Raw genomic sequence first — 123,048 nt, 5'->3', positions numbered from 1 at the left:
AGAAATGAAATTCACACTTTGTATCCAAAGGGGAAATCGAACTCGGGTCCTCAGCGTGATAAGCGAACGCTTCAACCACAAGGCTACCCAACTGTACCTCATCAAGATACGTGAGTGAGTATGGTTTAACGCCGCTTTTAGCAATATTCTAGCAATATCACACATTGTACCCATGTCGGGATTCGAACCTGGGTCTTCGACGTGACGAGCGAACACTTTAACCACCAGGCTACCCGACCGCCCCTCATCATGATACGACTCAACGACGTCTTAGATCTCACGCTCAGCACCCCCATGAGGAAGAATCCAGGAAATAGGGGTGTGGCCGAGCCCATGGTGACGTTTGTGACAAGTGTGCACAAAGACTAAACTTTCTTTTTTGGAATGTCAGCGGATTGTTGACAAAGATAGTGGACAATAACTTCATTTCTTTTGTCGATACATTTGATATTATTGGACTCACAGAGACTTGGGTAAAAGACATTGAATTTGTGGATGTATTCACAGATTACATTGCTTATAATGTAAATGCTATCAAAACTGCCCAGTATGGACGTTTATCAGGCGGAATTTCACTATTAATTAGAAAATCATTAAAATCTTTTACAAAGTATGTGCATATTGGTGAAAATGCGGTATTCATTGCATTTAATAAGTCCTTATTTGTTCATGAAAAAGATATCTTGTTGTGTTCAGTTTATATTAACCCAGATGGGTCGTCATGGTATGATAGTAAGAACTGTAGATGTGGTATCACTTTATTTCAAGAAGATTTATTTGATGTCCTGCAGAAAGTGGGCGATGTTGATATAATTCTTGGTGGCGATTTTAACGCTCGGACAGGCACAGATGTGGATTTTGTAAATGATGATATAGCCGAACACTTAAATATAAATTTCTTTGATTTTATGTGTGATAGTCTCAATATTACTAGGCATTCATGTGACAAAGAAATCAACAAGTATGGCCGAAAATTGTTGGATCTCTGTGCAACTTTGAATCTGAATATATTGAATGGAAGAGTGGGTCGTGATGCAGGTACAGGTGATTTTACCTATATCAGTTCCACAGGAACAAGTGTGATTGACTATGTTATTGCTTCCAGCAACCTGTTTTCTTTGTGTGATAGCTTTAATATTGTTTCGAGAGGGGAATCCCCCCACTTACCGGTCTCATGTTCATTTCAATCACGTGTTCAGTCGGCAGCACATGCAGAGAGGCAAGAAGCACGTGCTGGTGCAAGTGCCAGTTATAAATATATGTGGGACACTGACAAGCTGTCTGATTTTAGGGACAACCTTATGTCACCAGGTATTTTAAATATGTTAATATCATGCTCTGATGTAGCTATGACTGATATTGATGCAGCTATAGACAAACTTACCACAGCTATATGCTCCGCAGCTGACTGTATGAAAAGGGATCTGTCCATAAAACCGAAGTCACAACCTTGGTATGATAAGGAATGTGTTTACTCCAGGATGGAAAGAGATAGACTTTTGAAAGTATTCAGACAACTCAGGGACAATATATCTCTTCAGAACTTTATTACAGCCCGTAATCTGTACACAACTATTCTTAGGAACAAAAAGAGACTGTATGCTGAGAAGATTAGAGTTAAATTATTGTCACACATTAATAATGCTAAAGATTTTTGGAGAATATTGAGAGATTGTTTATCATCTAGTAATAATATATCACCTATATCTACAGTCATGTGGTATGAGCATTTTAATGATTTGTTTAATAGTTCTGTTTATTCGACAGACCCACATGAAGATGCTGGTGAAGTGGACAATGAGTGTTTTGATGACGTTGTTAAACCATGTGGAAATACCTTAACTGATGATGTCTCTAAGAATATTTTAGATTCACCTATCTCCCGAGAGGAAATATTAAAAGCAATTTCACAGCTTAAATGTTCAAAGTCTGCAGGGTTGGATCATATAATACCAGAGTTCTTTGTGGCTGCTCAGGATATTTTAGTCCCATATATTGAACTTGTCTTTAATATTATTTTTGACACAGGTAGCTTTCCACATTCTTGGTGTACTGGCATAATAATTCCATTACATAAGAAAGGTGATACCTCCTTACCCAATAATTATAGAGGAATAACTTTATTGAGTGTATTTAGTAAACTTTATACTTCAATTTTAAATAACAGGCTATCCTTTTGGTCCAGTGCATATGATAAAATTGTGGAATCCCAAGCTGGTTTTCGGAAAGAATATAGTACAATAGACAACATTTATATTTTACAAGCAGTCATTCAGCGTTATTTAGCAAAAAAGCATGGCAAAATTTATGCATTATTTGTAGATTTTAAAAAGGCTTTTGACCTTGTTGATCGGTCTAAATTGTGGTCTATATTAATGCAGCAGGGTGTATCCACCAAGTTTTTACTTTCTTTAAAGTCTATATATAAGTGTGTTAAGGCTAGTGTAAGGTCAAATAATATTTTCTCTGAAGAATTTCATTGTCCTCTTGGCTTAAGGCAGGGATGCGTCTTAAGTCCATTATTATTTTCTATGCTTATAAATGAGTTGGCAATGGATATAGAATTATCTTGTTCAACAGGCATACAGCTTCATCCTGAACTTATTCAACTATTTTTGTTATTATTTGCAGATGATGTTGTTTTGCTTTCTGACACTGTTTATGGTCTCCAGAAACGTATTGATACGTTAAAATATTTTTGTGATACCTACCATTTGTGTGTTAATCTGGAAAAAACTAAAGTCATTGTTTTTAAAAAAGGTGGTGTTTTATCAAAGTATGAGAAATGGAACTTTGATGGTTCCAGTCTTGAGTGTGTAACCTCGTACAAATATTTAGGTTTATCTTTTACAAGAACTTTATCATGGGGTAAACATGTTAAGGTTGCAGCACTACAAGCTAAGAAAGTACTATGTGGCATACTGAAATCTCTGTCCAACTTTAAGCCCATACCCTTTGATTTATTTTTTAAAATATTTGATACCAAAATTAGCCCAATTTTGCTATATGGAGCAGAAATATGGGGTCTGAGTCCTGAAATTTGTAATGATATTGAAAGTATCCACATGATGGCTTGTAAGCGCTTTTTAGGTGTTAAGGTCTCCACCTCAAATCACGTTATAAGAGGTGAATGTGGCCGATATCCTCTATACATTTATGCTTATAAAAGAGTTGTTAAATATTGGTGCAAAATTTTGAAAATGCCAGAATCTAGATACGTAAAGAAATGCTATAATATGCAACTGCAAGCTGTAAGTAATGGTAAAGTAAACTGGGTTTCCAAAATTAGACACATAATTGTGTCAGCAGGATTTGGTTTTATATGGGATCAACAGTGTGTTGCAAATATACCTCTGTTCATAAAGGATTTTTTTGTGAGGCTAAAATTATCGTACCAACAAGACTGGCATTCAGCTATACATGAAAGTTCGAAATCATATTATTATTCTTTGTATAAGCAAACATTTGGTGTTGAAATGTATATTACAAGGCTATCATGTGATAAATTTAGAAGTATTATGGCACGTTTCAGATGTAGTTCTCATCATCTAAGAATTGAATCAGGTAGACATAACAAGGAACCTAGAGAAGAAAGAGTTTGTACTGTCTGTAAACATGGTTATATCGAAGATGAGTATCACTTTATTTTAATTTGTGATTGTTATCAAGCTTTGAGGTCAGAATATATATCCTTGCATTATTATGAGTTCCCGACCAGACATAAGTACAATATTTTAATGTCATCTACCAACCCATTTACTGTTAAGAAACTAGCCATGTATATTCTGAAAGCTATGAATCTAAGGCAAAGTCTGTTGGGATCTCCAACTCCCATTACCACACTGTAACCATTGTATCATGGGCCTATGGCCTACAATACATCCGAATAAAGTGAATAACGAGTCTGGACTCAACCTGCTAACAAAAGATGTTCCAGAAGCAATATATACAACCGGAAAAGCCGGTAACACCTCTTACTTTATATTCCATATAAAAGGTATTTTTGTTAATGTATTATCCTGTATATATTTTCTGATGAAACACACTTGTCTTGGTTTACAAAGTGACATTCTCATATTGAAACACCGAAACCGAAATCGATGTTATGACACAGTTTGTAACTGTTTCATGGCAACAGTGATTTCATTACCGGTTAAACTGTTTCCTGTTTCTTCGTATCATAGTGGGGCGTTGGGGTAACCTAGTGGTTAAAGCATTCGCTCATCACACCGAAGACCCGGGTTCGATTTCCGACGTAGGTACACATGTGAAACCCATTTCTGGTGTCTCCCGCCGTGATATTGCTGAAATATTGCTAAAAGCCGCGTAAAACCAAACTCACTCGCTCACTCACTCACTCACTCACTCTTCGCATCATATGGTGTGACCAGGTTCTTGCGGCATAAGGAACATGGGGTGTCCTTATACAAACCTTTTCATCAGACAGTTACAAAAATAAGGTCATGGTAGACGTACATATTTCAAAAATATAGTTTTGAACATATGAAAATACATTAGTGGTGCTTAACCTTTTTCCAGGTGTATAGATGAACCTGGTTATATCAAACCTTCATTCGTGAATGAGTGAGTGAGTAGGATTTTACGCCGCTTTTAGCAATATTCCAGCAATATCACGGCAGGAGACACCAGAAATGGGCTTCACACGTTGTACCCATGTTGGGAATCGAACCCGGGTCTTCAGCACTTACATTAAGGCGCCATTACTTAATGATATTATCATTGATTATAGCTAAAATGGATTGAATTATCATAAAAATGCCCGCATGTTATCAGAAATGAGCGGGCCACTGTAACTTGATAATGCCCTCATATTACTTGACGACGGGCCATTATCAGGCCCGTTGTTAGGTGACGTCATAGGATAGGGATAAGTGACGTAACGTTCAATAGTGACGTCATCTGGTTTGTTCTATGACGTTTCCACATTTGTAAAAGTGGGTCAGTGACATTCGCGTTGATTGCAGTAAATGTTTCAAAATCGACATTGTTGTTTCTTTTTATTTGTTAACAAATTCCATCCATTTTAGCTATAATAACGGTAATGCTATTTTTCAGGGCATTATCATTTGCAGAAGCCCTCGGTCTTTTCAACTGCCCTCCTTTGTCGGGCAGTTAATGGAAGACCTCGGGCTTCTGCAAATGATAATGCCCTCAAAAATAGCGTTACCCTTATAGTAATGGAGCCATAATGTAAGTGCGGGGTGGTGGGGTAGTGGTTAAAACATTCGTCAAAGACCCGGGTACGATTCCCCACATGTGTGCAAATTGTGAAGCCTATTGATAGGAAGGGATATCTCCCAAGCATCTTTAAACAATAGTTATATCAGGGCATGTCAGCTGCATGCGGGAGTGACGCAGGCTGGAGACGATTTCCCCTTTGACGAAACACGCAAGCACGGGTATGCTGCTATCAGGATAAGGAACAAATTGAGGACACACATTGTGACACATACTTTTACACATAGGTGAACACACATTATAGCTAAAATGGATAGAATTATCATTAAACCGCCCGCACGTTATCAGAAATGAGCGGGCCACTGTAACTTGATAATGCCCTCATATTGCTTGGCGACGGGCCATTATCAAGCCCGTTGTTAGGTGACGTCATAGGGTAGAGAAAATGACGTCACGTATTATAGTGACGTCATCTAGTTTGTTCTATGACGTTTCCATATTTGTAAAATGTGGTCAGTGACATTCGTGTTGATTGCAGTAAATGTTTCAAAACCGATGTTGTTTCTTTTTATTTGTTAACAAATTCCATCCATTTTAGCTATGATAACGGTAACGCTCTTTTTCAGGGCATTATCATTTGCAGAAGCCCTCGGTCATTTCAACTGCCCTCCTTCGTCGTGCAGTTAATGGAAAACCTCGGGCTTCTGCAAATGATAATGCCCTGAAAATGAGCGTTACCCTTATAATAGAAACCAATGGTATACCAACATTTCCATTCTGGGCCACAGAGAGTTGTTTCCCTTGGATCATACTGATTCAATATAGAATGAAAGCAAATGTACTCTGAAGTGTACTGAAAAAGCAATTGGTGAACTGTTGGACTGGGGACATAAAGGACATTCAGCGGTTGGCATCCTCATGGACACTGCATCCCTCCTTGCTGGTGTTTTCTTTGTGTATATGAATCGGAATTTCTGGTCGGATTGGCAGAATCAAAATGCGGGAAATCGGCCGAGAAGTTTAACTAAAGCTTCAGGTACATCAATCATCGATGATCTGATATCGTTCAATAATGGTCCAAATTACGTTTCATTGATTTACCCACCTAAACTAGAAATAAGAGAGACTACTGAAACCGCCCCATCTAGATCTGTTTCATACTTAGATCTGTTCATAACAATTCAGAGGGGGGAAATACTATCCCCGTGACTGTGTGAGAGGATGGATGACGTCAACTTTCCAATAGTCCACTTTCTCTTTATGTCGAGCAATCCTCCAGCAGTTCCAGACCGCCTCCGTGGTCTAGTGGTAGTGCGTCCGCCCGGAGAGCGGAAGGTCCGGGGTTCGATCCCCGACCGCGTCATACTAAAAGACGTTAAAAGATGGTAGATGGTTGGGTGTCTAGCCGGTTGAGCCACATTTAAAAAATGGTGGCAGAGGAGGCGTCATTATGTACTATGATGGCTTTAAGTTTCGGTGTAAGAGCAGTCGTGGTGAAAGAAGATACTGGTCCTGTATTAGGCGGCCGGTGGGTTGTTACCCACTCTGGCACCCGGCATTAAGGGGCTAAAACAAGGACTAGTCGGCTCGGAGTCAGTATACTCTGTCTTAGTGGGGCATTCATGTGAAACTGTCACATGGTATCTCAGTGGGCTAGCACTATAAATCGGCATCAGTCCGGACTAGTACAAGCAGCCACATACAAACACGTGCATGCACGTTGCTATATAAGTGCAATAATCTTGGACTCAACGTTAAACCCTATTTCACCACACCTCCAGCAGTTCAATCGTAATCGGGAATAGCTCTTTCCAAGAAGATTTCCAAGAGCTTCATATTCTTGCTCAAAAGTTTTGGTTTGATCAGCGCTTAATTCCTTAGTTAGGCTTTCAAAACTATTTACGGTAGACATGTGGATGATATTTCCAACCATGACGCATCACTGACAAAAAATCCATATTTTGCCTTGTACTTTCTTCCCGTGCTTTTAGGCGCGGACCTTGCTGATTGCGCTCTATCTCGCCCTGATGACGTGAGTCGTTGCTCATGTTTTCAATGACTGGTTTGTCCGGTCGTAGTCGTCTTATGTCAGGCTGCCGTGATACAGGAAATAAACTTACTGTCGCGTTGAACAAATACCACTCACTCGCTAATTTTAGGAATTCTTTATTCGGTAAAGAGGCCGCCGGCTCATTAGAAACAGGACGATACCGGCTACATAACAAAGTGTTATGGAGCGCCTTTTATAAGGTAAATCAATACAAAAAGAGATTGTCGCTAGTGGGACATGTATATGCATCATCACTGATATGATTACAAAGTGTATTGTATACAACACACATTCCTCCTATGGGTTTACTTCAGAATATGTAAAAGTAAATATAAATATTATACGATACAAATTAACACAATTCTGTTACCACACTTGTGTACTATTAAGCTTCAGATGCAGGAATACAAATAATATACAATGAGGTCAAAAAGACTGGGCGTAAAAAGCAAAATTGTGGTGCAAACTACATGAATGGATGACTGAAAATCAGTGATGACAGCAGGTGTTTGCTAAAAGAGGAGGCATTTCCTGCTTTAAGCACTCTATTGAATCTCTATTAGAAACAATCGATATTGTGGACTGGGTAGATGAAAATTTTGTCGGCAGGTTGGCAGGATTGTATGTCATGCTCGGGCATTTTAGTCACGTTGAAAGTCTTCGACAACGCAATGTGAATCTCCATCAACAGCGTGCGACCCTGTAGAAAATATAGAAACGATAAATATTTTGAGAATACCTTGGAAACGCGAAAGAATTTTATCCCACAAGGAATTTAAGAATACTTATTGTAACTACAGGAGACTTTGTATTTTATATAGAAAAGTTGTCTTCTCTGACATGAGGAAATACATAAGTATGGCTAAAAGTAGTGGAGCAGACAGATGCTTCGAATTTCGAGAGAGCATCTAACTGTGTGAGGTGAGGTGAAATGTGGTTCAACGTCGCGTTCAAGATTATTGCACTTATATAGCGACGTGCATGCGTGTGTGTGTGTGTGTGTGTGTGTGTGTGTGTCTGTGTGTGTACTAGCTCACTGAGATACCATACCGCAGTTTAAGATGAATGCTCCACTCAGACACAGTATACTGACTCCGAGCCGACTGGTCCTTGTTTTAGCCCCTAAATGCCGAGCGCAAGACAGAGTAACAACAAGTACCACCTTTTAACGTCTTTTTCGGGATGACGCTGACGGACGCACTACCACTAGACCATGGAGGTGGTCTCTAACTATGAGAAAGTCCATCGTGCACACTCACTAAATGTTTGTCTTGTTTAATCAGCATGGGTAAAATTATTTGAAACAGAAACAGTATCGGTTATCTGCCGATACAGGTTTTATAGAGCCGAAAGGGCAAAATAGTGATTTGAATGGATCACTGAAACTCAGTGATGACAGGGTGTTCGCGAAAAGGGTAAGCTTGTTTTGCCCTTACCAGTAGCAGCCGACACTCACACAATTTGCATAAAAGAGTTAATGTTTGTTTATGTCCAACGCGCTAACGCTGTCGAAACCAAAAAGGGTATATTCATTTTGAATCCCCAGTGCTGCGAACAAGCGCTACCAAGAGAGCCATTTAAAAAAAATGTTCGTTCAGCAACCTGGTGTTGGGGGTGTAGTTTTAATGTCTCGGTCCAAACATTGTACTTTACTCTGCATAATTGATGAATGCTTCTGAGCTTCGGGGATTCAGTACACCTGTAGAAACATATTCAAGTCTGAATATTTCCATAACGTGATATTGCTGGAATAGTGCTACTTACTTACTCCATAACGATTTCTAAAGTGTATGCTTATTAATTAAATCTTAAATCGTTCTTGAGAGCAATTCTTTTGTGCAGTGCTGTGGCGGCCGATGATCAGATTGTTGCCTTTTACGTCCAATGGAATTTGTTTCGGCTGATAATCGAGACTGGTTATTCTCAGGCTTTGACGTTTAATATTTACTTGCATGACCACTATGTCGCGTATGAATATTGCATCACTGAATACTAAATATGTGCAGCATTGGACATAGTTGATTGTGTTGAGTCATAGAAATACGACTAAGATGTTGTCCCATTACCGACCATTTGTTTGTGTGCTCCACGTTCATTTTTTTCACATGTCGCTGTGATTTAGCTACCTAAAGTTTAACATCAATTATACCCTGACTGGGGTTGTTACCGTTTGTCTCTGTCTTGTACACATTATCGTCATGGAGGTGTTCATTTTGAAATACTTCTTAACAGCTGCTTGGATGGCATAAATCTGTAAAGTAAATCTTGCTGTAAAGAACATCGTCACTTTCTGATCCTGTTAACAGATTATACAAACGTGCCCCTGGCTCTAGAAACAGAAATCCGTCGTTTTATGTGTTGATCTAAATACAGTAAACTACGGTTATAACGAACACGCTTATAACGAACTGACGGATATAACGAACTTACTTTTTTGGTCCCGACTATTTGCTGTAGTCATGCTGTATATATGCTTATAAAGAACTACGGTTATAACGAACTAAAATTAGTAGTCCCTTTGAGTTCGTTATAACCGTACTTTACTGTATACCGTATATACCACAAGGAGAGTCCGGGCATGCGTAAAACACATGGTCGTGAATAAACCACCCAGTCAAGATGAGTGAACACTCACTATCAGCGTGAAACCAAGGATGGGGATTGATAGAGACACATGGTCTAGAATCGAAAAGACACATGGTCTAGAATGAAAAAGACACATGATCACAGTGAAACGCAGGATGGAGAAATATGAAAAACACACAATGCTGGATGAATAAACACGCATGTTCAAATAAAGCACAGATACGGGATTGATAAACAAGCATGTGGAATGAACTACTGGGATAACACTCATGAACACGTATGTCTAAATGAACCACATGGACGAGACTGATAAAAACACAGTTCAAATTAACCATAGAAACGAGATTGATAGACACGCATGCCCAAATTAAGCACATAGGGATTGAGATTGATAAACACACATGCCTAAATGAAGTTTTGTTTGTTTGTTTGTTTGTTTGTTTAACGCCGCACTCAGCAACATTCCCGCTATATGGCGGCAGCCTGTAAATAATCGAGCCTAGACGAGACAATCCAGTGATTGACATCATGAGCATCAATCCACGCAATTAGGATACGATGACATGCATCAACCAAGTCAGCGAGCCTGACCACCCGATGCCGTTAGTCGCCTCTTACCACAAGCATAGTCGCCTTTTACGGCGGGCATGGGTTGCTGAAGACCTATTCTACCCTGGATCTTCACGGGTCCCTAAATGAAGTAGAGGGACGAGACTGATATCACGCATGCCCAAGGAAAGCACAGGGACGACATTAATAAACATGCATATACAAAAGAAACACATGGACGACTTGTGAAAACACATCGCAAAAAATGATAAACACCTGTGGTCAGAAATAATCACAAGATGGCGAAATATGATACTGAACAAAAGCGATAAAACCCGTTCCATGTTCATAAGTCGATTGTACGATTACGACTATACCATGAGCATATCTGTCTAAGTGAAGCACACGGTTGGGAAAGATGACCACTTGATCAGTGTGAGACACATGTAGCCGTGAAAGGGAACTGAGACTCACAAGGTGGGCCAGAAATAAGGTTGACACAGATGGAGCCTATCGGAGGACAGTAGAGAGTTAGTGGGAAAACGTTTAGGAACAGATCGCCTAAATTATAAAACATTTACTCACGGAATATGCCTTCGAACATGATGGAGTGATGCCAGCCTTCTCAAGCGCCCTGTCATGATTAAAAACAAATCCGTACACACACGTGTGAGATGAAGTTAAGTTGGGAATTGACGTCGCGTTAAGGATTGATGTATTTACAAAGCGACGTGCAGGCATGTGTGTGTGTTTGTGTGTGTGTGTGTGGGGGGGGGGGGGGGGGGGGGGGGGGGGTTGCTCATACTAGCCTGGACTAATAGTGCTAGTCCACTGAGATACCGGTCGATCAGTCCTTGTGTTTTAGCCTCTTCCAGGCTGAGTAGCAACAAGAACCATCATTTAAAGTCGTTTGGAATGACGCGGCCGGGGGATCGAAGCACCCATCTTGCTTTACCATGAGCACTTCTCAATGAATTCAAACTCTAGTAGATCAACCATCCATGACACATATTTCTTTTATTATTAACTATTTTTATATTTTTAATTCAACGTTGGAAATATTTCAGCCATATTCGTATTGGCAAATTCTTTTTGGGTAGGTACGAACATTTTGACGGAAACGCCGATATCGACCACGCTACTACTCGCATCAAGAGGTTGATCAAGGGAGTTAGTGGACGGTGTTTGCAAAATCACATCTTACACTCAGTGTCTCAGTGGGGCAAAACAATTACGAACAGTGTTTAAAGCAAACGACTTACTTCTGTGGATTAAATGCAGCGATACTGTTGAGACTTAGGGCCTTTTGAAAGTAGCGCAACTCGTTGTCCGTGGCTTTTAGGGTTGCAGCGCAGGTGCCATGGGTTTTCCATTCATGCTTCCTGAATGTAGAGACAATATCAGTGGTGCCTGTGCATAGTGTGAGCGTACTTGTGGGCAAATGGTCGCCGTGCCTTTAGTTACATGTTACCCAGTACAATAGGTCGGCCAAAACGGGAAATATACACAGTAATATTTTGTCGTATCTGTGCTCTTAAGCATGATGACCGCTGGATCGGTGTGCACTCAATTACAATCTCAGCTCCCTGGACATATACAACCTGTGCGTTATGCATAGGGTCACGTGCCACCAATGACCTCGTGACCCTACGACAAACATTAGATGTTCAGCCAAACCCGTTAATCCAGATACCTCGACATAACACATTCCCAGTTTAGAACATGACTGTTGGGGTCCATTGTCATGCGTAGTGTCATATACGCAGATGGACAAGACAGTAAAATTGACCGAGGGAGAAGTTTGATATTCTTGACCCCTCCCTTTTAAAAATGATGAATCCTTTTACTACTTAGTGAAAACCAAGAGTACAGACAAGGCTTCGCTCCCGCGGTCAGTGGATTCTTGGGCCACCTGTTCGGCTGGACCTTTTCGGAACTAATGAAGTATAAAGGCATGTGTCACCTACCAAAGGCACTCGTGGTTCGTGTCGATGAAAAGATTGGGCCAGCTTGCATTCAGTTGTCTATCGAGAAACTGAAATAGAAGTGAAACTGAAACAGGAGTAATTTTCATTTTCCCGAAAACACATCAAATTCACTGGACATACGATATTGTATCTACTCAGGGTGTTCAAAAGTACCACGCTGGATACAAATCTTATTCGCACCTACCTGGACCTTGTCCCAATTAAAATGCCAGTGGTCGTTGCAGTTTTCGACACTCTTTTTACCTAGGTTGGGCCTACAGGAGGAGAATAAAAAAACTTTTATTGGGGTTATATATTATATTACAATCGCCATATGATCATCACAAGTTTATAAATAACTGCACGTTTGATAGAATTTGGTAGTGTTATCGAACACTCTCACCCGGGAGGCAAAATACTGTTGTAATTCTCTTTAGCTGCATTCAAACACATGTATCAATATTTCTTCCTTTACAAATTTTAAAATCATAATTAGTGAGTGTTTGACAAAGCTTTGATCAACTGAATATCACGGAAAGACACCAGATATAGGCTTCACAGTTTGTACCCGTTTGGGGGAATCAAACCTGAGCTAATGCTTTAACCACTAGACTACTGAACCATCCGAAACCATAATGAATGAATGAGTGAGAATGGATTTACGCCGCTTTTAGCAATATTCCAGCAATATCACGGCAGGGGACACCGGAAAATGGGCTTCACACATTGTACCCATGTGGGGAATAGAACCCGGGCCTTAGACGTGACGAGCCAACGCTTTAACCACTAGGCTACCCCACTCACCCTGTGTGTCTTTTCTCATTCATTATTCCAGCAATATCACGGCAATATCACCAGAAGTAGGCTTCACACATTGTACCTATCGAATCGAACCCGGAACTTCGGCGTGATGAGCGAACACTATAACCACTAGGCTACCCCCACTGCCCCTAGAGACTAACATAACTTGTTATGATGATTTGAGAGCATATGACAATTGAAAGTAAGCCACTATGTGACTTTATCCTGCGTTTGCCAACATCACTACCAGCATCTATATGGTGAAAGTTTTACACGGTTTCATACGGTTGTTAGCAGCCATTTCATGCCGCGGGGCACCAGGCTATGCCACCGCCTCTCAAACACACGTGTTTTCCATCCTGAATTTGATTTTATGTAATTGTTTTAAATAATTAAAAAATGAATTGTGTTATGACCATTTTTCAACAATATATAATGCTCAACAAATCAGGCTGTAATGTTCTTAGGGGAGGTGGGATTCAAGGACTTACCACAGGCCGTGAACAGTCCAGGTTTTCACTTGTTTGGGAACGGTATAACACTTGTGCTGAAAAGTGGCAATTCTTGAATAAACAATCTATATTGAAGTAATGGACCTACTGAACGGTAAGAGGGGTAGATAAGAAATATCAACTCAATTCCAGACATAAAGAGCGCGCATGCTATATTTCGAAAGAGGGCCCCAATAAAACCCCACCTCTTATTGTTAAGGCTCTACACTAAGACGGCAACATGCAAGCTGCGTCAATGAGTCGTGTCCTTAAAGGTGAAGGGTATGGCACTTCTAATGACTTGACTATCGATCAGAGACAGGAATTAGTTGATGCAGAATAGACTACCAACACACACGGTTCTACTACAAAGGAGGGAAACTTGTGAATGACCCCTTAGAGTTGAGAGATTCTAGGAATGATGAAGCTACACAGGGTGGACGGATGCCAAGATAAGAGACGGGTTAGTAACACTGGGCAGCAATTGGGAGACAGTGATAAGGGCGTGGCAAGCATTGATTTTACTGCTCATCAAGACGATGCAATAAGTCGGAGAAGAGACAATCATAATCGACCTCATTAACTTTATCATTTGGAACGTTTCAGGCATCAAACATCAGTTAACAGATAATGACTGGGTTGATTATGTGAAAAAATTCATATAATTGGCGCCGCAGACACTTTGTTGAATAATACAGAGGGAGTCAAGGACACTTTCACAGTCTGTATTCTTTAAAGTAACAGACAGGCAGACCTTCGTTTGGAATAAAAGTACTTATACGGAAGCAACTACATAGATTTAAGTAAAAGTGTAAAGTAAAGGACAATTGTATATATCTATAAACGTGTTGATAAATCTTTGTTCATTATATGCATGTGTATGTAGATCCATTCTGAGGGATTTAGTTGGTGTCCGTTGTCTGTAAAAAATGGTACCACTATATTTCAGAACAGTTGGTGAGACATTTTATATGACTTAAGAAATGCTATTGTTATTATCACCTACATCATACATCACATATCATATACCAGCTGTTCTTAGAGACACTCGCAAATCAATGTTTAAAAACAATTACATAAAACTTACCTTGAATTGTGGTGCGGAATTGCATACAGAGGGAGGCCATTGTTGTGCAAAGACGAAGAACGTCCACTTGTCGTCCCAACTGATGGCCCTGTAATGATATGTAAGCACGTATACTGTATACAGATACCACGGGGTCACAATGCCCTGGTAGTCTAGTAGTGATATGTAAGCACGTATACTGTATACAGATACCACGGGGTCACAATGCCCTGGTAGTCTAGTAGTGATATATAACGTGTACGTTGTATACAGATACCATGGGGTCACAATGCCCTGGTAGTCTAGTAGTGATATATAACGTGTACGTTGTATACAGATACCACGGGGTCACAATGCCCTGGTAGCCTAGTAGTGATATATTAGCATGTAGGTTGTATACAGATACCAAGGGGTCACTATGCCCTGGTAGTCTAGTAGTGATATATAACGTGTACATTGTATACAGATACCATGGGGTCACTATGCCCTGGTAGTCTAGTAGTGATCTATAACGTGTACGTTGTATACAGATACCATGGGGTCACTATGCCCTGGTAGTCTAGTAGTGATATATAAGCATGTACGTTGTATACAGATACAACGGGGTCACTATGTCCTGGTAGTCTAGTAGTAATATATAGATCTAAGTATGATTGGTCCGTGACCCGAGATGAAATATTCACCATATGTTTGTAATGTTTTATGTACACCCCAAAAGAAGACCAGTCTAGATTAAAGACTTGCTCTTTTTCAAACTTTAGAAAAGCGTTCCTTGAAAACCTTTCAAATCATTCTCTGTGGCACATTTAGCCTGATCTATGTATTTACTCTTGTTGTAAGTCCCAAACATGCAATTGTTTAAAATTCTAATTCTCATGTATATGAACATATCTGATAACTTTCAAAGTGATTTGTAGAGGTATTCCTCATGACTTTCTTAAAAACATGGGCCAAAACGTATTTTTATCACTCCTTGACCTTATGAAAAGAAAAGGTTTATGCATAGCTATACGGTTAATATACAGCAAAAAAAGGCTTAATACTACTCCCACTTTATTTTCATATGACTTCCATGCAACGTTTGGAAACGTCCGCATATGGCACGGAACTCATTTGGACAATTGTATCAGGTACATGTACCACTGCTTCCTGACCAGGTTGGCAAAGGGAGGCCACATGTTTCTTTGGATGGACACACGCACTGCTTCACATCATATGACGCAAAGAAGTAGAGGAATCTATGCAGATATGCGTCCCTTGAGCGTGAAAGACACCTATTATCATGTGTTCGAATCCTGGTGATTTCTATGTTTGTCAGCACCATACCCGTACTCGAGGGTTTCACCAAACCGGTCAACATGTGAGACCTGCATCACTTCGGACTTTCCTCCAACATTAAGCTGACACGCCGTGACATAACTGAAATACTGTTCAGAGCGATGTTAAAACCAACTCACTAACTATATGTACTGCACTCATCGGTGAATATTTCATCATTCGAAACTACCAGTCATTGAATTTTATTTAAAAACACTCACGTATTTATTAAGGAAAGAGACAGAGCGATGACAATTCCCCGTACCGCCATATGATCGTTGGTTCTAATTCCGGACATTTCTATATATGGGTTTCACTAAACATCTGGGAGACATCGTAGACCTGCGTAACTTCGGGATTTCATCAAACATTAAGCTGACATAACTGAAATACGTTCAAATCACTCTCACACTTTTTTTTTACATTCATGGGTGAAAGCTTTTCGATACTATCGGTCATTAACAATAATTAAAAACACTCACATGTTTATCAAGGAAAGCGACAGTACGATGACAATTCCCCGTACCGCCATTTTGTTCAGCGTTCAGCGACGGAGCTCTCAACTGAAAATAAACGTTGGATATAAAACATGCATCACATAACATTTTGCGATGTATATACTACTCAACTATTGATAGGCATTTATTGAGTGTCCAGGGGTAGAGTGAATGTGACTTCGAAATTTGTGCTATGAAAATAGTTCGAAAGAACAATGTACTCCAGCACTTTCAGATTCATTTCAAGTTGACAAAAAGGAGGGTGGGGTGATCCCGCTGTGTTGGCTCCCCAAGCCGTTTTATGCCTGGAGTATTTCTAAATGACCTACACACTCACTCAAGTTGACACAGATGTAAATATAAAATGTCTATGCAAGAGAATTACCAGTCTTGATTATCCGATCATCCGACCAGATTTGTTGTAACCTGAGTGAGTGACAAATGAACTTTCACAATGGTTCTTTTTCCTTATCAGGTGACTTCAACACGAGTATAAACAAATTCAATATCCTGGTTCGACTCTTTCCTTGCCACATTAGAAACATAAGCTTGCGACAAACACGCATTAAGTTCATATTACCGACAGTTTTTAACATGTTTACAAGCACAGTACTCTCATTATCTCAATAACGTGGTCAAGATAACGTTAGTTTTCAAATAAATAAATAAAAATAAATAAAACATGTACAACGGATAATGAATGAGTTGTTGCATGCTTTAACCCTGAAACAATTATGTACATCTCAGGTACCCTGAAACACTGTACCCACTGTGTCATTATAAAAAGGAAGAGTTACATAGTAAAATGCAAAATCTGTCTCAAGAGACATAGTGTCACAAACAACAGTAATACATGGGGTTAGGTGAGGTAGAAAAGGGTGCATTTATATATTCACCCAGGCTTACCTTGCTGCTTGACGGGGTCCAGAGTTGTGCAGCCAGGCAGCTGTCACTTCAGTCAGGGCAACACTTCCTGAAACGTCGAAAACGGAAGTGGTGTGACTTACACAAATCAGGACGAATATTATCGTGTAATACAGCTAAAATGGCAGACCCCGTTCTGAAGATGATAATGCCCTTGATATAATGTACAGAATTTACTTCCGCAATTAGTTGCCCCATATGAAAATATTCATTTCCTATGATGACTTCCAATATAGACATGTTGGGGCGCCAGCAATTACGGTAAGAATTTTATTTCATTTGTCATGCTCCAAGTGCTTCAACACTCTAAAAGTTGGACACACTATGGTTAAGGAAATGATTTTGTCGCTTTTATTACCATCTCATTTTTGTACGAAACAACCTGCTATTAACAGAAGATGGTGTAGATGCAGCAAATACAACAATAACACAATGAAGCATCTACATTGTTTCATTGAATTGTTTCCTGTTTCTTCATGTCATGTCATGGCATGTGACCAAGTCTGTACTTCACCATCACGAACTGAAACAAAGTACAGATGTCGTACTTAAAGCGCTGTTGACTTAGTTCGAGAGGCATGTACTGCCAACGATAACATCACTATAGATGGCTGTATATAACCGGGAATGATGGTATGATCTGTAGATTACCTGATAGTTGGACATTATATGAAGGTACAAATAATTGAAACAATGTATTATGGAGAAAACTGTCATGCTTGATATTGGATCAATATTTACAAGACTCTCCGATGGACCACATGCTTCATGGCACTGTTCAATGTCATCTCAGCACATTCATTACTCAAATGCATATGCTTTAACAGTCCTAGCGCTAAGATCGCTTTGTGGAACGGAACCAACACTTGCACAAAGCGATCTTAGCGCTACGACTATTGTAAGCCTATGTTAAAGTATGGGAGATACGATCATCTTAGCGCTAAAATCGCTTTGTGCAAGTGAGCCCAGGTGTCACGCCAGGTAGTTTTCTTTTTTAAATACTGTTGGAAACAAAAAAACGAGTATATATATGCTCTTTTTAATTTCTGTTTGGCAATAGGTCATGTTTGGTAAATAATACTTCATTATTTTTTACAGTATGTTTTGGGGGTTTGTATCGTATGATCCAACAACGCCTTTTCACAGCACATGTTACTGAGTGGGTGAGTGAGTATGGTTTTACGCCGCTTTTAGCAATAGTCTATCAAAACCACGGCGGAGGACACTAGAAATGGGCTTCACACATTGTACCCATGTGGGGAATCGAACCCGGGTCTTCGACGTGACGACCAAACGATGTAACCACAAGGCTATCCCACCGCCCTTACATCAATACAGAAGAGAGTAACTTGTGCATTCAATGTAACTGCTTCATATCAACACTATAAAAAATTTACAACTTTGGACAAATTTGTGCGGGTTATTTATTTTCTTTGGCCTGATTTAGTTGGTTTACGAGTCGACCGACAAAAAAACTAAAATTTGGTATGACTGCTTCACAATTAGAAACGAGTTTTTATCTGTGCTGTTCCTGAGAAATGAATAATACGTAAAAAAAAGTCTTTTTTAAAAAAACAGTCGATTATCTTTCAGTATCGTTTCGCAATCCTACTTCTGTTTTGGTGTGACCTACGAGTTTGTTTTTCAATAAACAGTAGTTATATTATTTTTCGACCATCTAACTTGAGTTTTTGGTCAAGCACTTTGTAAACCAATTAATTAAAAATATAACGCCGTATATTTGAGATAAAGAAACCTCGTAAATATATTTCCTGCTATTCCGGTCCGTGAAGATCCGGGTTAGAATTAAATTTCAGCAACCCACGCTTTTCGTAAGGTGCGACACATGGGATCGGGTGGTCAGGCGCCCTGACTTGGTTGATGTTATCCCAATTGCGTGCATCGATGCTCACTATGTCAATTACTGAATTGTCTGGTCCAAGCTCAATTATTTACAGACCGACGTAATAAAGCTGGATATTGCTAAGTGCGGCGTTAAACGACAAACGAAAAAACACAAAAACAAATTAATGCTATTCAGGATGATCACTGTTAGAAAAGTTTCAAACTATACCAAGGACCTTAATCCGAAACCATGATTCGTTAATCCGGTAATTTGATAATCTGGAGTATTTGGGTCGGTACCGTCCATATTAACGCGGTTCCACTGAAATTCTTAATCTTGAACAGAGTATGGCACTAATCACTGTCGCCTGTTAACCCAGCTTTCGGGAAACATTACATGTCAGGTAGGTCATAGGGTGTTTCTGTGGATGGTAGTTTCTCCGGCAACCATTCCCGAACTACACGAGTACATCAAGCCTCTGTGATAACCACCTTTGTGAATATTAGATTGTATTAGTGGCACATACGTATATTTGCGGATGACACTATTTGTCAAAATATTATTGAAACAAGTAGTTCAGGATAGTAATTGTACATGCTGACAAATAGAAGGTGAATTTCAAAACAGACAATAATATTGGTTAACTAGCTTGTCTTTACACAAGTCATAATTGTGTGTGTGTGTGTGGGTGGGTGGGGGGTGGGTGGGGGGTGGGTGGGCGTATTATCACTGGGGGGATGGGGTCATAGATCGCAACAGGCGATCGCAACCCAAGCGTTCAGATTGACATTGACCTACAGTTCCTTTGTAAAACAGGCGTAACTTCATACTAAGATAACCTTGAATCAAATTTTAGTGGTTAAGGTTAAGCTTAGCTAAGGTTGTTTCGTGTTATGGGTCCTTTACTGTCTACTAATAGCTCATCTGCACACACACACACACACACACACTAACACTAACACTAACACTAACACACTAACACTAACACACTAAACCACACACTAACACTAAAATAAACGCCCCAACATTTTAGAGGCAGCTGGAAAACTCAGAAACCGACACAAGGGAAGAAATTTATACAACACACTCAATAAATGGCAGCATTCCTGGTAAAATGCTTTCTTACCTGACGTCATATTGCTAGAATATCACTAAAACAGTAAAAGTCAGACAATCTCACTCCCTATTTATCAAGTTTAATTAGCATATTCAGTGTCAGTAAATGCAATCATTTATTAGATAGCATTATTTGTAGATACAGAATCATCATTGCAAGACTGGAACACTTTAAACATTCATATACAAAACATAAAAACAACATAGAGGCAAAAATATTTATTCTCAAAATATAATATTAAATAATTCTAAACAACTTTACAAACCCTGAAGGCAGTTTATTTGCATAGCAGCATCAGTTGTGAGGACAAGTGGTGTTTCATATAGGAGCATGGAATGCATGATGATGTTTAGAAGCAACCAATTCCATTACAGTAGCACTGTAAATGGAGATGTACATATAGCAGCATCTCACAGAAGAATTTTAACAAACTGGACATATAATACCATGCATCGGGTAATAAAAGAACACTTCTGGTGATGGAGTCTGTCACGACTGTGTTCACATCAAAATGTATCCTTGGTTCATTTGGCCATACTCACTGACAAGGGTTCAGTTTCACAAGGACATTGTAGTTCTGCAACTGCCGCAAATGCCATAGGGTAAATAGACTTACAGTAGTCATAGCTTTATATGGCTTTGTGAGATGGGTCCCGGGGCAGTACTTTTACAGGGTTAAGTGACACTATATTTGTACCTAGAGATTCATTAGTCACAGTCAAGTGGCAAATGTGGTAAAACTGTGAAACTATCCCTATAGAAACCTGTGTATAAAGCAACGGTATCTAATGATGTAAACATACATCCCAGGATACATTTAGATCTATGGAAATAATAATAATAATAAATAATAATAATAATAATAATAATAATAATATGCACTAGATTCTATACACCAGTGCACACTCAAAGTACTACGTCATTATCACCCCATCAATTACTTAGTATGCTCTCATGTCATTCTCAGTTCTCAAATGTGTATACTACCCATGTCTGAGGTGCGAGAAGGTTAACAGTGTTAACACTTACATGACAATCTCATCCTACCAGGTACCCATTTACTGCTGGGTGAACAGAGGCATATTTCAAACAATGCCACATGCCCAAACAGACACGACATGTAACATGTTTTTCGAAGTGGGGCAAGACCAAATCACCATAAACTCTCAAAGTGTCAAGTTTTAACCAAGTCACCCATCAATCAATGTGAATGAACTTTACGTGGCACCATAGCCAAGATAGACCCCACCAGTATTACTTCATTAACCAATCACCTCACAGCTGAAACTGGAACAAACATGGCTGCCAACATCACTACTGCAAAATCTACTTGTACCAGTCTTGTATTTGACCTTAGCACTGGCTTGCCTCATATCATGCTAATCCTTGTCCCGTATTTACTAAACATAAAGATGTCCCACACACACCTGTAACAAAAATACATGTAACAAACCAATATACGATACATAAATGAGGTAACAGGAGATATTACAACACATAACTAAGCTTCATCACAACTTATACCTAAGAATTGCGCTAACCCCGTTCCTATTACAAGCAGATCACCAGCCACCAGGACCGACATTGCTAAATATTCCACATGCATCAAGCAGACACACAGAAAACAGTATTCAAAAGTGTATACAGCAGGTAATTTCAATAGAAATCATAGTGATAAAGTGAAAACCCTTGTGCTTCAGTCTGCATTGTAAATAAGTGTTATTTATGCATATTCCTGAGTAAGTTTTGATATGACAAATAACATACAGCCTCAACAATAGGCATTTTAGTGGAACTTCTCCACAGTTTGAGAATCACAGAGACTCAAACAAAAGAAATAAGAGAATAAAAAGGATTAAATTAGAAAGTAGATTACATGCAGAGCCTTTTCTGACCTTCTCCATTGAAGACTGTATGACATCGTCATTCTATCATGATAAATACATCGATCCATGTAGCAATATTTACATTTTGAGTCTGGTTCGAATGATCGACACTAAAAATAGCCATCCAAAGACCAAACTATCCTGTTCTTTTAGAATTGACAAGCAACCATATCATCAGTACTCGACTCACCAAGTTGGGTGCTGTCTCAAATACAACTGTGAAATTACAAGTAGCAAAAAGACTTCCCTCTCCCTATCTTAATACTCAAGAATACACTTTCTAACTTAACGGTCATCGTAACAGACTTCTGATTGGATTAAATGTATCAGGGGCATGCTGGTACAATGCTGTGATCTTTAATGTATATCGATGCCAAACTAACGTTCAGAGGAGCCATTTTGATTGGCTATTGATTTCAAGGGCAAGAGAAAATCATTGATATGTTGCTGATAAGAAAGATCACATCACTGTGTCCAAAGTATATATATACTAGAATGGAGTAAGTGAGTGAGTGAGTGAGTTGGGTTTAACGCCACCTTTAACAGTATTCCAGTTATATCACGGTGTGTCAGCTTAATGTGGGAGGAAAGCCCGAAGTGATGCAGGTCTCAGAATTTAACCACTTTGGTGAAACCCACGAGCACGGGTATGGTGCTGACAAACCTAGAAAACATAATTGTGGAGAACCAGGATTCGAACCCACAATCATAGGTTTCTGGCATGCCCAAGGGACGCAACTCTGCACAGCAAATCGCGGCACCTCAGAAGACTGGGCCACCTGTGCCCCCTACTAGAATGGAGATATGACACACTTGATAATCGAGGATGTAGCTCCTATTCTTTTTACAACTAAATCTACTATCCACCTGCTAATAATGTTCCATTCATTCTGGTATTGTAAAATAATGTACATGTGCAAGTCAACTGAATTTTCTTCTTAATTAAATTTAAGAATGTATCCAGTTTTGAACTTTATTCGGTTTTTGTACAATATTTGTCACAAGTTTATCAGACAGTTTATTTCTAGATACAATAATGCAATACCTGAGCTAACATTATAATAAAATCACTCTCATATCAGTAAAGGAAATATTCCATTCACAACACTTTGACATTGACCATATTGTGATGACTGGTGTGAAACTATGCCATATTGTATTGATGCACTGGAGCTATGCTGCCATACAAGGATGTATATGCATGCGTGTCACACTGCATCATTTTGTTTGTTTGTTTGTTCTTTAAGCCGCACTCAGCATATTCCAGTTATATAATGGCTGTCTGTAAATAATTGAATCTGGACCAGACAACCCAGTGATTGACATCAGGAGCATGCAACTGGGATATGATGACATGCATCAGCCTAGTCACTGAGTGCACCACATTGAGCATTAGTCATAACATAATACACCTTAATACATAAACATCAGTTACAGTATAAAATGAATCCATACACTGATTTCTCCTCCCCCATCAACAATGCTATGCACAGGATATTGTTCATGGAACAAAATAAATTCTATTTTGATGTTAACAAATGCTTATAAGGTCAGTGCTTCTTCACAGAAGTAGAACCCAAGGAGATCCACTCATGGCTCTAGTGACAGAGAGAGAGAGAGTTGGGTTTAACATAACAGCACTGATCCCTGGCCCTCTGTAAGTATTGTTAAAGTAATCTCCTAACAGAGCCTGTACTGGGTAATAATAATGTCCAATATATAGAATATAGAAAGAATCAATCATTAAATCCCAGTTTTTAGGACATTGTGTACAGTTTTACCTCAGCTGACAAAATGAAGGTTTTGCCTAGATCCTGAGGTTATTGACAATGAATTAGACCACAATAAATCAATAATACATTTCTGAACAGATATAGAAAGAATCAATCATTAAATCCCAGTTTTTAGGACATTGTGTACAGTTTTACCTCAGGTGACAAAATGAAGGTTTTGCCGAGACCCTGAGATTACTGACAATGAATTAGACCCCTATAAAATCCATAATACATTTCTGAACAGGTGAACTTCTAAATGCACATTTCTCTCATATGTCCTAAATTGACCATGTCCATTTAAGAAAGAAAAGTAATTTTTTACACACCTCAATTTTACCAAACAGACAGGATGGAAACTATATGATTAATTCACTGGGGCCTGAATACAGACAACAGGAGGAATGTATACCTGGGTTTGGAACCTTAAAATGAAATTTGAACAAAATTTCATTTTTGTGTGTCCTGTACTTTGTCATGATCAATGCAAAACATCTTGTAACTTTGACCTCTAAAAAATAATGAAAAGTTTCTTTCATTGTCTCATTATATCAACATTGTGGCTGTAAAAGACAAACATGAACAGGCCTGCACATCAGAATGAGTAGGGTCCAAAATGCATCCAAAAGATAACAAACACTAGACTTAGGCACATGTGGCCACCTCTAACTTTTAAGAATCCAACAGTTTAATGTAGTTCATCAATATATGCTACTCAAAGAGCACCCAAGTCTTTCATCTTACCACAGTTAATCTGTAATGCTATAATTAACTATATGAGATTAACTAATGTAATATGAAAGAATTGTTTAGAGTAGTATACATGTATTACTGAACTTTACGTAGCTAGCACCGGAACAAATATGTGTCAAATGGGGGTTTTTTTCATGTAAAGTATTTTATGCTGAAACTTACAAAAATAAACAATGCCTAGCAGAACAATAAATACTATTTAAACGGTAAATAAACATGTCTGGTGATTTTTTATCTCAAATTTCGAATTTGTACTGACGAAGTTTCTCAGCACCCGTTCGTTTGCCGGACTTCGCTGAAAGGGTACGATGTAACCTTTTTCTGCGCATAATATTCAAATTTCTTTTTTTCCAAAATATTGAACTAGAGGGGGGTGCGCATTATACTTGGGTGCGCACTATACTCAAGAAAATACGGTATTTCCGGGAAATGTAGACTTAATGTTTTTTATTGGAATTTGCTGTAGGAAGCGGGTAGAGGTAGGTTAATTCAGAAGATCGGCATTCTTCAGCCTGGGTCAGGTTGGCCTGGGCAGATAGGAGTTTGGAGTCACAATCCATCAGCTTGAAGGATTTGTCAACACATATCTCAATCTCCATGAAAAACTGCCTCTTTGTCGCCTGAAGAAGTAAAGTGAAATTGGATCAAGACCATGTTCTCAAAACATTCAATATTGTTTCATCTTTATAAATCCAGCGTTTTGGGGGAGATGTTGAAACTTCAGTAATACTAGCTTCAGGGGACTATGAATAGGACACAGCTAAAAGGTCACATGAGTGCCATATATGGGAAAGACAAATAAGAATTTTTATTGAACAAGATTGCATAGTTTTGAAGGCAAGCTCACATGTTGTAACATGAGTTCCCCTTAACAAGTGAGAGTTAGGTAGGCTAGTGTCACACTGAAGAGCTGTGTCAGCTCCTCACATGGGTGCAATGTGTGAAGCCCTTTTCTGGTGTTTCCTGCCATAATATTGCTGGAATATTGTTAAAAGCACGTAATACCATACTCACTCACTCACTAACAAAAAGTACCTTTTGGTATGAGCAGCGCATCACAGGAGTTGATCCAAAATATTTCTTCAAGAGACCACTGACTTCCGTTACCTGAAAGGTAGTGGAGAATAAGAGACAATGAACTCAAGACATAGCTGAGGTTTTCTTCAGGTGTTGAAAGCTATGTCACTAAACATGGAAATATCAGCATACCTACAAGCTTGATGTGATTATTACAAATTAGTAGGAAAACTTTTCCAAACACACTATATATCACACCACTATAAATAATGTCACCACTTTGTAAACATTCCTGACAGTGAGTGATTTCTATATAGCAAGTGTTGAGTAAAGTGTAAAATATAACTTTTCAGTAAATGAATGTATGTACCACATACAATACAATAGTCCAACCCATCATTCTATCAGTAAAACTAAATTTACCAATTACCAAAGATGTGAATATGTCGGAATCTCGAGTCTGGTAAAAATATGTTCAGTCAAGTAAAGTCTGCGAATAATAGTCCAAATAGCACTATACATATAATTAATCTTGATGAGATCAATATACGACAAGGACCCAAGGACCCAACCCCTGAGGTGGTCAGACGTCCTTGTTTTCACATATTTACCTCCTTAATAGTGATCATTTGTCTTGTTATACCAAAATCAACTTGAAAGTTTATGAAGTCTTTAAACTGTCCTGTTACATTACAGTAACTTTTCTGTGAACCGTGAACTGTTCGAACCAGACGCCATCTTGTTTTTTGGCAGACGAGTCAATATTCATCAAATGACAGGTGAATACTAATCATGTGATAAGTCAATAGTCGAGGTCAGTGTCAGCTACATGATTTATGGGTCTACACTGAAATGTTTTATTTCTCCACGTGCTATGGAATGAATTGCAAGATTCTTAATAGAGGTATAACACAACACTCTTCTGAAACTGATACTTATAGCGCTGTTCAGGCTAGTTGACCCAAATATTTGAAACAGACTGATGTAATATAGAACATATTACGCACACAGATGCTGATCAACAGCAATCATCAGGGATGGATGAAGGGTTTTGAAAAAAGGGGTGCACAGAATATCCATGTTATGAATTCACTTGGCCGAGTGCACAGCTAACATGTAAGGTGTCTGAAAAAAGTGGGGGTTGCACACCCTTGCAAACCCACACCACACCCTTCCCCACATCCCACCCTTAGATCTGCCAGTGATCATTTAGGTGATGAGAGACTGACCTTGTAGCCAGTGCTATTAGATGGGATGACATCAAACATCTTCAGCACCCTGCAACATGTAGAAGTTCTTGTTAGCTCTGATGACTACACTATTCAACACTGGAGGCACTGATAGTAACATAACTATAGCAGCTTTAAAAACACATTCCATAAAAAAATATAAACATACAAGAATCACATTCTACAAACAATAGTGAGTGAGTTGCTTTTAACACCGCTTTAAACATTATTCCAGTTATATCACAGCGTGTCAGCTTATTGTGGGCGGAAAGTCCGAAGTGATGCAAGTCTCCGACGTTTACCACTTCTGTGAAACCCGTGAGCATGGGTAAGGTGCTGACAAACCTAGAAAACAATCGGGGTGAACCAAGATTCGAACCCACAATCATAAACTTCAAGGGACACAACTCTCAGTGATTCAGAGCACCTTAGACGACTGGGCCACCTGGGCCCCCACCCTCACCCCCCCCCCCCACAAACAATAAGAGAGTGCTCAATTATGGCGTTATACTGCAGCATGTGTACATGCATATTTAAGAGATATTAAGCCATTCAATACTCACCACCACAAGAAACACAAACCATAGAAACATATAGAGAAGTATAAACGTTAAGAAGAGATGTTTCCAATGTGTACCAATTAATGACAACTAACAATCAGTCAAGTTTAACACAGAGTTTCTTTATTCTTGTCACGATACGCTGCACGTGATTTCCAAACTTAAACACACTAATCCTGCACAAGACGAATGGTGCATCTCGAGATCTATGACATCACATGTGATGCATTCAACAGCATCGGTTCACACAACATACCAGTAGTTTCGTTTTTGCATCGAACCAATCAAATATTTCTTGAATATAAGTCTTCGCATATTAAACAACATGTATGGTATTTGCATTTCTTTTGGCAGTGGGTATATATACACAGCGCAGGGAAACGGAAAGTAAGGTTCACCAGAAATTACCTAAACAACCTAAAGAAATTGTAAAAAGATGGTGTCATGTTCCTTGTTCCTACTACAGTATAATGTATGTCAATCCAAGAAAATATAATCTATACAGAGGATAACGTTGTGCACATGCCCTTTTCCATTCATCAGTATCAATGCCTGCACATCTGTTACTGCTTTGTTGAAATAGGAGATGGGAACAAACACTACATGGTTACCATGTTACCATACTGTTTTTCACAAACGACTGTCATATTATGCACTTACCTGAAAGTATGGCATGGTTGGAAAAATTGTTTGATTAATATTCCACTATTCCCCTTTTCTAAATTGCTGTGGTGAGCAACTATAGACATGTTAAAATAATGATTGCTGCAAGAATTTTGAGGTATAATGAAACATTTATATACAAATATGACCTTGATGTACATTTTGAAACATTTCACCACAGCAACCAAGGAAGGTGGTCCTCTATTAAATCTGCTACCATACTTACTGTTGTAAATTGAGCTTCTTATTGAGTTGGAGGGCTGCACTAAAGTAGTTAAACTCATTGTCTGTGGCCGGCAGACTGGTGGCGCAGGTGCCGTGCTTGTCCCATTCATGTGACCTGCAACACACACACAGGCATTGTCAAGAATTTTACTTCACTTCAGTCAATCGTGAATTCTGGAAATTATCTGACCAAGAAACAATGGATTGGGAGTTAGCTCCCTTCAATAACTTTCACAGGTGAGTGTGTTCAACACCACTTTGACCACTATGTCAGTTATATTACAGAATGTCAACCTAATATGTGTAGAAACTAAAGGTGCTGCCAGAACCTACTGTAATCCAAGAAAATTAATTTCCAATCTTGTTCAATTTGTATAAAAAGTTTGTATAAAACTAGACTTATTAACATAACAGAATGCCCCTGATCATGTTGACCATTGGGTGTAACCAAACACTTTCAATGCTTCAGCATGTTACTATCGTCCACATGAATATACATACCAAAAGTCGTTTTTGGCTGTATCAGTAAACAGGTTAGGCCATTGTGCAGTCAGGTTGGTCTCCAACGACTAAAACAATGGATGAAAGAACAGATGACAGTACTAAATGGCTGACAAAAATAAGAAAATGATGCTGAAGACAGAAGTCATGAAACACCCTCAGATTACTTATCATGTCATAAGATTTTCACAAATCTTTTACCACGATATCAAATTAAATGAGAGGCATGTTTCCATGATGCAATAATACTCATCAGTCTGTTCCAAACATTGGTGAGTGTTCCGACCAAAACGTGAATGTGGCATATTTCAGTATATTTTAGTGTAAATACATGTGCCATTATTAGCTGAGCTTACTGGACAGAAACAATTACTTAAAGCTGCAGAACGACATATGGAGACAAAGGTGTCATTTTGAGATTTATTTTCCCCAATCACATCATAGCAACGACAAAAGGCTGTTGTCTCACCCCTCACTTGCTTCAACACCTCATACCATCAGGGATTTACACTGAACACAAAATGTTACAGTCAATATAGAAATTTGGAATGGACCTCAGTTAATGAATACCAAGAGTTCCATGGGACACAAACTGACCTCCACAGGGGTCACAAACTGATTAGACCCAGGTACATCCCTGAACCACGTACATCCCTGTTCCACATACATCAACGTACCACGTACATCCCTGTTCCACGTACATCCCTGTACCAAATACATCCCTGTACCAGTTACATCCCTGTACCACCAACATCCCTGTACCACCTACATCCCTGTACCAGGTACATCAACGTACCACCTACATTCCTGTACCAGTTACATCAACCTACCACCTACATCCCTGTACAAGGTACATCCACATACCACGTACATCCCTGTACCACCTACATCCCTGTACCACCTACATCCCTGTACCACCTTTATCAACATACCACCTACATCCCTGTACCATCTACATCCCTGTACCACATAAATCCCTGTACCACCTTTATCAACATACCACCTACATCCCTGTACCACCTACATCCCTGTACCAGGTACATCAACGTACCACCTACATCCCTGTACAAGGTACATCCACATACCACGTACATCCCTGTACTAGTTACATCCCTGTACCTTGAACATTCCAGTACCAGGTACATGCCTGTACCAGGTACATCCCTGTTCCACATACATCCCTGTACCAGGTACATCCCTGTACCACGTACGTCCCTGGACCAGGTACATCCCTGTACCACGTACATCCCTGTTCCACCTACATCCCCGTACCACATACATCAACGTACCACGTACATCCCTGTTCCACGTACATCCCTGTACCACCTACATCCCTGTACCACCTACATCCCTGTACCAGGTACATCAACGTACCACCTACATCCCTGTACCAGGTACATCAACGTACCACCTACATCCCTGTACCAGGTACATCCACATACCACGTACATCCCTGTACCACCTACATCCCTGTACCACCTTTATCAACGTACCACCTACATCCCTGTACCACCTACATCCCTGTACCACATAAATCCCTGTACCACCTTTATCAACATACCACCTACATCCCTGTACCACCTACATCCCTGTACCAGGTACATCAACGTACCACCTACATCCCTGTACAAGGTACATCCACATACCATGTACATCCCTGTACTAGTTACATCCCTGTACCTTGAACATCCCTGTACCACGTACATCCCTGTACCACATACGTCCCTGGACCAGGTACATCCCTGTACCACGTACATCCCTGTACCAGTTACATCCCTGTACCACGTACGTCCCTGGACCAGGTACATCCTTGTACCACGTACATCCCTGTTCCACGTACATCCCTGTCCACGTACATCCCTGGACCAGGTACATCCCTGTACCACGTACATCCCTGTTTCACGTACATCCCTGTACCACTATACATAGTAATTCGGAATGGACCTCAATTAATGAATACCGAGAATTCCATGGGACACAAACTGACCTTCACAGGGGTCACAAACTGATTAGACCCAGGTACATCTCTGTACCACGTACATCCCTGTACCACGTACATCCCCGTTCCACGTACATCCCCGTACCACGTACATCCCCGTACCACGTACATCCCCGTACCACGTACATCCCTGTACCACGTACCTTGATTTTATCAAAGTCGAATGGCCATGAGCTGTTGCAGTCACTGGGTTCTTTACCACTGCGACTGTTGGGCCTGCAGGTGAGACACATTTGAATAATGAGCATGGTCATGTTACATGCTCTAATTACCAAACACAAGCAGACGTCAGAGATTTATGATACTATGACATGCATCAACCAAGTCAGCGCGTCTGACCAACCGATCCCAATAGTCGCCTCTTACGACAAGCATAGTTGCTTTTTACAACAAGCATGGGTTGCTGAAGACCCATTCCTCGACATATAATTGCAACATGTATATGACATCCCCCAGAGAGTGCACGGGGAATGGTGTAATACACTGTGCACCTCGGCATGCACTTATCATATACACAGCCGAATAAACTCTGAATGATGTACATATTGCAGCACCATCTGGTGTTCTTTATTGTCAATGTTGTCCAATAGTGTTTGTGTGCACTGGTGCACATTAGTACACATTGTTCTTTCTTTCATATGACGTCTTATTTTTTAGGGTTGTTCACCATTTTCACTGGTATTTGCTTTGTATTTGAGTTTCATTATACACATGCAAATAATTACCTTTATTAGCAACATTTAATGCTTGATTCGTAACATTTGACTATTATTGGTTATTACAGGTGACCTTTTTTTCAACTGAAGTACTTCTGACTGAATGGTCGCCCACAGAGAATCTTGTTCCCATGGTAACTCACCATAAGCCATGGACTGTCCATCCAGTCACCTCCTCTGGAATACCACACTTATGCTGCAACACAAGAGGTGACATGTTGATTATGGTTAAATTTACAAACTATAGCACAACAAACATGTCAACAAAACCTTCAAGTATATGGTACAACCCATAGGTGTTATTTTTCTCCTCATACAGGGCCTTTGGGTAGCCAAGTGGTGAAAGTGTTCTTTCGTCACACCAAAGGCTCAGGTTCTATTCACATGGGTATAATGGGTGAAGCCCAATTCTGGTGTCTCTCCCCCCCCCCCCATCTCTCATCATCTTCCCCCTCTGATTGCTAATATATTGCTAAAAGCACCAAAAAAACATACTCACTCCATTCACAATACTATCCAAGTTTTCCTCAACAGCCATACACCATTTCAAATACATTTTTGGGATCCACACAACCATGCCATGTATGTGAAATACAGATGTAACCGACCCAAAGTCTGCAGCCAGACAGATATTGCAGCTTACCTCTGAAGATGCATCGATGCATACTGATGGAGCCCATTGTTGAGAAAATGCGAAGAAATCAAACGCACTCTCTGCACTCACAACACTGAAACAGTCCAGAAAATGCAGTTTAGCAAACAGTATCAACATGATTACCAAAGAAACAAAATATCTATAATCAATACAATAATTACTGGATGGTGCTTACATTAAAATATATCAAATGTTTCTCTGGCAAACACGTGTCACGTAAAAAGTTGCACATCTTGCTTTTTCGATTTATATTTTTTAAATATAGTTCATTTCCTAAATTAATATGTACTGCTTCTGTTGTTCATTTATGATCACTACATCATGATGACATCACCAAAGTTCAAAGATATATTTTTATTTGAGAAAAAATATAAAGTTGACCTCACTTGTTACTTCTGTTAACAACAAAATATGAAGAATAATTTTTTTCCAAATAGATAATATAGAGGATTAGGATTATGATCCTGGTTAACAAGAACCCCAAATTTAAATATTAATTAACTATTACTGATAATAATTGAAGTCAAACCACATTTTCACAATTAAATATTCAGGATTTCTTTTCCTCCCTTGTCAAGATTTTCATGTGCAGGTGACTGAGAAATCACTAGAAGAAAAACATGCTGATTCAAACTTACACAATCACAAGACAGCTCACAAATAGCAACAATCTATTTCTCAGCATTTTCTTTGCCTGATGTCTTCACCAAATATCTGCAACATCAAATGAACATCATCATCAAAATGGTAATACCCTTACTCCTGCCGGTTTCTCCACATCAGTGAGTGAGTGAGTGAGTGGGTTGGTTTTAACGCCGCTTTTAACAGTATTCCAGTTACATCACTGTGTATCAGCTTTATGTGGAAGGACAGCCTGAAGTTATGCAAGTCTCAGACGTTTACCACTTTCGGTGAAACCCACGAGGAGGGGTATGGTGCTGACAAACCTAGAAACATAATCAGGATGAACCGGGATTCGAACCCACAATCATAGGTTTCTGGCCTGTCCAAGGGACACAACTCTGCACAGCGAATTGCGGCGCTTTAGACGACTGGGCCACCTGTGCCCCTTTGCTACAACCCCAGCTGGAGACAGATTTCTTGTTCTTCAACATTTTCATTTCAGTGATAATGACTGAACATTGTGGGAGAGGAGGAATGAATTCAGTGGACACTGAATTGAATTTGAAATAGTTTTCCCAAGTACGAAGACAGATCTCGAGGAGAGAAGTCTGGATGCTAAAAGAAGTTCAAATTGAAAAAGTCAAGGACAAGTGACATCGTCTCTTGTTTCAGTAAAAAAGAACAGGGTGGGTATGGCTTTATGCCAGTTTTAGCAACAATCCAGCAATATCATGGCAGTGGACACAAGCAATGGGCTTCATGTATATTGTACTCTAAAGAATCAAACCCGGGCCTTCTGTGAAACGAGCAAATGCGTTAACCACTAGGCTACCATTCCAAAAGAACAGGTAATTCAGGTAGGCCTACTTGTGTAGGATGGGTCCTGAGTAGGCCCCTGTTTATCCACAGAACTACCTGGACCCGTGGTTAGTCATGTGATATATTGTGTAATGAGAATAGCATTAAGCACCATGGTTACACAAGCGCTATCTTTCAAACATTTCTTTCTTACTTTTATATGTTTGAAAATGATAAAGCTTCATTCACTGAAGCATGCATGAACATATCATTGTGTCTGTGTAGCTAAATACTCATTTTTGTCAGGGCTCAGTAAAACAATTCCCAGTATGACAGTTTGTACCCAAATTGAGACAGGTAGCGGGTGCGCGTGTAGGGATGTGTAAAAGCGGGTCCTGGGGAAATTTGGATTGGTCCAAGCCTACGGGCAGAAGTCTTACCCTCACGAAAAAATGAGACTGAAAGGTGCTATTATGATTGAGTAAATTGTGAGGTAAATCAGAGGCCGAGGCAAGATCGCTACTGTCCGCAGCTGTCGGTTGACGTCTGTCAAAGCTCAAAAGAGTGAAAATTGATTAAACTATTGTATCTTCTAAAAATAGTATTACTTAATACGGGTATACTTACAATATATACCACAACTAGCCGCTTAGAAATCCTTTTAACACTCCTCTGTAAGATTGTTTTGTTGTCGCTCTGCCCTCTGATCAGCTGACAAAGACGTACCCAATCCCTCAAGCTCCTTCCCAGCGCGTGACACCTTCGTTATAGCTCCGGGAACGTACTATCGCTGTGAGGAGCTTGCCCAATGTGCAAGCTCCTCACAGCGATAGTACGTTCCCGGAGCTCTCTATACTATCGCTGCCACCAGTCAAAACTCCCCACTGTGAATAGGTGGCCACAACTATGCTTGGAGTTGAACTCGTAACCGAATGACCGTTATGTTTACAAACAAGTGACGACTGTCGTGACGCCGAATACACTTATCGCTGCTAAATTACTTTCTTCGTTTGTCAATTTGAATTTCTGTTTCATTGAAACTATCGTGTTATTGATATAGTAAGAATGTAAGGGGGAAGTTGGTTGATTTTCCGTTAGTCTGCAATCTCGAACCAATCTGATTATCAAAACAACAAAGTAAATTCATCTGGAAAACATGGTCAGTCGTAAACCTTTTCAAATTGAAATATGATGGCATTCCCAAAGACATAAACAAAAGTATAAACGTTACTACATATGGGGTTGGAGGGCAAATTTCAAGATTCTTGAAATGGCCGCGCCCACACTGGTGGCAGCGATGTTACCGAGAGTGTAACGAAGGTGTCACGCGCTGGGAAGGAGCTTGGCCCAATGTGATTCCAAGGTAAGTAACTCCAATGTGTTATCAACCTAGCTAACTTTACAAATGCAAATTTCACCGTATATCGTAATAGTTCGAATCCCATTAATTGATACGATAATTATATGTTTTCCTTCGTCAATAATAACGATCTTCTTTTTTTTCTGAAGTGAATACGGTACATATGAACTATATTAGATATACATAGTTGCGATGTACTGGGGCGTGAGTTGTCTGGGTATATTATTTATGTAAAAACCGCCATCCACACCAAAGATAACGATTTCACATCAGGTCCGTTGCATGTTTTAATTGACGACCCCTAATGATTTTATTAATTCTCATCGACACAAACGCGAACTAAACAAACCTCTGAAATATAAAGGGAAAGAGAAGAGACTCACATAGCACAAGTTATGTATACCACACTACGCGATAAAAAAAACCGCGGGAAAATGTCTACCAACTAATTCGAAGGGAGCGTTGACAAAATTATAGACATTTCATCATCCAGATTTACTGTTATTCTGTTTCCATTAATAAACGCCATCCTTTTTGTGGGATAAAACGTAGTGGAAACAGTGTTACCTATGGGACTGTTACCTGAGTGTACACATCTGGCTTCGGGAACGATACATACATAAACTATCACAAATGGATCTAGTCATTTATTTAAGAAATAAAAGACTCGTGGTCGTTGTATATCGTACAGTATAACACCGCAGGGAGAATATACCATGAGGTGCGCAGCCCCGAGTAATTCATTCTCTCTGCAGTGTTTTACTGCACGATGCACAACGACAACGAGTCGTTTAATTAATTCTTATTTGAGACATCGACATTATGTACAGACTTTTTAAGGATGTTGATAAAATGTACAAGTTTTTAAAATATTTACCCAAATGTTAATAGCGGTGACTCCCTGAATAGAACGACAACGGAAATGTCGGACAAGTCCATTTTACGAACAGGTGGGTTAAGTTTGGTACAGTGAAATACGGCTATAACGAACTCAAAGGGACCACTAATTTTAGTTCGTTATAACCGTAGTTCGTTATAAGCATATATACAGCATAGATACAGCAGTGCCCGGGACAAAAAAATAAGTTCGTAATATCCGTCAGTTCGTTATAGGCGTGTTCTTTATAAACGTAGTTTATTGTATTTCCCACATATTCTCACAATCCTCACGTCGATTATCTGTACCTTTTCTCCTTATACCGATTGTCACATCCCTCCCACTTTTGGATGCGATTGTTCACCACTGCGTTTGTCTGCTTAGCCCAGTTACACCTATGGGGATCAAGACTACTAGTCTTACTCGACACTTTCCTCTTAAAACATTACGTCGTCTAAGATATGACTCATCACGTTGCGAGCGCGTATTCGAATCTCCAGAAATGACGTCATGATAGAACAATGTTTTATCGTGAATTAAACCACGCTTTGTTCTTCATTCTTCTTTGCCATTTTTTGCATGTTTTTTAATATAAAGTCGTCTTTTATAAGTGATCGAGATGTTTTACAGTTGTGCATGTGGTTCGCGAGAAAACTGCGAATGTTTCTTAATCGTCCGAAAACCCATAACACGGGGCAACGCAGTTCCTTTATAAATCACTTTAACAGGAAGAGATTAGTCAAAGTCTTCCGCAGATAAATGTTGTTTAAACGATCCAAATCCAACCACGTACGTACCTGGATGAAGATTATGATTTTACATTTGCAACAACTATTTTACGGCAATACGTAGGCGCGTCGTTGTGCTGAACAACTGGTTGAGAGCTTACAGTCTGATCCCGGTGTGTCGAACCTTGCGTGACCGTGTTTTAACTTCGAGATATCATGACATTCAAGGGAGCGAGGCATGGGCAACTAGGCAGATTAAGTACAGTATTAAAGATCCACAACAATACGATTGCATACACAAGACATTGAGACATTTTAGCGATGACAATTTGAAAATCAAATGTATTTCGCAGGCAATTATCAATAAGAATTGAGACAAATTTTAATTATTGTATTTTTTAAAGAAAAAAGGTATCGACCGATATTTGTTTGTTATTATGCCCAAGGCGTCTGTGGATAAGTGTGACAATGTTACCTCCGAAGTTCATGTTTATTTTGTCGGTCCACATGAATACTAGAGATAACTGTTTTGAATATTAATCATATGTGGTTACACACCATTGTTGTCTTGCAATGTTTGATGCTTTTACTGAGGTACTTTCTCATTACTAACGCCTTATCAAAATGTGTTATTGTATAACAATGTAACATATACTAGTATATATACAATGTATTGGTTTACATGTTGAATATATTGAAATATATATTACCTTGACAGGTCTGGTAGCGTGCTGAAATGAAGTGTCACGTCGTGTCACGTGGTGTCACGTGATGTCAATAACGGGGTCAACGAAATATGTGACAGAGGTGATCTATTCACATGTGATGTAGGTAGGTCATATTTCCTTTGCGCACAGTCGAAAGTGTCCAATGTCCAACAGTTGTATAACACCACACCCTTTTTCAACCTTTCCTCACATTAGCCTGTTTGCTAGACAAGAGGAAGTAGTGGCCGCATCACCTTCTTGGCGACCGTCATATACGCAGTTTAAGTAGTTCCTTGATCTCCTAAACCTCGAAACCCATCCCAGATCGAGTGTAATTATTCATGCAGGGACTTGTTATGGTAATGTGGGTGATGTAAATGTAATATCCATATCATTGTAATATATTTGTAAGTATCAAGGTTTTATGCTTATTAGTGGTGGTGGGTGAAGTGGGTGGAGGGGTGGGCAAAATGATGGAGGGAGGGTGGAGCGGTAGTGGGTGTAGCGGTGGTGGATGGATTGGTGGTGGGTTGAGTGGTGGTGGATGGAGCGGTGGTGGATGGATTGGTGGTGGGTTGAGTGGTGGTGGATGGAACGGTGGTGGATGGAGTGGTAGTGGATGGAGCGGTGGTGGGTTGAGTGGTGGTGGATGGAGCGGTGGTGGATGGATTGGTGGTGGGTTGAGTGGTGGTGGTGGATGGAACGGTGGTGGATGGAGTGGTAGTGGATGGAGCGGTGGTGGGTGGAGTGGTAGTGGATGGAGTGGTAGTGGGTGGAGCGGTGGTGGATGGAGTGGTGGTGGTGGATGGAGTGGTGGTGGAGGATGGAGTGGTGGTGGAGGATGGAGTGGTGGTGGTGGATGGAGTGGTGGTGGAGGATGGAGTGGTGGTGGATGGAGCGGTGGTGGAGGATGGAGTGGTGGTGGAGGATGGAGTGGTGGTGGAGGATGGAGTGGTGGTGGAGGATGGAGTGGTGGTGGTGGATGGAGTGGTGGTGGAGGATGGAGTGGTGGTGGTGGATGGAGTGGTGGTGGTGGATGGAGTGGTGGTGGAGGATGGAGTGGTGGTGGAGGATGGAGTGGTGGTGGATGGAGCGGTGGTGGAGGATGGAGTGGTGGTGGAGGATGGAGAGGTGGTGGACGGAGTGGTGGTGGAGGATGGAGTAGTGGTGTGTTGAGTGGTGGTGGACGGAGTGGTCTTGGCGGGTGGTGTGGTGGTGGATGGAGTGGTGGTGGAGGAGGGGTTGTGGTCGGTGGAGTGGTAGTAGATGGAGTGGTAGTGGGTTGAGTGGTGGTGGGTTGAGTGGTGGTGGACGGAGTGGTAGTGGATGGAGTGGTAGTGGGTTGAGTGGTGGTGGGTTGAGCAGTGGTGGATGGAGTGGTGGTGGACGGAGTGGTGGTGGGTTGAGTGATGGCGGATGGAGTAGTGGTGGGTGGAGCGGTGGTGGATGGAGTGGTGGTGGACGGAGTGGTGGTGGGTTGAGTGATGGTGGATGGAGTAGTGGTGGGTGGAGCGGTGGTGGATGGAGTGGTGGTGGACGGAGTGGTGTTGGGTTGAGTGATGGTGGATGGAGTAGTGGTGGGTGGAGCGGTGGTGATGGAGTGGTGGTGGACGGAGTGGTGGTGGGTTGAGTGATGGTGGATGGAGTAGTGGTGGGTGGAGCGGTGGTGGATGGAGTGGTGGTGGAGGATGGAGTGGTGTTGGGTTGAGTGGTGGTGGACGGAGTGGTTGTGGCGGGTGGTGTAGTGGTGGATGGAGCGGTGGTGGATGGAGTGGTAGTGGGTGGAGTGATGGTGGATGGAGTGGTGGTGGAGGATGGAGTGGTGGTGGTGGACGGAGTGGTGTTGGGATGAGTGGTGGTGGACGGGGTGGTTGTGGCGGGTGGTGTAGTGGTGGATGGAGCGGTGGTGGATGGAGTGGTAGTGGGTGGAGTGATGGTGGATGGAGTGGTGGTGGAGGATGGAGTGGTGGTGGTGGACGGAGTGGTGTTGGGATGAGTGGTGGTGGACGGAGTGGTTGTGGTGGGTGGAGTGAAGGTGGGTTGAGTGGTGGTGGATGGAGTGGTGTTGGGATGAGTGGTGGTGGATGGAGTGATGGTGAGTAGAGTGGTGGTGGATGGAGTGGTGTTGGGTTGAGTGGTGGTGGATGGAGTGATGGTGAGTAGAGTGGTGGTGGATGGAGTGGTGTTGGGTTGAGTGGTGGTGGATGGAGTGATGGTGAGTAGAGTGGTGGTGGATGGAGTGGTGTTGGGTTGAGTGGTGGTGGATGGAGTGATGGTGAGTAGAGTGGTGGTGGACGGAGTGGTGTTGGGATGAGTGGTGGTGGACGGAGTGGTGTTGGGATGAGTGGTGGTGGACGGAGTGGTTGTGGTGGATGGAGTGAAGGTGGGTTGAGTGGTGGTGGATGGAGTGATGGTGAGTAGAGTGGTGGTGGATGGAGTGGTGTTGGGATGAGTGGTGGTGGACGGAGTGGTTGTGGTGGGTGGAGTGAAGGTGGGTTGAGTGGTGGTGGATGGAGTGATGGTGAGTAGAGTGGTGGTGGACGGTGTGGTTGTGGTGGGTGGAGTGAAGGTGGGTTGAGTGGTGGTGAAAGGAGTGGTTGTGGTGGGTGGAGTGGTGGTGAATGGAGTGGTGGTGGTGGGTTGAGTGGTGGTGGGGGATGGAGTGGTGGTGGATGGAGTGGTAGTGGGTTGAGTGGTGGTGGGGGATGGAGCGGTGGTGGATGGAGTGTTAGTGGGTGGAGCGGTGGGGGATGGAGTGGTGGTGGGTTGAGTGGTGGTGGAGGATGGAGTGGTGGTGGGTAGAGTGGTGGTGGACGGAGTGGTTGTGGCGGGCGGTGTGGTGGGGGATGGAGTGGTGGTGGACGGAGTGGTTGTGGCGGGTGGTGTGGTGGAGGATGGAGTGGTGGTGGAGGATGGAGTGGTGGTGGTGGACGGAGTGGTGTTGGGATGAGTGGTGGTGGACGGAGTGGTTGTGGTGGGTGGAGTGAAGGTGGGTTGAGTGGTGGTGGATGGAGTGATGGTGAGTAGAGTGGTGGTGGATGGAGTGGTGTTGGGATGAGTGGTGGTGGACGGAGTGGTGTTGGGTTGAGTGGTGGTGGACGGAGTGGTTGTGGTGGGTGGAGTGGTCGACTGGTAGTGTGAAATAAATACAACCACACCATATCCCTGTCTGACTGAACAACACCTTACCCATCTCCTGTCGGACTGAACAACACCTCACCCATCTTCTGTCGGACTGAACAACACCTCACCCATCTTCTGTCGGACTGAACAACACCTCACCCATCTCCTGTCTGACTGAACAACACCTCACCCATCTCCTGTCTGACTGAACAACACCTCACCCATCTTCTGTCGGACTGAACAACACCTCACCCATCTTCTGTCGGACTGAACAACACCTCACCCATCTTCTGTCGCACTGAACAACACCTCACCCATCTGCTGTCGGACTGAACAACACCTCACCCATCTGCTGTCGGACTGAACAACACCTCACCCATTTCCTGTCGGACTGAACAACACCTCACCCATCTCCTGTCGGACTGAACAACACCTAACCGATCTCCTGTGGCACTGAACAACACTTCACCCATCTCCTGTCGGACTGAACAACACCTCACCCATCTCCTATCTGACTGAACAACACCTCATCCATCTTCTGTCGCACTGAACAACAGCCTGAATAACTACTTGAATTATCTTCGCAATCTTCAAGCAGCCCAGAGTTCCTGACCAGTTAGTGAACACCGACTTTATATACGTGTAGTTGGATTTATTGCTATGAGACGTAAAACCATTCTTGTCCACTTAACCATCACGGTGGGGTACAGAACTCCCAAGTAAGCTATAGCTGTACAAGGATCTGGTGGTGAGGTTCGATACCATGGCTGATTACTCTTGCTGCCAGCCACTGGTTTGCCTGACCCATAGAGGAATGTTGCGGACTGCAGTGCTAAAACAAGAAATTTGTAGACGAGTTGATCATGATCAAAAGCGAGCTGAAATTAAAGAAGGCCTGACTCATGTCCGTCTCCCAAAACGCCAGCAGGATCAGGGCGGTGGCAGAGGTGAAATGCGTGATGATGGCCATGGTCTTGATGGCCATGACGACCATTGTTGTCGGACCAGTCTTGCCGTCATCCCGATCAGTTGTGGTTACCCCTAGCTGTAGCCTCTGAGCGAGGTTCTTTCTAACGCTGACAACGATTACGACGTTGGCGATGAACAACGTCAGCATTGGGATGAACGTCCTCATCAACATCGTCATATATCCTGAGTAGATCTGTTTATATGCGTACGACCTTCCAAACACAGACGGTGAAGATGATAGCATTGTAGCGAGTCCCAGGTCAGCTCAGGTAGGGGGAGGGCGATCCAGTGAGGTATGTTGAAGACGATTGACGCCACTAGTATCACAGCAATAGTTTTGTACATGAAAGTCTCCCTCATTAGCCTACTCTGACGTAAGGAACGAGCAACAGCCAGCCATCGCTGGACTGCAATGAAGACGGTTAGATAGATCTCTGCGAAATACAATGTCATCCCTAATGGGTGGGGGATTGGCAATATACAGTTTCTCACCTTGTCAAAACTGCTTTCGGTTGGATCTTCAAATCCCGAAATCAAAGTAACCGAGAATTATGCGACAAATGTGAAGAAACGTGAGATATTTCAGCAGTTTCATTCCCGCGTGAGACATCCTGTTTAGGACATTTGCACCCAGGGCGTTCCCGACTAGACCAAACGCACCAACTATGACGAATGAATATATTTGATACATCTGAGGTGCTTTGAGGTCATACCTATAGATTTTCCGCTCCGCGTAACTGTCGTCTCGACTTGGCTCTCAGGATAAAGAAACTGAATCCCAGCCCCCCAGAAGGATGGTGGCCTCCAATAAGCCCGTGACTGGGATACTAGCCGTAGCCCTGTCGATGAAATTACTTCATAAAACCAGAATACTGAATCACAGCTCTCCCAGAAGGATGACGACCTCCACTAAGCCTGATGACTTCAGGTGATCCTGATAAACCTGTACAGAACCAGGCAGGGATTATCACAACCTGTGCGCACAGGGATACTAGCCGTAGCCCTTTCGATGAAATTACTTCACAAAACTAGAGAGTTGAATCACACATCTCTCAGGATAACGACCTCCATTAAGCCTGGTGACTTCATGGGTTCCCCATATACATGCACAGAACCAGACAGGGATCATCATAGCGCACACTCACTGTGATAATAACCGTAGGCCTATCGATGAAATGACTTCATAAATATGTTATCATGTATGACGGACAATAATTAAGGTTTTGTGGGTCTATCACCAGCGTCAGTTAGTAACGACCATGTATATGTGTTTCCGCTGTATTGGTCTACAATAAACTCACTTGTAGACAATAAGACATTGGTCATTTCCAACAGCATCGGAAACATGAACCGTTTATGATTACTACTTTCGGCGTTCTCCAGAGGATATACTAACAACCGAACACATCCACTCGATCGCTATCTTACAAGAGAACCGGCATTCACCATCGCAATGCCACAGCTACGGAGACTACAAGACGCATCCCTGGTTTGAGGAAGATATCGGACCAGACTGTCAGGAACCATCTTCGCGAGGCTGGAATCCGACCCAGAAGTCCAGTTATCGTCCCTGTTTTGTGACATACCGAAGTGGAGACGAGTGTGGTTTAGCGATGAATCACTATTTCTTCTTCACCGGCGAGATGGGAGACAACGTGTTTATCGTCGTCGAAATGAGCGTTTTGCTCCACATTTTGCACGTGAATTGGCGGTAGTGTCATGGTGTGCGGGGCCATATCCTACACCACGAAATCTGACTTGGTTATGGTTAAGGGAAATTTGACAGCAAATCGCTACATGAATCAAATTCTTTAACCTCACCTTCTTCCAATCATTGACCGCCAGAGGGAGCTGTTTCAACAGGACAACGCTCCACCGCACACAGCTCGTGTCACGGTAGACTACCTTTATAATGCCAAACATCAAGTACTGCCCTGGCCGTCGAGATCTCCAGATCTCAACCCAATCGAACACCTCTGGGATGAACTCGATCGATGTGTACATAAACATCAGAACACGCCGCAGACGCTCCCACAACTGACCAACGCGTTACAAGCAGAATGGCGCAGAATTCCGAAGAACAGTATTCGTACACGTATCCAGTCAGTGCCGAGGAGTTGCTGCCCGGGTCGGTCACACGAGATACTGAGTTCAGCGCAATCGTGTGGCCTTGTGTGACATGACAGTGAACAGTATTCAATGCCTTTGTGCAACGGACAATATTTGACTATCGAGCTCCAATTTCATATTTGTATCTATGATATCAAATTAATATATCGACTTTAATCAGTAAAATAAATTTACTAAAAATCTACCTGTGGGTTTCTCTTTTTTTTTTCTTTATTTTGAAGAGTGTATGTTGCTGCTTTCTACTGTTTCCGGTTATTTCAAAGTGTGTCAGCAGTTGGGTTGGAGAGCCCAAAGTCACGCGGGCCGTGATGAAACCAACGGGTATGGTGATGGCAGACCAAGGATTGTAATCGGGCTAAATCTGGGATTCAAACACCCTTGATCTCAGCGGATCCTGGCATAACAAAATGGCACAGGTGTCAAACTGCTTTTATGTGTTGAGAAATCCAGTTTCTTGTTTCATTGTTCATTTGACTATCCTAATATAATACTCAAAGGTATTGAGGAGCTGTAACTCATTCGTCTCCCTCACAATAATCCGTACTGATGACATGAACACATGCTAACATTGTTATGTACACTAATGTTGCCGTATTTACTTTTGTCGTTGTGTGTAATGATCAGCGTTAGTTTGTAATATTGTATGAACGCTTCAAACACTTTGGTGTCATTCTCAGGCGAAACGTAAAATCAGAGCGTCTCTCTCATGATACTTGCACACATACACGTGAACACATCACTCACACTATAGTTTGGATTTAGTTCCTCGCCTTGGCCAAATGTGTGATCAATGTGTGCTCAAATATTTCCATACAAAGATGTTTTCACTTAAATTATTTGATAGGCATTACTTAGAAGTTGACGGATGACAAGGTAGACACAATTTTATGGATAACAACTTCTTTAATACTGTGAAAAGCGACGTTTCGGTATAGATCCTTATACCGTTGTCAAGCAAGGATCTATACCGAAACATCGCTTTTCACAGGATTAAAAAAGTTGTTATCCATAAAACTGTGTCTACCATGTTTTCACTTGTCTGTCTTTCCATGCTGTCTTTCTGTACCGAGCACATCGTGTCTTCCTTACAACTTATTCCCGTTCTTTTCCGCAGATCCTGAGGGTGAATGGGGTGGTATCTTTGAAGCATGCTAAACAAGTAAACAAATAAACATATAGCAAAAGGCTTTTAATACGTGCTTTGATCCACATCACATTAATATTTTATAACTAGACTAAGACTACTTATACTACTCAAAAGTAGTTAAGGATCACCTGATTCTTTCATATTACTATAGTTAATCTATCATGTCATGACAGATTTACTTTACCATTATGAAAGAATCGGGTGATCCTTAACTTCTTTTGAGTAGTATATCAAACGTGACCAACACGTTGTGATATCTAATTGACAATTGAACTTAGAAATGTCAGAGGTGTAAATGGTAGTTATTTTCGAAATATCCACCGTGGTTGCCATTGATCAAATCATGTTTGAAACTTCTGAAGTGCAATGTGCCAATAAAGGCCGCCAACCCCAGAAATCAGCGCTGTGGTGCGAGGGACGCCAATAAATTCGTGTTTTGTACTCAAATTCAACATATAGAATAATAAACGTGACGTAACAAATTCTTTTATACATTTTATTTTTTAGATAATTTTTTCAGTAATTCAATTTTTTTGAAAAATAAGATGCTCTTTGGGATTCAGAAGAGGGCGGGGTAGGCATCTCACATTTCAAGGCCATGTAGATAAATCACGTAACAGGGTGGTTTGGGTCCATTAGGTCCAATATGGACATAGGGGACTTATGCAGTCAATTGAAAATAATATTTCAAAATAATACCCCCACGCCAAACGAACCCATATTAATCTGAATGGATCCGCCTTGAGATTCAGAGGAACGACGCACTAAGAAGCTTAAATATCTATCCGGTATTGACAAACACGGCCAGTAGGGGGCAGCATGGCGACATGGCGACTGGTTGGGTCACTGTTACGTCTTGTCGCTACGGAAGTGTTCAGCCAATTCAGCATCCGTGTCGGCATCCTGTTGTTGTCTGCTGGTGAGGTAACGGGCTTCCGTGTGATGTGTCACGTGTAATATACTACTTGTGATTTCCCTAAGATCGACTTATTACCCATATTAACATATCAGTTTCCTGTGACGTTGATATTAAATTATTTTTGTGATGTAAAGCTGGCATATTGCTGATAAAGACGCCTTACAAGTAATTGTTTGAAAGCTAATCTTCGAACACGTTTTATTTATTGAAACAATTGAGTGAATGAGTATCTGAACAGTACTTCGGGGTGGGGTTGGGGGGGGTGGGGGGGGGGGGGGGGGGGTGAGTGGTGATGTGAGAGGAAAATAAGGCAGACCTTAGTGGTTTCCCACTTTGGTAAAACCCACGTGCACGGGTGTGGTTCTCTGCCAGTTGATATAGACATTGATTGATTATTCAGTGACATGTTTCAACAAGCAGAGTAGTTCATTGTCTATGTCCATACCGATATACAAGGGTAAATATAATGTTGTACGCCGTGCTCAGCAATATTCCAGTCGAGTTGCCGGCTGCTTGGACAACGATTTACACGTACATATTTGTTAAGTCCCTTAACACTACCTTGGGTTTCATGAGTTTTTTAATATAATACTATTCAACATTTCATCGTTGGCACATGACGAGTCCATCGCACGTCCAATATGTGTATGAATGATATACGTTCACGGACTGAGGATATTGTGCAGCTAGCGTTACACCATCGTCACTGAAAATGAATCAATCAATAGGTTCGGTGTTGTTTTTTTCCTTCAAATATGCTATCTCGTTTCAAGAGGTTGCTAATAATAAAATCTGACAAAACAGTATTCCTCATTGTAAAAACAGTTATTGTTGACAGTTGTTTCATGGGATTGTAGTAAGTGAGAGAGTATGGTTTACGCCGCTTTTAGCATTATTCCAGAAATATACGGCGGGGGTACCAGAAATTAGCTTAACCCATTGTACCTATGTGGGGAATCGAACCCGGGTCTTCGGCGTAACAAGCGAACGCTTTAACCACTAGGCTACCCCACCGCCCCCATTGAATTGGAGGTATGGGAACAAGAAAACCGCTGGATATACGTGACCAACATAACTCGTTGGGTCCGATCGCTCACTAAATAAGTCTTCCCATGAGAGACAGTTGTTTTCTTATAGTTGTCTCGGATCACGGGGCACTCACTCCGACGGACGGCACAGAGATAACGCCCTACTCTGCGTCCTGGTGACCTCATGCTTGAAGATAAACAACACATTTCTCTTTGAACACTTTATTTCAGTCGTTAAAAACCACGACATAAACCGATAAAAAATACAAATTCTCATCCGATATTGTGATGACAATTTCTTCAGACTTATCACAGAGGTTCTCGTACAGTATCAGGTGCTACAGTTATCTCCCTTGTTTCAGCCGCGCTCGAGGCCGGTCATTTAAAACAATGGGGTTTTTGTGGAGAATACAACGAGCCCACGAAAAATCCAACGCAATGATGCGCAAGATCAGGAAACAGGACAGTTATTGTACGCTTTCAATATTTATCATAAAAATAAGATTTTCTGCGATACATAGTACCTAATAGGGCATGGTCATCCATTTCGTGCACACATGGGTGAATACCCTGAATTAATGTGCGTTCCCGAATGGTGGGTCGTATACATATTTAGTCATTACTTTCAATTTGACCATGCCTACACAAAATGTCGAGAATATACATGGTCGTCATAAGAAACAGGAACGTGATGCGACCACCCGGTGTCCCGTAATACCAGGGTGCCTTCTGTTGGTGCGATTATACTTAGTTCCAGGCCAACAAACGACCTATTTGATACGAAGTTGAAAAGTAAACATTAGTTCTTGAAAATAATTCTTCATTCTTTTGTTAGGCAGACTATCCCAAAGAAGTAATTAATATGTCGCCACCTACACTGAATATATAGACAGCTCCATCCATCACGGTGTCCCCCAACTCCCCAATTCCACCCGCCCCTCGAGGTTCTAGTAACGTCTCCAGATATCACCTTCTGTTATTCAGTTGGAATTAGCGAGTATACACTGTTATCGTCCCACTCAATAATGTGTTTGTAGCTCCCTGGAATGCTTCAATATGAAACATTACAAATGTATGGTTTGAATATTCAGTGAATAGTTAACTATCTTAACTTAACAAATCAAGGTCAAAGGTTATGTAGCTCACCTGAATCGTTGAGATTAGAAGCGTTAGCTGGATTACTAACGGTACTGAATGGTTCTGGGGTATGCATGTTTTTAACATGATCATACCTAAAGTGACACAGTGGATGTTTGCGACGTTATCAACTGACATTAACACTGTATAATCCACGTTTACACTAGGGCATGGAATTACCACGAAGACCACTATGGTATTTTCAATATAGTGGCCACTTTAAAAAAACAAACCATGTTTTAGGGCTCATCCATGCAACATATCGACGTGTACCTTGCCATGACATAACCTCACCAGAACCTTGGGACCAGGTGAGCTACAAATTTATGCGACAGTGATGGTTTATAAAGAAGGATGGAGTCAATCTATGTTATCGTGACAAGCAAGGGACCAAATCAACGATTCTGATAAAGGTGAATACAAGTATGCAAGATGAGTCTCCTAGGGATAACTTCAAAATAAATATTATTTCACGGCCGACCGAAACTAATTAATTTTTTGAAAGTCGAAATTGCCACCGCTTGTGAAACTATTAACTTATCATCAATTTGTAATAGGAGACAAACGACAATATTATACCAGAATATGGAATCTTCCCATAAATTTAAAAAGCTTTTCTAACAGAGTCCTCAAACAGAAACGTCGCATCGGCATTATTTCAGCCCAATAACGACCTGGGACAGTAGAAAATAAGGCTCTACCAAATTTTCCCTTTACACATCATTTTAAAATGTAAAAGTAAGTATAAAGATAGGTTGTTAAACCTATCCAACGAACAGGTGATTTAATTATTGCGATACAAACGTGTTTCGATTTATACAATCGACTGAAATGTCTTGAACTGGCTGTTAGGGAGTATGTGTCCATTGCTAGATCACTGAAACTAGCACACATGTATCACACGTCAAGGCCCCAATGGTAATACATTACTCGTCTCCTTTATACGAAAAGAAACATATGCCTTAGCGTAATGCATGTGAAAGTTCCACAGCTATTATTAACTGAATTACCAGTCTATATCTGTCGCTCCGGCTGAACACGTTTCTCAATATAATGATTTCCGGATAACACGGATGACGTAAACACCCGATGTCTTTCGATGGCTATATTTTGTGACAAAGGATGACGTAAACACCCGGTGTGTTCTGATTGATATATTTGCAACAAGGGATGACATAAACACCCGATGTGTTCCGATTGATATAGTTGTGACAAGGGGAGGTAACCATACAGGCCTCGAGTCTGACGGCCACGAGATACAGTTGCACAATGGACTTCAGCCCGACGCTTCAAAAAGATGTCGTTAATCTTAGTCTCCCAGGTGTATATGGCGACAGTCTCCATACACGTATAGCGGACTGTGTATTTATCCTGATCACAATGGTGAAATGGTGCGTGACTGCATTGTTCATATAACCTTGTGACATATCAATGGTTCCTCCACACTAGGTGATACGACATTCAGGACAGTGTGAACTTATGCGATAAATATGCCACATGAAAATGATGTCAAAATTAAATTGGTCCTTTCTCCACTGTTTGGCTATTGCTTGTCTCACCGTTTGCAAGTTTTAAACATTCGTTTAAACACGACTTTACATTCTTTCCTGAACTGACTATTAAGTATACTATAGATGATGGGGTTAACCGAGCTGTTAATAAAGTGGGATCTCACAAGGAAATTATACAAAACTTCCATAGCGTCAGAAGAAAAGGGGTTAAAGGCTGCTTTTGTCACTTTGAGAACGTTGGCTAAAATCCAAGGGAGGAAACTCACTACGAACGAAACTGACAGAACAAAAAAGATGCAAGTGAGACGGGTTGTCTTGAGAGATATGTGTCCCATGCCCTGATTAGGTTTGTACCCCTTGGCCTGCCGCATAGTGTCTGTCTTCTGTATGCCCACGTGGCTCTGTACATAGCCCTGAGTCTTTTTGGTCTCGTCTGACAGACTGGAGAAGGATGAACTATCACTGTTGACAAATCGATGAGTTCGCGGGTAGTCTCCCTTTGGTTTGAGTTTTTCTCCCATCTTTTTGTGCTTCCTCTGCCATAAATTGAAGCCAATTAAGCTGTAAAGTGTTATCAGACAAATAAGGCTGACGAGGAACGTTGCCGACATAGTGACGTAGAACACGATCCTCAGAGGACTATCCAGCATCTCGTCGTCCGTGGAACACTCTGTCCCATTGATTCCCGGAACCTCAGTTTCAACTGTCCTTTTCCCAAACACTATCAACGAAGGCACTGCCATGACTAACGCAATGAAGATAGCGACGCAGCAAAATATCTTTGCTCGCTTGAGAGAAAATCTTTCTGTTGGTTTGCACAGTTTGTAGTATCTGTCTAGGGCAACACAAACAAGCACCAACCCCGACGCTCCCGAAGCCCAAGTCTCAATGAACCTAAATATCTTGCACGCTGCGGGAGCATTGAACAGGTATGGAAGCAAAAGGTCTGACAGTTCGAACGACATCCCAACACAGCAGCAAAACAGGTCCATTATTGCTAGGAAGACTATAAAGAAATTGGAAGTGTTTCTCCGGAACCTGCATCTGTAGATGTAGCAGACGAAGCTGTTTCCTACTAAGCCGCATACCATGAGGACAATGACGTACACAACGACGGGCAACAGGACGAACGCCTTGTCATTGTTGAGAGTCAAAAGGTCTCTGTTGTCAGTGTAGTTCACGTCTATCTCAAGCATGTCAAGGGTCAGGTTGTCGTGTGATTCCATCTCCATCAGATCCGCCATGTTGGTAGAACGTTGCGTGATCACCTGAAAATACATTTTGCAAAGTTAGTTTAAGGTTCTGAGAGCGCTTTGTAAAACTGAAGAAAGGATGGAAATTTTGGCGAATTTGATACAAAAAATAGTTCCTACTAAGAGCGAATACAGCTTGAATAAATGTAGGAGTGCATTTTGTGATCAAAAGTTAAATAGTCGTGCTATTTTGTTGGTAACGTGAACGATATTCAAATGATGTAGTTTCAGGCTTGCAATTGATACATTTACGCTTGGAAGGTACCATAATGTATAAGATCTTTCAATGGTACACATTTTAAGTTTGCTGCAGAAGTTGAGATGCGTATCCCTTCCCAGATAGATTGATAAACAAACATAACAAAATATTATTTTTGTCTATAATGGTTGATTATCTGTTCCATTACTCGAGAGCCTCTTCGCGAATCGCATTCAAACAGGGAAGATACATGAAGCGTTGTCGTAAACTTCGTATTCGCAATGTTTTGCAGAACTTCGAAGCACCGGTATCGGAATACACGCACTAAGATATTATACGAGCATGTGTGTCAAACCGATTATACGAAACGAGTGTCAGAACTCTTGTTTTCCCCGAGTGACAGCGAGGGTAATACAGGCATTCTGACACTCGTTTCGTAAAATCAGTATGACACACATGCGAGTGTAATAATTTCTTTATTATCCATTATGTCTTAATCCTTTTGAGCTCCCTTTTAGAAAAATGCACTGATCACCACCGCTGTCCAAGAAAAGGACGAATGACGTCAAAAATATTCAGCTATGACGTCATTTCTAATGTGACGTCATTCCGACCTCATGTCACAATACGATTCGAATGACGTAAACAATACCGTCTAGATGACGAAAACAATACACTGGCGCGCAAGAAGTGATAATTGCAAAAGTCCAAATACGATTTTCAAGAACTCGGTTATTACTAACCCTATGTGTAATGAATAGGGAATCTGTTTTATTTATCAACGTTTTCCATTTGTAGACAGTAATTAGCAGTGTTTTCAGTGTAAAAAGTACTGCAAACAGCTTCAGTAGCAGAGCCATTAGTGATGTCATTTGATTGTGACGTCATGGTAACCAGTGATGTTACAATGGTCTGCAAAGCATTGTGATGTAATTTCATTGCAGCGATATCTACAGTGTAGATATCGCTTGATCTCATCCAAGCGATATCTCCTGTGGGAGCCAGTTTTGGATGCAATGTAACGCATCGGGGCGCCGTCACACATATTATCTTGGAAAGGGGTAGCCTAAAGACATGGGTTTAATTTTCCACTTTGGTACAAGGAGTGTACCAACTGTTAGTGTCCCCCGCACTGATCTAACTGTAATGCCCCTAACAGCGACTTAAACCTTACTCCTTTTCTCATCGACATTTTCGGAAACCTTTGTCTACCTGATCTGCGAGACATTGCCTGTCAATATTTTAATCCAAGTGATAAATCACACTGTCATCGCATCCAATTCAAGATTTATCGATAATCAAATATCACAATTTCATATTACCATAAATGAATTAACCATAATTAAATGCATAATATTCCCACATGTACGTGCGTGGGTGAGCGTAATGGCGGGGATGGTATTGTCCATGTCGTAGAGATAACTTGGGGAAAAGCAGCAGCTATGAGGATCAATGTCATGGTTAATAATGTGCCCCATGCTTCAAACGTACATCTGGATAATGTATTTCCCAATTAATGAAACTTTGATGAGATGATTGTATGGGATAGCATTGTCATTTATTTAACACATTACAGGACGGTACCAAAACCAAACACTGATATGAAGTAGCCCAATTTATTATGTCATTATCTGTCGATCGACGTGTTGCATGATACACTCTTATTCTAACGATCAACAATATATCTGCAATACAGAAACACCCCCGCAAACCGCTGGTTCCTGCCCATTCATCAAAGTAATTAATAAAATAGGAAGTGATATAATTGATGTCAGGTTGCCATATTTAATTCTTAAAATAAACGTTCGGTAAATTTTATTGTAGTTTGATTTAGAAATACATCAAGGGTCCCATTTCCGTAGACAAATAGTGAATAAGTGAATGTAGTTTTATGTAACAGTCAGCACTTCAAGCTGTAACACGCCTGTAGAAAACGGGAATGAACAATAAATAAAAAAGCAAGCAGAGGAGATATTTTGAAAAATGAATCTACCTGAAAATGATGGTAACATAGATTTGTCCTCAGGTTATGACAAATAATGTTCGATGACTCCTCATTTTCGAGAAAAAATGTTGTTTTGATACACTGACTCAAAAACTATTGAGTCTAAAACAAAATCCCAAAATATTTGTTCCAAGCATTTACAGGAATGGTATTTTTTACTAACTCAATAGTTCCCCACTCACTCACTCACTCATCCGACAATAATAAGTAAGCAACAAGAGGACTGGCCAGGACAATCAGAAAGGACAACATACAAAAAAGGGAATTTCAAGGCCGTGATACTTAACACTTTCAAATACACGTGCAGCTTTTTAACTGTTGAATTGCGTCACAAGGCACGACGTTCTTTCCTGTGTTTTTATCATGCATGAAGACGTTAAATGTTAAACAGGCTGCCACAAATGCAAATATCTGCTGAGACAGTCCACGAAATGAAATTAACATGCATTTTATTTGACAGAATCAGTCAAATATTCCGGCTGTACTGATTACACAAATAGCGGCCGACCATGTGTGTGTGTGTGTGTGTGTGTGTGTGTGTGTGTGTGTGTGTGTTCCCACAACACACTATTGTTGATAACATACAGTCCCACTGTAGTCCACGTTGCTGCAGTATCGCCCAGTATTCGACATTATATATCAGCAATGCCGAAACACGCTTCAAAACAGCCCAGCATATATAATATTACAAAGTTGTCTACGTCGTCCAGAAAATATGTGTTCATTATAACACTCTGAAGTCATAAAAATAATCGCAAGACGTTACACTGAGAAATATTCGTCCCGCGAATCACTGAAGGATAAACCTAAGCTGAAACAGTTTCGATGAGTGGACTACAGATTATATCTTACCCCTTGCAAGAAGGCGATCAACAATCAAAGACATGCTTGGCCAAGCACACTGTACTCGAGATCACCTAGGGTGGGTATATCTAGTTCATTCAAGTACATGGAACTGTTGTTGTCAACTAACCATTCACGATGTGGTTAATCCATTCAGTATAATATTCATTCATACTGCACTAAGTAATACTCATTCAAATCTACACGGCTAGCCACGTACATATGTGATCGAGACGGGATTTGGTTAAAGTTTGTATCAAAATGTAATGCACAACAATTCACGAAACACGTGTGTTTATTTGGACCATGTCGTATTTTGATCCTAATGGAAATTCGCGTTCACGGTGCTATAGCTAAATGAGATTTTTTTTAAATCCAATATCACAAGAGCGCGACACCACTACTGAATAATAATACTGAAACAGAGAGGTTACAAACATACACAGTTCGAGCTGTGACCTTAGTCTATCCCACGAATGAAAAACTTTGTATATCGTAATATAGACCTTCAAACATTTGAGAGAGAGAGAGAGAGAGAGATCTTACAATGTAAAAAGTAAATGACAATGGGAAAGGAGAGTGTTTCACTAATCAAAAACAAAGTAAAATCGTTTGGGCCTATTACACACCCCTGGAATTCAGCAAACTGTCATAACATGTCCAAACATCACTATACTTACAGGCGTCCGACCTGGAAAGTAGCCTCGCGTCCAGTAAGAGCAATAACAACCTCAGTGGGACGTCCCTCCCGTTTAGTGATTACTTGCGGTTGGTGTTCTGTCAAAGCTCCGAGAGTTAAGCAAGGCGCTATCTAAATACACAGCAGGTCGGGCATGGGCAGGGTGAGTGTTAATGAGCAGCCAATCGCATGACACCATCGACGGTTACACGTGGTCTGACTTCAGAATGACTCGTGCGTTGTAAGAGAACTTGTGACCACTGCAGAAAGGAACATTTGATAGTTTTTAGCTAAAGTGTCAAAACCAGATAAAAAAAATAATTCAAAACTATGAGCCTGAATATATTTTAAGAAAAAAACCTTGCAACAATGCGATTTTTGGGTCAGGCTTTTTCTTCTTCTTTTTTCAACAGTCTGAAGCGTAATTATTTTTCTCAAGAAATATCGGGGACAATTTATTTTTTTCGATAAAATCACAGACCACCACTGAACATACCTGAACAGAGATTCCATATAAATGCAGACCTCGAGCCTGATCAAGGGATAACATGTGTTTACTAAATACTGTTGTTGTTCAGTTTATCTGCAATGGTCAACGATAGCTGGGTATAACGAACTGACAGTTCATCTGCAATGGTCAACTATAGCTGGGTATAACGAACAGACAGTTCATCTGCAATGGTCAACTATAGCTGGGTATAACGAACAGACAGTTCATCTGCAATGGTCAACTATAGCTGGGTATAACGAACTGACAGTTCATCTGCAATGGTCAACTATAGCTGGGTATAACGAACTGACAGTCCATCTGCAATGGTCAACTATAGCTGGGTATAACGAACAGACAGTTCATCTGCAATGGTCAACTATAGTCGTTTATAACGAACAAACAGTTCATCTCCAAATAGTCAACTATAGCCGGGTATACCGAAGTTATTGTTTGTGTGAATAAAGTAATGTTGAATATAACGAGTGATAAGTTGGGTTTGATGCCGCTGTGAACAGTATTCCGTTTATATCACGGCGTGTCAGCTTAAAGTGATGCAGGTCTCAGACGGTTACCACGTTGGTGAAACCCAAGAGCACGGGTATGGTGCTGACAAGCCTTGAAACATAATTGGGGAGAGGTTCGAACCCACATTCATAGGTTCCTGGCGTGCCCAAGGGACGCAACTCTGCACATTGAATTGCGGCACCTTAGAGACTTGAATATAACAAACTTGCCCCGGTACTATCAAACTTTCATAAGAAGAAACTAACACTTCACACGACTTGAAAGTCAAAAGCAACACTTCTGACGTTCTGCTCGAGATGCCCATTAAGTGTTTTGGAGGTTTTGCAATATCGAACCCCTGCACGTCAACACCGTTTCAGCAATGGTTGGTTACTAAATAATAAATAAGGCCAATAAATCTGTCCATCCAAGTGCACGTTGACATGTCACCCTTCACACTCTTCAAAACGATGTTTTGATCCCGAAATTATCTCGAATATGGTCTCGAAATACGGATAACTCGACATTATTCGATGGCCCCGAGAACTTTCACTGTAATTTATCTCTGATGTCTGAATGTAGCCTATTTTGACAGTTGGCTCGTCACGCATAAGACCCGGGTTCGACTCCCAACGTGCAAACAATTGGTGAATTGCTTCTTATTGCCCGTCGTAATCTGGCTGAAATATTGCTAAAAGTGGCGTAAAACCGAACTCATTCACTACAGTAACATAAGCTACAGACGGTCGCTAAAGGTAAATAATAAGATTACGAGAACACGCTATAAGCACTAACCTCTTGGGGACTATACATTCAAGCAGTGAGCTGAAACCTAAATATGGAATGTAAGCCCAAAGTTCTTGGTTGTCGAATATGTTTTCACCAGTATTATTGTCTTTGCGAATGAGGGGACACGGGTGACCCAGTCGTCTAAGGCGTCAGTGCAGAGTTGCGTCCCTTGGGCACGCCAGAAACCTATGATTGTGGGTTCGAAACCCAACTCAATCACTCACTTTGAGAATGAACCGTTCTGTACTTATTGGGTCGGGGTTTGGTCACAATATCTTGTCAACCCATTCATAACGGGCATGTTTCCATGATCTAATTATATATACACAGAGACGCAATTAGACTGACACGAGATATGGAGATATTAAGTATCACAGTATCACGACCAAAACAACAATATCATATCACGTTTATTCATTCAGCTATAAGTGATGCAACGCTTTACTGGTAACAGTACACCAAGCCCCATATACATTCATGCTATTGTTGTATCTCTTTGATAATTACCATTTTATTGAGAACATTTTTCATTCACACTTAGAGGTCACACTGACATGGTGTGATATGGAATATACTACTCAAAACAAGTTAAAGAACATCCACAATTGGAAGGCTTCGAAATGTCCACCACCTATAACAGATTAACTGTATGTGGTGATTTGAAAAAAAATCGGGTGTTCTTAAACATCTTTTGAGTAGTGTACCTATGTAAATATAAAATATGTACAGTCATGGCTTATCGTGAGGCATTACAGAGAATTAGTAGCTAGATATATTATCGCCGCGTGAATACCCGGTATAGAATTGGCCTCCAGCAACCCATGCTTGTCCAAGAGGCGACCGAAAGAACAGGTGGTCAAGCTCGCTGACTTAGTTATACATGGCATCGTTTCCCAACTGCGTAGATTGATCCTGATGATGTCAGTCACTGGATAGTCTGGTCCAAAATCAATTATTTACAGACTGCCGACATATGGCTCGAATTATGCGGAGTGTCGCGTTAAACAACAAACAAAAGCTATATCATCACGGTTTCGCCTATCTGTGGTTTACCCCTCTGGAGACTCTGTTTTAAGAACAATCTATTTTTGTTCCCCGTATGTATCTAAGAAACTATATATGTCTTTATCACTATCGAACAATATATTCATTTTCACCATATACACATGTGTTAAATAGGCATGAAGTAAACCTGACCATAAATCTGCATTTTTTTAAAGATAAGATACTAGTTAACTTACTACTGTCAATGCCATGTAATGGTACTAACGGCAATATGGTTTGATGTATTCGCACATATTCTCACACAACTAACGGCCCGGACATCTAGTTTTCTGGGAGATGCCGGGGACTAAGAAACAGAATAGTTTTTTCGATCATTGCTTCATGGTATCATTTTTTTCATTTAAAGGACGAGTCGAACAATATTTTTTTTCTTTCAACAACATATGTTTCAGGTCATCAAGCATGTCCAGTGAACAATTATTATTATTATCTGAGGCAAAATTATTTTCCCCAGTATTTTCCAAGAATATGAACGAGTACGAGTTTGTCGACGTCTGCTTGTAAGGACATATTCCGGGTTACGACCCAGCAACTTCGTCATTGATGACCACCGACACATATAGAAGATGAAACAGCGTTCCTCCGGTTTAAGGGCGCTCATACTGTCACGTGATCATACGCACTATTTTCCTCCGGATATTGAATACAGAATTCGTACTCTTAACTCATCCTAATTCGTATGGCAACTATCAAATCTACCTCGATGTATAGGCTGCATATAATACAACCGAAGTTAAGTGGGAAATGTTTTAACGAGGTTCATTTCCAACGTTTAATTTCACTCTCCTTATTAAATAACAAACAGTGAAAGGTTTCTTGTTTTACATTTGAAACATTCAATAATTACCCAGACCCTTATTTAAGTCGCACACTAATGAGGATGATCAACCAGTAAAATAATTCACGAGGCACTGTAGCCTACGTGCACTGTTAAATATTTACAACATACTAAAATGCATATCAATTTATTAAATTTTTAAAAAAACAAATCGTTTTCGAGCTGCTGCTTCTTAATTATCATTTTTTGGTCTTCAACGAGAGAAGTACTTTTTTTTCTTTCTCCTACGCGGCTTATTCAGGTGTAATCCTAGACAGCTGATTAGTATATGAGTTTAACACACCAACCAAGGAGATGAATGAGATGATGAATGAAAACAATAGTAAGCAAAATAAATAACAGGATCAATAAGAACACTGGTGTTTCACTCACTCACTCACTCACTCACTCACTACCAGTAAAACAAACCTCATCGTTGTACACTTTCTAGCCACTTATGTATGCTAGTATGGTGGTATAACATGACAATCGGCAATGTCATCACTAATACCGACATTGTATTCTATAGTCACAGAACATGTTCACACTCATTCAGTGTTGTTTTAACAGTGGCTGAAAACACACACACCAGCATGAAACGGGGCTTACATAACTTCTCATTAAATCACAACAAAGTTTTACACAGGCAAACACAGACATTTATATGAGAGTATAAAGCTATGGAGGAATGTAATGACATATAACATATGTAATCAATAGTCTGTTGGGTAAGTGCAGAAAGAGCAGGGTTTCACTTGTGGCAGAACACGCGCACACAGCGACACACACACACACACACACACACACACACACACACACACACACACACACACACGTAAGCTTGTCGTTATATAAGTGACTATATTTGAATGACGTTACCTGATTTCACCTCACACAGTCAAATCTTTCGGATAAACGAATTTCCGGCTTAACGAGTCAATTTTAATAGTAGTAATGTCTCTTTAACTAGAAAGGCGGGTTTTCGGATAAACAGAGCCTCGACTGATCCGGTGTGTATACAATAAAATATCAACGTTCCTCATATGCTATAAGGTGTCACATATTGTCACATATATTCTCGCAGCTAAATAGATCTACATATCGGTTGAAAATATATACCCTGAAATCAACAGTGAAGCGTAAATATTAAACTAAATGTAACAATCCCGTGCAAGAATATTAGAACATATTATATTATACATTCAAATGTATAAAATCTACTAAGATAAACTTTAAAAAATGACTAAAAATTCTCTTATATGTCTTTGTTACTCTAAATTACAGCATTATCTTTTCATGTTAAATGTGTTACAATAATTCAATCAGATTCTGTCCAAAATCCGTGTCACGACCTATGACAAGTGAGACGGGTCACGCGCTTCATGGACCTAGTGTTGTATGTCCACACAACACTGGCCCTGGGGTCCGCCCTTACCCAACATTGCCCTTACACACTGGATGTGATCTTGAGGGGATATCCCTGTAGTGACATAATACTACTTACATTCTACCACAATAGAAGGTCCCTCTAACCACGACTGGGCTACGACCGGTCAGCCCGCATCCCCGCTCGTCCGTCTCGTAGGTATGTCTTGTATCCATTCATCAATGGAGAATATCAACGCATCAATTAACCGACATTCGCTCAGAGGCGCGTCTCCCTTATTCAACAGGAAACCAGGGGATTCTCTCCGTATCCTCTGTGTTGTACATCAATGTTTACAGCCCAAACACCACCGCCTTCCACCCCCGCACTGACACGCAAACAAATGGCCTGAAATACGCAGGCAAAACCACTTCAAATAAAAATAAAACCACCACGCCATTACAAGCCTGAATCCGAGTTCGGTTAAGTTAACAAGTAATCAGCGACAAATCTTTTGGCATGGAAGTAAAAACGTTGCCTCTTTCTTTGAGGAAGTGTTTCGAGGCAAGATTAACTTATCATTCGACCTCTGGGGTAAAGTAAACAAGAAGTATTTGGTAATACTAAGATATATGGCTGATTTTATCTGATATGTATTATTGGCGCACCCCTTGGCGGAATGCCAAACACCTATGTATGGCTTATATTGTGTGGTTGTGTTACAGAGGTAAGCAAAGGGACTTTATACCGACAAGCTGATGTGTGGAGTGCAGCGTTGAATTATTTATATTATGTACAGGTAAACTTAAATCCACTCGATATCAAACATACATTGTCAAAACAGGAGCTTGAAACTATAAACAAACTATCAATATTCAATTGACAAAAAAACCATAACATACACTATTGAATATTAACTGTTATTGCACATGTTGAAAGTGACTTTAAAAAATTAAGCTCCAAAGGTCCGGATTAATCAGATGCAACTGTAGAAATGCTCTCCATGTATGGCGAATATTATTGGCAAGCTGTTCGCCCGAGGAAGGATTAATCACGTAATCTTCAACCTTATATGTGTATGCCCTATTTACGTCATTATGAATGAGTGATATAAAAACGTTGTTGAGAATATGATCAGCATTCCTACATGAATGAAAAATCGCCTTCCATGAGTGATGAGTTCAGTCGCAATGTACGCTGCGTGGCTGGGATATGGGGCCTGCGTGCATGGTCGTTGTGGTGCATGTTATCTTCCTGTTGGAGACCGTCCATTTCAAAGTCTGACAGTGAGCTTGGGAATGTTTTGAAAAAATAATTTGTTCCTGAAATAATTTGACCTTAGATTTTACCACCAAATATTAATTGTTCGCTGAAAAAAAGACGTGGGAATACACACTCCTATTCAACATATAATTGTTCTGTTTCTTAAAAATATTTTCCAAAATATCGATTAGGTCCAAATTCCAAATGCAATACTGACCCTAGCCGAATTTACCATTTATAATCCTATTACTATATACCTATAAATACGATCATACTGGTCCTTTAATGTATGCTGTCCTCTGCCAAGACGAGGTTGGAATATTACCAAAAGTGGCGTAAAACCATACTCGCTCCCTTTCATACGTTGCGATATTTCATGTAGGAAATGACTTGAAGATTTTGATGTTCCTGGGCATACAACGTTCAATGCAGATTCTCGTTCCATGAAAATAAATAATTATACCAATAAATAAGATTTAAACGTGGTGAGTCATCACATGACTCCCCTCAGCCACGTATAATGTTGGAAGGTTTACCTATGCAAGAGTATTTTGTGCGACCTTCACCTTTGTCAGTCGATAAGCTCATTAAACGACGCTATAATTACATATGAATACACCTATTTCTGTTCTGACCTTACAGGTAATATACAAATCGGTAACACGCGCAAGACATAATTTTTTTTAATTTGTCTGGAACTGACAACTTTTTGAAAGGGTTTGATTGAAATTACAGAGCAGTACAAAACACGTACGTATGCATCCCGATTTCCAATTAAAATGAGTGCGAGAGAGATAATGTTGTTTAGCCCTCACAGTCAGCAATATCCGATGTGTACTGCTCAAAAGAAGTTAAGGACCACCCGATATTTCCATACAACATGACCGATTAACGATATTCAAATGGAAAATGTTTCTTCAACTTCTTTAGAGTAGTATATATCATGATGCCTTGTAAAACATCTGTGACAGGACAGTTTTACAATAGTCATTTGAAGAAATCGGGTGTCCTGTCATGGCATATTTACTATATTATCTAAAAACAGTCGGGTGTTCTTTAATGTCATTAGAGTAGTATATATCGTGACGGTGTGTTAACAAATGGGTCAAGCTGACCAGTGGTTCGCAGCATGATCAACGGTCCATGCCGTCGGATCACGGTGACACACATTCATCCAGGTCACACATTGTAACTGTCCCGTCTCTATCAGACGCTCTTACCACAAGCACGCTTTACCGGAGACCTGTTCTTCGCTGTAAACCCACGGGGAAAATAACGTTAATAGATTCCTCTGAAGTTATATAGTTAAAGGACATCATGTACACGATACTACACGTCCAATATGACTGATATGTACTCAAAAGTCGCGGAGTGTAAGAATAATCATGAAAATGATTTTCAAGGAAAATGCAGGTTCTTGAAAGAAAATACGACCTATCCCACAAGTCTCTCACACTCGCCTTGGCTGTGCTCTTGTGATTGAAGACGTGCATCAATGCACATGCTCACTCACCTGTGACGAGACAACAGGTATGAGGCAACGGGTTCGCCCCCCTTTCCATGTGTGTATCAATATGCACAGACCTGCTCGCTGCCGACATCGGGGGATTATGAATGATTATACTTTGTGAAAGTGAGCGACCCAATAGCGTGTGAATAAAGCCCTTCCCTGCTGTGTATTCAGTACGGAGATAAAGGGGTTATTTTGTGTCGGTCTAGACACCCCAGTATTCACCCTTGGTGGAATGTGAATCACAACCATTTCGTGAAGTCATGATGCTATGTTTGTTTGTTTTTCTCAAAAGGGCTGATTATTACACACTTATTAGTATTAGTATTGGTACTATTATTATTTAATAAATGACATATTTCACTAATTTGTTCATTTCATGGAGAGAATTATTTGGCCACAAACAACAGATATTATTGATTACCTTTTCCTTGTTGATTATATTTTTCGCAAAGGGCGATGATTTATATTAAATTAATTAAATGGCAACATCCCCGTTGGTATTCTGGCGTAGAACTGGTTCCTAGAAACCTATACTTCTCGTAAGAGCCGAGTTAATGGATTTGGGATTTCAGACACGGAGATTTGGTGATTTCATGCCATCGTATAACACCACGGCGTAATGAACCAGACCTGATTATTTACAGGACGCTGGACTATTGCCGAGTATGATATACAAACAAACAAATGGCAATATGTAGTGGTATTAAAGACATTATCTTGGGACTGATGGTATATCAAAGAGGAGATGACACGCGATTCCTCTGCACTTTAGGAGATAATTCATCTCCATTGAAACAATAAGTCGTAATAGGTAATTAATTACCTAAACTAATAACCTGTACCCGAACAAAAGTTTCGAAATACGGTTTGGAGATTCCGATAAAAAATGAATTAATCTTTCAGTTTTTGTGTGCTTATTTCGCATATAAGTATTGTCACCTTCAACACTCTGACATGCTTTGAGCACTGGGATCAGATTCACGATATAAAAAAAAACACACTTATACTTAGTGTTTATAAAATTGTCCACAAAGAAATTAACAGTAAAACTTGAAGGGTTCCTTTTTTTAATTGTTATTTTTTTTGGAACCAGTCTGATGAATGAGCCGTTTACCTTCCATGACAAAACGGTATGGTCTCTAAATCAACAAGCAGGTCGATGCGGATAAACATACACGTAAAAGTTCAATTATTGTTTATTTAGCCAGTGTATAGATTCGATCACTCAATAGCCTTTGCAGATGTCCACATTGTAAAAAAATAGGCCTTTAATGCACTATCGACTGTTACACACAGATTATTCACTCTAACGTTTATACCGGCCACATACATAGAGATCATTGCACGCGCATGCGTGTCAAACTGAGTTTATGAAACGAGTTTCAGAATTGTTGCATCTCCCGAGCGAGAACGTGGGTAATACACGAGTTTCGTAAACACAGATGCGAATGGAATAATTTCTTTATTACCCATTACCTTTTTTAGCCTCCCTTTGGAGTGAGTGAGTGAGTATGGTTTTACGCCGCTTTTAGCAATATTCCAGCAATATCACGGCGGGGGACAAATGCAGAATTGTCGCATGACGTCAACGACCTTACGTCACAATATGATTCGAATGACGTAAGCAATGCCGTCCACATTTAATTTTAAAGCGACTACAAATGTAATTATGAATTTGTTAATCCCAATATCAAATGTAGTACCAGATTATTTGAACGGTACTTCAGGTGGATGTATATCAGACTAATGTTGTCGAAAAGACCGAAGTGATGCAGATGGTAGACGTTTTCCACTTTGGTGAAAACCACCACTGTTCAAGTAGTCCCCATCCGTCCTGTACCCCGAAATGGAAGGGTGTGTGCACCTGCAAAACCGGCTCAGTCCGGAGTATTCCGTCCGGGTTTTCTCCGGAATTATAATGTGCGTGAGGAAAGGGAAATAACTCTCTGTGCTTCAAGAATAAGTTCTATCACTCCCCAATTTGGCTTGAGGCTTGTTCTCCCCCGTCCTTCACGTTTTCAGGTTTGTCAGGTACATGCTGAACTGGTGCCTTTTGCTATTTACAAATTTTAGAAATATATATTTTTTACGTTTCCATGGCAACAAGATGGACTTAGGTTCCAAACTCTTCTTTTTGTTACAATTTCTATGACAAGTCTCGGTTAAAAAAAGGTTAGGGTTTGTTTAGATTTAATTATGTCATTAATTCTGCATTAAGGGGCGGGGGGTATAGCCACGTTAGTGGCAAACTTTTACGTGAACAATCCCCTGACGATAACAGGAAAGGTATGGTGCTCAAAAACCCAGCATCGTGGAGGATGGGTGATTTAACCAACAAAAGAATCATATCCTGGAGGGCTCGAACTTTCTCACATCTCTGGAGCAAACTCCGGCGCCTGATACACACTAATAGGAGACTTCGAGACTGGGTGTGAGCTTCACTACTTTGGTGGAGCCCACGAACATGGTGCTGGCTGACCATGCTAACTGGTCATATTGATCTATTTTTGCCAACACATTTCTGCCTTCAAATATACAATAAAATCACTGTAAACAAAATATATCAAATCACGGGTTGTTTTGGCAATTACATGTACAAATAATATTATATCAGGCCTCAAAAGTGATGGGGTTCTGATTAACCGACCTATCCACTATTAAGGTTCTGGTTCTTGGTATTATAATAGTTGCACACGTCTTTACAGAAAAACAAACAAAACGAAGAATACCCACAAAAATATGCACAATACAAAGTATAAGTTCACAGTAATTCTCGAACATGGTTGGAAAACGTTTTTTTAAAACACCACCTTCTCTATTTTGAAGGTTTTTTAATGCCTAGATTCGACGTATATATGAAGCAAATATCACTCTGTACGTGGCGCTGTTGAGCTAGATTTTGTTAATGTACAACTATATACATATATATATATATATATATATATATATATCTGTGGGTTTGTAAAGAAATTCGCAAATAATCACACAACAGATTGTTTTACTTGTTGAATTTGTTTCAGCTTTATCTCCAGGGAGAAGTGATTACAGGTACTGATTATATTATGACGTCACTTTGTCGTGATGTATTCTGAATTCTCCCTGAAGATCCAGCTGAAACGTGTGGTTGTCTTTGAAAAGGGTACAGTAAACTACGTTTATAACGAACACGCGTATAACGAACTTATTGTTTTGTCCCGACCATGTGCTGTACATATGCTGTATATGCTTATAACGAACTACGGTTATAACGAACTGAAATTAGTGATCCCTTTGAGTTCGTTATAACCGTAGTTTACAGTACGTTATTTCAGTTTCTGTTTCTGTATATATACGGTTGTTATGTTCTTTGTATATTAAATGTCGCCAACTATTCAACATATTTTGACTTTATAGCCAAATAAATTCTAATAGAAAGGTTTTGCAATGAACGATTTTTGGATGATGAGGGCTCTTTTTGGTGGAAAACTGAACTAACTAATGTAAGTTATGGGACATGTTCAGTTAACCCACAACTGCCCTTTCTTCTTTCTTATCTTCTAAATTTATAACATGATCAAGTCAGGAGAGAAGGGGTCCGAGGTCTCATCTTTTGATCTTCATGATATGTATATTTTGTAATGTTTAATGTCCAAAGCATGCAAGTGTTGATCAAAGTAATTCTCATTCCAAGGAATATACATCTGATTATGTTCTGAATATGTTGCTCATGGCACAAAGCAGCAGGTGTTGTGGTCCAAAACACCTTGTACAGATTTTACCGGAATTGTCCTTTGGGCTAAGCATTCAGATGGATTATCATTTAAATCATATTTGTTTTACACAATTTCTTAATAAGAAATTTACGAGAAATGAATGCCTCAATATTTGTACTGAACCACATGTGGTTCCTATCATCAAACGGGGCTTACATAACTTCTAATTAAATCACAACACAAATTTACACAGGCAAACACAAAGCGACCTATCCATAAAAGTCGCTTTCAGACATTTATATGAGAGTATAAAACTAAAGAGGAATTTAATGACATATAACATATGCAATCAATAGTCTGTTGTGTAAGTGCAGAAAGAGCAGGGTTCACTTGTGGCAGAACACGCGCACACAGCGACACACACACACACACACACACACACACACACACACACACACACAAATAACAACATAACAGCAGCAAAGCCATTAGTGTCCCTACTTATGATTCTAATCAGTCGCTGGCTTGTCTTTCATACCAGCGACACCAATTGTCTCCAAATGCATCCCAACCCTGCAAATTCCCATTTGAAGCTTTGACGAATCCAGTATTTTCCCTTCAAATTATACAACCGGACAGGATGCCCCGATGGCGGGCATTGAAGAAACGGGACCCCCGGCTAAGGAAATAACTGTACACACCAGTTCTGGGCGTTCAACCTGAACTCCCCCTTCAACTCTCCACTCCTTTCATGATCAGCACACCTGGCCTAGCACGCACAAGTAGCATTGTCATCGGCTTGTCCATCTACCCACTTGCCTTATACAGAGAATCTATACCTCTCAGTGCAAAAGAACCCAACTCATACCTTGCACAGAATACAAAATTACCGCACACGTGGTCGTTTAGTAGCCATTTACACTACCTGCTGACCAGATTGTAAACCTGTTTGAAACATAATTGTGCGTGTGACAAATACACACACGTGTGACCTTTACCTTGGGTAGAATTTAACCTGGAAAATCTTCTAACCTGAACAGTGATAAGAACACCCATAATATCATACTAGCCCTCGCTATACCAGGAACATCATTTCGGGATGGCGGGCTAGTGATAATTTCTAAGTCTACGACTGAATATACGACTTGCACTAGACTCAACTCAACTCAAATTCAATTCATTACAGCTGATCGTACAATGAAATATGAAGTACAGTAAACTACGGTTATAACGAACTGACGGATATAACGAACTGACTTTTTGTCTCGACTATTTGCTGTAATTATGCTGCATATATGCTTATAACGGACTACGGTTATAACGAACTAAAAATAGTAGTCCCTTTGAGTTCGTTATAACCGTAGTTTACTGTATTGCTTAGTGTGGCAAAACGACTATGTATACGTTAGACATACGAACCTGTGGTTCTAATGCACTGCTACAAATATGAGCACTGTGTAAATACATTTACAAGTAGGCATGAGCTAAGGTAAATGCAAATTTACATAGGTGTAAATCTGCAGGAATACAAAACTACCAACAAACATATAACTATAGTTTATCGTTAAATCTCTATTTGGAGCAGTTGGCTACGGCACTGGTCAGCCCCCTTCATAGCAAGTCATATATTGTGAATGGACAATGTTTAGGATGCACTGGAAGCATAGTTAATAAAAAAGGGTCATAATTCATTGAGTGTTAACTTACAACACAACACTCTCAACAACACAATATTTGTTACTGCCGATAACTATAATCATGTGATAATGAATGGGCGGACCACAGGCACATAGAATAGTTTAAATAATCTCCTTCGGTCCATGCAATATAATACTAAAGGTTTATAGGTTGTGGTACTATATGTGATCAAAAGGGCTAGTGGGAGTGTTGTTGCTGTTAGTATTCATTTTCTATTAATAATAATAATAATTATTATTATTATTTTTATTATTATTATTATTATTATTATTATTATTGTTGTTGTTGTTGTTGTTCATTTTCTATGATATTTATTGTGGTTATTATTATTCATTTTCTACACGTGTTTGGAAGCTATCCATCCCATTGGATGTCTCAGAATCTCAGCAAATGTGCCTACTTCACTATTTCAATAGTTCTAGAAACTTAAAACTTAACATAATTGCTTACTTTTCACAACACATTCATGTTTATTGTAAAGCATTTGTTATTTCTCCAAAACCTCAATATACGAATCGTGACATATCAAATGATATGTCTGAGTAAACGGAAATGTTCTCCGTTACCATGGTTACTCTGCATATAAATGCGTTTAATTTTTAGTTTGAACCCCTAAAAGCCAACGTATTAATATTTTACAAAGTTTAAGTTATATTCCAATCACTAACTTAAGTTTGATGTCTAATACAATATTCATGACAGAGATCAAGGTCATCACAGTAGCCGCAGTCACTATTACATCTACAGCTGCCTTGTGTTTGTTTATAAACCAAGTCTTAAAATATTCAAATACCTGTAAACACATCATGTCTAATATCAAAGCAGCCCTGTCCATCCAATTTGACCTAAAGTTTGGTTACTTCAAATCACTGCCTAGACTTCAAGTTTTCCACAGGCTTTGCAGTGGCCCAGCCATTTCCTTTCGTCGAACAAGGAATAAACAATAATATCCTGCAGCCTTTCATTTTGTGGATACGCTTTTTGTATGTGTGCGAACACCTACACATACGTCAACAACATCCCGATAATTTTAATTTGGCGAGGAGTGGAGATGATGTTTACTAGTAAACAATAATAAACACGCAGTGCCTAACACATAGATTCGCCCCATTCAACTGTCGGTAGATAAACCTACGCACGGGGAGATAAAGCAAAATCGTCGGATATATTTATACCGGGAGTGTAACCCTGCAATAAAACATCTGCTTACTTCCACATAATACGGAAAATGTCAGTGTGTGTATTTGCTAATTAATTGTCATACTCGAATTACATCTGAAGTTCATGCTAAAAGTCACGTGATATAGACAATGGGCTGAACTAGCCAGTCCCACCACTGCACATTTAAATGACCTGACCCCTCGAACGCGATGTGGTTTTACGCTTGGCTGACCGCGCTGGTCGGGAACTGCTTCTCAATGACAAGACACACATTACGACATTCACCAACGCTTGCTGCTTGACAAAGGCCGTATGCGTTGGACATGTCTGGTGTTTAACAAACCAGCCATTTACTGTTATTAATGAGCAGCAACAGAATGCAACACATGTACACGATGTAGTGATATACCAGCCTGTCGCATATCTCAAGGGTGTTGTTCTTTTAGATATCTTAGACGCTAGGTCATAGAGGGTCACGCGGACTAGCTATGTCAGAGTCAAATATAGATTATATACTGAGGAATACGCATACACACACACATATACAATACTATATACCTTATGTGACGTTCCGTGGCCAGATTTCACATGGCCGGTCCTCTGTCAAGCTGACGTTTTCCGCAACCAGTCTGGGAGAGAATTTTCTTTGTGGGACTGTCAAACGCTGCTCGTAGAGCCTGATTTCCTAGCCTGGATCGGCAGTATGGACTGAGGCAAGCTTGGGGGGTTAGGCTTCTTCAAGTTAACTTATAGGAGACTTGCTCGACCATGGTTGGTCTTCTCCTGACAAAGTGACCGATTGTGATCAAGTCTGGCGAGTGAATACTGGTGGTAAACTTTTCTGTGACACGGTAAAGTAACCAGCGGTAAACCGCTGAGCTATGCTCTGGTTCTCGTTCACAGGGCTTTATGCGCCCCCGCCTCAACTTTTCTAGGACTTTCAACCTAAGTAAGTAGACAAATAGAGACGCGAAAGCATCGCTGCACTATACGCAGGGGAGATAACCGGTACGGTCACCGCATCAATTGTTTCCCAAATCGAGTGAGGTTATTCCATCTGCGCTACGATGACCAAGGATTTTTGTTGTTCGGGGAACGATTTATCTAAAGCTGACAAAACTACTTGGTTTTGTCTTTTCTTGTTTTATTTCGTTCTTAAACTTAGCATGAACCCGTCTCACAATTCCATCGGAAAAATGAATGAAATGCAATTTCCCCCCAACCTTTTGTGAGTTTAAAGATAAAAGAACTTCACGTCAAGATGTAGACTTGGTTGAATATAGCTATTTTTCAGTCCAGTACATGTCATGAGGATTTCAGATCCACGCACCACACATGATACTGGTTCTCGTCATCACAAGACATACAATAGGGAATTAGGTGTGTGTGTGTTTGTGTGTGTGCGTGCGTGCGTGTGCGTTCGTGCGTGTGTATGTGTGAAAGAGTGAGGGGGGATGGGGTGAGTGTGGGTGGGTGCGTGAGTGAGTCTCTATATAAGTGTGTGTGTGTGGGGGGGGGGGGGGGGTATGAGTGTGGCTGCGTGAGTCTCTATATAAGTGTGGGGGGTGGGGGGGGGTATGAGTGGGGGTGAGTGAGTGAGTCTGTGTGGCGGAGTAGGCTCAGTAGGGAGTCTTCATTGCTATGATGTAACATCATGAATCAACAAATGTAAATCGTGAAAATATACGTGTAAAACCGAATAAATATCTAGAAATCTATTCACAACTGATGAATCCACAAAACTATGTCTGACACTGCATATATATCTTCTGCACATCTTTTCTCGGCTAAATATCGTCCATTAATATGAGTCTAAGACTTGATAAATATCATCTACACATCTAGTCTCGACTAAATATGCGTCCATAAATAGAAGACTGGTTATATATCTTCTACACATCTTGTCTCGACTGAAGATGCGTCCAGAAATAGAAGACTGGATTAATATCATCTACACATCTAGTCTCGACTGAAGATGCGTCCATAAATCTAAGGCTGGATAAATACCATCTACACATCTAGTCTCGTCCATATATGCGTCCATAAATAGAAGACTCGATTAAAATCTTCTACATATCTTGTCTCGACTGAAGATGCGTCCAAAAAACTAAGGCTGCATAAATATCTTCTACACACCTTGTCTCGACTGAAGATGCGTCCAGAAATCTAAGGCTGCATAAATATCTTCTACACATCTAGTCTCGACTGAATAAGCGCCCATAACTATAAGACTGGATATCAAATATCTTCTACACATCTTGTCTCGAGTGAAGATGCGTCCAAAACTCTAAGACTGGATAAATATCATCTACACACCTAGTCTCGACTGAACATGCGCCCATAAATCTAAGGCTGGATAAATATCTTCTAGACATCTAGTCTCGACTGGGGAGTCCACGAATGTAATCGAAGGCTGGATACATAGATCACTAGTTCACAACTGTTTGATCGTCTTTATTTACGTGCATTTTACATTCGTAATTGTTAATTAAGTATACAGTGCAAGAATGTAAAATACTAGTATATGCTTCATCTGCATTCTTCTGGAAACTCCCACACCATACATTTCATAAATTTCTTAAAATTATAATAAGTGCAACACAACGATCATGTAAATAACTGTGTGCCAATAAAATCAGAAGTTATAGTTATATTTACATTTATAGTCATAGTTATATTTCAAATATAAATAACAAACAAAAACGACGCTTTCTCATTTGCTGAGATTATTTATTGACATAAAGTGGTGAGTGATGAAAATCTGTTACCTTAAAACTGACATAAGACACTGTTTTAGGCGTATTATATTGCAGTGTCTATACTATCAGACACCATAAATATGACATCAAATTAATAAGAGCCAACCACTTGAACATGCAAAAATGTCACGTTCCTAGTCTCAACATTTGAGACATATCTATACATGTATCTAGTCGCGACTGAAAAGGAGTCCACAAAACTTAGTCTGAGACTGAATAAACTACCCCACGGTTATAACGAACTCAAAGGGACTAGTAATTTTAGTTCGTTATAACCGTAATTCGTTATAAGCATATATACAGCATAACTACAGCATATAGTCGGGACTAAAAAGTTAGTTCGTTACATCCGTTAGTTCGTTATAAGCGTGTTCGTTATAACCGTAGTTTACTGTATGTACAAATATACAGTCACGACTGAAAAGGCGTCCACACCACGATGTCTAACATTGGTTGAATATCTACTGAAAAAGCGTCTACACATCTAGCCAAACTGGGAATAAAGAGTCTAATATAGATTTAAGCGTCCACGTGTCCATAAGCTTATTCTGAACAGATCTATTCTACTAGTCCTAGGCTTACTATGTAAGTGTCCACGTGTCCTTTAGTCTAGACTGAGTAAGTGTCCACATGATATCTATACTGGCCAAGAATGGTCACTGCCTTGCCTGAATTTAAGTTGGTCCCCTAATTTCAAAGATCTGTACAAAATGCTGAAAACAGGAACATTCCGACACCATCGTTCTATGCATGGAAGTGAGACTACGAATCCCTGTTCTGTGCTGAGATCTGAATTTGAGAATAACGTACGAACTACGAAGTTTATAGCCATTTGCGAAGTTTGGAGTTCGAGCATGGAGTGTGAAAGCTGGTTATAAGCATTTACGTCCAATCGTTGTTATGCATATTTTTTCTGCGTTGCTACCGGAAGTCGTAGCAGCGCCACCTATAAACTCTGAAAGTTTTGATGTTGGTGCTCGTAATATGTAAACGTGGCTCTTATTTTCATATTTTACAAAACTGTTGAGTGGCAATTTTCAGAATCTAAGCTATGACACTTAAGAAAAGAAAACGTGAAAGAAAGGAGCTGTTGTGAGGGCTCGTTCGGTGTCAGGCGGCGACGATGGCTAGCCAATCCCTGTCAGAAAGACAGGAGGATGAAATCCAGGCACTTTTGTCGATTTTTATGGATGATGCCAGTGATCTAAGAGAACAGGATGCGTGGAAGGTACTCAAACTTGTGTATATTCTACAATTCAGTATTCCCCATTGCCATAACATGTCATTACATCAACCTACCTGATAATAAAAGTTTGATAGCCAAAGTAAATAATGAGTGTTAACTGCGTCCATCGGTTCTCAGTTCACTGTCAGTCAGGCATAGGCAATGGTACCGTAACTGCCATTCATCGAACACGGCCTTGTCACCATCACAGTAGAGTCAAGCTGCACTGATCTCACCAACTTTGTCATGTTTCTTTAGTCTTTAATACCCTAAAGAGAAAATCGAGCTTATTAATTTCTTTGATCATGTTGATTTTGCTGTTGATAAATGAAAATATTTTGTCCACACTTAATAATTATGAACAATGTTAGTATGTTCAACAGAAACATTATGTAGAGAAAGTGTTAGGTAACCTGGCAAGACTTCAACTTCACGCAGCATGCACAGGCTGTCTTAAGCGAAAAACCAGATACACATCATCTTACATTCTAAATGGGCTGGTATGATTCATATGGTGTGCACAATCAAATAAAGAAGCAATTATGGTCAGGTTCCACTTGTTCCCCACCTCCTGCAATGCAAATGTAGATGTATATAGAAGTTATGATATTCACTTTGCTCACTGAGCTGAAATAGTTTTTAAGGTCAGAAATTTCCATGACAGTCCTAGTTTGCACTTAACATTGCTTGATATCACCAAAAGATTACATCTAATGTAAGCATTGTAAAATCTTATGGACAAAGTGGATGTAGATTAATTTATTCCAAATCTTACCAAAATACCAGTAATTTTGCTGGAGATAGATAGCAGTAGGACATTTCTATTACATCACCTTTTGATATTCTATGCCATTATCAAATTTAAAAAGAATTTTTAAAGGACATTTTGGATGTCAGTCAGTCAGTGTCCTAGAAAATCAACTGATATGAAACCCTCCTTAGTAACTATAGTATATAGATACAAAAGTAATTTTATCTCTTAAACTGTGGCACAGATATATATCATTAACCCATGAAACGAAGTTTGTCAGTCTTTCACCGTAAATTTTCAAACTTTGCCATACATACAGTCTGCAACTCTAGCTACTAGTCCCAAGCTAGTCTTAATGGTAAGCTCAGCAAAATATAATTGATATATTACAGAAAAATCGCGGAAATAGTAGACTATTATTAGGACATTCATCCTCAGGTGCATATTAGGGTACCTGAAAAATAAATATGAACATGATCATAATGATGCACCAATGAAGACCACTTCAAACAAGGAATACTTTCACCATTTCGGTGATCCATAGTTATGCATGTTATACTAAGAGTACAAAAGCTTACTAAATTTTCTCAGGTCCAGCGTCCACCAGAAATCAAACTTACACTGCGCCCTCAGGAAAGCATGGGGGGAGTTGACAGACCAGCATATGCACAGGTGGATCTCATCGTCAGGTGTTCCTGCAGCTACCCAGATGAGTAAGGCAAACATCCTGAGACTTGAAACAGGAGACCACTTCATATTGAAATCAAATTAGTGAAGTCATGTCTGGTCCAATCCCTTATAATTTACCATAAACATGATAAGGGAAGTTAATGATGTTGTCATATATGTTTTGTAATATTTCAAAAGTTTTCATCCTATCAGTATCATATACCCCTCATACTAACTTAGTTAGTACATGTAGTAAGAAGGATTGGCAAGGGAAACTGAATTTCTTACACACCTGTGGGTGAGAAACACATTTAAGAAAACTGGTCTTATCTAGTTTGCATCATCATCATTACCTTGATAATCCACAGACATGGCTGAAATCTTTTTCGTGAAGTGTCACACAAGGTGTGAGTAGTAAGCAGGATGAAGTCACTCATAACTGATATGTTAAAAAGTGCAACTGCAATCATGAGAAAAGACAAATATGAATGGATTCAATGCTAAAATGGTGTGTAAGAATAAAATTCCTGCACCTATGCCTGTCATATACCAGTTATCTGAACTTGTTTCAAAATGTATCTAACTAGCTTTTGTTCGTAAGATTTGTTTTGAAATGTTTAAGATAAATGGTATCTGACAGACACTCATGTTGTAATCTCTATATCCCCATCCATGTACCAAGAGAAAATGGGATTGGCTGGTCAGGCTCTGTGACTTGGTTGATGCATGTCATCGCATCCTTATTGCATGGATCAATGCTCATGATGTAAATCACTGGATTGTCTGGTCCAGACTTGATTTTTTTACCGACCGCGTCATATAGCGGAATTTTGCTGAGTGCGACTGTAAAGAACAAACAACAAATGGAAAACCTATCTGCAACTTCTTTGTGTGAACATGACTAGTAACTGTTAAGTTATCAATGAAATGTTTTGGGTATATCATGTATAAGTCAATCTCATTAAAATTAGGTCTGGCTCATTAGATAATCACATGGGATTTAGATCTTAATGCTGAGAGGTATCAAGTGATATTGTAATCATCATTCATATGAATCCCCTCTTTACATATGTTTATCACTAATAGCCCGCCTGACGTTCAGCTGGAAAATCCAAAAGGCTTGTCCAACAATCAGCTGTCATCTCTTAGAGAAGAACTCAAATCCCTTTCTAAGAAACTTGTGGGAGAGGTAAGTCAAATGAAATGTACTTGTATAATAATTAATATGTACCATGATTGTGACAGAGACAAATGCCATGAGGACATTTTCATAACGTTATCAACTTTTGAGAGGATAATCCTCTACACACTGGGCCCTGAGGGAGTAACAGTATATTGAATACCCAAAAGAAAATTGTCAATAGTCAAAACAAAGAACGCACAGTCCAATCAAAATCGTGTAACATTATTGACAGTTGGTTTGTAAAAAACACAGAGTCTGCTGTGCAGATTTTGGCCAATTGCAGGATTTGCAAAACATGTGAACCATCGACTTATGTTTTCCCAACCTTCCATGTTATTCATGGCTCTCAAATGATTTGATGTACTTCGCAAGGTAAGATCCTGTTTGATTACAATATGGATCTTGATTTTTGGTCAGATCACTTTGACTGGGTGCTGCCATTTTATTTTAAGCAAATGCCAGTGATATGAGAGGTGGAATCTGATTTGTCAATAGGAGGGACATAGATGGGACATTATTCGTAATGGCTACTGGCATTGCTACGATTGAGACACAAAATTCTAGCCAAGTTCACATAGGTTGGAAACAGGACTTTTTTAGTCAGTTAACACCCTTGCCTCGGGAATAGGGTTTTCCACCATCATGAACATAGTTGCAGGGTTTCAGAGAACAGCTTTAAAAAAACAACTTTTCCTATATGCCCTATTTTGAATTTCGGTGTAAAACAATGTGGATGAGTAAATGTAATTGAAGCTTATACCCTTATTAATCAAACCAGGGAGCTTGTTGAAATATGACGTACCATTATTTAATAATGTACTAATATTCATTGTTTCATCTTGGTGTAGATACTTCTCAATATCATGTTTATGGGTCCAGTGGCTTGGCTGGGTTTGACATAAGCTAATGTCCCCGATCCTCTGAAAGTCTGAAGCACTGAAGCGTTAACTTGCATGTAGGTCGGTAGTTGTTAATCAACTTAAATTGTCAGTGGGTACTTATTTTGATGTTCTAGGTGATGATTCACGAACTAGCTCAGCATGTACAATGGTTCCTTCACACAAACAACAAGCCCCCAACACAATCATTCTATGATGAGATGATGGAAAACAAACGTAAACAGGAAGAGATGGTTGCTCAGGAACAGCTAAAAAAGATGGAACTGCAGAGGAGAAAAGAAGAAAAGGAGGCAAGTTTTCATATATAAACATTATGTTCCCCTGCACCTAACACATGTATAACTTTCTGACAACGTTTCAGGACTACTTCTTGCCCCCTCATAAGGTGGCTACTGAATAAGTATATTGAGTTGATATTTATACATTATGATGGGTTTACACCAGGTGGGACTAACAACATGGCAGGGAAGACTGAAACCTTTTTACAAAGAGTAAAGAAGTTGTTCTCCCTAAACAGTTTCATGTCTTCATGTTATACTGCAAAGTATACTTAGTAATTCCACCTGTTGAATTTGTTTTAGCGACAAAATATTGAAGATGAAGTTTTGCGAAAACAAGCTGCATTAAGGATTGAGGTCAAGAAAAAAAGAGATGAAATTGAAAAGGTGAGGTTCATGTTCTCTTACTCTAAGTTGTTTTATGTGTTTTCTTTTTGCCAAGCGATCAGTCTGGGTTAAGTGATAGCAGTATCAGAAATGACACTTTTGCCCCAGTGTTTTGAGAGATCATAATAACGTAACTTCTAGACAACCCTGTGACCTTGCTCATCAAGACTGTAGCGTTCCTGGTAAAATGGTAGGATGAACATATTTTCGAAATGATTCACAATTCAAGGGTGCAGATTATTGTTGCATTGAAGATATACAATTCTCCATGCATATTCCAACCAGCTCCACGCTCTTCAGTGCACTCAACTGAAGCACATGCTTTACCTAGGTCTTCAATACTTGGGGGGCGGTCAGGTAGCCTAGTGGTTAAAGCGTTCGCTCGTCACGCCGAAGACCCGGGTTCGATTCCCGACATGGGTACAATGTGTGAAGCCTATTTCTGGTGTCCCCCGCCGTGATATTGCTGGAATATTGCTAAAAGCGGTGTAAAACCATACACACTCACTCACTCAATACTCAGCTCATGCACAGGTTAACTACTTCTGTTTGGACAGTAAAGATACGTAAAACTTCTAGAATCCAGATGTTCATTTCATATGAGTGCTGTCCTGGTTGTATCTATACTGCTCAAAAGAAGTGAAAGAACACATGACTATGGTTAACCTGTCATAGTCATCTTCAAAAAGTGAATGTTCTTTAACTTCTTTTGAGTAGTGTATCTCAAGTGTATCATGATTAACGGGTATCTTCATGATGCAACTGAATTATTATTGTTATAATGGTAATCGCCAGTATTACAGCAACATTGACAGAGTTGTGTGTTTTCAGGACAATAAGAACAACAGCATGTCTGAGCCAACCACCCCTTCTTCCGAAACATTTTTCTTCTCCCCGATCCAGCCATTGCCTCAGGTGACAGGGAGGGACATGCGGCGGTCATCAGAATCCCCTGTCTCCTCGAGGGAACGACAACAACAGATGAACGGGAACACCAGGAGACAAAGGTAGACATACACATATTTAGAGCATGAGGTCATGCAGCAATATAGAACGATATGTTTGGAAAATAATGACATATATGTGACATTTCATTGTCTTTACAATGGAATGTATAACATGTATAAATATCTCTAACCAGTTCTTGTCTAATTTCTTCAGATGTCAAGATTTCATGTATTGTGATGTGTATCATGATACTATTAAGAGGGGGGCACGGGTGGCCCTGTTGTCTAAGGCGCCGCGATTCGCTGTACAGAGTTGCGTCCCTTGCACGCCAGAAACCTATGATTGTGGGTTCGAATCCCGCTTTGCCCCAATTATTTTTTTTAGGTTTGTCAGCACCATACCCGTGCTCGTGGGTTTCACCGAAGTGGTAAACGTCATAGACCTGCATCACTTCTGGCTTTCCTCCCACATTAAGCTGACATGCCGTGATATAACTGGAATAATGTTAAAATCAGCGTTAAACCCAACTCACTCACTCACTACTGTTAAGATTTGTAATGTATCACAATAAAGTGAATCATCATAGGCATAATCTTGGTGACCCACATGAAAATAAGACTTGGTTTAAACGAGTATTTGAGTTGCTATACATCCAGCCTGAGTCATTAGAATTGAGATGGGGACAAATAAAATGCTATTCGTCTGTAATATTGGTTATATTCTTGTAACAAAGTGTAAGAGGCAATTTTAGGCAAATTGACGTCTCAGATAGTGCCATGAATGCATTGTGTCAAAAACAGGTCTATTGTTTCTGTTCAACATTGACATTAAGTTTGATTAAGTAAGTGTAAACCTTCATCAACAGGAGAACAAGCACACCAAAAAGAACATCAGAAGAAGGAGACAATCGACATAAAACTCCCCCTGGTGGTGTCATGGTGCTGGCGTTTAACACAAAGGGGGAGAGAACTGTTCAGAGGGGAATGTGCCTCGGTAAAATATTTTGAGCTTGTCAGGTTTAAGTCGAATGAACACATCATATTGAGGTCATAAAGAGCTATGTTCAAGAGACATAAGCTAACCATGAAGATGTGGCCATTGCTATTTTTGGATGATAAAAGATTTATTATTACATTTAACAGTTTAATATGTTTGTGTCACTGATTTTTAAGCACGTGTAATTTCAGTGTACCAGCAAGAGTCAGAATTTGCTTTTGTTAGTTTCAATACATGTTCCTGCTGAGCTTCTCCTGCAAGCAAAGTAGGATATGTTTCTGTTTAGTCTTTGATTTATTCTTTGAACATGAATTGATAAATTGCCTTGAACAAGTCGTCTCTAACCATAGAGCACAACCCAAATGGCAGTACACTGTATGCTGGAATGGACACCAATACAGGGACTTTGGTTTCAATATGTGAATGGGTGCTGAAATGGAGGCATTTTGCTAACAAGACAAGTCATATCGATATTGAAGAAGATAAGGATGCCACTACTTACATGAAACAAGTATGTACATCAAAAATAATTCTTGATTTTCAACTGGGTTGTGTGCCAGTAATTGTTCAGTTAGCACGTAATTGAGTTGGAAACATTGTCTCTCTTCCATTTTACCAAGGAAGTGCATTGTGGAGAGCACCCCATGGTGTTTCATGCTGTTGATAGAGCAGACTCATAAGTTCTGGTGTTTACAGCGTAGGGTCTGTTGTTCATGATATCAACCACAGGTTTGTCTAGACTTGTTTGTTTACAGGTAGTTGTGATGTTCAAATAGTCCTGACATTCACTCACTCACTCTTTAGAAAGAAGTGTAATGGCAATGGACCTTATATTGAATACCCTTCAGGATGAAATTGGTTATAGTTAAGTACCGCTCTTCAAACATAAGGTTTCATAGTCAAATGACTGGGAATTTGCCATATGTAGTAAGTAAGACCACCAGCAACCAGGTCTCCCATCTTGTGTTTGCAGATTCACAGCATCGAGCAGGAACTCATGTCTCTCATCCGCCTGCATCACCCGAATCTTGTTAACTACCTGGCCATGCGATATCAGCAGGACCCTGGGAAAATCACTGTACATGTAAGTGGAAGGTGTGTCTGTCTCACCTGGGTGAGGGGTGGGATAGGGGGGGGATCACTGTACATGTAAGTGGAAGGTGTGTCTGTCTTACCTGGGGGAGGGGTGGGATAGAGGGGGGTCACTGTACATGTAGGTGGAGGGTGTGTCTGTCTCTCACCTGGGGGAGGGGTGGGATAGAGGGGGGTCACTACATGTAGTTGGTGTGTCTGTCTCTCACCTGGGGGAGGGGTGGGATAGAGGGGGGTCACTGTACATGTAGTTGGAGGTTGTGTCTGTCTCTCACCTTGGGGAGGGGTGGGATAGAGGGGGATCACTGTACATGTAGGTGGAGGGTGTGTCTGTCTCTCACCTGGGGGAGGGGTGGGATGGGGGGGGTCACTACATGTAGTTGGTGTGTCTGTCTCATGTTGAGGAGGGGTGGGATAGAGGGGGTCACTGTACATGTAGGTGGGGAGGGGTGGGATAGAGGGGGTCACTGTACATGTAGGTGGAGGGTGTGTCTGTCTTACCTGGGGGAGGGGTGGGATAGAGGGGATCACTGTACATGTAGGTGGAGGTTGTGTCTGTCTCTCACCTGGGGGAGGGGTGGGCTTTTGTTCTCAGGGGTTAAGGTGTTGCACTCAACTGAATGTACCATTGGAGGGAATAGAAGCATTTCTACCTTGTTGGTGTAGTGCTAAACATACTCTGTACTTCACAAGAGCCTCCCTTGATTCAGATCCTCAGCGAGCTAGCTGGAGGCCATAGTTTGGAGAACTACCTGAAGAAGAACCAAGCTATGCCCATGGAGTTGCTGCGTTCCTACACAGACGAGCTGCTGCTGGCTGTCGAATATCTCCACAACAAGGCAGTTGTACATAAGGACCTTAGGGTAGCCATGCTTCTTCTTAACTCACTCTGTTGAATGACTGATATTATATGGAAAGTTAAGTGTTAACATGGTTAAACATGAAATTACTTCACAAATTATAATTATTTTTCGAAAAGTCATATAATAGTGTCTTCTTTCAGAAAGTAAATTTTCTTAGTAAATAAGGAAATTCTGAAGCAGATTGATATACATATGTACATGGAGAAGTGAAGAATCTATTTGACTTTTTTCAAACACTGCAAGCATTACTTCATTTCTTTATATCATACAATTATTTTGATGCAAGTTTACTTCCATTTTTACTTCAGACCTTATTATTTAGAAAGTAGTATCTGAAAAATTGAATAAAGTGCAGTTGAAAAATGTTCTGAATATACTGACATTCCACATGTTCCAATGCCTGAAAACCAAGAATATTCTACTTTAGCCAAATATATGATACAAGTATAAGCAGATACCAACAGTTTGTATTTTGCATTGCACTTTCAGGCTTCCAGCGTGTTTGTAGATTTCTCAGGCAAGATCAGACTGGCAGATTTCAGCATCAACAAAAGGTGAAACAATTGATCAATCTATAGCCACTATCATTCTTTGCAAGTATATGTTTAATGTCTTCTAACAATCCAGTATTGATGTGAAGGCATTAACATCTGTGATGAAACTAGAGTAGTGCAGTGGTAAATGCCTTTCCGGGCTTTGTATTGGGTTCTAATCCTGATATGCCTATGATTTGTGGAATGTATCCTTGTCACTGGATAATTGACTCGTGAACAAAAATCTTGTTCACCATGTCTGTAATGTATGGGCATTCTGACATTACCAGAGACAAGATTTCCCCATTGCCTTGTGAGAATATTGGGGCAGGTCTCCAGTCTCGTGTAGGAGATGAGACCCTTTACCAAATGATTACACGAAGCCTTTTTGAGTTTTTCATTTAATGCATGCATTTCTGTACACAAGTTTATTGAAAGTAATTGGGTTTTGAATATTGGGGCGGGGGAAGGGGGTATTTTACACAAATACGCTTCTCTGACTTCGGAAAGTACTAGAATCTGTTCTTTACTGAGAAAGTGTTATAACACATGTTGTTGCCCACTGTGTTCGTTTATCCAGATGTTACGTGCAGTGATGCTGACTCCAGCAATCACAACATTCACTCTCTCTCTATTACAGACTGTCTGACCTGTATGAGACAGTAGAGCAGGCTCGACCAGGTGTTCACTTTCAGGATATTCGTCCGTCCGTCATCGGCAAGGGAGGCAAAAAGGCAGACATCTTCCAGCTGGTGAGTCCTGACAGGCTGTGTCAGGGGATGAGGTAGACTTCCTTCTACCCCGAACAATGGAAACACTTCTAAATCCCCCATGCCATTGTTTTACCATTAGACTGACTTGCTCAGGCAAGTTGTTTCATGCCAAGTAGAGAAACGTCTTTCTAACCCAAATAATGAAAATTCTTCTAAATCTCTCAAGCCATCCCAACATTAGACTGTTTCTTGCTAGTTGGGAGATTAACCTGCTGGGCTACTTTGTTTTGAATTATGAGTGAGTGAGTGAGTATGGTTTTACGCTGCTTTTGCAATATTCCAGCCATATCATGGTGGGGGACACCAGCAATGGTCTTCACACATTGTACCCATTTAGGGAATCAAACCCGGGTCCTCGGCATGACGAGCGAACGCATTTAACAATAGGCTACCCGACTGCCCTTGAATTAAGAGGTTTCGAATTAGAATTTGACCGGTTCCAAACGTCTCAGTTTAAAACACAGTTGGTTTATGTCCATTCTGTCATGACAGAATAACAATACTAATAGAAGAAGTGATGAGTAATTTAACATTGGTCAGGTTTTCATGAGGTTGAATGGTTAATTTCAAGGATATTTAACAAATGTAAAATCAGTTTTTGAAATTGATGACAAATTAAGCTTCACATTTCCGTTTCTCTCTTATTTACTCGATTACAAGTTTCCTGTGTTCTGCCCACAGGGCCTGATGGTGCTGTCTCTGGCTGAAGGACAGCATGTCCAGGATATACAGCCAGTCATTCCAACCACCCTTCCTGCTCAGCTACATGACTTTCTCACCAAGTTAGTTGTCACTGTTGATATGCATGTATTCTTCTAATTCGGGTAGACACCATACTGTTCCCGGAGAATTTACAACATCATGGTCATTGTAGTTTGTACCTTGACCTTCCATCATGAGAAAGGTCATGGTCAATGTTTTTCCTTGCTACAAATCCTTTGTGTTAGTGCCTATTGTGAGTCAGATATGCTTAGCAATTGAAACTGCACCATGAACACCGAGAGAAACTATTCAGAACCCCATGATTACAGTCTGTGAATTTGACAGTTAGAAATTGCCATAAGAGGCGGCTAAAGAAACCGGATGGTCAGACCTGACAACTTGGTTGACGCATGTCATGGTATCCCAATTTGGTAGATAGATGCTCATAATATTAATCACTGGGCTTCATTAATTTTTGACAATTGTGACATTGCTGGAATAATGCTCAGTGCAATATTAAACAACACACAAACGAACAAGTAACTATATACCCTGGACCCATTTGATACCACGACTTCATTTTAAATCTGATTCAGATGACCCCATGCTAAAGATAGTCATCCATCAAATTACACTCATGTGCCAGAGATATGTTACAGGAAGTTACCCATTGCTGATGTCATTTTCAAAGTAAATAATTACGCCAAAATATTGATCATACAAGTAAGGCGACATAATACACTGGATGACCATACATGGGCATAACTTGCACAATGGTTCACGCATATCGTGTAAACCTAATTTAAGAATAAATAAAGAAGACCCTGTCCTGCCTCACATCTGGCAGATTTCGGGAATGAAGTCGTCTGATTATTTGCCATGGTGAAGATTGTAACATTTTTAGCATCAACTGACTCCTGCATAACAGGTCTGCTAGTCAATCCTGCTAAATGCATTTGTATAAAAGGTTTCTATCAGTATTTATGATCAGTTTGCAAGTAGATGTTTGTGTGATGTACAGATTCTCATGTGTTTGTCACTATCTTCAGATGCCTCATGCAGGATGAACGTCATCGCTGGTCGGCTAGTCAACTTCTGGACCATAACTTCCTTAAAGAACCATTGCCGGGGACCATTCCTATCAGACCAGCTGACCAGGAACGTTTTCAGAAAGGTGGGGCAACAGGTTGTGTTTCTTCATGTGTACATACAGGAATACTTTCTCACACTATACATTCCCACACACCTGACAACATCACCATACTTAACTCAATGAGAGAAATAGGTTTGAATTTATCACATTTAGTCAGTTGATTTGATTTGATTTAAACATATTTTATTCAGATTGAAATGGATTGGGAACAAGTAATCCAACTTAGGACTCCCTCTCCTCTCAGTTAGGATTTAGTCACTAATCAGTTTAAACAGACACTGCCAACTGTAAAAAATCAGTGTGCAGGTTTTTGGCCATCTTGTCTATGAAAAAGATGGCTTACGCACCAGAGATAAGAGCACATGTAAGTATCGTTATATTTGTAAGATCATGAGCAAGATAATGTGATACGTATTGGATTGCACAGTTGGTGTATCGTCCCTGCCCTAGTAGATAGTATTATGATATCTCTTACACAGATACCAAAGAACAGAACCAGAATGAGGATGAGGAAGACAATGGTTGTCTCCCATATGTGCATGTGACTGCCCTGGAGGCCACCGGACAGTCACGACTCACGGGGGAGTTTGAAATACTCAAGTCACTAGGCAGGGGAGGCTTTGGGGATGTGATCAAAGTGAAGAACAAGTTAGATGGACGGATGTATGCCATCAAACGAATACCCCTCAACCCCAAGAGTAAACAGTTCAACAAGAAGATCACGAGGGAAGTAAAGCTGTTGTCAAGACTCAACCATGAGAATGTTGTCAGGTAAGGTGTTTGCTGTTGTCAGAGTCTGAACCGTTACTGCTGGCTATGCCATGCTTGTGGGAAAATGGGGTCTTTGAAAGGTATTTAGAATTTGTTTATGGATAACAGTTCTTTATTGTCATTAATGTCTTGCCCTTAACAGCGATCAGTCAGTGCACATAGTTTGAAACTATCTTGGTAAGCACCCCTTTGGTCCTTTGTTTCCATAATATGGTCAGTCAGTGTCGTAATGTCCTTTCATACAAGCTCCTGCTGTGTTTTACCTTTCAGAAAGAAATGGTGTGGGATATATCAGCCATGTTATAGGCAGTCAGTATTCGTATATGTCTCTTGCAATTTAACATTTTCACACATTTAAGATAGCAAAAGTCAAAACATAGCTAGAACCTGTTTGAACACCCATGTGATTAGGCTTTGAAAAATCAGAACTGCTATACTGATGTTAATAAGTTAGGCCAAGCAGCCTTATTATTTCAATATTTTCCTACTGCAATACAATGTTTCCAGATATTACAACTCCTGGATAGAAGTAAGCGAGGAACCAGCTCAGAGTGACACGTCCTCCAGCTACACATCAAAGACAACCGATTCAAGTCAGAAGAAGTCAGCTCCTTCATCTAACAATGAGCAAAACAGTTTCGATGTAACAGATGATATCGAGCGAGAGGCTCCCAAGGCCATTGAAGGGTCGATGGAATGGAGTGTCAGTTTTGCATTTGACACAGCATGTCAGAAGTGTCTTGCCTCTGATTCTGATGATGATGATGAAGATGAGCAAGATGTATTTGGGAAGTCGTTCTTGTAAGTCGTTGCTGCAGTAATCGTGTTTCTTTGAAGCAACTGTTAGGGACTAACTCTGAATATCGAAAGGACTTTCTGGTTTTCTGACAATGATATGCATACTTATTTGTAGAGATAGATTTTTCTTTTGAGCAGCCATAATGGGCTAAGGCATTGCAATTTGTTGTGCAGAGTTGTGTCCCCCTACCGTGCCAGGAGACGAAGTTGGAAATGTGTGTAATCTGCATGAGTCTGGGCGCTTCTCACATATCAGACTCATATCCTATGATATAGCTGGGTTTTTTATACAAGGAATATCACAGTTCTTTCAATGTTTCAGACCAGTTTTGGATAACTCTGACAGTATTGTGTTCGAGACTGATGGTACCAGTGAACCAGCTGTCACAGAATCGGAATTGGTGAGTCTCCAGTGTAGAAGTATCATGATTCATAACATCTAGCACCATACAGGCATAAGGCAAAGAGTGAAATTCAGCCAAGTGCAGTGATTATTTAGGTATTTTTACCTTGAGTCCAGAGGACTCTCAGTAACTCATTTGGGGGGGTCCAAAGCATGAACAAGGGGTCCCAGGCTGGTGACCTGTTCTTGCTTCAACTGATTTTGAAGAATAGTATTGATGTTACATCAGTGCACATGCTGCTCAGATGAGTATTTGAATGTTAGATTGAAGAATATCAGCTATTGACATGCTTAACTTTGAGTCTCTTTTTTACCAGAATAAGATTGTCAGTTATGTTTATGAGCAATCTGTATCAAGTTGGATAACACTTTTTGCATCCTACACGACTCACTATTTAAATATGTGGGTTCACTCAAACTTTGCATGAAGATATGATGCAATATCGTGCGACCTGTAAAACCCTGACACTGAAAATATAGTTTGCATAAACATGAGTTTGAACATGATCAGGTGTTGTCCTTTCATTGCCTTGATCTAGCTTTAGTCATGTGCTGATGCATCCAAACATCTGTTCCTTGAAACAGGGTAATGCCAGATAATGATTGTTACTGACTGTGCCTTTAATAGTTTAGATCAACCAAATAATGAGACTAATGTTGTGTGTGTACCCTCTACCAATATGTCACTGTTGTGCTTCTAGAGTGTGAAGAACCTCCAGAAACAGGAGACAGCCAGCACCAACACACAGGAGTCCTTGATAGAGATTGTGCCCAAACTGCAGTACCTCTACATACAGGTATGACAATGATGTACTGTTGGATTAGTAAACGTGATAGTTAGGGGACATCAATATCATGTACAGTTACCAGTTCTTGTATTATGACGGTATTACCGAACATGTATATATATATCAGGGAGTTTTATGAGTTATGGGGTGGTCAGGTAGCCTAGTGGTTAAAGCATTCGCTCATCAGGCCGAAGACATGGGTACAATGTGTGAAGCCCATCTCTGGTGTCCCCCGCCGTGATATTGCTGGAATATTGCCAAAAGGGGCATAAAAGCATACTCACTCACTCACTCACTCACTCACTTACTTAATGAGTTCCACCACGAATTTGCCTGACACACGTTCAATTATTTATTTGAAATATTGTAACCTGATGTGTGAAACATTCAGTCGCTAGTTCCTATAAATTATACGAAGAAGATCCTATTCCAGTCCTTCCTTCCGTGAGTTACAAGTAAAGGAGACTTTATTAAGTTTCTGATTTTCTATTCCATCTTGGGATTATATGGTATTTGACAACAAGGGAAATGGCTTGTGTACATTGTGGCCACCTGTTCCTGTGTACCAGATGGAGTACTGTGAGAAGAGCACCCTGAGGAACTGTATTGATGCCGGTCTGTACCAGGACGTTACCAGGGTCTGGAGGCTCTTCAGGGAGATCGTCGAAGGACTCATACACATTCACGAACAGGTTGGTTTTGCTCATATAATCTGTTAATAGTGGGGCGGTCGGGTAGCCTAGTGGTTAAAGCATTCGCTCGTCACCCCGAAGACCCGGGTTCGATTCCCGACATGGGTACAATGTGTGAAGCCCATTTCTGGTGTCCCCCGCCGTGATATTGCTGGAATATGGCTAAAAGCGGCGTAAAACCATACTCACTCACTCACTGTTGATAGTATATGCTTACTGTTATGTCTGTGAATGTCACAGGTGTGTGACTGTTAAGTAGCAGCCTTCCTGTGGAAACTCCTTGTGGAAATTGCTCCTGGAAATCCTGGGTTTGAATGGGTTCCTAGAAACATATACTTGCCGTATGACTTAAGTCAGGTATAGTCAAAACTGGGTAGCCATAATTGATGACTTGGTTGATGCCATTGTACCCAGAAGGTGTGGGACATTGCTTATAATATTAACCAATGGTTTGTGTGGTCCAGACTCGACTGATGACAAAACACCATCATACAGCTGAAAAAAGTCTAATGGAAACATTGGATAGCTGAGACTGAAAAACAATATATTACCTATATAAAAAGCCCTGTCAGCAAAACATATCTGCAAGAAGGTGTTCTATTTCTTATTTTAGACCAAAAGTGAAGTAGGGCACCCTGAGAATGCACAGATAAGAGAAGCCACTGACCAGTATGTTTAACAATACCTGAGAACCTGAGAACAACTTGAAAATATATTCTTGAATTTATATAATACTCACCATCAGCAGAGGACCACGCTTTTGAATAAAGATGACTATTTTGGACCTTAGCCAGTGTTGACTAGTATATTATGAATCAGCTATAGGTACAGCTCCCCGTGTTTGTCATAAGGAGTACCTGAACTTGGTTCTAAAGGTACAGATGACCTGGTACATCCAGTAGACGAGATGCCCAGAAGAGAGAATGCAGGCTTGTTATTATTGGCAACAAACATTGTGACATAATTAAAGGCTTCACTTGACAAGTGACTTACCGGTATTTGCAGACAAGCCACAAGCAAGTTGTCCTTGACTTACTTATTTGGCACCTTTGATCAAACAGCACCTATCAAAGCTCACACAATTTACTCACCTTTGTTACACTGTAACAGTTCATAGGATGTTGTTTGCTATTGCTGAAAACCTCACTCTCACTCACCTATTCACTCAAATCCATAACCTTACTCATTCAAACCCACAATCTCACTCAAACACACACACACACACACACACACACACACACACACACACACACACTCACACTCACACTCACTCACTCACTCACTCACTCACTCACACATACTCATACTCACTCATACACACACTCACTCACTCACTCACTCTTTGTTTCAGGGTATGATACATCGAGACCTGAAACCAGTCAACATCTTCCTGGACTCCAACGATCATGTGAAGATTGGAGATTTTGGTTTAGCGACCACTGATATCATAGCTAAGGTACATAATATGAAAACAAGGTTTGGGGTGAATCCTGCTTACTATGTTGCAGTATGGTTGAGTTCTACTTGTCCCCCAAACTGATGGTTATCATATCCCCTTCTATGTAAGGCTATAGAAATAGTCATAGCCTTCTTCCCTGCATGAGAAAACCACCCTACCTGACAGGATGTTCTACCTGAGGACAAAAGGAAGAAAGGAACACCGAGATAGCACATCCAAGACATATCTTCACACTGTCATGTCCACCTCCTGTACTTGTTTCTCAATTCATTACTGAGAACCATGTATGTTTTATGTATTTAGTGATGCAATACTATATATAGTCTGGAAGGTAATCACCCACGTTGAGACACCAAACGCTAACACCGTATTCATGCGTGCGTGATTCCCATGCACCCTTTCGAGTTGAGTTGATTGGTTCAACTGTGCCATATGGCCCTGTGACGCAGGGGTAGCATTATGCAGATGGCTGTTTCAATGAATGCTCATTCCACCCGAGATGAACAGGTCTGGTTGTTGATGAAATATAGTGATAGCTAAATAGACAGATTTTTTATTCATGCACCGATTGTCTTTAAATGTAATATCCAGTTATGTACATGTATAACTGTTTAATAATCTCATACCAACTTTTTGACTGGAGCAGGTCCGATAGTTTTTCAGATATTGTAGTAAACGTCGGTACCTTAAATTACCTTCCAGACTATATATCTCCAAATATAAAATTGGTATTTCACTCAAGTGAAATAACACTTAATGCTGGAACTACTTTCTCTGTGAGACTGTGATTTTCAGAGTAAGATAATGAACATCATACCAAAAAATACTTCATACACACAACATTTGTCTTTTTCCTGTCAAATAACATGTCTTTATCTTCCAAAACTTGCTTCCAAAGAAGATATTGCGTTGTGTGAGATTGCAACAATGAACTTGCATTGAAATACTTTGCTGACCATTGTGACGTCACATTCAAATGTCATCATAACCTTTCTGCCACTGAAGCTGGTTAGCTGAACTTGTCACACTCAAGAACCTGGTTATTACTGTTTACAAACCGACAAAGTTGGAAGAATGATTTTGGACGATAACTAAAATCCCGTTGCTACGCCACTCATGAGAATATTAACTTTGCAGGTCTATTTAAAGATAAATATGTTATCTGACAAGAAAAGACAAATATGCTCTATGTATTTCAGAGTGGTTTGTTGGATGCTAGTCTCCCTCAGACATCATACTCTGACGCCAATTTCCTCAGCTCATCTCGGTCTGGGAGTCTGGGTGATGGCAACATGACAGGGCAGGTGGGGACAGCTCTTTACGTCAGTCCTGAAGTCATGAGCGGGGGCGACAAGCTTCACTATGATCAGGTCAGTGCTAGCAGGCACACGTCTGTATTTCAGTGATATAATATGTTCTTAATACTGACATAAAGAAAAAAACAAATTAACCATGTTAACATTCCAATACAAAGGTTACACACAATTTTCCCTCACAATAGAAAATGAATGTGTTTTTGTTTTCGCTCTTCAGAAAGTAGACATCTACAGCCTGGGTATCATCTTCTTCGAGATGTGCTACAAGCCTCTCCCTACAGGCATGGAGAGGGTGAAGATCCTGGGCAGTGTGCGGGGCAACGTTGTCTTCTTCCCCGAGGACTTTGATGAAATAGAGATGGCTAACCAGGTACCCCTTGTCAAGAAGAGAGAGACAGCTATCTACTGGCATGTCCCACAATTACTCTTTGAGAAACTCAAATAAAGGACAGACATCCATGTTTCAGAAAAACTATTAGTTGTATATTTAAGTTCTATTTAACATAACTGATAGGAGAAAACGCTACGTCTGTGCACAGTGCATCATGATTTTATGCGATGATACAATACATAATATGTTTATTTCATAATGTCATATAAAACTTACGTATATAACGAACTCTCTACAGCGAACTAATGGATACAGCGAACTGATATCTGATCACCGACAAGCCCATCTATCACTAATTAGTGACGTGTATAGCAAACTAAGAAATCTCACTCAGTGTCAAGTGTCACTGACAATTGGCTGTACGCAATCAGCGGCGAATCAACACAATGGCGGCGAATCAATACAATCAGCGGTGACAGATCAACCTTGTTAAATTTGCATTGTGTTAATCTTACCTGTACATGTAATCTTGTCTGTAAAACATTACAGTACATTAAACATATACACTGCCAATACAAGTCAATGCTGCAATTATGTGTATTGTGTGTTTGTCTTATCCAAAATGGCGTACGTTCCCGAGCGAAAACGTGTATAACGAACAACGGATATAACAAACTGATTTCTCTGGTCCCTTGTAGTTCGTTATATCCATGTTCTACTGTATTTATTGTGAAGAAATTTCCACCCGATTTGAGGTATGGTGATACATATCATTCCATGACTTATGTATCGGGATACATAACTGTATTGTGACCTTGCTGTATTGTTCCACCCCTAATATCTGAAGGAGTGCAAGTGAATCTCCATCTTGTCATATCACATTTGTGTAAATGCAGTGTCACTGGCGAACACTAAAGTTTCTCGATTTGTTATTCAAGATTATTAAACTGTGAGAAATGTCAGACGCTTGTATTGAGTGGTTGTATGTTTCCTCGCCAGGCCAGTGTGATGCGGTGGCTGCTCAACCATGACCCCAGTCGGCGGCCCACTTCCAAGGAGCTGCTTCAGTCAGACTACATGCCACCCCCTCAGATGGAGGAGGCGGAGCTTAATGAGATCCTGCGCTCCACAATTGCCAATCCACAGTCCAAGGCCTACCATCGCATGATGGAAGCTGTGTTTGGCCAGCAAGTCTCACCGGCCAGTGACCTCTCTTATGATCTGGAGCTGGTTAAGGTAGGAGGAAAAACTAATGATTTTTAATTTATTATAAAACATTATGGAACTTCAAGGATGTGAAATCTCCGCGGAAATGCGGAAAATCACGTTTTTTAAAACAGTAGTCCTCGGGAAAAATCATCTTCCACGTAAAAATATAATCAAACATATTTTTAAAAACACTCCGAAAAATATGATCAAAAACCAGACAATCGTCGCGGATCGTCCTGTTTTCGATCAGAGCTTTCAGCAGCATAGGTTTTCGAACATCATACGTTTTCTATCACGAATACTTGCACTATAACGTGGGGTGTGGCGTCACACAGAAATTGTAAATACTCAGAGTCAGATGATGGCTTGTTTTTAAGATAAAGTTGTCTTTTAGCCTGTAAGTGAATGAGATGTGTTACAGTTGTTCATGTAATTAGCGAGAAAACTGTGAATGTTTCTTCAGCTTCCAAAAACCCATAACATGGGGATATATGTTGTATAAATGTCTTATGTTTGCAATGTTGTTGATTTTTTTTGAACAAAAGGTAAGTAAGTACAAGGTAAGTTTTTTTTCAATATGGTTCAACGTGGGGAAAGGGTCAAACATTGCACGCTTGTGACAGTTGTCCTTGTGTCTGGGGGATGGGGGTTGAAGTTTATGGCAGTATTGCTCCCAGACCTGGCGGGTAGCCAGATGCGCGGAAGCTATGTCCGATTTTTTAAAAGTACTGATTTAACTTCGAAATTTTATTGCATCTGCCATCTTGTTTATTTGAATTATTGACTTTTGCCATTGACTTATTACATTTCTTGGTGTGAATGTTGTCCAAACTGCATGAAATTGCTTAAAATGCAATCAAATGTTTTAAAAATTTCTGGGGGGGGCATGCCCCCAGACCCCACTAGACTTTTCCTCTTTTTTCGGGAAAACCTGCTCACATCCCTGGAGCTTAATTTTGCAAAATGAAAGAAAGTGTAAAATACTTGTTTCCTTGAAAATCTGCATATTATGAATATCTTTTTCTTTTTCAGGTAAGTATAAAAACATTTCATTTAATCAGAAATGCTCATTTTTCAAATTGATTCTTTCAGGAAATTTACCCCAAATTAATCAAATATTTATGTTTTCTTACTCCCTTATTCTGACATACAAGTATTCACCAGGAAAATCTTTGAAATCATAAGTAATACTGGTCAGTGCTGATAATGCAAACAGACTTATGATGTCCACACTGTTACATATTAAGTTCGTTGACAGAAGTCGCTCTGACGCATGTCTGTTGTGTCTTCTCAGGGCACGTTTACCCTGAAGTCCTCCCAGCTGCAGATGTCTGTCCACAACTCTATAGAGCGGGTGTTTGAGCTACATGGCGGGACCAAAGTAGCTACACCTTTCCTCATGCCTCAGTCGGACCTGTACAAGAGCAACGACCAATACGTTCGGCTGATGGACCACAGCGGTGGCCTTATTGGGCTGCCGTATGATCTCAGGGTATGTCCTTAGCTTGACATCAGCTCTAAAAAAAGGCTGTCAGGGTTTGACAAGGCCAGTAGTGTAATAGTCCAAAGACTACTTAGAACTTGTCAAGTATACAATAACCTTTCTTGCCCATTTCCCTTTATGTAGATGTTAATACTATGCTAAGTAGGCAGGGAAATGCATGTGGAAAAACAACCAATCTCTAATACTTGTGAAAACACGTCTGCTCTAAGTGGCGATGGAAGAGAATGGAGTAGCAGGGGTATTCGTGTGGCAAGTGTGTGGGGGATGCTATGCACATTTGTTTGGGTGGTGACCATGGTGATGCTGGGATGTGTTCGGGTGAATTGTTTTTTTAGAAGTTTTGTTCAAGCATGGTTCCACATAGGATCGAAAGAAGAAGGATGAAATGCATGGTGTGAAATAGGATAAGTTAAAAAATTGTTTGCTTTCCAAGTCTTCTTTATGTTGCTCAACGACCACCTCCGTGATCTAGTGGATTGAACATCTACCTGGAGAGAAGAAGGTCGGTGGATCGATTCCCTGCCACTTCATACCAAAAAACGATGGTACTTGTAACACTGCCTTGCGCTTGGCATTAAGGGTATAAAACTAGAAGTGGTGGGCTCGGAGTCGGTATGATGTGTCTGAGTGGGGTATCGATGTTAAAGTGTTAGAAAATGAGGGGCTATACAAATACATGTACTATAGGAACAAACCTCAAGGACCGAGGACCTCCCTTTATTTTGAACACTAGATACAACATTGTGAACATGTTTTGAATTTTGTTGGGTCTCAATGTATGTCCAACCTTCAGTGCTAAATGTGATATGTGTTTACTGTTTTTTCTGAGTCTGTAACATTTTACTCACAGTATGGAAAGGAAGGAAAACCAGTGCAATACTCACTGGAACTACAATTTGGAGCCATTCAAATTGTGTGGGTATTTTGGCACATGTCAACATGTGTTAGGCTGGTAGATTCTCTAAGTTTCTACCTGTTTTTGAAACTGATGATGTCTATAGAATAGAACACATGCATGGAAAATGTCAGAAAGTCTGCTACAAGAGCTTATCAAGCACTTGACAAAACTAAAACAAATACTTTGCAGGTTCCGTTTGCAAGATACATAGCACGGAACAACATCCTGAACCTGAAGAGATTCAGCTTGGAGCGGGTTTTCAGAGAGAAGAAATTCTTTGGACTGCATCCACGTGAAATGACAGAGTGTGCATTTGACATCATCACTCCAACTCCAGGAAGGTGTGTCCTGTCTCGTGTGTTCTGACATTTGGCTCTATCATAAGGGAGGCATCTTCCCGAGACACACATGTCCACTAGCCTATACCAAAGCCAAGTTCAAACCCTTGCCAAATCAAGGCCACTTTTCTTGGCTTGACCCTGGCACCCCCTCAAGTAGGAGTTGTGCCCCTTGTATTGAAAATGCAATATCCAATCCGCTGTTCTAATCTCGTATTGCTTCACAAAAATGGCGACTACAGTAGGCGACAACCTAGTCGATCAGATAACAAAAACATTCGCATCTTCATCCATGACACAAAAACATAGGCAATCATTGGGGTGTTTAAGAGATGAAAAAGACATATTCGTGTCAACAAAGACAGGCAGCGGTAAATCACTTTCATACGAAGGTGTACCAGTCGTGGATGTTGATTTTGTGAAACATTCTCTGATTGGACTATCAATATGTGTGATAGTCCAATCATATTTACCACAGGAAAGTGGGCTTGATGTGGAAAGGGTGGAAACAAGACTAGTGGATGCTCTTGTCTCGGGAAGATGTAATGGAGGGATCCTTGATAGGTTTACTCATAACGATGATAATGAAAACATGTTCCTTTCACATCACTTTTGTTTCCAGTAAAAAATATTTAAATAAGTCCTACCTTCATCTTTAACATTTAAGAAAAATGTGCCTCAAAAAGCATTTTTGATGCAGCCTTAATTACTATTGTCTGAACCCTATTAGTTCTCTCTCTTGATCTGTGACTGTCTTTGTGACTTCAGCTTGATCCCTGATGCTGAAGTGTTGGTGATAGTCCAGCACTGCATCAAGGAGTTCCCTTCACTCCATGTAAGTACTCACAGGTACCATGCTAACTGTACACCATGCTTGTGTTGTATACTCCCCAGGGAGCTGAGAATGAAAATGAAGTGCACACTGATCCACTGACTGGGGTAATGATGTAGTGCTTTGCCTTAGGGTGTGAATTTGGCGCATAATAAATATGCATGTTAAAATTATTTATACAAAAACATTCAAGGCCTATATGTTGTGATGATTGTCTCTTCAGACACATTCAGGGTACAAATGTGAAATTGTCAAGTATCTCTTTTTTTTGTTAATTCTTAAGTGACAGAATATGACTACCCTTATCTCAAGATAAACATCATACAAAATTCACGCTGGAAGCCAAGCAATCTATGGAAGTAGTTAATACTGCTATATTCACATAAAACATTGTCCACATTACCTGAACGATTGTAAGAAGGCCTTTCATGCTCCATGTTGCCGTGTGTTTGCTCTGCACAGGCCCAGAACTGCTACATCCGGATGAACCACCACTGCCTGCTGCGGGCGGTGCTACTCCACTGTGGGATCCCGGATGAGAAGCACAAGGCTGTCCTGTCTGTGCTGGCTGAAGTGCAGGTACACAATGAATGACTCATTTGTCACATCCAGGATTCCACAAATACTCAACTATGAAAATATTAAACATCTTAATGTCAATAACACATCTTACATCAACACAATTGTTTTAATGACAAGCAAATTTTCCACGGTTAAGTTTGATCATCTATCAATTGTTTTGACACTCACATTCTTAATCTTTTGACTAGCCAGTGAAAAATATAAAATTGGCTATGGAGCCTTGACATCATGGCTGAATTTATAGTGTGTGGACTGTTGGTTAAGTAATTTGCTGTGAGTTGTGTCCCTTAGTTTCAACAGGATCTGGTGACAGTGGGTTCAAATCCCTCATTCTTCATTATTGTGATCTTGGTTTGTCAGTACCATACATGTAGGTTTCACCAAAGTAATTAACTTCATCTTTCTCATTTCACCTTTTGCTGTTATGCTGTTCAGTTCAACAAGCTGGATCGTCAGACAGCCCTGGAGAGCCTGAGTGATGTGAGCCTGACCGAGTCCAGCCTGGCCACCCTCACCCAGCTGCTGGACCTGGAGGGCCAGTACGGCAAGGTGGCAAGCTTCCTCCGCATCATCACAAAGACCAAGGGGCAGGTCTGTGTACAGACACTCTTAGACACCCTAGTGCTTATAGTTTTTATACCAGTCACCCCCCATCCGTTCTCATCTCTTGTATCAAATTCTCATCTTAAAGAGTTCCTAAAAGGGATTACTGTATATTACCGGGGTAAGGCCGACACCGGATATAGGCCGAGCCCTCAGCTCAACTACCTGCATGATACCCAACACACTACCTATGTGATATGCATACAAGAGAGGCCAACCCCACAAAGTAGTTATACCTTACACATGGCTTTATTTGGGTAACTGTGTGTTAGTAAGTGCAATAAAAATTATCCTTCACCTGGCATAAACAAAATGTCTTCAGGTCCTATGACTGTCATAATCAGGAATATATAGAGGTTATCACGCGAGTGTGTTTGGGGATGGTAAATATCCTGCATTAGGAATAAACATTGTATTTAGAGAGCCTTGGCGAGCTAAATACATAGTGTTTATTCCTCATACAGGATATTTACGATTCCCAAACACACAAGCGTGATAACCTCTTTATCATATAATGTCATTCTTTAATTCTGTGCTTTCATCACTTCGGGCTTTCCTCCCACATTAAGCTGACACGCCGCGATATAACTGTAATACTGTTAAAAGCGGCGTTAAACCCAACTCACTCACTAATTCTGTGCTTTAAAATCGCTTTCCCTCTCTCTCAAACATTACTGAAACATTGCGAGTTTTCCTGGAATGCGTGCATTAATATTTATTACGTCACAGGGTAAGTGATGTGTCAGTCGGACAGTGACAGCAGCCAATATAGTTCCAACTGAAATCTGTTTCTCATACAGTGGCGAAGCAACATATACGCTAAGCAACAGTTGTTTTTCATTGCCTTTCGTGGCAATCCATCGGTCTGTCCGCCAGAGTAACTGCCCTTTGTCGAAGGGAAGCTACTCTAACCCTAATCTATGAGACGTCACGGCCACGGTCAGACGTTGTTGACAGTCGGTCTGTCCTGTCATAACGTTAAGAAGTGTAGTCAGATGTACACACAGCGACAAAACGAAACAAGGTAACAATTCAAACATATTTCGGCAAAATCCAACTATTTTAATTTGTGGAGAAGGTTTCAAGCTGCAGAGGTCTACAAGCACAGATATCGCTACTGATCCCGCTTGGCTAGGCCTTGTGCCCTTGCAAAATTGTTCCGAAATTTATATCTCCAATGTTGCCAAAACTTATAAAATGCCTTAGCTACGTCACAGTTAGACACTGATTTTCAGTATATTAGACTGTTCTTTTGATAATTATGGCAATTATCCCTGTAGTTTATCCAGATTCCTGATGGTTAATTCTGACTCGATCGCCGAATGACGAGGGCGACGCCATGTTTGTTCATAAACAGTGAAAGTAGTCCTACTTGACCTTTTATACTTGCATCTCTATCCACATATGACCCCAATGGATATCGTTTTTATCCGTTGGCTTTATCCTGCCGAGAAACCTACCCATTATATGATAAACTAAATTATCGGGCACATGTAATATTGCATTGGCTTCTTTTTATGTATCTGCATTGTAAATAAAACTGCACCTTATATACCTACACAATTTATAAAGATCATGTAAGTATTTCTCTTTTCAAGGCAAAGCAATTGATTTCCTGTTCATGAATGAACATTAGAATTAGGAATGGTTTATTATCAGTATGGGCTGACCTACGGAACATGCCGTACCATACGTTTGGACTTTGTTTGATGGATACTTCTACAGTCATCTACCCAAGTCAAGGCAGTTAACTGACTTTAAAAGTCCAGTTTCCACCCTTGCCGAACTAGGCTGAAATTCCTGGGCTCAACCATAGCACCACCAGTGGTTATTGCGAGTAATGTCCCTTCTAAGCCTCTACTATGGACTAATCAGATTCCACCTCTCATATCACTTGCATTTGTTTCAAACAAAATGGCGGCTTCCAGTGAAGACGATCTGATCGATAATCAAAATCTATATTGTGATAAAACGGTTCTTACATAGCGAAGTGCATCAAATCACTTGAGCACCTTGATTAAAGACATGAAAAGACTTGGAAAATATCTGTTGACAGCGAGTTAGCAGTGCACATGTTTTACAAATCCTGCAATCGACTGAAATCTGAATGACAGTTTACGAACCGGATTTTGATTTCGGTGCGTGATTTTGATTGGACTATGCATAGACTCGTTAGTCCAGCCAAAATGTAACTCCATAATACCAGCCTAGTTCGGCAAGGGTGGAAACTGGTTTTTTATAGTCAGTTAACTCACTTGCCTCGGGAAGATGTCTAAAGTGGGTTTTTCTGACGTTTGTTGTGAAAAGGACTTATATACATTATGTTGTAAGACACTGAGGAACATCAGCCCAGACATTCAGTAAAATTTGCTTTCCTCTCGGATTGAACTATCCAGACCTTGTGAATTCACATTGCCCTTTGACTATTTCAGTAGCCATGGTTTATCAATCTTGCATGTAATATGTTTCTTGGATCTGGATCTATTTTCATCAAAAATATGAAGAAGAAAAAGAAGAAATATTTTGTGTGATCAGTGTTTTCAAAAGTGTTATAAAAAACACTAATATCAATCAGTTCCTAGCATATTAAGTCTAGAGTTCTGTCCCTCGTCGTGATAGTGTAGCACTATGAGCATCCACTTGGTGAATGGAATTTGGTGCATTATAAATGCACATATTATTATTATTATTATTGTTATTTCTTGTCATGCTCACTATCCTTGTTGTTGACAGGCCAGCACATTAGCTAAGCAGGGGCTGCATGAGATGGAAGCTGTGATGACCCATGCTACTGTCATGGGACTCAAACTGCCGGTAAGGATATGTCACTGTTAAAATAGACCATAGAGGAACCTGAACTGACAAACTGCAGAATTATCCTCAACTCTGCAATTAGTACTGGAATTTGTCAGAGGCCAATATTCGACCTCAAGTCTGCAAATAACAGTTCATTTTCTTAATTTGAATTAAAAACTTACCAATTCCTCTGAATGTACAAAAAATCCTGCAAATGGACAAGGATGTCTAGTCCTGGTTCACAAATATGATAACAGTTTGAAATGACTATTTCACTATTGCTTGTCATAAGTGACGACACAATTGAATCTGTTGGTCAGACTATGTGATTGTGTGTTGCCGTACCCTGATGGCGTGGGATGTTGCGGATAATCTCAAACACTCTATCTGGTTCAAATGCAATCACTTCCAGGTATAGGTGTAATATTGCTTACTGAACAGGGATTTGTCTAGACCTGCTCAAAGGCCATTGTTTTGCCCCAAGTCTGCAGCAAATGTCAGTAAAATCTCCTTAATTGTAATTAAAATTTTCCCAGTTCCATTTTATAAGTTAAGGCTTTATAAAGGCGACTTGTATATCATTGACAACAGGGCAATTGGTGTGGAAGAGGCATTAATACCTTTGAATTTAGGAAAAAAATATTTTTTTAGATCCCAGTTTTGAACAGTTTTGCTTGCCATGGGCATTAAGTTTGGAATCCTAGATAAATCCCTGGTGTAGAACACCCAACAAACAAGTGTGTCCCTGTTTCATATCCCAGCTATGTTACTGCAGATTGTGGTGACGGTGGGCCTGATGTACAGCCACCTGCAGTACTCCGGGATCATCTTCCAGGTGTTGAGGGATGTCAAGAGGAAGAGGAAGAGTGCTGCAGAGGTGCTGGCCGCAGGGGGGAGATACGACAAGATGGTAGGAGGAGCCGTGTGGCAGCTCACTTGATTACATATGTTACTTTTGTGCAGCGCCTGTACACTGGGAACTAAATCCCCATCAAGTTAGCACTAACTCTTTAAGCGTTTAACAGAGAGCTATTCCCATATGATTGGACAACTACAAGAACATGTACACATTGCATGAGGCAGATCTGTAGGTGAAGATTCTGTTCTGACCACAGTGGAACCTTCAGAACCGCTTTTACATTTCTGTAAATGCTTTTCCTGTAAAGTGCCTGCATGCACCCATGATGAAATTCAGCGCTTTATGAATAGAATATTGTTGTTGTTGTTTAGTTGTTAATGTTGTTGTTAACATACTGGGAAATGAAAATAATGACTTTTAAAACATGACATAAACACAACAAAATAATTATTATTACTCATGAGGATAGCTTGATCGTGTGTGATAACTTCCCAATATTTGCACATGCTCATTAGTCAACTGAAGCCATATGACATTGCAGTGCTTCATTATTTTAAAAAAATGTGATATCCATTGTTCAGGACGTCACAAATTGATTACATTACCATGGTTAGAAATTGGCACTAGTCCTGTAGTCCTTGCCCAACTGCCCAATAGTAAAGGTATCATAACGACTAGTAGCAATTTGCCATTTTTAGGGGTTTTGCTATATGTTATCATTATAAGGACTAGTGGACAAAAACTGTTAGCTTCTACCGCTGATTACGTCATCTGAACAGTCAGCTGCCTTCAATGAAGTTCCTCTGTAGGGTTGACATTCCATATGTTTTTTCTACATTTGCTTTCTTAAAGTGTCAGTATATAGAATAAACTACTTGAAACATGTAATTACGGATTATATGTCCATTGTAAATGAAAGCTGTAAGTCGATTGTAAAAAGGCTATAGATTAACACCATTCATTCACTTGGGACAGATTATCCAGCTCCTTGGTTGTTCTCTAATTGTGGACAAAACTGCCATTACAACATATCATTTTCAAAGATACGTATATATATATGTCAACTCATTGTGCATCCGTTAGTTGTGCCAGAATCTGTTGATAGTACCAGGTTTCGGTACTGGCTTGTCTGGTCCAGACTTGATTATTTACTGACCGCCATCATATAGCTGGAATATTGGTGAGTGCGGCAGTAATCAACAAACAAACCATTACATGGAAACAGTTGCAACAACATAAGCATGATCAGTATCACATTGTGTGTGTTTTCCTGCAGATTCAGCAGTTTGCTTCTCCGCTGCACCCAACATCCCACATCCCATCTGGGGTTGGGGTCAGCATTGCCTTTGAAAAAATCGTGGCTGCAATCACAGAGGATCTGGAGGTGAGTGAGGTGATGGAATCACATTCTGTGTAACCATGGTAACCTCTGTAAAGTATAGGCAACAGACTCTTGAATTACTCAGTGGCAGATACCATACAGGCTAACCTACAGATAAGAGGAATTACAGATTTGTATGTCCAGAGTTTTAAAAAGCAAGGTTCTTTCAACATTAGTTCTAATACTACATTCATGCCGAGATACCGGTAGTGAGGTATTGCTGTACTGACATTGGTCCACTTATGTGTAGCCACCAAGTCCATATGATGTCCTGGTGTGTACCATCGGCTGTAAGCCCATGCTGAGGGAGAGACTGGCTGTAGCCAAGGATTTGTGGTTAGGGAGACTCAAGACACAGGTTCTCTTCGATACCATGCAGGTAAAACACTAGCTTTCACAGTCACATTTACTTTTCTTGGGACAAGCTGATAATTATTCTTCCTACCCAGAGTTTTCTAAAAGTAGAAGAAAATTATTGTGTGATGGATAATATATGCTTTGCTTAATATGTTTTCATTTTATTTTTTCAGAAACATTTCTGTTAAATGAAATTAAGTGTAAATCAACACAGAAAACATGTTATTTTGCCTCCTGTCTTGGAAGATCAGAAAATACAATGGTCTTCATTATGAGTAATATTTATTATCTGTATCTATATAATTCCATATCTTTTTCTTTTGTTATCTAAAAGTTTATAAAGTTTATTTATCTGAACAATTTCCTTGGGAACAATACTGTTTTGAGTTGTGACTGTAGATGTCATGTTGTACCTGCAGAGCCTGGAGGAGATCAGTGACTACTGCCGGGAGCTGGGCGTCTCCCACATTGTCATCCTGAAGGATGCTGACACCGGATCAGTCAAGGTGAAACATACACCTTCATCTCAACCCGTTACGCCCTCAGCAGAATCCCTGTGGGGATTCCGGTTTGGAATTGATCCCTAGCAACCTGAGGCAGCTTCATGGATCGAGTGGTCAGGCACAGTGACTTGGTTGATTGCATGTCATCATACCCTGATGATGTGCATTGTGGCTCATTATTTTGATCACTGGCTTGTCTGGTCCAGACTGGATTATTTACAGGCTGCTGTCATATAGCTGGAATAATGCTGAGCAAACCCATTTAATAAAACGTCCTGCTTTTCCCATTGACTATGACTAATCGCAACATGTATATGACGTCATACAGTGGGTGCACGAGGAATGACATATTACAAATGCATTGTGCACCTCATTGTCGATTTGTTCTTCGCCAGTGTTTATCATATACACAGTGGAACAAGCCAATTAAAATTTGAATGTTGTACAAATTGCAGAACAATCTGGCATTCTTTATTGTCAACATTGTCCTTTAGCATACTTGGTGTCCCTTGTGCGCACTGACATTCTTTAGTTCACATTGTTCTTTCGTTTGACCAATATTAGTAACATTTAATGCTTTATCCGTAACATTTAACTATTATTGCATATATTTGTCCTTTATTGCAACTGATGTATATTTTGACCCATTGGCCGCTTTAGTAGATACAGTTACCATCTAATGGAGGGTTGTAATGCTAAGTTTATTTGTGAAGGTACGCAGCATCGAGAAGGATAGGGTGACGGAGAGGAAGGTGCCTATGTCCGAGGTTGTGGACTTTCTGCAGCAGAAGCAACAGTTCACAAAACAGTGAGTCAACTAGTAGGATGCCACTTTGATCGGGTCATTTCACCCACATAGTTGTTTGCCTTTATTTTCAAGGAACCTCACATTTTTTGGGCTCTTTAAGAAAATAATCCTGAAAAATCAAAACTTGAGGCTTAAAAAAATAAAAGAATTGGTTCTCAGGCCAATAACTTTTGAAAATATACTGCGGGCAGGCAGTTTTTTTTTTTGCCTGTTTAAACTAGTATGTAACCAAATAAACAGTTGTGTACCATCAACCTGGGAAGGGCCTCCCTACATATACAAGCATACAAACTCCTATTGCCACCATTACCATAACACAAGATGCGCATTAAATCAGGCGCATCTCAAGGGAAGTAACTGCATACTTTATTGGATCACACTGATTTTAAGTATTAGATTTTTTAGTTTTTTTAAAACAAGGAAATGAAAAGGAAATGTGAGGTGGAATTTATTATGATGCGGGCGGTGTCTTAGAGTCAAGACTGTTATATTCTTTTAGCCCTAAAAGTCTTGATTTTCTGGCATACACATAACAGTTACCTCATTTTCCTACTGTTCCAACAATTGTGCCTAAATATTTGGTGCTGATTACAGACAATATGTTAGCATGAAATGTGTTGCTTTTCTAAGTGAGGTCTTCATAGTTGTTCATCATGGATACATAGACAGAGTGCATGCAGCTAGATGCCATGGTACTGGGGCAAGTCATGCAATGTTGCATGTGGGGGAATCCTGTGCAGAGTTGCATCCCTTTGGCAGGCCTAGTTTCTATAATCATGAGTTTGAGCCCTAGGTTCATACTTATGATGATCCTTGGTTTGTCAACACTGAACCTGTACTCGTTAATTCACAAAAGAGCTAATGTTTTAGACCTACATCACTCCAGGCATTCCTGCCACATTACGCTGACATGCTGAAATGTCGTTCCATGCAGTGGTGAACTCACTTGCTCACTGTGTTGGTTGTTCTAGAGAGACGATGGATATGGCCCCAGGTAATGAAAAGAAGAGTAACACCGGCCAGTCCAGCAACTACTCCGAGACCAATCAGTCCAGCACCAACAGTAGCTGCAACAACATCACCTTCAACTTCCTCTTTGTCATGCAGGAGGGACGCATCACCTCAAACATCAAGAGGAAATATGAGTCCCAGGTGTGTTAAATATAGCGATCACAGAAAATGAGATACAGAGCAACTCTAGAGTGTTTAGTAGCTGTGGAGTGTTAAGAAGCTTGGGAATGTTTAGTAGCTGTGGCGTGTTAAGTAGCTGTGGAGTGTTAAGAAGCTCGGGAGTGTTTAGTAGCTGTGGAGTGTTAAGTAGCTGTGGAGTGTTTAGTAGCTGTGGAGTGTTAAGAAGCTTGGGAGTGTTAAGTAGCTCTGGAGTGTTAAGAAGCTTGGGAGTGTTTAGTAGCTGTGGAGTGTTAAGAAGCTTGGGAGTGTTTAGTAGCTGTGGAGTGTTTAGTAGCTGTGGAGTGTTAAGTAGCTGTGGAGCGTTAAGAAGCTTGGGACTGTTTAGTAGCTGTGGAGTGTTTAGTAGCTGTGGAGTGTTAAGAAGCTCGGGAGTGTTTAGTAGCTGTGGAGTGTTAAGTAGCTGTGGAGTGTTAAGAAGCTTGGGAGTGTTTAGTAGCTGTGGAGTGTTAAGTAGCTGTGGAGTGTTAAGAAGCTCGGGAGTGTTTAGTAACTGTGGAGTGTTAAGTAGCTGTGGAGTGTTAAGAAGCTCGGGAGTGTTTAGTAGCTGTGGAGTGTTTAGTAGCTGTGGAGTGTTAAGAAGCTTGGGAGTGTTTAGTAGCTGTGGAGTGTTAAGTAGCTGTGGAGTGTTAAGAAGCTTGGGAGTGTTAAGAAGCTTGGGAGTGTTTAGTAGCTGTGGAGTGTTAAGAAGCTCGAGAGTGTTTAGTAACTGTGGAGTGTTAAGAAGCTTGGGAGTGTTTAGTAGCTGTGGAGTGTTTTGTAGCTGTGGAGTGTTAAGTAGCTGTGGAGTGTTAAGAAGCTTGGGAGCGTTTAGTAGCTGTGGAGTGTTAAGAAGCTTGGGAGTGTTTAGTAGCTCGGGAGTGTTTAGTAGCTGTGGAGTGTTAAGAAGCTTGGGAGTGTTTAGTAGCTCGGGAGTGTTTAGTAGCTGTGGAGTGTTAAGAAGCTTGGGAGTGTTTAGTAGCTGTGGAGTGTTAAGAAGCTTGGGAGTGTTTAGTAGCTCGGGAGTGTTTAGTAGCTGTGGAGTGTTAAGAAGCTTGGGAGTGTTTAGTAGCTGTGGAGTGTTAAGAAGCTTGGGAGTGTTTAGTAGCTCGGCATATTAAGAAGAAGAATGTTTGTGACCAGAGAGTGCATCATGCTGGTCATGAGAAGTGAATAGGTATTAGGGGTCTTGGAGAGTAGTTGGATGGATGACTGCGTTTGACTCCTGAGAGTATCTAGGGCTTCGGTCCTGCCTCAAACTAAAGCAAAAACTAGCGCCTCACAGGGCACTGTGATTGCATACTCCCCGGGGGGTTGAGAATGAAAATCAAGTACACACTGCCCCATTGACCGGGGTAATAATGCAGTGTTTTGAGCATACTTTAGGGTGTGGATTATGGTCATCATTGTACTTGCCTATGAGTATGGTGAGTTAGGTTTAACGCCGCTTTTAACAGTATTCCAGTTATATCGCGGCGTATCAGCTTAATGTGGGAGGAAAGCCCGAAGTGATGCAGGTCTCAGACGTTTACCACTTCGGTGAAACCCACGAGCACGGGTATGGTGCTGACAAACCTAGAAACATAATCGGGGCGAACCGGGATTTGAACCCACAATCATAGGTTTCTGGCATGCCCAAGGAACAGCAAATCGCGGCGCCTTAGACGACTGGGCCACCCGTGCCTCCCGTCTATGAGTTGGGATGACTCTTGTACACATCCATCTTGTCATTGCACGGGGGCAAATAGTATAAGCATTCGCAGTTATTATATAGAAAAGCACTCCTCAGGTATACCAGGATCTGATCATGGGTTTGAATCCCAGATTTGCCCTGATTGTGATCCTTGATATGTCGCCACGATACCCGTGCTCGTGGGGCTCACATAAGTAGTAAACATCTAAGACCTACATCACTTATGGCTTTCCTCCCACATTAAGCTGACACTCTGTGATATAACTGATCTATTGTTCAAGCCCAACTCACTCACTCACTCTTGTTATAGCACAAATAAGGCTGCAGTATAGAAATCAATTGCTAAAACCACACCAGTCATCAATTACAAAGCAGCAATTACTTGTGTTTCAGAGAGTATCTCAATTTGAACAGAATATTCTTGCCAAAGATTTAGTTTGCATGACAAGCCATCACTTTGTCAGATGTGGATACATCGTGTGTTAAGATGTGTTTGTGTTGTTTCAGATGTTTAACAAACTGTCATCAGCTTTGCATTGGCTACCAGGGAAATCTCACGATGTAATCGTTGTTGAACTGAACAAGGCAGTGCTGAGCATCATAGCAGCGTACCTCGAGGTAGGAGGTAGTTACGGGCAGGGTGGGAACACTGTTACCTCATCTTACATATGTAATGACATTTGGTAACAGCAGTGTCCAACTACATACATATACCCTGCCATCAAGGACATTTTGCCGATCTCAATAATCTCTGCAATTCAGGCTCCTTACAGCATCATGTAATATATATTAACACTGACTTTAGATGTAAGTGATGCACAGAGCACAAACATATATAACTTGTGGTCTGGAACTCACCTGGCAATATGGCAACAAAAAAAACTTCACATCTCTTTGTAGTAAATGACAAACTTGGCAGGGTCAGCTTTGGGTACTCGATGCAAAGAGGGTACATCAAACGGTATTCACCTCGTGAGAAGCCTACTTACAGTATGTCATGCTTCGTGTAGGAGGTAACAGAGTGAGGATTAGATGGCCACAATGGTGGTCACTGGAAGGCATGGTCACTAATGAAGACCAGTTTAACTTAGTGGGTCACCCATGTGTGACATCCTCAATACTTCTAGATCTGTTGCCACCACGCCATGCTTGTGGCTTTCACCAAAGTGATTAACGTCCAAGACCTCCATCACTGGGCTTTCCTTCCACATCCAGCTGACACACTGTGATATAACTGGGATATTGTTCAAAGTGGGTTAAACCCAACTCTCTCACTCACTCATGTCTTCAGAAACATGAAGTGTTGCAACTCAGGATCTAAGTGCCAAGACAATAACTCCCATACTTTGGACTGAGGCTTCATTGATATGAATTGATTGTCATATTAACATTGCATAATGATAATGTTTATATGGAATTGTTTACAGTTAAATGGCACTGAAGGTGACTTTGATGCAAGCATCAGTTCTGTAATAGAAAAGTAAGTAAAACAAAATCCATCAAGCTAGATTGAATGTATTTGTACTTACTGCCATCTGGCACTAGATCTAACTGCTATTTGGAAATTGACCTTTCATGCCTCTTCAGAAAAGATTGTAAAGTGATAACAGAGTTTGAAGTTATTGTTAAGCTTAGGGTTCAGTTTCTTTTGCCTGAGGGTTCAAGTCACAGATTTGCTCTAATTTCGATTCTTGTGGGTTTTTTTTCAGCATCAGTGGATTTCATCAAAATGATAAAATTACCGATGACATAACTTTGGGTTTTCTTGCACATTCACAGACATGATGGACATACTGTCAGCATGGTGAACGCATTGTTTAAACTCACGTGTTCACTCATTCTTCGAAGCTAAAAGGGAAATGCCATTATTGTTGTCATCTGAACTAGAATGTGTAGATAGGGTATTGATGGCATTATGGTACTTACGTGTATCTCTGATTATTTCCACATGTGACAGAGACAGGTTCATGTTTGGCTGCCATGTTTGTTAACCAAGCATGGTGCTTTCAGTTCAGGTTGTTTTGTTTGGTGGACTTATAGTGTAATGACTGAGCCATGATATTTCCATTGTTTCAGACAACCACGTCACAGGAAATACTTGACAAACATCATGGATGAAATTCATACGCTGAAATTTGAGAAAAGGTAAGTTTTGATATCAGTAGGTAGTTAAACAACTTTCACCATTTTGCCCAAATGTGCATAGCCATACAGAGCCAGTGCATAGTCTCCTAGGACACAATTACCGTATTCGACTTAATAAGCGCCCCGCTCTAATAAGCGACCTAGGCAGTATTTGCTAATATATTGGCAAGTGAACAATCCCAATTAGCACCCCTTCCGATTGATCAATGTACACAAGACTTATTTATTCGTGTATAATATGCACTCATATAATATATGTGTTATATACACCCTTACTTATGGGCAATTAAATTCAGGAAAAATATATCTGTCGTATATAAACAGTTCAGGACGTCAGCATAAACCATGACATTTATCTTTCAACTCTGTTTTTTCCTCCAAAATAACATTCTAATAAGAGCCCCCTAAATTTAAATTTGAGAGCATCCTGGGCACTTATTACGTCGAATACAGTACATGTTAATGTTAGAGCACAGGAATATAAAGTTCTGTTTAAATTGAAGAAGTTGCATGCTGTTTATATATAAACACAATGTCATCTCTCAAAATTTGAAATGTTGTATTTCAATAAAAACAATTAATGCAATCGGCTATTATTTCAAACAGTTTCATTAGACTTTGTAACCATTATATTAAACCCCATCCCACCTGCTATAAGTCTTTATCACACGATTGTCTGTTTTGTCCAAGAATCCACAATGTGATGATGTCACAAACATGTGCACACTGAATTTTTCAAATGATTTAGTGGTCCATCAAGTGTAAAGTCAAGTGACTTAGCACATTAAGTTATCCCACCATGCAACAATTTGGGAGTTTCCTCCCTTTTGTTTTGATTAGTTTTATAACTTTGATAAATAATCGGACCATTGAGTCATTTCAAAAATATTTTTTATCGATCAGATGTTTTATGAATATACTATATATATGTAAGAGCATATATATATTCAATTTTAAGGAATAGAAATTATGACTTACAGGTTAGTGAGGTCATTGAAACTTTCCTGTGATTGAAGGCAAAGTCTGTCATATTCTGAAGGACTGCAATCAGTGTGTTCAGTGGGCAATACGATTTGTATTGTTACAATACATCAGCTGCCACTGGATGCAGGGCAAGTGAACCTACTTTGTGTGATCATTGCCCTCATTCATATGTGAAATATTTCTATACCCTTTTCATTCATATGCTTAAAGCATGTTACATTGTTGCCAATATATACTTAAATATATTTGACAGTTTGAAATGAAATACCGGTAAACATCAGAAAAAAAAAATAACATGATTAGAATGCCAGCTGTATTAAATCAAAGCAATTCTTCATACTGTTGTCCTCTGTGTGTTTCAGATGCCAGTTCATCATACTCTACGGGCTGAAGGACGACACGGTCAAACTTGTTTCTTGACACAAACATTAACAGAACAAGTGTCATATGTACAATAATTATTCTTACCAAAGCTAAGGAAATGGAATCCAGTTACCTCTTGGAAAACAACCCTTCTACATTTTTCTCATCCATTCCATGACAATCATTTTTATTTTTCCCATCAAAAAAAAGAAGAAATTAGATCAAGGTAATCACCAACTGTAAGTTCGAACTGACTGATCCAAATCAAAACTGTTGTCTTTTTTTATTTTTAAGAATGTTAAGCAAGCCTATAAGCTGCTTTGCTTTTGTTTGAATTATATATGTTTAGTATATGCTTTAATACAAGACGATAGTCCCAGGAAATTATACTGCTCATCTTTTGATAGGGATTTTTGAGTGTCCAGGCTGGGCCTGAATGTGACTGATTGATTGCTTGGAGATGTTGTCCTTCAAATAGTACTGGTATTCAATATTGCCATTTACCTGACATTTTCAGTAAGAAACACCAAGGACAAGGTAGTATAAAGACCCTGTTTAACCACTGGACATAAGGTTCTGTACAGTAAATAAAGAATTTGTTATCCATAAATTATCTCTACTTTGCCACTGGAAATGTCACATTTTAAAGTTTCAGAAAACTTTTAGACACTGTTCAGACGTGTCTAGATGTAGTAGCCTCTTTTAGCTCACCTTACTGAAAGTCATGTGAGTATATGTCATGGCCTGTTTGCAACATCGCATGAATATCTCAGAAACCACTGGACCAATGAAGCTGAAACTTCCCATACATTGTTCCCACCAATAATAACAAGCAATTTGTTCAAGAAATTCGAATACACGTCAGCCATATAGAAAAACCTAATTATGACCATTATTCAGCCATTTTTTTTCAAATTGTAAAGAAATTTGGTACATATGTAGTTGCACTCTCCTACCCAGAGTTCCATGCGACCTGCATAGTACCTCTGCCACAGGCCAGCGCCATGTGACAATTCGTCAGATCTTATACGATCCATTCAAAATATTGCATATGTTTTTCATCTGTTTCAATTTTTTAAATGTCTACATATCTACATCAACATATGTCATAGAATGCTTAACATTCATTGAAAAAATAAACTAAATTGTGTAAAACTATTTCCATTTGCGTAGTTATCCTATGTTTACATTAGTTGCAAGGCTCCACGTGCTGTCATCGAAGTCCTTCAGAGAGCTAGCGATACGGTCACTTTGATGTGTAACAATATATTGTCATGCAACTCACTGTCGCAGTTGTAGTAGCATATTTATGTAATGATGCAAAACAATATGTAAAGCGCCCCTAAATACTTGCATTAGTCCGTTCTATTCTGATGTCTGAAAAAGCATGTTTGTTTACAAACGAGAAAAGTCTGGTCACCTGATATGCAAATTAGCCTGTGGCAGTGGTGTTATGCTAAGTCACCACTGCGCCGGAGTGTGATGTAGTTAGTGGAGCTGAACACATTCCCATTTTTAACAATATTTTAGATTGTTAGCATTTACATCAACCATACTTTAACGTTTTTTGTGTTCAAACTGTAATGAAATGTGGTGTGTGGGTAGTTTGTAGTGAGGCTCAACACACATTCCGTTTTTGCCTTTTTTTTCAAATTTTGACCTTGATTTTACCTTTGCTCTTTGACCATGCTTTTAAATTCTCTCACAATGTATTTCTTCGCACTGTAAACATCAGAAACCACTGAAGCTGAAACTTCTCCAGGTCAAATCCATTTTCAGTATGGCCACTGACAGCATCTTTAGTTTAGTGGCTTTGTTGGACATTTTAAAACTGTGGACTACATTGCTAGGTGAGCTACAGTGGCGTGGCACTACTTTTCTTTCTTATACTTGCAAGTTTTGGACTTCTGACATGATTCACTACATGAACATGGCTAAAATGAATAAAAAGGATGATTTTTTCGAACTTGAAATGAAAAATCTAAGTAGGAGCAAGTCTGTCTTTATATATATGTCCTGTGAAAATCAGGAGTCAAATATTAGAAAACAGTAAGTGATTTTAGAGCTACATAACACTCCAAATCTATCCACATTTAAGGTTAATGTCACATTCAAAATAATTGCTGGATTTATTTATTGTAATTCAATATCATTTGGGTTGATGAAGGTGATATCTTCCTTTAGAGCCTCACTTTGGATGTTATAAATATATACATGTGAAGGTCACATAGTATATAATGAAAGGGGGTGCAATCTGATTGGTTGAAAATTCTTGTTAAATAGCATCATAGCATTTTAGTGTGGCATCATGGAGCGTGCTATGGAAGATTAATGATAACTTTTGTATTCTACAACGTTGATAAGGGACCAGTCATTTATTATATGGTGGGGTGAGTCAGAGGGTTGGTTGGTTGGTTGTTTTACGCCGCACTCAGCAATATTCCAGCTATATGAGGCGGTCTGTAAATAATCGAGTCTGGACTAGACAATCCAGTGATTAATATCATGAGCATCGATCCACGCCATTGGGATCGATGACATGCATCAACCAAGTCAGCGAGTCTGACCACCCGATCCCGTTAGTCGCCTTTTACGACATAGTCACCTTTTACGACAAGCATGGGTTGCTGAAGACCTATTCTACCCCGGAATCTTCACGGGTCTGGGTCTGTGTCAGAAGGAATCAGGGGAGGATGATGAAAAAATGGACATTTTATAATAAAATATAAAGTGCTTTTGCATATTGTCTTTTCAGGGTGGGTCATGAAAAAAATGTACAAGGACATGGGGAAGGTCATCAATAAATATGACGAGAATTACGAGAGGGTCAATATTTTCATTACAGTATCAAAAGCCTCTGACCCACCCACCCACCCCCGCAATAAATGACCGGTCCCTAAATATTGTTTCTTCAGATGTCAATAAATATGTTTTCAGATCTGGCCATCACTGCTGGTTCCAAATGAATTGTTTAGGAATTGAATATTTGTGGGGTTATGTTGAAAATATGAACACTTCTCTTGTTAAGTCGGTTGTTATTCGTTACCTGTATATCCAACATATTTGTTCCTGAAACAATTGAATGTTTGTATTGCTCAGTTCTTTGTTGTACATGTTGTACAGGACCAACATAGTTACTGATCTGTCAGTTGAGAATTTATCATTATGTTGTTGATGTACTGTGTAATATATTTGCCTCAGTGCAGTGTATAGAACTTGTCTGAATAACTATGTCATGTTTGTTGTCATGAGTCCTGGCAAAAGTAGTAAGTTTGAGATTTGTAAGATTGTAAAGTTCTCTTGCAGGTAAGACAGGGTAACATTAAATGATAATGAAGCAAAAGCAATCTTTGTGTTAAACAGTGTAACATAGTCATACAAGTCTGATCCTTTATACAATATGATACCACTCTGCATGAAGATCTGAGGACAAACTCCTACAGACGTTGCTTCAGGGGCACTTTCTAATCGGGGCAAACTGGCATCAAGTCTTCTAAAAACTTGGTACATGTGAGTGAAGCATTCAAACAAGCATATCTGATTTCTGATCTTGAAACCAAATATAATCAAGGAGTTCCGAATGCAAAAAGTGAAGTACAGTCAAGTCCCGTTAATCAGACATTGTTTGTTGCATATGATTATGTCCGATTAACGAGTATGTTGGATAAATGAAATTAGGTATTATCAACGTTCGTGAACGAATATTGGACAACTACACGATAGATAACGATTCAAACATATAATAAAAAAAGGAAAAAGGAAATATTCAAATTTTTGTGTTACATTGTTCGTGGAATATGTTTTCTAATCATGCAACCTCTAAAGTTTAACACAAAACTACTGTTACAGACTGAATGACTAATTTAAAATACCTTTTAAAGCATTGTCTGGAATGGAAGTCGCCAATTTGAAACTAGTGCGGCAATGCTTAGAAAGCTGCTTTCTTAGTGGCTAATGTTAAGTGTAGGACCATTTTGCTTTTGTGGATATTTATTCTTCCTGTCACATCTGAATCTGAGTGCATCCACACCCAAAAGGATGTCTTATTGACATATTTGTGTTTTGTGTCAGTTTTCAAGATCAAAATTTCCAAAGCATTGGGGTAAAGAAATGAAGCCAAATCAGTTTAGAAAGCTGACATCTGATTGGCTCAAGAGCCAATGTATTTTTCATTTAAATTGGGTGGTCAAAGTTCACCCAGGGTTCCCGACACATCCTCCTATGGAAGTGTCCTCCGATCTTCATGCAGACATCATATCAGAGTAAAAGATCTGATTTTAATCTTTGTATAATTGATGGTGCTAATAATAATGGTGTAAATAGGCACATTGTTATCCAATAACCTTGATTATGACCAAGTTAACATTAACGAAATAGCAATTAGTGTTTCTAACATTTGCAGTAGTATAGCAATATAGATGATTGTTTTAGGATTTAATGTGTTTGAGGTTAGTGAAGAATGTTGAGGTTATGGTACTCTTCTGATGGAGGAAGGAAACTAACACTTCAGTCGTACTTGTGTCACTAATTTTCAACATTAAGCAGCTGAAGGAACCTTTGGTTTTTGGTTTGGTTTAATGAATTACTATTTAGATTACAAGTTACATTTGAGGTTTTGAGGGTACATGAATAAAGTCTATAAATTATGTCTGTGTACGCTGGGGATATTTGATCTTAATGAATATGAAACATGTAGGTATAATCCTCTTCTTCAGACATCAGTGAGTGAGTATGGTTTTACACTGCTTTTAACACTATTCCAGCAATATCATGACAGGGGAATCAGAAATGGGCTTCACACATTGTATCCATGTTGGGAATCGAACGGGGGTCTTTTGCGTGATGAGCAAACACTTTAACCACTAGGTCACCCCACTGCCCACAAGACATAACAACTTGAACTGGTTCAACTTTGAATTAAATCTCACACAGTTAGTATTAGCATTTAACATGTTGGTATTCAAAAAATTATTTAATGAACAGTTCAGGCTGTGAATATGTAAATTATTGTGCAATGTCAGTGTAGTGCTTAGATGTGTTGGATAAATGAACAAATATATTTACAAGGGGGATAACCGGTACTTATTGACTCTCATCATGTTGAACAATACATGAAAAATCATATCATGCCAAATGACAATAAAGTATTAACTGAAAACCGTTTCTCTGTGTTTTATATTGTCATTGTCATACAGTGGTTCTTTTTTCAAAGGCCCAGATGCACCGCAATTACTCGCAGTTATTACCGTGGGAGTGTGGAGGATATCAATTTGAGGCACTCATGGATCAGTGTGTCCTTGTTGTTTACTACTGTGGTCTAGTGGTAGAGCGTCCGCCCAGAGAGCAGAAGGTCTTGGGTTCGATCCCCAGCCACATCATACCAAAAGACGTTAAAAGATGGTACTTGTTGTTACCCTGTCTGGCGATCGACATTAAGAGGCTAAACCAAGGACTGGTCGGCCCAGAATCAATACACTGTGTCTGAGTGAGGTATTCATGTTAAACTGTGGCATGGCATCTTAAACCCCATTTCACCTCACCTGCTGCACTAAGTAATATTCAAACTTCGAACTGTAAATAATGAATCTGGACCAAACTAGGAATTGATATTATGAGCAGTGACCCGACCTTCAGGGTACGTCAACACATCAATCACATCATCAAGTCTGACCTCATCAAGGGACCAAATCTAAACCAGAATGCTAACAGATTCCCACTTTAGTCACCTCTTACAACTAGCAATGGGGTGTCGACAGGAACATGGAACACTGTTCACCCATGAGTGAGTGATGTCTAACATGACGGTGAGCAATAGTCCAGCTCAATCTGGACACCACTAATCAGTGATTACCATTTACCATGAGCAACAGTCCATGGTCACACATTGTAACCATTGATCCTCATTTTAATTGACACTCATGAATTCAGTGCTTGCAATGTTTGCGGTTTGAAATGTCAGAAATTCTTTTACCACATTGACATGACATTTCCCCTAGGACTTGAGTGGACAATGTCAGTGTATTTATAATTATGAAAGAGGGAGTGAGTTGGGTTTAACACCGCTTTAACAGTATTCCAGTTATATCACGGCGTGTCAGCTTAATATGGGTTGAAAGCCCGAAGGGATGCAGGTCTCAGACGTTTACCACTTTGATGAAACCCACGAGCACAGGTATGGTGCTGACAAACCTAGAAACATAATCGGGGCGAGGAACCAGGATTCGAACCCACAATTATAGGTTTCTGGCGTGCCCAATGGACGCAACTCTGCACAGTGAATCGCGGCGCCTTGGATGATTATGACGTGCCCCTGATTATGAAAGAGCGACTTTGGCTTAATGCTGCTTTGAACATTCGTTCAGTAATGTATGAATGCGAATGGCAGACAACGCTGTAGCCACACCATGAACAGCAGCACCTTCATAGAGTGGGTCTCTTGTGTTCCTCCAATATAGCTGTGACAATGTAGGGAAACCGAACAGACAATCCAAAGTTTCAAATTACAATCTTCAAGAATGAAAAGGACAAATTACAGACATAACGGTTTATTTTGCTATGATTCACATTCAGAATGAAGATGCAAGTCCCAGTAGACAAAATGAGATATTTTTTTTGTGGACAAGGACTAATTGTATTTAGTTAATGAGAACAATAACTTTCTTTACTCTGTCATTACATTTGAAGAGCTAACTGTCTTCATTATCCTGTGAGTAAATTAGCCTGAATTGGATAACTTCACCAATAAACAATGAACAGGTTCCTGTCCCCAATGTTCAAACTTGACAGCCCTGTTCTTTCAGCACTTGTATCGTACACGAATGATTTATATTGACAGATTGTGAAATATGTTACTCCTAGGCCGGTCTAGTCCTTCTCTGCAATGGCTGTTAGATGGGTATCAATCTGCTGCTCTGTCAGTACTCTGCAACACAACACCACCACACATGACATCTACGCATCACTTGAACAACACTATGCACATCATCTCCTATACCCTCTTATACAAACCCTGACACCAAAATATCTTAAACTCTAAGTACGGAGACTTTGGAAAGTCTAGATTTCTTCAGTATCAGAGCTCAAAAAGTAGCGATTCACTTGGCTCCTTTCTACATAATATTAACAATGATCAAATAAAAGTTTACAAAAGAAATCTGAAAACATTTCCCTAACATTAAATCGATATCACAATAACATTCATTGGGAACAGACAATGCAGAGTGGTTGTTTGATTTAAGGTTCCTATCACAGCTTTAAGACCACAATAGATATGCCAAAAACAGAATTTTCAAGAGAAAATATACTTTTCATATTTTCTACCAAATATGATGTTTTCCTTTACCGGAAATGAGGATTATCTTTTGTGACGATTCCAACTTCAACTTCAGAAGCCTTGAAATCTGCAGACAACACTGTTGATAAGCATGTGATCGCGATCTGAAAATTAAGAAGAAATTCCTATCAACAACCACTACAGTAAGTCCACTCTTCCATTATGGTGAGCTAGTTACCATGACTATCCCCAAACTTTTTAGAAAAAGTGCATATATATCATGTATATAGTAAAATTAGAGGGGGATAACATAAAAAAAATCAGTTTTCACAAACACATCTAGTGGGAGATTAACATGTCAACAGAATGAAGTAGATGCTCTCTTGAAGCAGCCCCACCAAAGGGATCATGGGGAGGAAAGCCTGAAGCCCAGGCCATTGACATTTACCACTTTGGTGAAACCCACCAGCATGGGTATGATGCTGACATAAACAAATTAATTAAAACAAAAACAGGTCATTACGGTGAATCTGCGATTAAAAATCACTGTGATTGAAAACCCACAATCATAGGCTTCTGGCACATCTAAGGGACATAACTACTGCAGCGCCTTATCCCTCTGGGCCACCTGCCTGCTTGCAACCTTCTGCTAACATTGGTACATATCAACCACCTATTCCGTGCTGCTTTACCTCAGCTGCCTCGTTGTAGGTAAAATCCTGCTTCTTCTTGATCTTCTTTTCCAAGAAGCTGTTTGCTTCCAGCTGCTTGACACCTGCTGAAGTGGCCTTGAACCCACTGTAGTAACCTGCTGGGTCTGTCTTCAACACTATAGGGCCCTTCTCATCATCATAGCCAATCATTATCATGCCTGCAGTGTAAAATGCATGATGTAAACTTGTTACTTGGAACATACCATCACAAAACATCATGGGAAAGACAGTATCACCCTTCAAACCAAGAACAGAAATTATTACAATTTCCAGAGCTATAAAGCCTGTAACGAAAACAAAGACTTTGAATCAATGAATTAGGAGATAAACAATATGTGTTGTGCAGTGTTTTTCACATATGGACATGATACTTATCAAGAAAAGTATTCATATGCAGTGTCAAGTCCAACAGATTCCCAGACTTTGAATCCCATTTTACAACACATTTCCAGAAGCACATACTCCCATCTGTTTTATGACAAATGTTTACAATACGACACTACATGTAGAATGTGTGACTTACAGCATCCAAGTGGTCTCATCTCGGCACTCTGTGTGTACACCTGGTTGATGTCAGCGATGCGTTTACACAGCATGTCTATGGGGATCTCATAGCCGTACGTATACTTCCACTTTGCTGCTTCATATCGGGCTCTCTGCACCTGTGAGCGACTGTCGGCTAAAACATAACGTGAACATACATAATCTGTCATACACTACAAAATAACTATAGTATCTGAAAGAATTCTTTTCCGAGTACTGTAAAATAGTTGAAACATTTAGCACAATGCCACTTAGATAATGTAGTGTAATTTTGATGAAAAATATCTGTTTCATCACACAAATTTAAAACCAATAACCACAACATGTAAGCCCAACTTATAGTCACAGAAAAGTGGTGTAATAGTCATTGAACAAAGAAACACCCCAATCATGCCAATTGCACACTTTACGACAGACAGGAACATTTAACATCAACCAGATTGCCAATTATGCTAATGGGAAGTAAATCGATTTGCACTGTCAATTTATTATAATTCATTAACCGAGGACAGGAATATTAGATTTAAAAAGAAAAAGGGTAATGTTGGGTAATGTTTCAGTTTTACAAAGATTTAGATAACTTGTATTTCACTGCGAAACACTGATAACAGGAACATGAAACTTAAAGAGAAAAGGGTTTTAATGTTAAAGTTAAAATACCTCTCATAACTTTCTTATGTTGGACCAAATAAGCCTTATGTCTTATTTCCCCACCCCTGAGCTCTTTGCTTAATATCCTAGACAGATTCCTCCATTTTAGAATGCACAATGTCCTTACTTTTCTTTTGTTATGTATTTCCAGTTACTACATATCATTACCTATCATCCCTGTCATGACACAGCCAATGTTTTCTGTGAGTTGGAAGAGGTGAGTGACAACACTGGCATCTAGCAACTTGTCCTGTGGATATAAAAAATATGTACTTATCAACATTACTTTCTACTATCTGAATCTAAAATCTGTCAACAAAGACTAATTACAAGAAAAGAGTAGATACAGTTCTCTATATCTCAGGCCAATATCGTCGGCTTTACATTCGTACAAATGGACCCAGACACCAATGAATATGGATGAACATAGAAAATCAGCTTTCTCTCAGGCCTACTTAGCATGATAGACATGGAAATGCCAAAATGAAGGAAACAAAAATGATTGACATGCCAATACTAGCAATAGGCTCTACTACTGATATACCATTTACTCTGTATGAGGTGTTTCATGAGCATATGAATAATTTCTAGTTTTAGTCTGGATATCACTGATATCAGGTATAGTTACCATGGTTACTGTGATACTGATATGATCAGGAAAAGAAACCAGTGAAGTTGGTTTGAGGTACAGAATGTGACAATCATGATCAGTAGCAGTAAGTGATAATAGAAGTATGTGATAACGTGTTTGATAGCACTCTATCACAAGTAATGAAATTTCTGATAAGAGCTTCTGATGACACTGTTCAAATTTGTATGGTGTACATGGCAGACGCTAAACAAATATCATTAACTCACAGGGACTTTCTTCTGTGTGACAATAACAGCTGAATCCTTCCCCCGCACTGCCACAGATGTCAAACCACCCTGGTTAATAGCCTTGAAAGCATATTCTGTCAGGAAAAAAAGTAGACATTAGATTTGCTTCAACACAAAAGTATACTTACATGATTTACGAGTATAAGAGAACATTGTACTACCCTATTCACTGTATCAAAATATAATAAACATTATGCCTTAGTTAATATCAACAGGTCAAAGAAGTTTGCTTGGAAAGAATTATCTCAGTTTCTAAGGGTAAACTTCATGACTTCTGGAATTAAAAACCTTTGAGACTCAAACCAAACATGAAACTATGACAGTTAAAATGTTCCATTTTGTTGTATATTTGTCTGTACAGTTTGATATGAGGAACTATGTGAACAAAATGCACAAATGCAACAAAAAAATGTATTTTATGATATATCCTAATATTCATAAGGTGAGTGAGTTGGGTTTAACGCCGCTTTTAACAGTATTCCAGTCACATCACGCGTGTCAGCTTAATGTGGGAGGAAAACCCGAAGTGATGCAGGTCTCAGACGTTTACCACTTCAGTGAAACCCACGAGCACAGGTATAGTGATGACAAACCTAGAAACATAATCGGGACGAGGAACCAGGATTCGAACCCACAATCATAGGTTTCTGGCGTGCCCAATGGACGCAACTCTGCACAGTGAATCGCGGCGCCTTGGATGATTATGACGTGCCCCTGATTATGAAAGAGCGACTTTGGCTTAATGCTGCTTTGAACATTCGTTCAGTAATGTATGAATGCTAATGGCAGACAACGCGGTAGCCACACCATGAACAGCAGCACCTTCATAGAGTGGGTCTCTTGTGTCCCTCCAATATAGCTGTGACAATGTAGGGAAACCGAACAGACAATCCAAAGTTTCATATTACAATCTTCAAGAATGAAGCACGGTGCTGACAAACCTAGAAACATAATCAGGGCGAACCGGGATTCGAACCCACAATCATAGGTTTCTGACGTGCCCAATGGACGCAACTCTGCACAGTGAATCGCGGCGCCTTGGATGATTATGACGTGCCCCCGATTATGAAAGAGCGACTTTGGCTTAATGCTGCTTTGAACATTCGTTCAGTAATGTATGAATGCGAATGGCAGACAACGCTGTAGCCACACCATGAACAGCAGCACATCCATAGAGTGGGTCTCTTGTGTTCCTCCAATATAGCTGTGACAATGTAGGGAAACCGAACAGACAATCCAAAGTTTCATATTACAATCTTCAAGAATGAAGCACGGTGCTGACAAACCTAGAAACATAATCAGGGCGAACCGGGATTCGAACCCACAATCATAGGTTTCTGACGTGCCCAAGGGACTCAACTCTGCACAGCGAATCGCAGCGCCTTAGATGACTGGGCCACCTGTGCCCCCAATATTCATAAGGACCATCATAAAAATAACAAGATAAAGAAAGTAACAAATGGTTGACAATGGTGGGATAAATTGGTTATGTTTGAATAAAAGTGATATTGTTAACACTGCTTCTGTCTCTTTCAACTATGCCAGTACTTTTGCAGAAATATGTATTGACAGGTCCTCTTCGAAATTACTTGACACTAATCGCCAGTGATATAAATTGGACGAGATTTCGGAATGAAAATATTTTATCCTGGACAGGGATATACACATTCTTCCACATGTCCATGTACTAACAGTCGCTTGTTGAAATCTGTGGCACACTCTGAATGTTTCCTGCCATCAACCTTTATCACAGGTGATATTAATCAGCCATTTGGAAGACATTTGACTAGACTGGCCATCTTCACCCAACTATTATTAAATTAGGAGAATGCCGAACCTGTTGTGGAATTAAGCAAATGTCTTGAGTTTGAAACTTGAGTTTGAAATGACATGTTTACATTTTGCCACAGACAATAGCGGCTTGCTTACATAGCTTGTACCGGGACGGCACAGTCTCTTAATTTGATATAAACATTGTCAAGAAAATTTTAAGTCGAACAGTCCTCAAAATGAAACATAAAAGGCAACACGATTTTCATTAACATGTTCATGATGATCAATATATTCTTTGTAAATGTTTAATAACAAATGTATTTTATAACATATTAAGAGTCAATGTATGAAGAACACTTTTCGAAATCGCATCATGCATCACGTCCCGAGCAGATCACAAATATCACAATCATTTTACTTTGTGTATCTTACCAACTTGATACAGACGTCCCTCTGGAGAAAAGATGGTGATGTACCGATCAAATCCAGCACTGCTTCCACGTGCCATGATAAAACTGGAATATATCAACAAAAACCAATACTAAATTCGCAAAGTTTTCAAGGAATCATGCGATGTAAATATGACTATGCAGAAACTGCTTCTATCATGGCAGCATGTAAGGGTACTACAAAAAGTAGAATCTGGTTAAAGCGAATTATTTGATACGAAATACGATTGCGGATCGTAGGCGTAATTGGCTCTTTGAAAACATCTCTCACGTTTACATTAAATTACAATTTAAGTTTAATCTGCGTATTCACTACTTCCCACCCCAAATGTTTAAATGAATGAATGTATTATAAATAGTGCTATAAAACCAAGTTACAAGTGGTGACTGCTCCACTGATATACAAACCAATCTACAATATCTCCATTCAAAACATTGGTATGCAAAACTTGGAAACACCCGGCCCGATAAGGTTACATTTGGTCTAGCCCCGTGAAAATCTTGGGTAGAATTTTTTAAGCATCCCATTCTTGTCCCGTAAGACGCGATTCAATGGATCGGGAGGTCAGAGGCGACTAACGGGATCGAGTGGTCAGGATCGCGGACTTAGTTGATGCATTGCATCGTATCCCAACTGTGTAGATCGATGCTCATGATATCAATCACTGAATTGTCTAGTCCAGACTCGACTATTCACATTGCTGAATGCAGAGTTAAACAACAAACAAACAAATAACATTTTGGTCTGGCATTTCACTTTAGGTTTACAATTTCGCCTGCACTGTAGGCTAACATTTATACTGTGAAATGAAAATATTTTCGGATTTGCCTTTGTTAAATTGTATTTTGATATAATATAGAAAGGAACCCAAAGAATCTCTTCATCTAGGTGTGCCAAGATAGTATAGTATAGGCTTTCTTTGAAAATTTCAGATATTTGTTCTATTGGTCTGTACGAGAGACTAGCTACACTATGTTAGGAAATTATAGGGTATGTCCTTGAAATCTTAAGCCAATATACAAATGATGTTACAGTATCCGTTTTCTGATAAAAGTGTTAATATGTTACATAAGTTATGTATGATACATATTGGCCAAATAGATGAGTATACCAATTTGATATCAGTAAACTATTTGAAACGATGGGCCGACCATATAACTGCATATACAACAACTGCTCATCCAGCAGATGGTT

The 123,048-nt window shown here is 40.1% G+C and overlaps 5 protein-coding genes and 1 pseudogene across 9 annotated transcripts; 1 reads left to right on the top strand and 5 right to left on the bottom strand.

Moving 5' to 3' along the window:
• Positions 1–7,349: 7,349 nt before the first annotated feature.
• On the bottom strand, positions 7,350–17,506 carry LOC139443133 (ribonuclease Oy-like). 2 transcript variants are annotated; one of them, XM_071224080.1, is made up of 10 exons: positions 17,430–17,506; positions 16,509–16,589; positions 14,731–14,818; positions 13,644–13,699; positions 12,557–12,626; positions 12,352–12,419; positions 11,647–11,766; positions 10,970–11,018; positions 9,417–9,500; positions 7,350–7,949 (listed from the first exon to the last, which is right to left on the bottom strand). In XM_071224080.1, exons 2-10 carry the CDS (start codon positions 16,556–16,558, stop codon positions 7,809–7,811), a joined length of 726 nt encoding a protein of 241 aa, XP_071080181.1. In that variant the 5' UTR covers positions 16,559–16,589; positions 17,430–17,506; the 3' UTR covers positions 7,350–7,808. The 2 variants fall into 2 exon arrangements, with proteins under 2 accessions (XP_071080181.1, XP_071080182.1); XM_071224081.1 differs by lacking the exon at positions 17,430–17,506 and adding an exon at positions 16,909–16,929.
• A 3,107-nt stretch (positions 17,507–20,613) lies between these two features.
• On the bottom strand, positions 20,614–37,522 carry LOC139442438 (ribonuclease Oy-like). Of its 2 annotated transcripts, none has more exons than XM_071223248.1 (10): positions 37,484–37,522; positions 33,025–33,100; positions 32,375–32,459; positions 31,875–31,927; positions 31,159–31,231; positions 29,017–29,084; positions 28,517–28,630; positions 27,068–27,116; positions 25,857–25,928; positions 20,614–25,441 (listed from the first exon to the last, which is right to left on the bottom strand). In XM_071223248.1, exons 2-10 carry the CDS (start codon positions 33,069–33,071, stop codon positions 25,259–25,261), a joined length of 744 nt encoding a protein of 247 aa, XP_071079349.1. In that variant the 5' UTR covers positions 33,072–33,100; positions 37,484–37,522; the 3' UTR covers positions 20,614–25,258. The 2 variants fall into 2 exon arrangements, with proteins under 2 accessions (XP_071079349.1, XP_071079348.1); XM_071223247.1 differs by lacking the exon at positions 37,484–37,522 and adding an exon at positions 34,436–34,562.
• Positions 37,523–37,911: 389 nt separating this feature from the next.
• On the bottom strand, positions 37,912–41,750 carry LOC139443711 (mucin-2-like; annotated as a pseudogene).
• A 5,263-nt stretch (positions 41,751–47,013) lies between these two features.
• On the bottom strand, positions 47,014–69,688 carry LOC139443068 (orexin receptor type 2-like). 3 transcript variants are annotated; one of them, XM_071223998.1, is made up of 3 exons: positions 59,593–59,785; positions 54,425–54,683; positions 47,014–50,712 (listed from the first exon to the last, which is right to left on the bottom strand). In XM_071223998.1, exon 3 carries the CDS (start codon positions 50,686–50,688, stop codon positions 49,489–49,491), a length of 1,200 nt encoding a protein of 399 aa, XP_071080099.1. In that variant the 5' UTR covers positions 50,689–50,712; positions 54,425–54,683; positions 59,593–59,785; the 3' UTR covers positions 47,014–49,488. The 3 variants fall into 3 exon arrangements, with proteins under 3 accessions (XP_071080099.1, XP_071080098.1, XP_071080097.1); XM_071223997.1 differs by lacking the exons at positions 54,425–54,683; positions 59,593–59,785 and adding an exon at positions 69,340–69,688; XM_071223996.1 differs by lacking the exon at positions 54,425–54,683.
• A 2,796-nt stretch (positions 69,689–72,484) lies between these two features.
• On the top strand, positions 72,485–114,704 carry LOC139441954 (eIF-2-alpha kinase GCN2-like). Its single transcript, XM_071222700.1, has 39 exons — positions 72,485–72,768; positions 74,108–74,229; positions 75,272–75,374; positions 76,384–76,557; positions 76,849–76,932; positions 77,764–77,939; positions 78,746–78,873; positions 79,227–79,387; positions 79,850–79,960; positions 80,679–80,831; positions 81,321–81,385; positions 82,005–82,116; positions 82,819–82,919; positions 83,889–84,013; positions 84,472–84,763; positions 85,271–85,564; positions 85,884–85,962; positions 86,666–86,761; positions 87,322–87,444; positions 88,796–88,900; positions 90,103–90,273; positions 90,437–90,589; positions 91,550–91,786; positions 93,054–93,251; positions 94,351–94,502; positions 95,268–95,334; positions 95,794–95,910; positions 96,349–96,504; positions 99,250–99,330; positions 100,088–100,222; positions 101,448–101,555; positions 101,803–101,931; positions 102,329–102,415; positions 103,126–103,220; positions 104,192–104,372; positions 106,588–106,698; positions 107,508–107,560; positions 108,157–108,225; positions 109,572–114,704. The coding sequence occupies exons 1-39, from the start codon at positions 72,664–72,666 to the stop codon at positions 109,627–109,629; spliced, it is 5,067 nt and encodes a 1,688-aa protein (XP_071078801.1). The 5' UTR covers positions 72,485–72,663; the 3' UTR covers positions 109,630–114,704.
• A 1,397-nt stretch (positions 114,705–116,101) lies between these two features.
• Positions 116,102–122,021, bottom strand: LOC139442374 (proteasome subunit alpha type-6-like). The gene is made up of 7 exons (XM_071223175.1): positions 121,837–122,021; positions 119,611–119,705; positions 118,921–119,002; positions 118,082–118,237; positions 117,538–117,716; positions 116,915–117,009; positions 116,102–116,494 (listed from the first exon to the last, which is right to left on the bottom strand). The coding sequence occupies exons 1-7, from the start codon at positions 121,910–121,912 to the stop codon at positions 116,437–116,439; spliced, it is 741 nt and encodes a 246-aa protein (XP_071079276.1). The 5' UTR covers positions 121,913–122,021; the 3' UTR covers positions 116,102–116,436.
• Between the last annotated feature and the right edge of the window lie 1,027 nt (positions 122,022–123,048).

The sequence above is a fragment of the Haliotis cracherodii genome, unplaced genomic scaffold (genome assembly GCF_022045235.1).
Source record: "Haliotis cracherodii isolate W230 unplaced genomic scaffold, xgHalCrac1.p SCAF_5, whole genome shotgun sequence".
Classification (NCBI taxonomy): domain Eukaryota; kingdom Metazoa; phylum Mollusca; class Gastropoda; order Lepetellida; family Haliotidae; genus Haliotis; species Haliotis cracherodii.
This window is presented reverse-complemented; position numbering and strand designations above follow the sequence as displayed.

What these genes read in the sequence shown, in the direction of transcription:
- LOC139443133 (XM_071224080.1), bottom strand. Translation starts at nt 16,558, where the DNA reads ATGGCGGTACGGGGAATTGTCATCGTACTGTCGCTTTCCTTGATAAAC. An exon ending in TGGACTGTTCACGGCCTGTG is followed by an intron (nt 12,627 to 13,643) that starts GTAAGTCCTTGA and finishes CTCCTCCTGTAG; the next exon opens with GCCCAACCTAGGTAAAAAGA. An exon ending in GTACAAGACAGAGACAAACG is followed by an intron (nt 7,950 to 9,416) that starts GTAACAACCCCA and finishes TATTTTCTACAG; the next exon opens with GGTCGCACGCTGTTGATGGA.
- LOC139442438 (XM_071223248.1), bottom strand. Translation starts at nt 33,071, where the DNA reads ATGCTGAGAAATAGATTGTTGCTATTTGTGAGCTGTCTTGTGATTGT. An exon ending in TCGACTTTGATAAAATCAAG is followed by an intron (nt 29,085 to 31,158) that starts GTACGTGGTACA and finishes CCATTGTTTTAG; the next exon opens with TCGTTGGAGACCAACCTGAC. An exon ending in TGCGCTGCTCATACCAAAAG is followed by an intron (nt 25,442 to 25,856) that starts GTACTTTTTGTT and finishes TTACTTCTTCAG; the next exon opens with GCGACAAAGAGGCAGTTTTT.
- LOC139443068 (XM_071223997.1), bottom strand. Translation starts at nt 50,688, where the DNA reads ATGGCGGATCTGATGGAGATGGAATCACACGACAACCTGACCCTTGAC.
- LOC139441954 (XM_071222700.1), top strand. Translation starts at nt 72,664, where the DNA reads ATGGCTAGCCAATCCCTGTCAGAAAGACAGGAGGATGAAATCCAGGCA. An exon ending in GAGAACAGGATGCGTGGAAG is followed by an intron (nt 72,769 to 74,107) that starts GTACTCAAACTT and finishes AAATTTTCTCAG; the next exon opens with GTCCAGCGTCCACCAGAAAT. An exon ending in ATGATCTGGAGCTGGTTAAG is followed by an intron (nt 91,787 to 93,053) that starts GTAGGAGGAAAA and finishes GTGTCTTCTCAG; the next exon opens with GGCACGTTTACCCTGAAGTC.
- LOC139442374 (XM_071223175.1), bottom strand. Translation starts at nt 121,912, where the DNA reads ATGGCACGTGGAAGCAGTGCTGGATTTGATCGGTACATCACCATCTTT. An exon ending in GGGACGTCTGTATCAAGTTG is followed by an intron (nt 119,706 to 121,836) that starts GTAAGATACACA and finishes TTTTCCTGACAG; the next exon opens with AATATGCTTTCAAGGCTATT. An exon ending in TGTCATGACAGGGATGATAG is followed by an intron (nt 118,238 to 118,920) that starts GTAATGATATGT and finishes GTTATGTTTTAG; the next exon opens with CCGACAGTCGCTCACAGGTG.